We start from the raw sequence: 114116 nt of genomic DNA, 5'->3' as shown, positions 1-114116 counted from the left end.
CCGAGAGAAACTTCAGACCGACAGGCAAGTGCCTTAACCGACTGAGCCACGCCGGTGGCTCCCATGTATTTTTAACCTGATATTCGATGTCATGTGAATAATTCTGCAGGCCTAAAACACTTTCACAGTGATTAAAATTTCCTTATTGCAATTTTCTCTTCTGCTGTTAATCAAACGTGGTACAGATACCGTATGTCCCACCACTGAAAAAGAAATAATTATTGATAAATGCTCAAGAACGCGCAAAAGGCCCAACGATTCACACGAGCGGAATGTCTGCGGAACGGCAACCGCGCGGCGGCCGCACCATTTTCTATGGCACACTAATTTAAATGTAGCAAAAGAAACAGTACACAACAAATTTCACACCATGCTGAACATTTTTTGTTTCTGTCCTTGTACTCTTCATTTTGAATGTCATAAATATATGGCCTTTTCTCATTCTCGCTCACAAACACCTCAACGTCAACTTTCTCTACATCCATATCACCCATTGAATATAATCACAATGCGAAATGCACCACTACAAGTTAAAAAAAATTCAACAGCCAGTACTACAATACACTGTGACTCAAACAGACTTTTTTTACTTGGTTATTTAACGACTCTGCATCAACTACGAGGCACAGCGCTCTTTGCGGTGCCGTCGCGAAACACGGTACATATGAAATAAGCGCTTACCGTTGTAAAAATTCGTCTGCTTACAACGTTGTGTATACGGAGATAAGAGCTACATAAAACTGCAATATCAAAAGAAGAAAGACAACTGATATATCATATTTCAGGTAAATTTTATGAAGTTAAGTTCATAGTTTTGTTAATTAGCAGCATTTTCTTTCATGCGTAAATGTGTAACAAAGCCCGGCATGCCATGCGGTGTGTACAGTACTTTTCTTTTCTTGCAGATCCCTTTGAAAAAACGAACTAGTGAAAGAGTGGGTAATAAATATGAAACGAGACAAATGTTGTACTCCATTGAAACACTTGTTTATAATTTATGATGCAATTTCTCACAACCTATTGTTCAAGTCCCTAAATTATTTACTGTAATTTTGGTGAACTGCATTTTCTGAAAAAAAAAAAAAATGAAATTAACACTGTCTTTATTATATCATAAGCTTTACGTTTTGTGGATGATGATCTGGAATTCATGTTCTTCTGTAAATGTGCAGGAAAATCAGCAATTTTTTGCACTACCTTGCTAACTACCGCCTCCTATTGTTTGTCATGTACATATATTTGTCTTCTGAATGTGAAGAGTATAGGAAGATGTGTTTCGTACGATGCCATTTAATCCTTGTCGTGTTTTTTACCCACTGATTTAACAAATCATTATTTTCTAAAGGAAAAGTGTAGGTTTCTCTGATCTATATACTTAATGCGTAAGTAATTGTAGTGTATTATTATTATTATTATTATTATTATTATTATTATTATTATTATTATTATTATTATTATTATATTTATAATTATTGAAAAGTGATTTTTCCTTTCATTTTATATGTAATTAATATATTTTCTGAAGGAAAAATTCTTGTATGTTTTGAGTGCTTTCTTAATGAACAAAATTGTGTAATATCCTTTATTTCTGCTCCTTGTGTCCTTTCTGCTTATATAAGCTTATATCTGAGCATGTGAACAGGAAAGAGGAGTACTGGCATAGCAAACATATTACAATTAATGAGAGTTAGCCCCGGCAGAATATTTGTACTGGTACACATCAACCTAAAAATGTATATTGCACCAATTAACAGGACCAAGATTTCGCCAAAGAAAAGGCAATGCAGGAAATCACTCAAGATATCATGATGCGTTGTGCAGCATTATTCTTATATAGTTTTGAAATTGTACCAGAGAAAATATTTTCTCTATAATTAACTTATATTACAAGTGTCAAAATATTGTCAAATAAAAAATGTTTCCAAATACAAATTATTAAAAACAGGTAAAATGACAAAATGTAAAAATCGCTAACTTTGACGTCAAATGATTAATAAAAACTCCGGAAGAGTCGTTGGTCCCTATTTCGTAATTTTTGTCGTTAGACACCTCAAAACTGCTAGATCTAACGACTTGTTCCTAAAGCTGACAATACTGCGTACTGAGCGGTGTCATACAAAAGACAATCGAAATGGTGGTAGTAAAATTCGCGAATATATTCTCCATTACTTAAGTGCAAAGTTTATGCAGTACAACGGCGGTGTTTTGGATGCAGAAAATGAAAATGCAGATGTAGTAAGATCTTAAAGTAGGTTATCACAACAAAGTAAAGGGGAAAAAGGTGTTTCAGGAAACGAGTTAGAAGAGAGATCAGTGGCCAAGTTGCCTTGTACAGCGCTCTTAACGGTGTCCCCGTGAAACATGGCAGACATGAAATTAGCGCCTTCCGTTGTATAAATTTAATGTGTATACAGAGACAGGAGCTAAATAAATAAATAAAACATGCCTCTTGTGTGTGCTACATATAACTGGAATAGCAGAAGACAAATGATATACCATATATCAGGTAAATTTTATGAAGTTAAGTCCATAGTTTTGTTAATTAGCAGCATCTTTTTTCATGCGTAAATGTGTAACAAAGCCGGGCATACCATACTGGTGTACAGATCCCTTAAAAAAAAAAGGACCTAGTGCAACAGTGGGTAATAAATCTGAAACGAGACAAATTTTGTCCCTCCAAGCATAGCTTTTTGTGTTCACGACACTTCGAAGATAAATATATCCATGAAGACGGTGAGCTGTAGCTAAGGAACGGATTTCTATGTAATTAAATATTATTTTTGCGTGTGATAAAACACAATTAACAAAGTTAAAAATTCCGCACATGATGTTTCAAGTTTAAAACCCGAATTTTATTTCACATAATAACACATATTTTCACAAAACAATTATGTAAATACGTATTTTCAGGAAATCTATTATAAACACATATATCTTGGAGTTTTTTTAATTAAATAATTTTTTACAAGAACTTTTAAATGTTTTAAAACTAAATCAATTATGTCACTCAGATGTACGTTATCTTTTTTAAGAATTCTCGGTTGCTTTGTGTTTCTAAGCGCTGTGTGGTGTATCCGTCATCCATTTTTGTAATAGTATCGCCTCAAGTTCTGAGAACTGCTAGGCAGCATATCAATGTTATTATTAGAGAATAAATTAACATGGACAAGAAGGAAAGATCTTGCAACACATAATTAGGTATGTTTATTGTTGCTGAAGATGATTTCATTCCACGCTTTGTTTGTGAAACACAACAGATAAGAGCTCGAGTATGAACATTATTTAATTTAAACAAATCTCTCGCCTCTAGCTCATGTCCATCAAGTAAGGCAATAGGTCTTGTTGTGATTCCCTGTTATAGGACTTCGTCAATCGATATCCTTCAAGATATACTGAAAGATGGTTGTTTAGAAAACGATTTGGCCTTCCTATTAGCAAATCTAACCTTTTTGTGTGACACCATAAAAAAAACTCGAAACATCCAAAAACCTGTTGTCTGAAACAGGGAGGTGCGTGCCGTGGAAATTAAACTAGACTCGCTACCAGGTTCAGAAGTACAAGTACTAAGGGACAAATTCCAGAAAGTGTTTGGGAAGAACAGTGGGTACTGTATAAAAAAATGTGTAAAGTTGCTCAAGTATTGGAGGGTGTGCCTGTACGTGAAAGTGACGGTGTTTGTGTTTGTGACATTCCTCTTTTTAAATATGCACGTCTGACGTCCTGTGTTGTGGAAAGATCATTTTCACAGTATAAGTCGTTGTTCAGAAATAATCGGCAAGCATTTGTGATGGAGAATTTGGAGATGACCTTTGTTGCTCACTGCAATTCTCGGCCAACTACTAGCACTCAAGTGTGTTTGGTGAGTACCTAGTAACAATTTTTTTTTCAAGCTAAGTAAGGTATTTTTGTCATATTTAAAAGAATATATATTTTTTATTTTTAGCAAATATTTTTGTACTTTTTAGCACATAAAGAATAAATATATTTAAATTTTTAGCACATAAAAATCCGCTCCCTAGCTATAGCTTATAAAAAGTAGTCCTATTGCGAAGACAAACTATAAACCAAATAACTGGTTCACTAGTAATGGACTTAAACTAAATACGGATAAAATCACTACAATTCCGTTTCAAACCCAGTGAAAACCTAACAGGAATAAAATATTTAAATTGTTTTTCGACACTGGCATCCTTTATTTCTGCTCCTTGTCTCCTTATTGCTTATAAAAGAATATGATGAGCTATAGCTTATGGAAAGTATGCTTATTTCGAAGACAAACGATAAACCAAATAAATGGTTCACTAGTAGGCCAAATGGACTTAAACTAAATACGGATAAACCACTACAATTCCGATTCAAACCCAGTTAATACATAATACCAATAAAATATTGAAATTGTATTTCGACACTGGCATCCAAAATTCTCCAGATCTCTCAGGTAGGCAGTATTTTATTTATTTATTTATTTAATATTTATTTATTTATTTATTTAATAATAACATATACATAAAAACGTTACATTAAAATACCCCGAAAGAGCAAAGCTCGTGTTCGGGGACAGTTCCGTTACATAGATACACATACTTTGTAGACAAAATACTTAAGAAAAAAGCTCACATAAAGATTGTAATAAAATTAGTAAATAATAATACTAATAATAACTGAGTGAAAAAAGAGACGATGTTTAGATTGATGGATTAATATTAAATTATTATTAGTAGTATAATTAGTGCAGGTCATGTTGACATAGTAACCAAGATAAAATAGAAAAATACACTTAGGATAGAAATAAACTTGTTTTACAATACATGGTACATAATATATATACAGGGAAGTCTGTCATATAAATTTTTTAATTCTGGATCTGAAAATTTCATTGCTTAAAGTAGTCAATTCTGGATGAAATTTTATTATCGAATTATATAGCCGTGGACCATAATTTGTACTGTGTAGTAAAGCAGCAGATGTGAAATATTTAGGTTCAACTAATTTAAGAATTTCATTTCGTCTCGTATTATGAGCATGTGGCTGAGCTACAAATTTCGTTCTATTTTTATGATAGAATTTCATTAAAGAGTATTCATAAATTTGGTCAATTCTAAAAACATTCAATTCAGAATGGATCAAATTTGTTGGATAATCCAGTCGCCTTTTCAAACAAATTTTGATTATACGTTTTTGCAACATAATTAGAGGAAAAAGAGCAGTTTTTGTAATGCCTCCCCATCCAATTATACCATATTGGATAACAGATTCAACTAGAGCCAAATAAACCAAACGTAATACGTAAGTAGGCAAGTAATGGCGAAGGTGTACAAATTTGTAAATTGTTTTACGTATTCTGTTACATAAAAAGGTGATTTGTCTATCCCATTTCAAGTGCTGATCAACAATAATTCCCAGGTATTTCACATCTACAGATTCTTTCAGGCAAGGGCATTTACAGGTTGTAGAGAGTTTACAAAATGAGTTGTGGATTATTAATTTTAAATGAGAAAGTGATTTCAATTTGTTCAATCCAGAGACTGTTAAAGAAAATGGCACCAAAGTAGTTTTAGTTATATTTAGAGATAGCAAATTTGCATCAAGCCAGTTTTTGATAAAATTTATACCTACATTGGCATGTTTATAAGTGTCCTCCCAAGTTAAACCACTGAAAATCACCACCGTATCATCAGCGTAAGAATAACAGGAGCCATTATGTACTTTCAAATCAATGTTTAATAAATCATTAATATATATTAAAAATAGAATAGGACCTAAAATTTGTTGTTAGTATTTTGACTGGAGGGACATGAAAGAATATACACTAATAATAATAATCCGTAGAGACACAGCTCTTGAAGATCCCAAACAGACTATCCGCTGCTGGCCTCACGTTCACATTCCGATAATTATACACTATACTGTAACAAAAAAGAAAAATATGTTTTACTCAAGTTACAAGTTTAGAGATAAAGATTGTATTGTATTGTATTGTATTGTATTGCATTGTATTTACTTATTAACATTCCATGATGTTAAAACCTTGCTTCACAGCTAGAATATGGAACAAGTCAAAGAACTTTATACTACAGTATTATAAATTCCTAATTTATAGTCACAGTGTAAATGAAATATATACAGGCGAGGTTTACAATTTAACCTAATAGTACAACACAAAGTTTTAGTATCAATTTCATGAAGTGTTATTGAATGTCATGAATTCACCTGCAGAATAGAAGGCGTGAGAAATTAGGCACTTCTTTAATTTGGCCCTAAATAAGCTTATGTTTTGAGTTTCATTTTTATACCGCTATCGGTAGGCTATTAAAAATATGTACTGCCATATAACGCACTCCTTTTTATAGCACGATATACTTGCCGATGGAGTATGAAAGTCACTTTTTGACGTGTATTTATGCTATGAACTGTTGAATTAGTTAAAAGGTTTCACGATTACGCACGAGAAAGATTATTAATGAAAAAATTTGCTGACAAGCCATGGACATTATTTGTAGTTTTTTTTAATATTCCTACATAATTCCATAGATTTGGCACTTACTATGTATTATTCTAATAATTACTCTTTTATGTAGTAGGAATATACTGTAACTATCTGTGGAATTTCCCCACAATATTATTCCAAAAATCATTACCGAGTGGAAGTATGCAAAGTATATTGTTTTTAAGATATTGATATTTACTATCCTTTGCATAGATCTAATAGCAAAACAAGCTGAATTTAATTTGAGAGTAATTTCTTTAATATGATTTTTTCAATTTAACACATTATTGATTTTTAAGCCAAGAAATTCGGTTGTTGTTATTTCCAATAGGGATCTATTATTAATTATTGTGCTTGAAATTTGCGAGGTTGAATTTGGACAGGGATTACATTGAATTATGTTAGTTTTGTTACAATTTCATACTAATTTATTGACTGAGAACCAGTCACATATTTTGAAGAGAATTTCTTCTGTTGAAGATTGGAATGTGTTGGAGTTATTAGCTGTAATTACTATACTTGTGTCATCTGCAAATATTATAGGATGACCTACATATTTTATTAGGGGGCGACAAGATCATTTATGAACATTAGAAAAAGTAGGGGACCTAATATTGAACCTTGAGGAATTCCATTATTAATAGTTCCCCATGCCGAGGTAGATTTCATAGTTGTATTGAATTCGACTTCCTGTTTCCTATCTATGTGATATGAATGAAACCATTGGTGTGCAACGCCTTTAATTCCATAATAATCTAATTTGTCTAGCAGCATTTTATGATTTATACAATCAAATGCTTTGGATGTTTACTACAGTTAGGGCCTACTTTCTTATGAGGTGCTAAATAGTTTTGCAACGTGTAGAGACTGAAAAAAAAAATTAATGAAATCATCCGAATCATACTCGTTCATATTATAGGCAGTCTTGCAGGTCGCATTTAAAGGAAACTTAAGTATATTAAGATTTCCTTCAGTATATTTGCTGGAGTCGGCCTGGGTAGCGTAGTTGTTATAGCGCTGGCCTTCTGTGCTCGAGGTTGCAGGTTCGATCCCGGCTCAGGTTGATGGCATTTAAGTGTGTTTAAGAGTGTTTAAATGCGACAGGCTCATGCCAATAGATTTACTGGCATGTAAAACAACACCTGCGGGACAAAATTCCGGTACACCGCCGACGTTGATATAACCTCTGCAGTTGCGAGCGTCGTTAAATAAACCATGATTTAAATTTTTATTTGCTGGAACTTCTTTCCTACGTACATGACAATTTTGCTCCGTAAGTTATCCTTTTAAGTATACCTCCTAGGAATGACTCAAGTGTTTTAAATTTAGTGCACCTAAGTGCTTTATTTTATATTAAGTTACTAGCACTTAAATCAAATTTTTGACGAAAGACTAGGTTTTTCCACTCCAGTTTAAATGATTTATGTAACCGAAATTTTGACTGCTTCTTGATTCCAACCTTACTTATCCTTACGCCCTCTGTACTTTGGACGCTTATGAGAATAGCAGTCGCTCTTTCAATTTTTTTTTTCAAATATGGAGGCGCAAGGGCCACTCTGTAATCTCTAAGGGTACGTACACGTTGGAGCAACGATAAACGATGAAAGAAATGAGCTAGCGACGCTTTGGTATTATCAAAGAATCAAGTGTTCATATCGGAGCAACGAGGACGCGAGAAGAGAACATTTTGATTTATCAGTAGAAGATATTCTATGCATCCACTTAATGAAATAAGATATATATAGGAAATATCAGCTGCTAAGTTCAGGTTAATATAACTTCTTCTTCTTCTTCTTTCTCTTTTATGGCCTCGGTCACCAAAAAATGTCCATGTAGCCAGCTCAAATTATTTATACTATAGTCTCTGACTTATCATGATATCCTCTGTGAAGTACAATATCTTCTTTGGTTTCATAAAAAATCAATATTCCTCATTTTTAATTTTGCTACGTCTAATAAACTTGATTAATATACTTATAATGTCCATATTTCCCGACGCTAGTAATGTTTTAAGATTAGTCGGTAAAGGTATCTTCTTTTGCTGTAATTCCTCATACATTTTTTCCCTGTGTCCATTATTTAATTCACACTCAAAGAAAAGATGTTGATTATTTGGCCTCCTATTTCCACAATGACAATAAGGATTTGAAGTTAATTTAAAAAGAAATAATTTTTCCGGGTTTAGTGTATGATTTACCCTCAATCTATTAATTAAAACTATTTCGTTTCTTTTTAGCTTGTATTTACTGAACCATGGAACGTGTAGCCATCTGTTTTCGAGAGTATATAAATCTGTAGGTGATTGTAAATTTTGAATTAACCACCAGGTTTGATTTGCAGTTTGGAGATTTAGCTTCAGTTTTGGTGTGTAGGTATTATACGGAAGCAGTATATTTAGCAGTTTTCCTGAGAGCACTGCTCTTTTAGCCAGGTGATCTACATACTCATTATCTCTTATGTTTGAGTGTCCGGGAATCCATGCAAGTGTGATGTCCAAAAATTGCTGGCGGGCTCTCCATAAAAGGAATCTAATATTATTAAGGTACCAGTTATCTTTGTTCGATTTTAATGTATATAGATCCAGTGTTAAGGACAATGAGTCTGTAACGATAATTAGTTTGTTGTTCGGTCTACGATTATTTCCACTAATGTAATATAAAATAGCCTGTCTAATAGCCATTACTTCTGCTAAGAAAATAGAAGTCTCACTCGGGAGCTTATATATCTCATAATAATTTTGGCTGGGAATCCAGAACGCAGAACCAGCTCCTGAATGTTGTTTGGATCCGTCTGTATAAATGTGATCGTAATCAATGAATGCAGACAATTTCTCCTGGAATAGAGAGTTATATAATGCTGAGTTATTCTGTGTTATTGGATGTTCTATATTAAGAAAATTTAAATGAATAGGAATCTTATAGAATGATGCCAAATACGGAATAGTATAACTGGGATGTGTTTTGTTTTTTAAAATATTAGGCACAAATATTTCAACCTGCTGATAACTCTTAACCAATGGAGTATTAAGGAAAAGTTTGCGACTATTTCGAGCCAGTCGGCCCAGTAATTTTAATTTTGGATTTAGGATATGAGAAATTATTGCCGTTCTCTTAATTATAAACTTATCTGTTAGGAATTGAAAACGGTGTAAAATTGAGGATATTGCAGCCGTATGCAAGACCGATTTAATCGGCGTTGTTTTCATTAAGCCTAAAGCTATTCTAAGAGCTGTATTTTGAAGTGTATCCAATTCGAATATATTACGTTTACTAGTACTAGCGAAAGCGAAGCATGCATATACCATAATTGGTCTAATATATGTCTTGTATATTAATAGCAATAACCCGGGATCTGCTCCCCACCATGTATTGGTTAAGCATTTAATTATATTTAATCTAGGAAGGATTTGGGATTTTATATGTTGAATATGCGTAGTGAATGAAAGCTTCGAATCTACTATTAAGCCCAAGATTTTAACCGACGTTTTGTAAGGAATGACCTCGTTATCTACTTGATATCTTTCTTCGGTGATGTTTCTCGTCCAATTAAATCTGATGTGGGAGCTTTTTGTAGGATTTATGGAAAGTCCAGAAGTGTAAGACCATTTTTCCATATCTCTTATTGCTGTTCCAATTGCGAAAGCTAACCTCTGCGAAGACTTATCTGATTTATAAATTAAGATATCATCGGCGTACGTGACAGTTCTTACGTGTGTTGTGAGAATTTTTTCAAGAGGTTGTAAGGCTAAAGTAAAAAGTAAAGGACTCAAGACAGATCCCTGTGGTATTGCAGTATTCATCTCCCTCGGTTCTATATCCTCTAAATGGGATTTAATTGTTACAAGTCTATTCGAAAGGAGTTTCCCTATTATGCAGATTATCGGAGACGGTATTCCAATCTTTTCCATTTGCTGAAATAAATACCAAGTACATATATTATCATAAGCCGCTTTTAAATCTAGGCAAATTAAGTCCGTAATCTCCCCTCTATTTCTGGCTAGTGTAATATCAGTTAAAAGAATTGCAAGGCAATCATATGTAGAAGAATTTTTTTGAAAACCAAACTGTAACCTAGGCATTTGATGATTTCTATGAAGCCAATATAAAAGTCTATTCTTTAAAATATGTTCAAATAATTTCCGAGTGCATGGTAAGAGGGAAATGGGACGATAATGTTCTGGCACCTCAGGCGTTTTATTAGCCTTTAATATTGGTTTTATTAATATATACTTCCATGCATCCGATACCTCTTGTGTGCGAAGAATATAATTGAAATGTTGAATTAAGAGGCGAAATGCTTCGTCTGGAAAATGTTTAATCATATCATATGTTATCTCATCCTTTCCTGGACTTGTACTCCTAACTGTTTCAAGCACAATCTCTATTTCTCCTTTTTCAATAGGGTGTAATAATATGTGGTCACTGAAACTCAGATCACTCTGAAAGGTATATGGAGAAACACTCACTGTAAGGGGACATATGTGCTGCTTGATTTCTTCTATTGTTTTCCAGTTGAGTGGTGTTAAAATCTTGTTTTGACCGAGTCTATTGCTTCAAGCTCAGATATTTTGAGGTGATCCCAAATTAGCTCTATGCCGTATGTTACTATTGGCATTATTTTTGTCCGGAATAGTTCCATGGCTGTTAGGGAAAGTCTTCTCAGATCCATTATAGTGTGTATTCCCTTTATGGCTTCCGTAGTCCTCTCGCGGATATGGCCGGTTGTCTGCAGGGTGATCCCTAGGTACCGGAAATAGTTGACTCTCTGGAGTTCCTCTCCTTCCAGGGTTATTTTGTCTTCCGCTGCCATTCTTCCTCCTTTCCTGAAAATCATCATAACAGTTTTGTTTTTGTTGATTTTGAAGTCGTTGTCTGTTGCCCAGTCCTCTAGCCTGTCTACTGCTATTTGAAGGTCCTCTCTCTTGCTTGAGCCTAAGACCATGTCATCGGCGTACAAGATTATTGTGACGTCCAATCCTTGTGTTATGATGTTTACATCAGCTGTGGCAATGTTGAACAGCGTCGGACTCATTGGGTCACCCTGCAGTACTCCATTTGTTTGGGTAATGGGGCTTGATAGGCATACTCCATCGTTTATTACTATCACGTTTTTTGTCAGAATTTTCTTAATGATTTGCTCCATTTCGTTTTCTTGCCCTGTTATATTCCTTAGCTTTTGCAATAACTTCTCTCTGTTTACTGAGTCAAAAGCTTTTTCGTAGTCTATGAAAACGGACATGTATTTTCCTTTGCTGAGTCTCAAGGTATTTTCGATGTTTTCCATTAGATATTTCGCAACGTGTAATGTCCCTTTCCCCCTCCTGAACCCAAATTGTTCCTCGGGTATGTATTGATCTGTTTCTTCTATTAATCTCTGATTTAGTATGGTGGAGAAGATCTTGTATATGTTGCTCTCCAGTGCTATTCCCCGGCATGAGTTTGGATCCTCTAGACTTCTTTTGCCTTTGTACAGTATTTTCATCGTCGATATCTTCCAGCTTTCTGGTATGTAACCCTTTTCCAGACATTTATTAAATATTTTCGTCCAAATTCCCACTAGTTTATCTCCTGTTTCTTTTAGGTTTTCATTGAAGATGCTATCTGGTCCTGGGGCTTTCTTATTCTTTGCGCGTTTTATGGCTTCTTTTACTTCTGTGTCTGTTATTGGATGGATGGGGGTCACTTCTTCCGTTTGGTTGTTTGAATAAGCTTCCTCTGCTTCGTTTTTGTTGAGTAGGCTCGTGAAATGTTATTTCCAGGTAGCGATTTGTATTCCTGCCGCTGAAACTTCAGATATCTGCTTCTGTGCTGCGAATGGGTTTTTCTGCGCTTCTTCCGCTTGTTTCTTTGCTTGTTCTTCTATGTAGTTGTTTTTCTTTTCCTTAACTATTCTTTTGTAGTCCTTCCTTTTTTTCTGAGTACAGTCGCAGCGCTTCTTTCGTACGACTTTGTTTCGCTGTATGTAATTGGTTCAGTGCCTCCTTTCTCCGTTCATAGCACTCTCTGTCGAACCAGGGCTTGGCTATCCTTTTCCTTTGCTTTATTTGGGTTCCTCTTATGTATTCCACTACTGTTTCGAGTGCGTATTCTATCTCTTCTCTGTTTATTTGATCTGTAGCTATTTCCAGTGTTGCTGTTCTTTGTTGAAGAAATGTTTGGTTTAACCTTCTGGTTCGTGTGGACTCGGTTTGCTCGTTCCTTGCGTTGTCTGTTTCTGTTCTTGATATTTTAAATACCGTGACCACTGGTTTTCTTAGCGGCGATTCATTGCTGTGGTATAGAATTTCTTGTCCACAGACTTTTATGTTCTTCCCTCTATAGAAAACCAAGTCTATTGTGCTTGCTCCATTTGGCGCCATGTATGTTATGTTGTCTTTTTTATTCACTAAGGTGAAGCCTACTTCTTGTAGGAGTTCCATCATTAGCGATGTTCTGTTGTTGGGTTTGTCCAGCCTGCAGTTTAGGTCTCCCGCTATAATTACATTTTCTTCCTTTTTTTACCATAGATATGGCTTTTTCCACGTGTTCTATTGCATCTTCTGTTTCTTTCGTTGGGTTTATGTACATTCCTATTATCGCGAATCTATCCGTCTTGATTATGGTCATGTTTTCTTCGGTGTATTTCTCTAGAATTTTGCCTATGTTATCTTTGTACATACAGGTTACCCCTCCTTCTGGTCTTCATTTTTCTTTTTGTTTTGCTAATGCGTGTAAACTGTAGAAGTTTGGTATGCCTACTTGTTCGGTTATGAATGATTGTGTTGTGATTCCTAGATCGAATTTTTTCCAGAATTCTTCTTGTGTTGCACTTAAAATAGTCTTAAGTCTTTCCACGTTCCACAATAGTATATTGCCGGTCTATGGTTGGATTTGTGTCGTGCAAGATTATTCAAGGGACCCTCCTTCTTGTTGTCTTTCTCGAAAAAAAAACGATATATTTTTACTAGGACTCCATTCGGCCAGAATTCTGGGTTTTTTGTGTTGCTTAGGTAATTGAAGGGTATTCCGACTTTGAATGCCTTTGTTGTTCCTCTTGTGTGTATTTCTTCGCATTCGACGTCTCTATTTATTCCGTTTCTGTTTAAGAATCGGATAATTGCTTCCGTTCTGGTACTTGGTTTTAATCTGCCTACGAATAGCCATGCTGTCCTTTCTTTGGGTTGTAGTTCAACTTCAGTCTACCTTGTTCCGATGACGACTGAATTTCCTTTTTTCCTTCTCACTGTTGTCCAATTTCCTTCCTCTTCTTCTTCTCTTTCGTGGTTCTCGTTCTGTTCGTTTTCTGCGGTTTCCCATGACGTCTCCTGGGTCCTGTCGTTGAACTCTGGCCCTCCTTCTGGATCTTGATCAGACACGATTGTGCTATCGTAGAGAGTAGTTCGTTAGTACGTCGCGTATACTTATATTAAGTATTTATTACAACGGTATATTAAATTAGAGCTATATTCTCAAAAGTTTATTTGCTTTATATTGTAACCATTATCGTAAATACATAATTAATAAGTGTTTCACAATTAATTCGTATTAGTGTGGTTTTTCCGGACACGGACCCCAGCGCCAACATGGATAACGTAATGGCTGACACTTCCCAACAAGAATTGAAAGAAACAAACAAAATCTACACAGATTTCCAAGAAAATTCAGCAATGGAGATACTCACTCTTCCTGTCGAGGCCAATCTAAATTCAGGTAATATGACTTGTACTCTTGCTGTGGTACAATACATCGGAACATATGGTTCAAGCAACTCCAGAACCTGGAACATTTATATCATCGACTGGACAACTCTACACTATTCAACCCTATAAAAGAAATCATCCCAACGATGAAAATGACTACCAAACACCGAAAAAGACGGCAACACAACGAACCCAACCTACTTTCACAATTACCACATCAAACCAATATGAATCACTAACAGAAACAACACTAAATGCACCAGAATCACATAGCAAAATTTCTGACCAACCGACTACTGCTGCAACAAAGATAACAAATATAAATCAACCAGGTCCATCTGGAGTTAAGGCCAAACCAAGCCATTCAACAACCACCACAGGCAAACCGTCTCCTATTGTACTCGTAACAAGAGTGCCTACAAAAGAACTTCACACTACCTTGGGAAATTTTATACAAAACAATGAGTTTCAATACACAAGACAAGGTTTGAAAATATTCACAAATACTCAACAGCACTACACAGCGATCATTCAATTACTAAACGACAAAAATTACCAATACTTTACATACGGTCAACAAGACAAACAGATCCACAAAGTCATGTTAAGGGGTTTACCCCCTACAATAGAGTCAGACGAAATCAATGATGAGCTACTTGCACTGAACTATCCCATTACAAGCATCCGACAGCTTACTAAATCGATCAGAACAGACTCCCAACACGAATTGATCAAACTACCATTATGGGCTATCACTTACAAACATATTGACAACGTTCCTGATATCAAAGGACTTCGTGGATTATTACATTATCGGGTTACCATAGAGGATTATATTGGAAAAACAGGACCAATTCAATGCTACCGGTGCCAATCGTTTGGTCATAAAGCACAGTGGTGTACAGTAACTCCTCGATGTATGAAATGTGCAGGAAATCACTTTTCATACACTTGCACGAATCCAGCCAACATACCAGCGACATGCTGTAATTGCAATCAAGATCACCCCGCAAATTACTCCAAATGTCCGATTAAGGTGAAACTCACTGAAAACCATCTTATCAAAACGAATTCCCAGACTACCAACTCAATTCCACAAAAAAGTGACTTCCCACAACTACCTAAAACACATAAAACATTTGCATGGACACGTCCTTTGACAAACCAAAAACAGGAAGCAACTAATGATACATCTACCAGTGAATTACTAAAAGATTTACTCAACATTCTTCAGGTAGTCAACATTAGAGAGCTCTTAAAAAAAATAGCAAATCTGTTTATCCAACTCAAAATGACACCCAACGTCATAGATAAAAGCATAATTATCTGGAACTTTGTTTCTACGATACTCGACAAAATACTACCAACTGAATCTACAAAACAAAAACAACAGCCATAAATAGAATATACTATCACCGCACACAACCACTAAAAATTATGACATGGAACGCTAACGGTGTACAACGTGACAAATATCTTTTACCTACGTTTCTTCAACAACATGACATTGATATACTATTGATCACAGAAACCCATTTAAAGCCCAATCAACGATTTTATATTTCGAAATATGTAACATATCGCACGGACGGCCCAAATGCACCACATGGATGAGTAGCTATACTCATAAAATCTGCAATTGTACGTAGCTATGTCCATTCTCCCAATCTACAATATTTACAGGCTGTGCTTATATCAATCAACTCTGTAAATGAAAGAATAATAATTGGTTCCGTATATGCACCACCCAGTGTACCACTGACCGAAAAAGATTTAAACTGCCTTGTTAGAACAATATCCGTCGTTCATTATTGGAGGTGATTTCAATGCTAAACATATAAATTGGAACTGCATATTAAACACTCAGCGCGGGAAAACGCTACATAAACATGCCAATGACCATGATTATAATATATACGGGCCATTAACTCCCCCACGCGTCAACTGCCAACCTGATGTCTTAGATGTATTCCTACATAAATCTGATGCACCTATAAATTATGTAACCACTATAAATTAATTAAACTCTGATCACAATCCGGTGCTAGCAATAGTTGATTTGAAACCACCTGAAGTGCCATACAATGTGAGATCACCAACCACTGTCAACTGGAGAAAATACAGAAATATCCTTGAAAATTCTGTTCCAGGTAACGTAGAAATCAACACTGAGTTAGAACTAGAAACGGCATGTAAAACCTTAACTAATACCATCAGACAGGCACATATAACTTCGCAGGCAACAATAGCTAGTCGTAATATACCTTCAGAATTCCCGGAATTAATTGAACTATTAAGAAGAAAACGAAAGGCCAAACGTTTAAAAAATAAATACCATCGAAGATGTGACATAGCACAATTTAATTTCCTAAAGAACTACATTCACAATAAATTATTAGACCTACGTATCGCAACTTTTGAACGAGATATCTCCATTGCTGAAAAGGACAACAAAATTTGGAACATAACTGAACGCCTAATTCATAACAGGAATTCCTATAATCATCCCATACTTGGACCAAATGGGCCGGTTTATTTACCAACAGAAAAAGCTGAAACAATTGCATCCACATATTTTCAACAGTTCCAAACATATCAAGATCATCCAAACTACATACAACAACACGCTCATATCCGACAAACAACAAGGCAGTTCTTCCAAACCTATCCAAATGGGTTAATTGTGCACACCACACCTTCTGAAATTAGGAGTTCTATCAAAAAAGCACCACAAAGAAGAACACCCGGATACGATAAAATAACTTACCAATGCCTGAGAAACCTACCGAGAAACGCTCTGACTCACCTTACCAAAATATACAATAGTGCACTAAAACTCCAAACGTTCCCACAACTATGGAAGACTGCAAATATAATTTCAATTCCCAAACCCAGAAAAAATCCACAACTGCCACAAAACAGAAGACCGATCAGTTTGCTTAGCACACTTGGAAAAATCTACGAAGGAGTGATATATAACAGACTATATCCACATCTACAGCGACATATACCCGATGAACAATTTGCATTTATGTCAGGACGAAGCACAACAACGCAACCTCTCCGCTTAACTGAAACAATCACCACTGCTTTCAACAACAAACAGTATGCTGCGATGATGTTACTTGATGTTAACAAAGCTTATGACACTGTATGGCATACAGGTCTATACTATAAACTGATTCAAGTTGGAACAAACCCAAAATTAATACACCTTATTAAGTCATACCTTTCCAACAGAAAATTTCAAGTTTTACATCAAGGTGCCTCATCAACAAAGTATAACATATACGCAGGTTTGCCACAAGGATCCAAGCTATCACCTATACTTTATAACTTCTACTCAGCAGATATCCCTACACAACCATATATTCACACGTTTCAATATGCCGACGACACCGCATTTTTATCAACCGCAGAAAACCTACCATTTGCAATCAATAGACTACAAAACTTCTTAAATAATTATGAAACATGGACCTACAGATGGAAAATTAAAATCAATCCCCTTAAAAGCTCTGCAATCATTTTTCAAAAACGACAAGCCCAACCCAGGACCCGACTCAAATTATTCAATATATACATCAACTGGACCCCAAAAATAAGATATCTGGGAATAACTATGGATAAAACACTAATTTGGAACCAACATGTCACTCAGTTAACAGGAAAAGCCATGGGTAGATTTCTTCAATTATATCCACTATTTAAAACTCCAGCATTAAAACATAAAACTAAATTACATGTCTCTAAAGCCTTAATTCGAAGTATGATAACATACGCAGCACCAGCTTGGGCATATGCTAGCAAATCCGTCATGAACAAGATACAAGTTATCCAAAACAAAATATTGAGAACCATTCACGGCAGTGGATGGGGAACAAGTACACGACAACTTCATGATGACCTCCGAATATATACAAAAAATCACAACTAAACTCTATCACAAGGCAGCACTCAACAACAACAAACTAATAAATTCTCTTGGCAGATATGATATAAACAGGAAATACAAACATCGCCGACCCAAACAACTACTCGCATAAACTCAATCCATCGAAATGACATACACAAGATGTATACTATACTCATTCAGAGCCACCTACCATAGTTGAAACAAATTTATATTCCGTTGGACGCATTCGTGTCGACGGAATTTAGTTACCATGCGGATACCAAAGATTATAATATGCTACATAATTGAAGAGGAAGGGTTGATATCAACGAGTTAGATACTATAGAGAGGACAAAGACCTCAGAAAGTTGAAGGCAATTGAACATTGGTCCGCCATGTTTCGGTTAGTCAAAACAAAGGGGCGTGGCTCGGATGTTGTAGGAAATGACTGTGACGAAGTTAGTATTGTGAATTGAGTTACATATTAAGACTATGTTAATAAGTAAAAAGTGAAATATACACAAAACTTTACGTTTTATAACAGCTGTAGGCCTATGTTTTATTAGTTTCACTAAATATAGCCCAGATATTAAATTACAAGCTATACTCGATGCAACCAAAGCAAAGCACCTAAAGACGGATGAATTTAATCGGAAGAAGAAAAATAAATAATTTTTTGACTTCGTCACAAATTAAATTACCTTACAGCTAATCTAACCTAATATGAAATTATGTAATTCAGTGCTCACCAGGTGATATCAAGAGAGACGACGTATGTAACTAATAGTAGTAAAATATAGGAAAGGTAGTGGCGAAAATTAAAAAAAATATATATATATATCCAGTAATTAAGTTATTGAGAAAAATGCATTTGAAATTGGAACTAACATAGAGAACTTTTGAAAACTGAAATTATTAAAACTACAAATAACCTCTTAGCATGCAACATAATAATTAAAGAATGACACTAATAGAAAGTTACTCACGATCATAACTCATGACAATCGTGTAGTCTAATATAATTTGAAACAAGCATTGATCTGACACGTGTCTCGCAACTAGGCAGAGGCTTTTGCAGAATAAAATTGTTCTTACAATTTTTTGAACAATAATGACAAATTGTGTGTGATGCAAGTGCTAACTTTCCTCTTTGTTAACAAAAAGGGCCCTACGCATTAATAAAAAGAAAATTGGAGTAGGCCCTATAAACACAATAAATACTAAACTCTTGATGGTACAAACTTATTAACACAGATACTTCGCTTATGCTCAGTCCGACTTATCTTAATATTCTCTGCGGCAATGGTACCTGTATCGAGAGGGTTTCATTATCGAGCAACGAATATTATGATTTACGGTACATTTCATTTAAATCCGAGGAAATGAGACATTTTTGGAAATTTAAAGTCTTAATTATTACTTTTTCATTTATAAATCAACTTTTTACAAAACCTATAGCGAAATGTTTAAATTAAATATTGATGTATCTGAAAAATATAATACATGTACCAACTCGTTGCAGTGTACCTTTGATAAGCACCCCTTGCGGAGGCTGGCGGTACTATAGACCGCCATGTTTTTTAGGGAATAATCCATAGTACTGTTGACCTCCGCAGGGAGCGCTTATCAGATGTCTTTAGCCTCTCTATAGTATCTAACTCGTTGGTTGATATCAACTGAAACTCTAACCAATCAACAAGATAGACGACTTGTGGATCTTGATTGTTCTTCTGCTGTGGTGTCGCTCCTGTTGCGGCACCTCGGTCGATGTTCCTCTGTGGTTTGTCGCTCTTGGTTTTTTTCCTTGTGTTCTGGTATAGGTCTATTTGTTTTTCCATTGGGGGGTGGGGGTTTTGTTTTTATCGTTGCTGGTCTCTCCAGGTGTTGTTTCATTTCATGACTTATTGTCTCTCTTATTTTATTTGTGATCATCTTGTCCATACTGCTTCTCATTTGGGCCATGCTGGCTTCCATGTGTGTCTTTAGTAGTTCTACAATCTTCGTCTCCATTTCTGCAGTCTTTAATATTCTGGGCTTGCATTCCGCGCATAACCATGTCAGTTTGCAGTTTTTCCTTTTGATATCGAATTCTCCTCTCGTTAGTCCACTGCATTCGAAGTGCCTCCACATATCGCAGTTTTCACATTCTATAGCGTTTTCGTTGTTTTGGACCTGCTTCCGGCAGATGTCGCATATTGTCTCTTCCATCTCTCTGGCTTCTGCTCTCTGGTTCCAACGTCACTTCCGGTTCTTGGTCGTCCTCTCTGGTTTTTTTCTCCCTGATCAAAGCGTTACTTCCGGTTTTTGGTCGTCCATAACCTCTCGTGTTGGGTGGTTAGGATCATAGACTTACTAAATAACCAAATTTTATTTTTTTAAATTTTGATTTATTAATATTTAATTATTTTACTGAAATTTTTTATTAAATTATTATTTATTTGTGTATAGCAGCTCCTACTCCGGTATCTGCTTTAGTTCATTCTTCAACATTGGTTACTGCAGGTGTTTTTTTTTATTAATTCGTTTTAGAGCGTTAGCATGGATAAATATATATAAATTCATTCTGTGGTTCTAGAACTTTCGATGTTTCCTATAGATGTCGCTACAGTCGTCAGTTTCAAGATGGTGTTTGAAATGTTTACGAAATAATTAGGAAACGCAGTTTCATGTCTGCAAGGTGCTCAAACTCTCAAAACTGACGGTAAATTTAATTTTGTTTCTTAAAATAAAAACCTTTTGTTTATATATATATATATATATATATATATATATATATATATGTAATTGCCACAAACAATCTTGACACAAGAAAATCAGGGAGGACCAACGAGCACAGAATACATAGAGTAGACAAGAACAGCTTGGAGGTGAAGCTGGTCTTCGTGTACAGTCTCCATCATGATCCTACCAAAACATTGGCTCCCGCTTAGCACATGGACAATTGATTGTGTTGTTGCATCGTTGTTTTAATTCAGTAATGAACTAATTTCAAGATGCTTACATGTGCTGGCTGGATATGGCTGCAGAAACAGGTTTTCAAAGAAAATTGCTGGAATAAGGTTTTACAGGTAAATTTTGCGTGTGTGGAATGTACTTATTACCGGTATAGTAATGAATGATTTAGCCTAGGTTAGTCGGTTAGATTCGTATTGTACGCGTATTAGTTTGATTAAGAGAAAGGATTACTGTATTGATATTATTGTAATTAAATCAGACTTACGCTTTGTAGACTTAGCAGTTACGAACTAAACTAACCTAACAACCCAGGTTGGAAGTTTGTGCCGCGTGCTATTTTCAATTTTGGAAATGCATAAAATTTAAAAAATCCCTGTGTTAAAGCAGTCAGAAAGGTATATCATGCAACTCATATTTTTTTCAAGATTGTATGTAATTCTAACAGTCAGGAAAAGAAAATTATATGTACGCACTTTTAAGATTGGTAAGCTAGTACCTATCCGAACCCCCCCTAATACGGCTAATTTAATTGCTAGTTTTATTTTCTAACTTTCGACAAATAATGAACAATGTGTTGCATACAACTCGTACAAAAGTAGCTTCATTAAATCGTGGGTCTTAGATCACTCTCTCCAGTCGTGATCTAACTTTATCCACTTAGTAATAAAGCTTCACTTTTGTTCGCCGTTATAATCTAATTAACGAAGAGCCTGTCAAGCTTTATATGGTTAAGGGTATTCCATTTTTGTCTGAACAAAACCGGGACATCTACTATACGAAATAGTGACAAGAGGAAGATAATTATAATATGCGTTAAGAATCAAGTTGCATTATGCAATCGAAGCAAATGGATCAACCTATAAAAGTAATTATTATAGGTTAGCATTTTTATTGGACTTGTAGCAAAATAAGGTCAAACTGTTATCCTCCTTTTTATCATTAGGCCTATTATTTTTTAACCTTCCAGAGTACCTGTTAAATACCATATTGCAATTTGAAGAGCTGTCAGTTTAAATAACCTGTATATATGTGATTTATCGAAGACAGTTTTCCAATTTTTTCTAAAAATACGTGCCTAGCGATTCTGTATTACGAAACATACAAGAAAATGTGATTCCTCCAGGAAATTAGGGACATGGAATTCCTATTATCATAAGATCTTCTATAACGTAATAGCTATTTTGCAATGTTTTGGTAGCAACAAAATGGCGTCAGGTCCATTAAAGGGGCTTCACTCCGTCCAATGGTATTAAGATGCTAGTTAGTATATTCCGAATCTCACCTGACGGGTGGTCAACAATGACGTCACTCTGCAGGGAATAGGAACAAAACTGCTCGAAGGTTCAATGGCTTTCTTGGCGGCTGTACAAGTTGTTTGTGCTACACTAGCAAGATTTTGTGAAATTTCTGTACTGTCATCTCGTTCAAAGAAAAGAGAACATAAACAATTTATTTCTTGAACCGGTAGTAATAACTGGTCTGTTGACATGTTCCCTCATAAGCCATTAACATATTTTTGACGTGGTGCTCATTACAAACAATACAGCAGAACACACCGCCATGACACAACAGTGCACAATGTCATTCGTCTGCTAATTCCAGCCCTATACAAGAACCAATCAGATTCACTGATGGCGGCTGATGGAGACTGCCACCACCTCTGCAAGCTGATGGAACCGGTGTGACACTGGTGGAGCATCATTGACGTCATCATTGAAATTCGGAACACCGTGATGCCATCAGATTGCTCTTGCTGAGATTTGGAATACGCTCAGTGTCTACTCTATGTATTCTGTGCTCGTTGGGGAGGACAGTGTTATATGGGACCATTAAAGATTTGTATACCGCGAGTTACAAAGAGAACTTGTTGGTATACCGTAGACAGATGTTTATATTTAATATCGGGGGGAGATTGCAGCTAATATTATGGGGTAGATGTAAGATATATGTATACATGACTATATACAGTGAACATAGACCTACTTGAGAACAGTTGCTTCTGGAAATGTTTTATGCTGGGAAAATCATTAACTCCAAGGCCTTTTTCACACTGGGACACCAGTGATTGCAGTGAACACTCGTGGGTCACTGGTGTCGAACACAGCTAGTATTGCCAACTGATTAGTTAGTAGCTTCTGATAAAACAATTTGTGATTATCTAGTAAAATGGATTCGAGTTAGGACCTTTTGTTGTTACTGCTATTGAACAGGAGGAGGATGAAGAAAAGACGTTCATTACCCAGAAATTCACTGCTACGTGATCGGCCGGAGAAAAGCTTGTTTACACTCTGTATGATGACCAGAGACAAGATGACAGGAAATTTTTTCAGTACTTCAGAATGTCAAAAACTTCATTTAATGAACTACTAGAAAAATGTGAAAGAAGAAATGACAAGAATGGACATGATACTAAGGAAAGCTATCTCATCAGATGAAAAACTTTCTCTTGTGTTAAGGTACTGTTGTATTATTTTCTTTTATTTTGAGCATATTTGACAGATTTTAACTGATAGTAGTATATTCTATATTTTTAAATATTATAAAAATGTCACTGATAAGTTCATTGTTGCTCTTGATGTGCTGTTGGAAAGTATAACAAAGATTACTAGAAATGTTATGTGAACATTTGTGGTTCCTACATCTCAATATTTACTTACTTAGGTACTTACAAATGGCTTTTAAGGAATCTGAAGGTTCATTGCCACCTTCACATAAGCTCGCCATCGTCATATCCTACCTCCCTCAAATGCATTTTAATATTATCCTCCCATCTATGTCTCGATCTCCCCACAGGTCTTTTTCCCTCTGGCCTCCCAACTAACACTCTATATGCATTTCTGGATTCGCGCATATGTGCCACATGCCCTGTCCATCTCAAATGCCTGGATTTAATGTTCCTAATTATGTCAGGTGAAGAATACAATGCGTGCAGTTCTGTGTTGTGTAACTTTCTCCATTCTCCTGTAACTTCATCCCTCTTAGCCCCAGATATTTTCCTAAGAACCTTATTCTCCAACACCCTTAATCTCTGTTCCTCTGTCAAAGTGAGAGTCCGAGGTTCACAACCATGCAGAACAACTGGTAATATAACTGTTTTATAAATTCTAACTTTCAGATTTTTTGACAGCAGACTAGATGACATAAACTTCTCAATCGAATAATAACACGCATTTCCCATATTTATTCTGCATTTAATTTCCTCCCGAGTGTCATTTTTGTTACTGTTGCTCCAATATATCTGAATTTGTCCACCTCTTCGAAGGATAAATCTCCAGTTTTTATATTTCGATTTTTTACAATATTCTGGTCACGAGACATAATCATATACTTCGATTTTTCGGGATTTACTTCCAAACTTATTGCTTTACTTCCTTCAAAGTAAAATTTCTGTGTTTTCCCTAATCGTGTGTGGATTTTCTCCTAACATATTTACGTCATCCGCATAGACAAAAAGCAGATGTATCCCGTTCAATTCCAAACCCTCTGTGTTATCCTGAACTTTCCTAATGGCATATTCTAGAGCAAAGTTAAAAATTAAAGGTGATAGTGCATCTCCTTGCTTTAGCCCGCAGTGAATTGGAAAAGTAACAGAAACTGACTCTGCTGTAAGTTTCAGCGATACGCATTTTAATTAATCGAACTAGTTTCTTGGGAATATCAAATTCAATAAAAATATTATATAAAATTTCTCTCTCAACCGAATCATATGCCTTTTTGAAATCTATGAATAACTGATGTACTGTACCCTTATACTCCCATTTTTTCTTCAATATCTGCCGAATACAAAAAATCTGATCAATAGTCGATCTATTATGCCTAAAACCACACTGATGATCCCCAGTAATTTCATCTACATATGGAGTTAATCTCCTCAAAAGAATATTGGACAAAATTTTGTATGACGTCAACAAAAGTGATATTCCTCGAAAGTTACAACAGTCAGCCTTGTCCGCCTTCTTAAAAATAGGTGCAATTTTGGACATCTTCCATTGTACAGGTACAATTTCCTTTTCCCAAATAGCAAGTACAAGTTTATAAATTTCGCTAGATAATGCGCTTTCACCGTCTTGTATTAATTGTGCCGGAATTTGATTGATACCTGGAGACTTGTACTTTTTCAGATTTTCTATCGCAATTCTGACTTCAAAAAAGTGTGGGTTCCGGTATAAATGGTTCAGCAGTTTGTATTTGAATTTCGTCCCGATCATTTCTATTTGGCCTGTGTGCATTTAATAGTTGCCCAAAACAGTTTTTCCATCTGTTCAGGATTAAAAGAGAGTCTGCAAGCAAGTCACCATTCTTATCCTGGATCACATATCCTTTGCTTGATATCAATTCTTAAATTTCTTTATACTGTTATATAAATCTCGAACATTTCTTTTAAGTTTATTTTTTTTATCAGTGCTAAATGTTATGTATTGTTGAATATAACTTTCCATTGTAAATTAATATGGTAACAATTCCAAACCATGTCGCCATATATCACTTGAAATGCTATATATGTATGTATTTATTCACACTTCAAATGGGTATATACCCGGTGGCAGTGGTAACTAATTAGACTCAATAGTGACAATAATAAACACAATTAATAAAAAATGCAATTGATAATAAATTAATAATAATAATAATAATAATTATTATTATAAATAATAATGTAATTTAGAATTTTTTACAGTGGAAAAGAAAATATGCAACTTAGGTACCAATTTTATTTCTTATTCATATCTTTCTCATTGATATCAGCACAAACTTAGCTATAATTCTTGCCAAGCAGTCGTTTTCATCACTTTATTGCTTTAGTCATCGCTTTTGGACATGTGTAGAGGGCAGGTCACTGCTGCGTCACCGTAACTGGGTCAGACACTTCAGTGTCCCAGTATGAATGTTCCAATTCAAACAAATGTATCTCTATCAGTGACATCACCAGTGTCCTAGTGTGAAGAGGCTATATAATTAATAGTTTTATATTAATATTTCCATAACTTGTTTAACCTGTAATTGTACAGTGACATCTATCGCGTTGAAGTGTTATAGCCTAGAATTTTATGTAATAATTTATAACTTACAGTACCAGTATTATTGTTTGGTAATTTCCTAGAAGATGATACTCATGAGAAGATAGAGCCAGTAGTAGCGGAAATTGATGGGGAACGATTTATATCATAAATCATGACAAATGTGAGAAAAGTAGTAGCTATATTCCTTTTTTCTCTTTCTTTCCTTTCTCCTTCCCTCTTTTCTCCCTTTTTTTTCTTTATTTCGGGAAGTAATTCACATTTATTTTGGTAATTTCATAGAAGACGGGCACTTGGTTGAATATAGTAAGTATTACCAACTTCTTTATTTCAGAGTTAAATGTTAGTGATCTTTTAGTGACTTTTACATGTTAGTTCTAGGTATTTTGTGCTAGGTGTCGCCGTGATTTTCTTTTAATTTTATTGGTTATAGTTGTCATTTGTTCTAGAATTTTCGTTATTTTTGAATGGATAATGACGTTATCAGTTGTTCTTGGTTGTTTGACGTGAGTGGTGTTATGTTGTGACTGATGGCTAAAGCTATTGAAAGTTTCTCATTTTATGATTTTTGTGATTTTCTTTCGATTTGATTGGTTATAGTTATCATTTATTCTAGTAGAATTTTCATTTATTTTTAATGGATAATGACGTTGTCCTGTTGTTCCTGGTTGTTTGACGTGAGTGGTGTTACATTGTAGATTTGTCTGCATTTGTTGAATGCGCATCATCATGCTTACGAAAAGGCACTTTTCAGTGGCAATAATTTATTTTGTGTGCACAAGGTTGGAATTTTGAAGTAAGAGGGAAAGGAAGGAAACCGTGTTCTGAAATTTATCTATTAAATTTTGTGTCGATTTTGGTTTAGTTCTTTCGCTGGTGAAGAAGGATTGTGTTGAATGTTGAGAAGAAAACTGTTTTTCTGTGGTTTAAAGGAATTATTTACTGAATTTTCTGTAGAAGTTAAGGTGTAATAAGTGTTCAAAGAGAATTTCATTTAGTGTAAACACGTGGTTTATTTATGCAAAGTTGACTGTACGACAAAGTGTTGGTTTAGTTCTTTGTTGCCTGCATGGTTTAAGTTTAGATTGCCTTAAAGCCTGCGTCATATACTTGAAGTGAAGAGGTTGTTGTTGAAGATGTCGATGAGAATTGAATTTTATTTGATAAGATGATAAATTATTATGTTTTGTTTTGTGTTTTAGTGATTTTTGAGGGTAAAGTGCGGACGAAAACTGCCAGAAAAGTACTACCAACTATGAAGTTCGAATGCCACGAAACGCCAAAAAAATCGAAGGTGAAAAATTAAATATATTTTCATTTTTTGGAGGGCTTGTTCTTCTTTAAAAATATGAATATATATTTGATTTTTCATCTTTGATTTTGCGATGTTTGGTGACATTTGGACTTCATAGTTGGCAGAACGTTTTTGGTAGTTTTCATCAGCCATGTTGGATTTTGCCCGTCTTCTAGGAAATTACCTTTATTTTATATTTCTTTGTTTTTACATGTATTTCTTAATATTACATATAATAATTATATTTTAAGTTTTTTCTTTACCTCGATGAGAATAAATCACAGCTTTACCTATATTCTCCACATCAATGCTTTACCAACTGAGCTATTACAGCGAGTTTGAAGGTGTTACTAAAATGTTTGTATTGGTATTACATAGTCATAAAATATACAATAACAGATGCCGGTATTAATACCTTAGTTTTAATTCTGAAAAATAGATAACTTAATGCTACTTAACTCTAAAACTATGAAAACATTTCTAACTCATTGAAAAATACTAAACGAAACCTCCTTTCAGTTGCTTACAAGCAAACATTCTGATGGGAGCAGATAAAAAAGTTAATTTTTTGTTCTTTCACCTTGTTAATAATGTCAAAAGAAGTGCTTATACAAATTTGTCCACTCTACCCCAATTACGAGGGCCGTAAAAATAAGTTCGCCAGGGGCCATTAACAGAAAGAAAACACAGTTTCATTGGAAAAATTTATTGGAACAAACACAGCAATTGTTGAGCTATTTTTCGACATATTCCCCAGTGGAATTGAGACATTTGTCATATCATGGGATCGACAGAGAGGTGCAGACGGCTATCAAACGCTGGTTCCGATCCCAGGTGGCTGACTTCTAGACACAAGAATACAAAAATTGATCTCATGGTATGATAAATGTCTCAGTTCCAGTGAGGATGTGTTGACAAATAGCGCAACAATTTCTGTAACGGTTTCAATAAATCTTTCCATGCAATTGTGCTTTCTTTCTGTAAACTGCCCCAGGGAAAATCACTTTCTGGAGGGCCTCGTAATTATTGCGGTCAAGTGGCCAAAATTTGTATAAGCACTTGTTTTGACATTATTAACATGGTGGAAGAAAAAAATTTAACTTTATCTGCCCCCATCAGAATGTTTGCTTGTTAGCGAGTGTCTGATTCTGATAGCTCTGCCAAGTATGTCTACTGCAGAAAGAGCCGTCAGTAAATTTATTTGTTTATTTTACGACGTTTTATGAACTGCTATGTTTATCAAGCGTCTGAATGAGATGAAGGTGATAATGTCAGCAAAGTGGAAGTTAGCCAGCATTTGCTCTTACTGGGTTGAGGGAAACCCCCGGAAAAAACCTCAACCTTATAACGTGTCCAACCAGGATTGTTGTCGAAGAAGAAAGTGAACATACATGTAGTGGCATCGTGGTTAAAATAGGATTAATGAGGAACAATGCAAGTTCTGAAGAATTTGCTCAGCTTTACTGATTAATTCCAATTGCAGTAGAAGATTATGAAAATTGTGGTGATAATAAAAAATTTTCTAAACAAAGGAAATCAAATGAAGATATTCCCTATCTTTTCAAGTGCTTATGTTGCAGGAAAACTATCTCAACTGCTACTAATATATTATGGTTTCAGAACGCCAAAATTATAGTACAATAGAGCCTTGCATTAATATATTGTCAGATACATAATTTTACATTAGAAATAACAGCAACGTACACAGCATTTGCTCTTAATGGGTTGAGGGAAAACCCCGGAAGAAACCTCAACCAGGTTTTGAACCTGTGCCCACTCGTTTCACGATAAGACATGATAACTGTTAGTCCACAGTGGTGCAGGGCTGTAACCAGTTCAAAATATTGGAAAGTGGAGTGCTTAATGATTAAGAGGGGCCAAGCAATTGCACACCTGCTTGAAATACCTGCGTAATAACAACTACAGTACATATCAAGGGTTAAGAAGTGATACCTTGCAGGTGAGTAGAAAAGTTTTAAAAATTAATTTTTCTCAAAATAGAGACACATTTTATATAGGTAAATCTCTGATTTGCAAGATCTTCTACTTGAGGACAAATATTAGTTTATTATTCAATTTTGTGAATATAATAATAATAATAATAATAATAATAATAATAATAATAATAATAAAATCCCTACTGTATTGCATCTACTACCTGCAGCACGATGGGCCCCTATGAGTGAGCTATGTGCATCAAGATCCACTGCATCTCCTACCTCACAAAATTTGTTGCTCAAAATTTTCAGCACTCTGCGTATAATTCCAAATCAGATGGTATTTTTGTTTTGGTTCACATTACCAATAATAAATGTTTCCATATTATTTTAACAGGATGTAGTGAAACAAGAACCAGAAATACATGGAGATGTTAGCCATGTGAACAACTGACAATGGAAATTAATCCAGTCCAACCAAGTACTAGTAACTGTAATAGACGAACAAGGAGAATTCTTTTGCCAACTGTGTACCAAAAACTCGGACGCTTCTACTGCAAGGTATGGTTGGTGAGTAATATTTACTGTGATAAGCATTATTTAATCATAACTCATAATTTTACATTTTTTATATGCATTGATACTGATGCACTATGAATACAGACTTATTAGCATCACGATGGCATTATCAAAAGTACTGGAACATATTGTACACAACAAACTGGCAACATCCTTAAACCATAACGACTTATTTGACGATTACCAATCAGGATTTAGGACTGGCCACAGTGCCACAACTGCGTTACTAAGAGTCAATTAAGACATACATGAAGCTACGGATGACAGTAAACTGACTTTATTGACTTTACTTTATTTCAGAAAGGTGTTTGATAATGTTGATATTGATCTCCTTTTCTGTAAATTGAAAAACTTGGGTTAAACAAGTGCTGAGGTAGTTCCCTTTCCATTTTGCTTCCATACCTTCAGCTGTCTCCTCGGTAATACAACATAACTTTGATCACAATACGACAGTTTGACGCTAGTGTATACTCAAGCTATGTCTTGCATATGCGAATCTGCGACAGGTTAGGTTAGGTTAGGCTTATGTTATGTCTTGTATATACTAATCTGTGACAGCTTAGGTTAGTTTGAGCATTTGATATGTCTTGCAGGATTTTCAAATTCAAAGCCTGGTGTTTTTTGTGTAATGATGTTATCAGTACAGACTACCGTAATGGCCGATGTGGAAACGAAGTTACACTATAGAAATTTTGTGTCTATTTCATTATTATTTGTTGTGCTTCACTGTATTACAATAGTTAATGAATTAATACAAGTTTTGCGTTCTTCACATTATAGCATATCGTGTGTTTTATATTCCTACGTTCCTTTCTGCTAGGAATCACAATTTTTGCACTTCCATTACCATGCACACATGATTTACATTTCCGAACAATCTCCTTTCCTTGAAATATTTCTCTATAAAATCCTTAACTTTTGAAATCCATCTCTGCAAGAAATTCCTTACAAATTCGACCATTTTCATTTCCAAAATCACGGGAACTATCTCAACACTAGTTTTTCCAAAACTTGAATCTGTCTGATAATGTTGTTGTTTGGTTTCAATCCTACCTTCATGACCACCAGCGTGTACATTAGTTGATCATTTCTCTTCTGAATGGGGCATCACGAAATCTGGAGGTTCCTCAAGTGTTGGTGCTAGGTCCTCTACTATTTATGATATATATTAACGACATGACAAACACCATACAGCACTGCAGATACCACTTGTTTGCTGACGATTTACAGATCTGTACACACTTTCGTCCTGATGAACTAATTGACATAGTGGACACAATGACTGAAGACTTAAACTCTATCTATGGGCTCAGAAGTTTGAATTGAGGTTAAACCCAGAAAAATCGCAGGCAATTGTAATGGGACATCAGTGCTTGCTCAATACAGTTAAGAACAAAACCATACCAAGATGGTTAATAAATGAGGCCTTTATTAAGTTTAGCAACACTGTAAAAAATCTTGGATTATTAATGGACAGAGATCTAAGTTGGAAAAGTCAAATGACTCACATCTGTAAGAAAGTATTTTCACTGCTCCACTCTCTAAATCATTTGCGAAGTTGTCTGCCTCTTTCCATAAAAAAAAAAAAAAAACATTGTTCAATTGCTAGTGATGCCCCATTTTGATTACTGCTATTATCTCTTGACAGATATAACTGTCAATTTAACTAAAAGACTAAGTGTTCATAATGTGTGTCTCTGCGTCATCTGCAATACTTTCTGTTCTGTTTAAAATATTACTCACTTCTACTCCAAAATATCTGATAACCTGCTTTGGATATCTTACAATGTTATAGAACCAACATCAGGCCTTACTATCCATTTCTCATCGCCGTACCTCTTTCTATTCATTCTCTTTCACCATGTCAGTTTGTCGCCTGTGGAACTCCTTACTTCGTCATATTGCCGAGCAATTATTTAATTTAAATTAAGAATTACATACTTTTACATGGAATTGATATGTGAGTGTTAGGTTAGTCTCTGTGTTTGTATAAGTTGTCATTTAGGCCTATTATAAAGTACAATTAGGATATAAATGGTGAATTACTTAATTATGTATCATATTTAGTGAATATTTCATTATATGTAAGTGTGTTAATGTGCAAGATAATGATTTTATATTTAAGTATTACTATTAATATTACTACTATTGTTATTGTTTTAATGTATATTTCACTTCTGGTACTGTGGAAGAGAAGGCCCCATGGCCTTAACTCTACCAGAATAAATTAAAAAATAAATAAAAATATGTATAATAAGCAGGGAAAGGAAGTTCATGCCCTAAAAACGTGAAGAATATGTATGCAATTATGCCGTAAAATAGATAAATTTGCTACAAAATATGCATTATCAGTCTGAGATTTTTTTAACAGAATAATAAGGTATAGGTAACTTACGTTTAGTCTATGGATTTTGAAGTGCTTGCCTCATTGCTGAATGCTCCATTTATGCTGTTACAGTTCACAACTAAGCAGTGACATATGTTTTCTGTTGTCATTCTTCGCCTGTTGTCTCTCAGCATAGCTTTGTAGCGCGAAAAACTTCGTTCTACGTCACAAGAAGTAAGAGGGGCTTGCACAAAAGCTGTGAGCTGTTCTATAGAAAATTTTGTTTCTTTTTGGGGTGTTTTTCCTTCGAAAATATCTTGAATTTCTTTAAGTTGATAATAGCCAGGGTTTTTGGAAAGAATATTTGCTGTTTTCTCGTTCACTTTATCTCCTACATTTCCTGGAACTGATGTTAAATTGGCTATTGTTCTATCGAAATCTACTGAAGACTGCAGTAAAGAAATACCAAATGCTAACTTGAAAGGCTCCCTATGAGGGCGTCATCGTTATGTTCAAAATTCATAAACATAAATTAGTCGTGTTTACGACTTTACACACGTTTAAAAATGAGGGAAAGACAAATAAACATACATAATGTGCAGGTTCCTTGCATAAATGTTAAAATATGATGCTTTTATATATAAAGGCAAAATATGTACTTTTATGCACAATAAAAGTAATATCATTGTATTCAGAAATTTGTGATCCATGTAGATAATCTTTCAGCAAATTCACACAATGATAGAGAACAAATATGCAAATGCATGAACTTCCTTTCCCTAATAATGAGGCAGTAGAAGGGTTTCCTCTTCTCTCTTCCTCGCTATACACTGACCCCAGTACACATCATGCATGAGTGGCCCGCCGTAGTGGTGTGCAACTTGAAAATGGATCACAGTTCTGCCATCTATCCGCAGTATGCGGAACCCAAATCACGCAAGTGAAGTGGGTAGGCATTAGATACACACACAAGATCAGGCCAAAACTTTAACATTTTGGTTCCTAACTTGTAATATTGTTTTCTTTTTTTAAATAACTCATGAAACTTTGATTGTTATACCTCCGAACATGGATGCAGCTCCAGGTTTTATGAAAATGGAAGAGTATCCAATTTACATATGATGCTGGAAAGGAAAGATGTTTTACAGATAAAATAGTAAATTTTGATTTGCCCTTGCTCTTTACATCACTGATGTAGTACCAAAAACTTTTATTTCTAATAATAAGCTACTCCTGCTTCTTTTTAAAAGTTGTTCCACCACTTGAAATGCAAGTTCTTATCTTTTGGCACCTACATAATGGGCAGTCGGCGGACGTTGCAGGTGTAAGCTTAGGAACATTTCAAAACTTTGTTCAATAATTCTTGGTCCCATACCTCTGTATATACATTTACATAACATATTTGAATCGGTGAATTTAATATAATCAACCCACGAACTTCATTTGTTCCTTTCCTTTCTGTAATAATATTACCAGTTGCCTCCGACTTGTAGTTTTGTGGCTGTTACCAAACAATACAAAACAGGGAAACAGAAGTATCCCAAAGTGCTTATTTATATCTGAATTGTTTGAATCGTGATGTCTGGCAGGGAGAGATGCTAATTCTTCTCTTAAGAGGCTGATGGTTGCAGTATAGATATGAAGCAGCTGTGAGTTCAAAGAAGGCTGCTAGGTTCAGAGCTCAGCAAATACAACATATAAAAATGGCATTTGTTGTACACATAATGCACAGGTTTTCTTGAGATATTCTTCCTCTATAGTTCCATAACCATTCATTGCTTCATGTCAGTGGATACATTGTAGGGAATGTTTGCCTGAAAAGAGATATCTTTCATATATCTATTTCTTCCTACCTGTGTGATTAAAGCTGGAATAGTGTGATTCTCTCCAGTTCCGATGATTGTGACGATCATAACATCATCAATGCTGAAGATGATAATGAGTGTCTGCAATAGATATTCATTTCCTGTTGCTCTTGTTGTCAGAGAAGACAATTCGAAGTTGCTTAAAGACACAGAACCGGAATTAAGATTTTGGCCCGAATTCTGTGTGAAAATTTGATTTACAACAATATCTTGCTTATTGCTTCTGTTATATTAAACCCCTTGGTGACCATTTGAAAAACAAATTGTGGTGGGAGTGTGGTACAGTTGAAAAGCTGTAACATTAACCAAGTGTTGTTGAGGGGTTTGAAATATTTTTGAAGAGCTTGAAACTGAGTGACTTGCCCTGAAACATATTTTATGAATTACTGTTTGGTGTTTGAGGGCTTTCACTATGAGCATATATATTTATGTTTGTTAAATAAAACTTAAATTATTAGAAGGAGGAACAAGAACGTGGTTTATAGTATACAGAGCATTGATAATGGGACATGATACATTTGGAATTTCATTTATACGTTCTCTGCTATACAGATATTCTACAGCCAAAATAAAATCACTTTCAACCCTCAGTTGCACACTCCTCTCTGTCATATTGCTGTTCACAATGTATGCATTGATCTGATCAGGAGTTATGTAAGTTTTGTTATCCGTGTGGTGGAGTTATATAAATTGATTCTGTGATTGATTATTATATTAAATAATCTCAAAAATTTGACAATAGTGAATGTTTATTAAACAGATTTCAGAACGAGAACGTTCATAACAAGCACAATATCTCATACTGATGTACATGAATACTTTAACTATCAGTGCCTATACATAAAACACCTCTCTCTTCTTTTTAGCACCAAACTAAATAACAGTAGGACTACATTAATTGTAAGACCTCCCTCGAATGAGAGTGTAACCAACAAATCTATAAAGAAAATAATTTCGTTAGGCCTATATTTACTGGCAGAACCATTTGATTAATCAAGGATAGAAGTTTATTCAGCTATTGAATGAATGCTTCAAAATTTCTTTTTCCACCGAAGTCACATATTTCATTAATTTGATGTTACACCCTTTTTCGAGGGAGGTCTTCAATTAGAACACTCAATACTAAATCTAATTTTAAGAGTAGTCTGTTAGGAGATTTCACAACTATCCCTGAGGATGAGGTTTTGAATAATTGTTTTTAAAATTGTCCTTATGATTGAGTTTTACCCCCTTAATTAATTTAATTTACAAAACTTACCACTAGAGTAGCCTGTCTAAAATGACAAAGTATACTAACAACATGTAATAATATTAAACAATAAAAGAAGTACAAAAGCATGAATTTAGGGTTCATACAACAATAAATCATTGAAATTGTGTCCTGTTATTATATAAATGATATGTTAAAATCTATGATTTTATATTTTCAGCCGTGGACTTGAAATTAACTTCATCTCTTGTATGTATCCCTCCTCCTCCTCCCTGAATCTGATAAGAATTAGGGCCAATATTTTTGATAATTTTTCCCGGGATTCAATGGAAATTTGGAATTTTTTGAAACATTATTTTATGACCAATATGATAAGATGGACGATTTTTTGCTGAGCTGTCAAAATAAGTTTATGTCTTTTGTTTTGTACTCTAATATTTTCTTATCTTTGGTGGCACTAATTTCTTAAAAGCACAAGGAATATTAGTTCGCAAATTTCTACCTATTAAAATAGAAGCTGAAGAAATAACATGTTCTCTAATCTCCTTCCATCATAAGAAAAAAGCAACGTAAATAGAAGCAGGTGGTTACAAGTACAATGATTGGTGCCTGACCGCATCACCTACAATGCTCTCAAAGAAAATAGTTCCCTTTTGTTTAGCATCTTTTGTCTCTGTTCTCATACAGATATATACATTCAAAACATGTGATACAAAATAAATATCTTACACAATGGTTGATTCACTGCCTGATATAATTGCAACCAGTAATATAAATTCTGAGTATTTGCATCTTCCCACATTTATAATGAATAGTCAGTTTGCACGACAGTTTGTGTTGCATTGCTTGCCTGAAATACTGTGATTTTGGCTGATCCAATCACAGTGGCAGGACTGAGTGATATTATCAGACATTCTAAAGGTAAACTGTTATGAAATGGGGAAAAGGGAGTAGTGCTGAATGTCTATAATAAGTGTGTAGAAAAATATGCCACATTAACAGTAAAGGAAATAATGAAACTGACTTCGGAGTTTACTGTTTTTCTGAGAGCAGCATTTATAAAAATTGGGATGAAGTTAGAAAAACTGGGATGTTAGCAACACCTGGAAGAAGAGGAAAAGAGAGAAAATGTGCTAGGAATATGTGACGAGATTTTAAAGTGTGCAGTTCACCATAAAGTGCATAATTTTTTCAGCAGAATTAACCCCCTACTTTAGACAAAGTCCTTCGAGCCGTTAACAATGATTCTAATTTTCCGGATTTTAAATGTACGATGTTTCATAAATTATTGTTGGACTATGCGGATGACGTGAATATGTTAGGAGGAAATCAACAAACGATTAGGGAGAACACAGGAATTTTACTTGAAGCAAGTAAAGCGATAGGTTTGGAAGTAAATCCCGAAAAGACAAAGTATATGATTATGTCTCGTGACGAGAATATTGTACGAAATGGAAATATAAAAATTGTAAATTTATCCTTTGAAGAGGTGTAAAATTTCAAATATCTGGGAGCAACAGTAACAAATATAAATGATACTCAGGAGGAAATTAAACACAGGATAAATATGGGAAATGCCTGTTATTATTCGGTTGAGAAGCTTTTATCATCCAGTCTGCTGTAAAAGAATCTGAAAGTTACAATTTATAAAACAGTTATATTACCGGTTGTTCTTTATGGTTGTGAAACTTGGACTCTCACTTTGAGAGAGGAACATAGGTTAAGAGTGTTTGAGAATAAGGTGCTTAGCAAAATATTTGGGGCTAAGAGGGATGAAGTTATAGGAGAATGGAGAAAGCTACACAATACAGAACTGCACGCATTGTATTCTTCACCTGACATAATTAGGAACATTAAATCCAGACGTTTGAGATGGGCAGAGCATGTAGCATGTATTGGCGAATCCAGAAATGCATATACAAGGTGTTTCAAAAATACAGGGCATAATTTCAGGTATGTATTTCCCACATGTAGACAATCAAAATAGTTCATTACAACATGTGTCCGGAAATGCTTTATTTCCGAGTTATGGCCTTCACAACATTGAAATTCACCGGAACCATACCTCATGTTTTAGAAGACACTCCACTGATCAATCGTCAACACATTCACTTCTTGCATGATGGCGCTCCTGCACACTTCAGTCGTACGGCTCGCCGGTACTTGGATTGAAGGTTTCCTGATCGATGGATAGGTAGAGGTGACCCAATTGCTTGGCCTCCACGCTCACCTGATATAAACCCTCTCTATTTCTACTTGTGGGGCTATTTAAAATCATTGGTTTATTCGTCTCCGGTGCCTGATTTGGAATCCCTTCGGAATCGAATTGTGGCATGTTCTGAGGACATACACAATACTCCTGGAGTTTGGGATCGTGTTCGCAGGTCAATGAGACATCGATGTGAGGTCTGTATTCAAGCAGGAGGTGGACATTTTGAACATCTTCTGTAATGACAACGACCTGTGGAAAGAAAAACGTTCCGGTGAATTTCAATGTTGTGAAGGCCATAACTCGGAAATGAAGCATTTCCGGACACATGTTGTAATGAACTATTTTGATTGTCTACATGTGGGAAATACATACCTGAAATTATGCCCCGTATTTTTTAAACACCCTGTAGAATGTTAGTTGGGAGGCCGGAGGGAAAAAGACCTTTGGGGAGACTGAGACATAGATGGGAAGATAATATTAAAATGGATTTGAGGGAGGTGGGATGTGATGATAGAGACTGGATTAATCTTGCTCAGGTAAGGGACCAATGGTGGGCTTATGTGAGGACGCAAATTAACCTCTGGGTTCCTTAAAAGCCAGTAAGTAAGCAAGCATTGGTTTTTCTTTTGTAAAAAGAAACCGTGTAAATATAATTACCGACAGGGACAATAGTGTTTCATGGAGACGAGATTATTTGAGGGAAATAAGGAAATACAGAGCAGAAAATCATAAAATATATTACTGCGACGAAACTTGGGTAAATTGAAGGCCACACCACTGCGAGAGTATAGAGGGATACACACATCAAGTCAAAGAAACAGACATTTCTTCTTGGTCTGTCGACTGGTCTCAAAAATCCAACTGGTAGGGAAAAGGTTTTAATTATTCTGCTTATGGGCAGTGATACAGGATTTGTGGATGGAGGCCTTCTAATGTTTGAATCTAAGAAGACCGTTGACTACCACTAAGAATGTATTCAAACAGTGGGTTTTAGATATTTTGACTAAGCTGGAGCCGGGTAGTATAATGCGCTGTATCATAGTATATGACTCCTCATGCTGTAAGCCAGGCATGCCAGAAATCAGACGCTAAATGTGCAGTTATGTGCGCAGATCGCTGATCTGTGCGGACTGCATCATTCAAGCGTTGCTCTTACCAGTTCTTAGCTGGAGGGGTGTACAATAATCTATTCTGTGCTTCTAGGGTTGGATTAAATAGACATTTGGATATTATAAACACACTTAGCAGAAGGAAAGAAAAAAACACAGTTATTATCAGTGTCTATATTTGACAAATTGTAACACAAGAAACTTCAGGCTTACTCAGTTATACTTCACAAAGTAGTGGTTTGTAAAGCATAATTTATTAATATGATTTTTATATAATAGATAGCAGTAGATCAAATGAAAATTGGAAAGGCAGCAGGAGAAGATGGGATTAGACCAGAGATGATAAAAGCAGGAGGTACATTCTTAACTGAACAATTGAAGGAATTGTTCAACACAGTATGGAGGGAAGAAAGGGTACCGGTGGATTGGAATCGAAATATTTTTTATTTCAGTAGGTTATTTTACGACGCTTTATCAACATCTGAGGTTATTTAGTGTCTGAATGAGATGAAGGTGATAATGCCGGTGAAATGAGTCCGGGGTCCAACACCGAAAGTTACCCAGCATTTGCTCATATTGGGTTGAGGGAAAACCCCGGAAAAAACCTCAACCAGGTAACTTGCCCCGACCGGGAATCGAACCCGGGCCACCTGGTTTCGCGGCCAGAAGCGCTGACCGTTACTCCACAGGTGTGGACGAATCGAAATATAATAGTACCAATATACAAGAAGGAAGACTCAACAAAATGTGAAAACTATGGGGCTATATGCCTGGTAAACACGATAATGAAGATAGAGACAAGACTCCTGGAAAGTAGACTGAGAAAATATATGGAAAAGGATTTTTGCCTTAAGAAATATTACGGATGAATGGGTAAGTAAAGGAAAATCAGCATTCTTAGCATTCCTGGATCTACAGGCAGCTTTTGATTCGGTACCAAGGGAAGAGATATGGAAAGTTTTATACAAAAAGAAAATACCAGATAAACTAATAAGAGTAATAAAGACCACTTTTAAGAAAACTGAAGGCATTGTGAGATTAAAGGATATAACTTCTAGACCTTTTCCGATGGAAAAAAGGAGTAAAGCAAGGAGACTGCTTAAGCCTTCTGCTATTTATGACAGTTATGGATGAGGTGATGAAGATCTGCAAAGAAAGAACAGCAAAATCAGTAGTAGGAATGTGGAATTTAAGACCATTATACTGTCAGGCCTTAGCATACGCAGATGATTTAGTATTAATAGCTGATACTGAACACAAACTTCAACAAGCTGTTATAGAATGGGTAGAAACATTGAAGGAAAGAGGAATGAGACAAAATTATAATAAGACTAAAGTTATGATAATAGCAAGGACAGAAGATCAGATAAAGAGATTAAGATTGAAAGCGAGGGAAAACAGCTACACCAGGTGGAAAGTTATGGATATTTGGGAACAGTGATACATCAATCTGGAAAAATACAAGAAGAAATACGCAAGAGAATTCAGAAAACTACAAAAGCTTATTATTCATTAAGTAGATGTGTATTAGGAAAAGAAGAAGTAGAAGAGGAAACTAAAACAAGAATGTATAAAACAGTAATAGAACCAATCCTTACGTATGGCAGTGAAAGTTGGACGATGGCTAACAGTGATACAAGTATGATAAATGCAATGCAAATGAAAAGTTTGAGAAGAATTGTAAAGAAAACATGAAGAGATAGAGTAAGAAATGAAAGGATAAGAGAAGATTTAAAAATACAATCAATCCAAAAGACAATAGAAGATAAACAACTGTCATGGACACGTTAAAGGGATGGATGTAGATAGGAAAGTACGCCAGTTCATGGAAGCTAGACCCATAGGAAGAAATACAGTAGGAAGACAAAGGACAACATGGGAAGAAGAAATAAAACGAATAGCATCTAAGAGAGGAAAGACATGGAGTCAGTTAAATAGACTGACAGAGGATAGAGTACAATATAGTAGATGGATCCTAGGAAATACCCTAACACCACAATAGTGGTATACTAGGAAAGTTGAAGATTTTTATATAATATTTGAAGAAAAAAATATTGCAGTAATTTCGAAACAACAAAAAACGAACAAGTATTTCATTTTACTTAGTAGGTACTAATTATTTTAAAGTAATAGACCCTACTCTCTCATTGTTTGTCGAGCATTATTATTTATTGGGACCACTGGTACACAAATATTGAAGAAAATATTATACTCCCAATTAATTACATGCAGTAGGACATTGTGAAATTTTTACACTGAAATCATTTCCTTGCTGTATGTTAATATAAATTAACATTAATATTAATCAAAAATATAATTTAAGCTTAGAATTTCAATTCACATATAGTTTATTTGGAAAACTTCTAGAGCAAGTATCGACAAGTTGGGAGCATTACTGAAAGAAATTAAAAGTGTATTTCACAAGCTGTGAAGCAACGATATTCTCTTTATGTCAGGTTTAAAGATTTATTAATGTAAGTATATTAACATAATATAGTGACGTGAGATGGAAAATTTGCCATTACATATTTTTCCAGAAAATTTTTCCGCCTTGCAAATAGTTGCTTTCTTCGATCCTTACAACCTCAAGATCCTCACGTGTATTCCTCACTAAATTCTCATCACTTACCAGCTTATGAAATGAAAATCGTAAGTCGTCTAACCTTTGATGGCTGTGTTAGTGCAGACTCCAAAACAATGCCATTGTCAAGTTCGTTTTGCCGTGAGAGTACTGATTAAGAAATAAACGCTGGCAGTATCACATTTTGAGAACTTTACTAATATGGTCTAAGCTGTCACAACACTATTACCTAGACATGGGCTAATGAAAGCCTTTCATTTTAAAATAATTATTGTTGGCTGAGGAAAATATTATAACAATTATGTTATAATATTTCGTAATTTCTCTTCTTCGTTATCTGTGAACTCCCCACTTTATTTATCATAACTCATTTACAGTCACAGTCAAATCAGCACCCGTACTGAAACAAAAGCTGATTTGCCGCTACAGGTTCTGTATAGCCCTGTTGCGCTCCCCTCTAAGGCGATTCACTTCCTCCAGGTAGGGGAATAGAAAGTGCACATCGCACAGAGACAACTGTACAATGTGCAGGGTGTTGGCATGCCTGGTGTAAACAGAAGATTGTTGACTGGCTCACATCAAAAAACATGCAGTTTGACACAACTGATTACTGATGTGAAAGTTGAAGTCTTGAAAACAGCTCAAAATCTTGCAGAGCAAAGTGTGAACAAATATACGTCATAGATGATCTTTATGTAAGTCGGGAATGTATGTGTTAAGACTTCCTCTTTATCATAGCCACCTGAATCCCATTGAGTTGGCGTGGAGTCACGTAAGGATTATGTAGTCCAGCGTAACATGATGTTCAAATTACGTGAGATGCGGGAACTTGTCCACGCTGCCTTACAAGAGGTCACAGCCGCGATGTGGCAACATGTCAGACATGTGATTTCTGAAGAGGAACGGATGTGGAAACTCAATGGAAAAGTGGACCATGTGATGGATAGTTTAATTATTAACATCGAAAACAACTCTTTTTCCAGGGATTCCAATAGTGATTCTTATTTGGGAGTAAGCCTTCTTCATGAAAGTAGCAATGACTAGAACATCGGTAAGTTTTTCATTTTTTGTTTTGCATTTAATAATAATAATAATAATAATAATAATAATAATAATGATTTATTTAACCTGGCAGAGTTAAGGCCATACGGTCTTCTCTAACACTCAACCAGGAGTAAAGACTGCATTACAAAAACACTACAAATTTACAAATTACACTACAATTTTACACACAAAAGTGAATAAGATAATAATAATAATAAAAAATAAACAACAAATAAGAAGAAATCGGACATAATATATAACATACAGAAAGAAAGAAAAAAGCATAATAATATGTGAACAGCAGGTCAAAATAAATGAGGCATACAAAAAAAAAGACAATTATTCATAATAATAATCATAATAAATAAGAATAGTAATAATGATGATGATAATAATAATAGTAATAAAATAGTGCAGTACAAAGTATACAGTGAATACAATATTTCTAAGTACACACAATAAGGAAAATTAAGATTATATATAGCTCAACTTATCACATTAGAGATATAACATTATCGGAAAATATGAAAACAAAAATATAAAATAAGTTGAATATCATTAGAACATAAAAAAAATGTGAATACGTGGAAACATGCAATACAACACTTGTCATAATAGTAAGTTAGTTTGGCAACTCGTCATAAGATAATTTTCTAACTTTGGATTTGAAAGAATTCAATGTTCGGCAGCCCTTGACTTCAGGCGGCAGAGAGTTCCAGTGACGAGAGGTAGCAACAGTGAAGGATGAGGAATACAGAGACGATGCATGAAGTGGAATTTCTAGCGTGTTATCGCGTTGTGATCGAGTATTAATATTATGATAGCGAGAGAGAGTATGAAATCGAGCGAATAAATAATAGGGGGATGAAGAGTGCATAATTCGATATAAGAGAGAAAGTGAGTGCAGATTTCTCCTCTCATGTAACCTAAGCCATGATAACTTCTTGAAAGAAGGTGAGATATGATCATAGTATCGAACATTACAAATGAAGCGGACGCACGCGTTATGAACACGCTGTAGTTTCTGAGCGGAATCAATCCTGAGATCACTGAACAAAACGTCGCAATAATCGAAGTGAGGTAGAATGAGTGTCTGTACCAGCGTCTGTTTTAATTTAGATGGATAATGATACAATCTTTTTAGTGAATGGAGAATAGAGAATGCCTTCTTACATGTATATTTAATATGCGTATCCCAATTGAGATTAGATTCGAAATGTACTCCGAGATTTTTTACGGTAGAGCTAAATGGGATGATTGTTTTATTCAGTTTCACAGGTGGAATATTCAGGTCGTTGACTTCAGGAATTAATCTACGGTTCGCGAACAGAATAGCCTGTGATTTACATGCGTTTAGGTTAAGCCCAAATTGTAGAGACCAGGAAGAGATGGAATCAAGATCTTCATTCAGACTATTAATGCTATCGTTTAGTGCGTCGGGACGGGCTGAAATATACAATTGAACGTCGTCTGCATATATTTGATATCTGCAGTGCTTAAATGAGTTGGAAATTCCATTTATATAAATAGAGAAGAGCAAGGGGCCTAATACTGATCCCTGAGGAACTCCTGTATCTACAGTATGCCAGGATGAGAAACGATTATTAGATATGACACGCTGCTGGCGGCCAGTAAGGTAGGAGTACTTCCAGGTGATAGCACTATCAGAAAGGTGTAGCGTTTGTAGTTTAGTCAATAGTAGATCGAAGTCAACAGAATCAAAGGCTTTGCTATAGTCCAATAAAACTAGTACAGTAGCCTGTTGTTTATCCATGGCTGCGCGTATGTCCTCAGTAACATTCAACAAAGCAGTAGAAGTGCTATGGCCATTTCTGAATCCTGATTGTAAAGGGCCTAAAAGATTAAATTCTATTAGGTAGTCTGACAACTGCTTATGAATGATGCGTTCCAGAGCTTTAGATAAAACGGGAAGAATGGAGATTGGCCTATAGTCTTTTGCAGAAGTAGGTGAATTTACTTTAGGAAGTGGGCGTACCAAGGCTGTTTTCCAGAGTTGCGGATAAACAGATGTGATAATTGAAGAATTGAAAATATGAGTTATTACGGGAAGCACGACATCGACTAACTTATTGATAAAGACTATGCTTATGTTATCAGTGCCTTGTGCTTTAGATTTAATGCTTTTAAGAGCCCTTCTTACTTCAGAATCAGTAATGTGCGAGAAGAAAAATTTTTCGCGAGAAGGTGGAGGATTAGCTAGGAGAGTATTAATTGTATTTCGTTTTGACTGTTTTTCAGGTCGTATAGTGGGAGGTGAGGTAAAGTATTCATTGAGTTTATCAAGCGGTATGTTTATAACTTCAGCTTCTGATGCTTTCTTCCCTACTCCCATATCACGTACGTTATTCCAAAGACACCGAGGGGGAATGGACGGGTCGACGAGACTCAGGGCGTGACGGCGTTTAGCATTCCTAATGCTTTGTGTGGTTTTGTTTCTAAGTTTTTTGTAGTTGTTAAAGTTTTCGGCAGATTTGTTGTGTCTGTACTTCTGGAAAGCAGCGTCACGTGACGTCATAAGATTACGAATACTGTCATTCAGCCATGGGGCAGGTCGGTGAGTGACACGTCTCTTCTTTAAAGGTGCATGTTTGTCGAATAATTGTATTACCATGTCATTAAAGGTGGCAACTTTTTCGTCAACTGTGATTAAATTAAAAATAGTATGCCATGGCATTTGTAGGGCGTCAGAAATTAGTTGGTCGTTGTCAATGCCTTTTAGATCTCTGTAAGTAATTACCTTAGCTGCATTTTTTGGGCACTGAAGAGAGTACTCGGCAAAAATAAGATCATGACCAGATATTCCCGGAACTGGTAACTGTCCTGAGGTTAGAATTCTATCAGAATTATTCGTAATGATTAGGTCAATTAAAGTATCAGAAGTAGGTGTGTGGTGGGTAGGATTGAGTGGAAGAATTGTTAGATTGAAAGTTTCGAACAAATTACGCAGTTCATTAGTCCCATTTGATCTGACAGCCAGAAGATTAATATTGAAATCCCCCATTTAGTACATTTAGTGACGAGCTTTCATTATATGTTTTTATTAGTAGAAGAATTAAACAGGTAATGACGTGTGGTTGCAGGAGTGTGTGAAGCGAAGATATTGTTATAGGAATAAACATTTCTTGTTACGGTATTAAATATCAAATTGAATTTCCAATAATTTAGTGTACTGTAATATTTTTCAAATGGAAACGGAATGCATAATGTCCAATACAAAGTAATAATTAGATTGGTGTTGTAACTGAATGACTGTTCCGCAAATAGTACCTCTGCAGCAATCTACCAATCAGAACAGACTACCACGGAAATACTTACTAGCTTTGTTTATGTTGCTTTTTACTTATGATGGATGGAGATAAGGAGTATTTTTAAAATTAAGTAACCGAAGATATGGATTTTCATTTGCTTCTATGGCTGTCTTGAAAATACTTTTTTTTTTTTTTTTTTTAAACAGTTTCCACTGTACTCTCAGCAAGGCCATGTACTGAGGACTGGAATCCCCAATCTTAGCAAATCTGCGGAATAAATAAAAAATAATAGCACACCACCCTATCAGTGTAGAAAACCATAGGGATCCTTGCCTTGAAAATATTGCTTTAATTCTGTCATTTGGATTAATACTTGTCAAATTATTCGAACTCTCAACCTTCGCATATTTTCTCAAAGCATCATCTACATCAATGTATATATATATATATATATATATATATATATATATATATATATATATATTGTTTACCAATTTCGAACACCTCATAAACCACTTCCATCCATGGTAATTGTGGACCTTTTTGTAAGTTAGTGGAAGTTTAACCTGATTAGACTGATATTTCTAACAGATCATAAATCATTTTCAAATTCCTTAATATCCCAATCAATTTCTGGCCAGTAAAGTGTCATTTCAGCTCTACTTGTCTTCATTCTTGAATACACTCTTTTAACACATATATTTACTGATGACCTTCATTTTTTAATACACTCTTATAACACTTATATAATTACTAATGAACTGTTAAGTTATTTGAATAAATAAATAATGACTTCACTGTGTCAACATTATCTACATCTACTTATCAATGTTCTGATACCAGGATGGCCTGTATGTAACTTATGGCAATTATAAATGATTCATCGGGTTTTAAGTGGCTGTGTTGAGAAATATATAACACATACAATAATGAATGTTGCATCAAAATAAACATAAAATGTCCAAGTTTCAGACATACTTTCACAGTGTTCAATGTGGCTTCCTCTCATTTCTACATGCACTCTGGCATATCCCTAGTAATTGTCGTAAATGCATCTGTAATGTGATCCTTGGGCTTAACCAAAGTTGCTGATAGTGGTGGCACATACATTGTGTTTTTTTTTTTTTCCCCCAAAAGAAAAAATCACAAACCTTGAGGTTGGGAGATCTAGGAGGCCATGGGAACAGCACTAAGTCATCTTCAGCACATCACTCAATCCAACAGTGTGGGAGTTCTACATTCAGGTAGCGACGCACTTCAGTGGAATATGAACATATTGGAATCCCCTGTCACTTGTGGAAACAACCAGAATTGCAGCATATCGAGGAATGACATACCTGTCACATTTTTCTCCACTGTACAACTTTCATTTACACATTGTAGCAAACACATTCACTTTTGGAAATCTCGTTCATGTTGCACTGTAGCATGTGGTTGTTCAGTATCCCAGATGCGAACATTATGGCGATTAACTTTGCCACACAAAGAGAATGTTGCCTTATTGCTAAACAGCAGAAAGTTCACAAAACTATTATCCTCCATAGCGGCCTCCGTGGAATTACAAAATTCATATCATTTGACGAGGTCGTCTGGTTTTAACGTTTGCAATAACTGTATGCGGTATGGTTTCATTTGCAGTTGGGTTCGCAAAATCTTCCAGAAAGTTGGCTGCAGAATATCAAGTTCCCAACTGGCTCGATATGTTGTCTTCTGTGGGCTGTACATGAAACTCACCCTAAATCACTCCGCTGTTTCGTTAGAGATGCTCGGACGTCCTCTGCTTTTGCCTTTACATAGGATACCTTTAAATTGTCGATGCCATCGCAGAATGATTTGGTGACCTAATGGTGCAGTTGCAGGGTACTGTCTCCAGAATGCACACTGTATGGTAACAATGGATAAACACTTCCCGTTTTCCAAAAGACAGAATGTCTTCTGCTGCATAGAAAGTCCCAATCTTCGAGCATTAAAGTAAATAGAGAGGGCATTCAATACTATTCTACCAGATGAACATGGCACCAAAATAACAGCTCTCTCAGATCAGCTGATCTAGGGCAAAACATTACACAGTATGCTATATGTACATGCAATTTATTACAATGATTGTGCATATGACAGCCATGCTAGAATGTATTAAGATAAAAAGAAGTTTTGGTAGATCCTAATTTAACAAGTGTTTTGTTTTAATGGCTTGTTTTGTAATACAGCATGAAATAACTTAAAGATAAGCCTGCTATAAATGTCTCATGAAAATATGGGACGTTTTTGTAAGGAAATTGAAGTTAAAAGTTACTGAAAATGTATTAAGTAAGAATGAAACAAAGGAGTTGACACAAAAAAGATACACTTGTTTTTTTTTTCTATATTTAATCATGGCAATTTCTTTACGTCGCTTGACAGTACTTTGCACTTTTTGTCTGACAGTACCCTTCATTTGGGGGGGAGTGAAAACATAGGTTATGTAACTTTTATTGAATTGAAAATTGTAATAGTGTGAGAAAGTTGTGTCTTACAGAAACATTAAATATACCGGTAATAGCTTTGATTTTGTGATTAACATCTTGAGGGCTCTACTGAGCCTTATATTTTAGAAATTATTTGTAGGTTCGGCAAGTTTATTTATTAGTAAAACTAGAATATAGGCCTACCGTGACTTTATATAATACTTTAATTTACAGATTAATAAAAAATATAATTACGTAATTCCATAAAATAGGTCACAAACTGGCAGCTACATATACAAACAATAAGGGGAAAGAACATGGTTTTTGCTCTTTCGCGTAAAATGAATGTTTGAAAAAATGCAACAAAAATGTTAACCCATTATGTTTCAGAGTTTTAAAATTTTCTCGGTAATTATGTGTAGGTACCAATGAAACTAGATGTTTTGTAAATTATTATTAAATACTCACAATAGGCCTTAGAACTAAATATAAAACTATAATAATAGGAACCGTATTGTTAAAATGAAAACTTACAAATGAAGTCATGACACAATAATTATTTATATAAAATCTAGAGGAAAATAATATTTCTACGTTATTTCACATAAATTGGATATTTATACTGTAATGAAAACAATATAAATAACAGTGTAGACCTAACATTTTTTATTTTTGTACATTATATTCTAATTTTGTTTCAAACCTGGGTAAAACTGCTCTTGAATCAATTCATGCCCTTATAAATCATCTATGTTTTTTACCAATAGTGGAACTGGAAGCTTCGTGCACCTCAACTGGCTGAGTGTGGCAAGGAAATAAAGGAAACTCCAATGCTGAAATTTCTGGATCATTCATCAGTACTTTGATGCCATTTTCTTGACATAGTTTTGAAAATTGGTGGTGCTGTAATTCAATTTTCGGCTAAACTAGCACTGAGGTAGTTCCCTTTGTACTCAGTTTATACATGTTGCATATTCGATTCTGTAACAGGTTAGGTTTGGTTAGTTTATGCGTTTGTTATGCCTTGCATATACGATTAACTGCATATCCACAAAAAAATCCCTTCTAAATTAAACCATTTTCACTTCCAAAATCATGAGAACTACCTCAATGCTAGTTTCACCTATATAACTGTTTCAGTTCACCTACAGACGCATAGCCAAGGGGGGGGGGGCGAGTGGGCGTAATTATATGCCATTACCATTTCTACAATTTAAAAGGACATTGTACTTTGTTGAAATAACTTGACACTTATCGAAGATTTGATTGCAAAACTGAAACAGGAACACAAAACAAATAGAGTAATTTGGTAACTTGAAGTAGACCTAGGACTATTTGTTTTTCTGTATTTGAATTCGTAAGCATGATGCGCATTCGACAAACACAGACAAATCTCCTTTTTTTGTTTTTAAGATAAATTGCTGGCAGGAAATAAATCGTATACCTACTGAAGTTTTCCAAAATAAACATCATTAAATAACGTTATCACGCTTTAATACATTGGAGGGAAGTTAATAAGCATCAAGTGTAACCACCTACGAAATATCGTTATTTCTCATTTTTTTGTGCCAAAATCAATCCAAAATACTCATATACCACTAGACCTTTCCATGTCCCATATCACTTCTGCCCTAGATCAGCTGCTCGAACTCTGGTGCCACTACCCAGCAAGCTTTGCTCCCTCTATTTTATGTTCAAAGGTCCCAATATTATTTCACAAGAATATCATCTTTAAGGTACGGTCACACATCGCTACTTTTGCAGCACTGCAGTACAAAAAACTGTGCAACTCTTGTACTGCGACGTGTGAACAATGGTGCAACCCGAAAAGTAGCAGCTGCCGAACCTGCTGCCCACTACTTTTCCATGCTGCACACAGTTTAAAAGTAGCAGCGTGTGAACAGGGTTCTCAGGGTTGCAGCCGGAGCATTTTTTATATCGGTTTTGTTGAAACTTTTGCTGCTGTTGCAATCAGTGTTACCACCCAAATGTGCCAATGATACTTTTATTGTTTGGATATATTTTAATGTTAAATGTGATAAAAATAAATTATTTGTAACAGTTATTAAATACACAACACAGTCTGAGCATAATTGCTGACGATATAATTCATTTTTTAAATTTTCCGTAGCGTAGTTCCAAACAGGAGGGTTGCCAACATTGATTAGGTGAATATGCTGTTGGTTATCATTTAAGTATATAGGCGTTTTGAAAAGCTTTATAGTAAAAATAATGTCAATTTCTGAATACTAGATACGACAGAAAAGCAAATAATAGATAAGGAAGCTTTCGCATGAGTTTCTTAATAATGCAAACATAACCACAAAATGTATATTGAGAAGTCAACACGAAGATGGAAACCTGCAGCATGACTGCGGCTGCAAAAGTAGCGCCTTATGTTTGAACAGACTCGCAACCTCCAGTTGCAACTTTTGCTGCACTCGGGTTGCGCAGCACGAAAAGTAGCGTGCAGCGCGCTACTTTTGGCTTACGTGTGAACATGACACGCAACTTTTGCAGCTGCAGTACAAAACCAATCATGCAAATTACCGTATATTCTTTTAATTTACAAAGTACAGACTCCTTAGTTATGTAACTTGATATTAACTGCCAATTTTCATGCGTAATAGGCAAGGTTTGTATCAATACTGTCATCAAAGTCTATGTTTTTGTCACAGCCTGAGTTTGTAAAGTCTCGATACAGAGAATCATCTAAATACAAATGTTTGCCTGGTGTATAAAAGAAGTTTAACCTATAAGGCTGCAACCTTAACGTCATTTTTTGGAGTCTTGTTGGTGTTTTATACAGAGACCTATGAGAGGCTTATGATCTGTTTCAACCTTAACATTTCTTCCAAGTACAAGGGGGATCCAGGAAATAACGACCGTTCGCGCATACCCGCCACGCAGCTGACTCCCCTTCCTTGTTTGAAGGTCAACTGGCTTCCTTAACATGTGTTCTCATAATGTTGTGAGTACTGGTTGCAACAAGTCGCCATTGTGCATTTTGTGTTACTTCAAAATGAACGACGTGATTGATAATCCCGCCGACTGTGAGGTGAGGAGAGTGATTCGATTTTTGAATGCCCGACATTTGAAACCTGCAGAAATTTACCGGCAATTGAAAGAAGTGTATGGTGATACTGTAATGAATGAAAGAAATGTGAGAAAATGGTGCGAAATGTTCAACAATGTGCGAACAAATGTCCATGATGAAACTCGACCCGGATGCCCATCACTCATCACAGAAGACCTGAAGACTAAAGTGAACGACAGAATCTTGCAAGACAGGTGCACATCACTCGACGAATTGCATATTGCCTTTCCTGACATTTCTCGTTCTTTGCTTGGTGAAATTGTGTCGCAACATCTTGGCTACCACAAAATCTGTGCACAATGGGTTCCACGGCAACTGAGTGACCAACACAAAACTCAGAGAATGGCCTCAGCATTGACATTCTTGATGCGATATCACACAGATGGAGACGCCTTTCTTGATCAAATTGTGACTGGTGATGAGACCTGGGTGTCTCACAACACCCCAGAGACCAAGCGCCAATCACGTCAGTGGCATCATCCCTCATCACCCAAGAAGCCGAGAAAATTCAAGCAGACTCTCTCAACACAAAAAGTCATGGCTACTGTCTTTTGGGATTGCAAAGGTGTTCTTTTGCTGAATTTCATGCCAAAAGGCATTACGATCAATGCAAATTCTTATTGTAAGACTTTACGAAAACTACGGCGAGCCATCCAAAACGAGAGGCGAGGAATGCTTTCAAGAGGAGTTGTGCTTCTTCACGACAACGTCCGCCTGCACACTGCTGTTTCAACTCGAGAATTGCTGGATCAATTCGGTTGGGAAATTTTTTATCATCCACCCTATAGTCCAGACCTTGCTCCTAGCGATTTTCACATTTTCACTAAGCTGAAAGACTTTCTGGGTGGTACACGTTTTGGAAGTGATGAAGATTTGAAGAAGACAGTGAACACCTGGCTTAATGAACTGGCGGCAGAGGAGTATAACACGGGAATTCTAAAGCTAGTGAACAGATACGACAAATGTTTAAATGTAGGTGGTGATTATGTAGAGAAGTAAAGGAAGCTTCAGTTATGTAACAGACTTTGTTTTTTCAAATAAATATATATATTTTTTTAATTATTACAACAAAGCGGTTATTTCCTGGATCCCCCTCATACATAGTGTTTAAAGTTCTCTTTTCCGAAACAAATACCCAGGAGTTCCTTTTCAGTATGAGAATACCTTGTCTGCACTCAGTAAGTGTTTCTGAAGCACTCTTGGAGCAAAGCTGCTCTTAATCCAAGTGAACATGCATTAGAACTCAAGGTCAACTCTTTTTCGATCATAAAACTGTACAACTGGGGCTTGATTTAGTTATTTTAATAATTCTTGAAATGATTTCTCATGAGCCTCATTCCAGAAGAACTCAACAATTTCTCTGAGAGGAGGGGACAAAGCTGCATGAATACATTTAGATAAATAATTAAACATTCCTATGGAACCAAATCTATACATCAGGAATCATAATAACCAGTACCTTAACATTAAATACCCTGCTATTTGCAGACGATCAAGTTATAATTTCCAATTCAGAGGATAACTTACAATGAGGACTATACATTAAATAAAATATTATCAGATTTTGGGATGGAGATTTCAGCACAAAAATCAAAAGTAATGGCATTTTTGGAGCAAGATCCAATCCAATCAGAAGTAAGATAATACACAATAACCAATGCCTAGAACAAGTACAAAATTTCACTTATCTAGGTTGTGAAATATCTTATCAAATTGAAAACGATGTCAACAAAAAAATCGCCAAATTTACACAAATTTTGGGAATAATAAATAATACATTAAAAGCTAAATTAGTACAAAAATCCACAAGAATAAGAATATATAATACTCCAGCATTACCCTCCCTTTTATAAGAAAGTGAGATTTGGACATTAAGGAAAAGAGATATGAGCACAATCAAAGCAATGGAAATGAAATTTCTCAGACTGACAGCAGGATATACTCTTTTAGATCGAAAAAGGAATGAAGAAATATTGGAACAATTAGAAGTAGAGTCAGTAGAAGAAAAAATAAACAGATACAAACTAAATTGGCTACACCATGTAAAACGAATAGACAATTCAAGAGTCCCCAAAATGATGATGCAATATCAACCCAGAGGACATCAACAGTTACGAAGATGCTTAGAAGACTGCTAGATGGGGCCGAAACAGGTCTCCACAGGCTTAATTCGTGACAGATGATGATGATGATGATGATGATGATGATGATGATGATGAATATTGTATGTAAAGACTTCTTATCAGTAAATTTATTTTCCATTATGCAGTACAGTGTGTGGACATTAAAATTGAAATATAAATATTTAAATAATATAATAAAATTATTAATAGGAACCTTACATTGTGTAAGTCCCTCGATTATTTTAATCATATCTTCTTGCACTGACAAACACCTTGAGCTAAAAAGATGCCTCCATTTTTTTTTTTTTCCAAAAATTTCAGAAATATACCTGTTTACACATATATAATATTCTCGCAAGACACAATTCTCTCTTTTGAAAGTGAGGCATGGACCTTAAGAGCTCATGATATTAGCAGAATCAGAGCAATATGTAATAAGATTCATGATGAGGACTGCAGGATACACTAAATTCGACCACGAGCAAAATGAGGAGCTCAAGGCTCAACCATTGTTGGAATGCATTTGGTGATATCAAGAAAACTGGAAAAATCACGTGTCAATGGAATGAGCAACAACAGATTTCCAGAGGCAGTTTTAAGTTATCGACTGGGAGGAAAAAGATCCATTGGCAGACTTCAAAAGAGATGGACAGAAAACAAGACAGTAACATGTCACTTGGTCTAACGCTTGTCATGATGATGATGATGATGATGAAATTTCATACCTGTTGCTTTGCAGTTTCTAAAACTTGCAGCAAAGTTGTATTTAGTTTTTCCTTGCTATGAGCCCATAACAAAATACCTTGATATGTTATGAAATTTTTAAATGTTTTTCAAATATTTGAGATAAAACACTACCAAAAATTTCAGGGGCACAGTTCAGTCCAAACGGTAACCTCATGAATAAATATCTACCCTACAATATTTGAAATGTACATAATCAGGAACTAGCATCATGCAAAGGAAGCATCAAGAACCCGGGTTATGCATGAAGTTTACAAAAGTATTTAGCACAGAGATGTCATCAATACAGGGAAATGGAAGATGTTACCATTTAATTGCCTTATTGAGTGGTCTGAGGTCTAGACGTATTAGTAATCATTCATTTTTCTTTTGACAAACCACCATCTGATTAACCCAATCTGTAGGTTCTGTTACTGACTTTGATTCCCGCCTTTTCCATTTTGTCTCATTCTTGTTTAACTTTAGATTCAAGAGCAAATGGAATTCTATGTACTAGTGATAGCACTGGTTTTACATTAGAATCAGTTTAAATTTTAACATATTAGGATACACATCCTCCTTGACCTTCAAACAACTTATGGTATTTTTTTCTGGAATCACAAATAGAATTGACGAATGAATATTATCAACCCTCTTAATAAGACTAAAGCATTGTGAAGTTCTTAAGTCTACAAAATTGTAACAATCTATATTAACAATAAGTCCCGCGCCGTGGCGTTGTAGTCTAAGGCATCATGCCTAGGACTCGCGTTACGGAATGCGCGCTGGTTCGAGTCCTCATGAGGGAAGACATTTTCTCATGAAATTTCGGCCAGTATATGGGACTGGTGTCCACCCAGCATCGTGATGCACTTGGGGAGCTACGATAGGTAGCGAAATCCGGTTGTGAATGCCAGTTATAATGGCTGGGGGGATCATCGTGCTAACCACACCATACCTCCATTCTGGTTGGATGATGATCCACCTCTGCTTCGGCATGTGGGTGTGAGGCCAGCAGCCGGCTGGTCGGTCAAGGCCCTGCACAGGCTGTAGCACCACGGATTATTATTATATTAACCAGGGGTGGCTTTAGAGGCAGTGCTATCATGCCATGGCACTACCAGAACACAAGAGAAAAAAGGAGAATTCATATTTTCTGCACAAAACTGAAGAGAAACAAGTTACGCTTGTGCTTGCAAACTCTACCGCCAATATTATCGTTGCCGCCAACCACGTTGTAACCAGTGTTTGCAGCATGGATCTGAGCCAGGACTACATTCCATAAGAAATATATTGGGATACGCACGCAATTTTCGTCTCCTCCCGTCCATTTCAACATCTAAAAATGTGCCAGGCACAGTTTACCGCTTTCGTTTTTAAATGCTTGGGTAGCTGTATACAACCCCATTTACTATCTCACTCCCTTACCTCGCACTCTTGTCTGTTCTCCTGCTTTGTTGGAATAAGTTTCTTAGAGGAAAGGATGCAAAAATAAGGTAATAAAATCCTTGCGGGTTTCTTAAAATACTTCGTTTAAGAATGCTTTTATTTCAGTATATTTCAAACTTTAGTGCGAAACTGTAAACCTGTGAAGTGTTCTGTATAGTTGTGAAGAAATTAATTCAGTTATCACTTTATTAAAATCTCCGCTTTCAATATTAATATATTATCACAGTCTACTATATACAGTCACGAAGCTTGAGTTATGAGGGTGCTAGAAACAATAGACTGTGACGGTACTATTTTGCATTGCCTGTAATGAGGCGATATTAGCGATCCTAGTGGTGAGCAACTACCTAATGTTTGCATATTTACTACGTATTGAGCTTCGCGACTGTATATACGAGACTGTGATATTATGAAAACTAAATTCCTGTTAAATAATTTATTTACACGGTGTTTAAATACTCACCAAAACAGCAAAGTGCTAAAGTTAACAGATCTGGCAAATTCAACTTGGATGTTTATTATAAAAAAACAACTGGTTGTGTGGATGAGATATGGAGAAGTGTTCTTCTGTTTCCCGTATGTTCTGTTCCGAGGTGACGTAACTAGTCAAAAGGTTAGATATTTAGTAAACTTATAGCTAAGGGATAAACTAAAAAACAAAAAATCAAAGGTTTGTATAAATAACGTCTTCAGTTTGTCTGTGCTGGTTAAAGAGAATATTGAAATTCCGTTAAACTTACATTACAGACTCGCGATTGCAAAACACGACGAGCAAGTTGAAGAAAACTGATATGTTCTAAATTTAATAATAAATTGTATAACATTTTAAGCAGAAGTAGGTTTAGTATTAACAAGGTACGACAAATCCGATGACTTAGAATACAGGGGCATGTTTCGTGAATTAGTTCTCTTCAGTTCTGATTTAGATAAAAACTTAAAAAGTTAAAAGAGCACTTAACCAAGTCAACAGCATTTAAGGGTACTTCTAAAATCATTCAAAACGAGTTGCTTGACTTAATGTTGAAAGTGTAACATATAAAAATAAAAAAGAACTAATGATTATAGACTATGTTTCTATCATTGTTTACTATACAACTTATGTTTCAACTCCTCCTACTATTACGTTACGAGCCACTGGCGTAGCTCAGGCATTTGCCTGCCGATCCAGAGTTGCTCTCGGGTGCAGGTTCGATTCATGCTTGGGCTGTTTACCTGGTTGTTTTTTTCCGAGGATTTCCCTAATCGTAAGGCAAATGTCAGGTAATCTATGGCGAGTCCTCGGCTTCATCTCGCCAAATATCATTATCGCCAATTCCATCGACGCTAAATAACCTCGTAGTTGATAGAGCGTCGTTAAATAACCAATAAAATAAATTACGTTACATTATTGATGGAATGCCTGTCTATAACTGACGAGTGTGCATTTTTCCTCTAATTTGTCTGGACTTTGTGTGCACTTGTATACATTTTGGTGAGTTTAATAATAGTAATAATGTTATTATTGTTACTGTTTGTTAAGTTATCCTTATCTCTGGCACTAGGCATTAAATGTTTACGAGCCGCCACTGATATTAACAATAAAAAATCAATATAATGAACATTTTTGCGACAACAGCTTAAAACACATTTACCCAATACAGGAACTTTATCTTTGGTGAATGAAGTAATAACTATAATAGATTTTGCAATCATAGCTAAATGAAAGCCCAGATTAAGAAAACTTCTAAGACTTAAAATATTACACTGAGCTTCAGTATCAGTTCCAAACCCAACATTTGTTACAGTATAGAAATGACCTTACCCTTTAGAAGCACAGTCTACGGACATAAGTTCTAACAAAAATCATTCAGCAGATATCCTTATTATTGTCCTCTTCAGAATCCTGGTTCTCCATAAGATTGACATTGGGACTACACGAATAGATCAACACACTTCTGCAAAATGGTGAAGCTTCCCACATTTTCTGCAATGCTTCTCGTAATCATAACAATGACCTGAAGCGTGACGATATCCACAGGAACTGCAGAGAAATTCTCCAGCACTTTGTTGAACTTTTTTCGCCGTTGGTTCTTGTTTGTTATCACACACTTGCTGTGTCACAGCAGCATGATTTTTTAATATTTTCAGAGTTTTGTAATATGTAAATCTGATAGGCCTATTCTTAATAATATTTCTTGTGAAGACTTACTCTATATGCCACATATCATTTTATCTTTAACCAAACTATCATTGAGAAGATCACACTCACATGAAGCAGCAAGATTCTTGAGAACAACCGTACGTTTCTTCTGACTGCTGACTTCTGTTGAAGAAAACATATATTTCATATGATGTAATAATAAGACAGAATAAGAAACGTAGCTGTGTTGGAAAGAGTGGATGAAGAAACAATGATGCTGAAACTGATCAGAAAGAGGAAAAGGAATTGGCTGGGTCACTGGTTGAGAAGAAATTGCCTTCTGAAGGATGCACTGGAAGGAATGGTGAACAGGAGAAAAGTTCGGGGCAGAAAAAGATATCAGATGATAGACGACATTAAGATATATGGATCATATAAGGAGACAAAGAGGAAGGCAGAAAATAGAAAAGACTGAAGAATGCTGGGTTTGCAGTGAAAGACCTGCCCTTGGGCAGAACACTATGAACGAAAATTAATGTAACATTTGTCGCTGGCAATAAATAGTCATCAAATCATTTAAGAACTAAAAATAGTGTCTCTTCTCCTCGTCAGTAACAGTGGATGAGTCAAAAATATCTTGAGCTTCTTGCACAGAATGCAATAGCAATCTTTTTTCCTTCAGATTCATTTTCGTAATAAGCATCTTTAAATGCATTAAATTGTCTCTTAAACATTTTCCGTTTTAGGACCATATTGTCACAGTCTAATACTTACAGTCGCGCAACTCATACGTATAAAATATGCCAACATTTGACAGCTGGCGCGACAGTAGCCCTCTAGTGGCAGGCAAGTTAAAAGTGTGCACATGACATATGATAACACATCAGAAAACGGGTTTTGCGTAATTTATTTTGTATTTTTATGCTATACAGTAAGTGTATATGGTCCTTATTAATTTTACTTTAGAATCCTAAAAGAATTTCACACGCAGTTAATCTACACGTTTCATAAGCTAGGAATAAATGTAATTCTTTCTGCTCCTTACAACTGAATCATGGCCCTGATTACGTATCATGGTTTGAAATAATGTAATTGTTCGTACGTGGACAGTTAATTCAGTTCATTCCTAAATATATTTATGAATCATTGGAACTCTATATTATTTTCCTGTGAGAAGAGTCAAAATTAGTAGCTTCAAAATTGTAGGGTACATCGTGTTATGAACTCCTCTCCCTATTTCCTGAGAAATTAACTATTTTCCATACCGAAAATTGGGGTAAACTCGGACGCTGAGGTAAACTTGAAAATAAAGAAAAGGGGAGGATTTAAACCTTAATATGATAGACCTTGATTTATGAATTTCATTATTTTTCCATTTTTTAAGAACCGGTATTTCCTTTATTATTTGAGTCACAAATAGTGCTGATGTTATGGTTTAAATTTTTATGGCAAGTTTACTGCATTTTACATTACATTTCCCGTTTTCACACATAAGCTTAATTTTAACTTATCCTACCTATATAATACGTAATTTACATGCACTTACTGTTAATATGACGTAGGTGAGAACAAATAAATGAACACACAACTTTGTTGAAAAAATTGTAACTTCAATTAACTCAGAAAATGTAGGCCTAATTTTATTTTCAGAGCAGAAGTTGTGTAAGTTAAAAATGGGTAATGAGGGTTAAAGTAAACATTCTGTAAAATACAGCGCAAAGTAGCAGTTAATATTGAATTTATTTAAACTATTAGTAGGCAGTGAATAGCACGAAGGATATATTAATTGCTACTTTGTGCTGTATTTTACAGAATTTTTACTTTAAACCTCATTACCTAATTTTGACTTACACCACTTCTGCTCTGAACGGCTCAAATAATCACTGGGAATGTAAAATCAACACCAATAACAGTCATGCAAATTATTACAGAAAATATTGTTTTTTATATTAAATTTAAAAAGGCTTTTTTATTTCTTGAGAACCTAATACGTATGCCACATGAATCTACACCAACACATCAGAAATTTATCGACACAGTCTGGATTTATTCAAGAAGTGAATATTTTGCAAAAGGATTACAATACTCCATGAATTCTTGAAAAATTAACACCATTATCCCTATTTGAATGCAATATAACATTCAACTTTTGAAAAATATAAAGAAAAAACACGAATACAAAAATTATGGAATTACTTGCATTAAAAACTGTAGATACGTTATCCAAAATCGGAATGGTTACACATTTATACATATGATCTCTGCAAAAAAAATAATATACTGTAACAGGTGTTTACTTTGTTTTTATTTAAACTCTCCTTCCTGACATACAGATAGGTACCTGATAACTATACATGGATTATTGGTTATGACTGAGTTATGCTTTTCTCTTGGTCTTTAAGGGAATCTGAAGAACGACAAATTCGGAGATTTAAACTTGTTGTTACTGCAATTTTCGTCATTGCACACATTGCCTTTATTCCGACGCATGATTAAAACTTATTATAACATCTCGCATCACTTTAAAGCACGTGCTGGCTGAACGAGACTGTATCAACCTTATGACCAGTGCCTTGCCTGCTGCTTGGGCGCTAGTGTCGCGAATGTTGGCAAAAAAAGTGTTGAAGTTGCGCGACTGTAAGTATTAGACTGTGATATTGTCTTGCAAATTCAAAGGCTCGTATATTTGCATATTCTTTTAAATAAATCCACCATTTTATTTTTTTTATTCATGGTATTTCAATTTCTTGTCTTCATAAAAGAAATAATATTTGTTTCGTTCACTGCTGCCACCAAGTTTTATACAATATAGTTCATTAAACAGATTTCAGAACAAGCTCATACTCATAGTGTACATAGTTACCAGTGCCAATACACATGACAAGTAACATTTGTGCAATATATTTAATAGCAGTTCATTGAATTAAAGTAGAATTTCTGACAATATTTTACATAAGCTTGGGAGTTAGTCAGGAAATAATGATGCAAAGTCTTTATATTTTACAAGTATTTCTTGTTAAAGTTAAATGATTTCCAAATCAGTTGAATATCTTCGACTATCGATATAAAGAAGACAATTCTTGCAGCATGAGTGTTTGTCACTCTCAGTAAACTAAATATCAACATAATCACCACACTTCCATCACATTGTTGCTCTCGTGATTATGTTCAAGAATCCTGTTTTTAAACAATAGTGATTAACTTCTGTAATTGAAATGAGAAAACAGAAATAGGCTAAAAATGAAAAGGTTGTGGAAATTGTGAAATACAAGAATTAGCCCTAGTACAATGTAATGTCTATGTATGTATCAGGTACGTCATAACCCAAAGATGCAAAGACCCTCAGTTGACTGCTGCGGCTGTGCATTCTCTCAGCATTCTGCTTGCTTCTCTTGGGATGAAGGATCAGGTGTGCCATCTGTGTGAGAGGAGTGGATTGGTTCGACATTACACGACATGTACAGGTGCGTTGCTATGTTCGTATGTTTATGTTTACCAATGGTATTTGTGTTAAGATAAAGTAATTTAGCTTTTTCGGAAAAATCAGAAACCTTGCTGTACTAGATGGTGAGGAAAAATATATAGAAGCAGATGCGAGATGATGATCAACAAGGTGTTGCTACTTGTCTGACCAACAAACCTACTCTAGTTTTCATTCTGTCTAGTAACCCATTTAGCCAATTCACGTAAGTGATACAGTACGAAATGAGGGAACAAATTTTTGTACAGTGCAGCTCCTCAATCTCGCCTCTCTTGACCTGTCTCAAGAGTGTCTTTCAGGGTAACTGGGGAATTCTGTCTTCTAATAGGGAATTAAAGCCATTATCGTTGGTGAGCTTGCATTAAAGCAAAAAAACTTGATCAATACTTCTTTACTACAAAAACCATTCAGCATAGCAATAGATGGCAGTAGTGACAGTAAATTATATCCTATAGTTGTTACTTTGTTTGATAATGAAATAAATCAAATCAAATTCTGTCTTCTTGCCTTGCCAGAATCAGCCAGACACAAGGTTGTTGACTGCCTCAAATATCATGAGTTACCATTCTCAAATTGTTTGGTTTTGGGTGCCGATAACGCACCCATTATAATTGGATAAAAAAATGGCATAGCTGCAGTTTTAAAGGAAGAAGAAGGAAAATCTAGTTGTCATGGGGTGCCCTTGCCACCTTGTTAATTTAGCAGCTGAGAAGGCAGCTGCTTATTTACCAATTAAAGTTTATGAATTCATTATAGACATATTTTTCTATTTAGAGAAAAGCTCAAAAAGAAAAGACAAGTTGAGGGAATTACAACAACTGCATGACACTGCTGTCAGAAAAATCCTGAAACATGTATCTATTCATTGGTCATCCTTAAGCAAATGTTTGCAACGAGTGGTGGAACAGTGGCAGCCACTAATCGCCTTCTTGCATGAAGAAATAAAGAATTAAAAAAGTACATCAAGTTTGGACACTTGCAAAATCCCCAAGTGTAAGTCTACACCATTTGCAGGGGTCCATGCAGTAACATCACAAAGTCTTAGGCCTGACTCAGCAATAAATTCACAGGGTGACAGGCCTGCATCTTCATTAAAAACACAGGTTGACAGGCCTGCCAGCAGTGGTACAAACAAGGTTAGGTCTATTTCTCTGCATACTGCTATAGGCCTAGTCTCAAAGAAAAATGAACATTTGGAGAAACAACAAGCAATGAGGCGCAGTAAGACAGGTATGTATTTTCGCAGTTTTATTCTTGTAAATCACAATCTCTCTATTTTTAATTTCTGTAGGTTGGCAAGTATACTTTTGAGTATTCCACTGCGACAGCCTAAAAACGCATATAAGACAGTTCATTGAAGAAGAACTTCATGCTGTTACAGCAGAGGATGCACATTGCTGTAGATTGCTAATCACTGCAGCTGACAGATCCTAGTCCTACATGTCCCTGAATTGAGTGGAAGCCTGAGAACTATGATGACAAAATTTTGTACATCATTATAAAATAAAATGGTAAGATGATCTAAGATATTTTCAACTGTGCACATACAGTGCACACCACTTATTGTAATACATGTATTTATTTATTTATTTATTTATTTACACTGAAAGTGGACAAACACCCTGCGATGGTGGTAACTTAATTACACACAATAATTGCAATTAATACAGATTAAAACAATACACAATATATAATTACGATATACAATCCAAATGCAATACACAATAAATTATGAAATAACCTAATTAATAAGTGAACCTAATTTGGTACTGATACTCTTTCACTTCACTCTCATCTCATTCACTGCACTGACACTTTAGAACACATTTCACTGACACTTTAGAACACATTTCACTGACACTTTAGAACACATTTCACTGACACTATAGAACACATTTCACTGACACTTTAGAACACATTTCACTGACACTATAGAACACATTTCACTGACACTTTAGAACACATTTCACTGACACTTTAGAACACATTTCACTGACACTATAGAACACATTTGACTGACACTATGGAACACATTTAACTGACACTATAGAACACATTTCACTAACACTTTAGAACACATTTCACTGACACTATAGAACACATTTCACTGACACTTTAGAACACATTTCACTGACACTATAGAACACATTTCACTGACACTATAAAACACATTTCACTGACACTTTAGAACACATTTCACTGACACTATAGAACACATTTCACTGACACTATAAAACACATTTCACTGACACTTTAGAACACATTTCACTGACACTATAGAACACATTTCACTGACACTTTAGAACACATTTCACTGACACTATAGAACAGATTTCACTGACACTATAGAACACATTTCACTGACACTTTAGAACATATTTCACTGACACTATAAAACACATTTCATTGACATTGTAAATTTTCACTGTAGGAAACTATTCACTGCCACTGTAAACTGTAACTTGACCGACTCACCTCGCTTCACTGATACAGCAATTCAAATAAAACAAACAATTATACCCTTATTTTTCCATACACTCATATTTATAAACAGAACTACATAAAACAAGAATTTCTAGTCAAAGACCCTCTTATAAGCTATTTTAAACTAATTTACAATTCAAACCCAGGGAATAACTCGTCTGGCTAAGTAAATACGTGTCACATTAAGTAATGTAACATATTTTTTTTTTAATTTACACTTTATACACAACTGTTTGTTATTTTTTAATGTCCTTAAGGAAGGACAGTCCTCAAATACTGCTGCATGTAGGTAATTCCAATCATTAATAGTTCAATCTAAAAATGATAATTTATCTACAGTACATCCGTTTTCTGTTTCCTATATTTGATTTTAAAATCATGATCATTCCTACCACAGTATGTTGGCTTGTCTAACTGAGCCATGTCTAGCCATGCTTTTTGACCTAGATGTGCTCTATACAATGATGTTATTCTAATTCTTCTGCGTCTGTTTTGCAGTGTTTCCCATTTAAGTTCTTTTATTGTATCATTCCCGTGTCCTCTTTCACCTTAACAAATTTAGCTGCCTTATACTGGATTCTTTCTAAGGAATTTGGCTGATATATTCTATAGGGATCCCAACATGTAATTCTGTATTCCATTAACCGTCACATTAATGTTAGATATGCTATTTTCTTCGATTTGAGCGAGCCTTTTCCAAGATTCTCATAATAAATTGAAGTGCCATCCATGCTGTACCCAAAATATTATCAACCTGCCCTCCCCAAGAAAGTTTGAAGTTTAAATATACTCCTAGGTATTTACATATTTACAATATTGTTCTTGCGGAGTTACAACACAATTGAATTCGTAGTTTAGAACCATTTATCTTCATTCTGTGCATTAAGGCCCAGTTATGAATTTTATTAAAGTTCGTTTGAATAGGATCCACATCTGAACTATTTCTAATTTCTCTGTAGACAATGCAAAGAGCCTCACATTGGATGTAATATTTTGGCGTAAGTCATTTACGTATATTATAAAGAGTAATGGCTCCAGAACACTACCCTGTGGAACCCCTGGACTTACATTTCCAATTTCCGATATTTCGTGACCTACTCTAACTCTTTGGGTTCTACCTTTCAACCCTTCATTAGGGGCATGCAGTACAGGTATTTTCGTTCTGTAAAATCTTTTTATACACATTTCTGCTCATGTGTCACTTCAGGTACCTTCCCACATATCTGCCTAGAGCAGATCTGTGCTACTTTCAGATTTTAAATTCTTATTGTTATGAGTAAAAATAAGATTTGTTTGTTGTTTAATGAGCGCCAACAGAACACACAGCCTTCTAAGTTGCAACGATAGGCGCATGGGGTACAGGTGTGTCCCAGTGATTTTAGTTCTTCTGTAAGTTTAATTCTGAACATTTCTGCACTTGTGCTAAGCTGTCTAAAAGGGATTTTTCCTTCGAGATTTGAAATTGTCATTGTTGTGTGTGAAATTGAGGACCACATAATCTTCTAAGTTATAACTTTAGCTATGTTTTTCACTGATTAGTGAATATTTCTACAACTTATTACTGCTGCTGCTAAATTGTGAGAGCTCGTTTTTTCACAAATGTCAGAAGCAAAAAGAAGAGAAAATTTAATTCTAAGAAAACTTTGGATTTTGATGTTTTATTGAATTGGTGCAATAGTATTACTGAGAATGAAGAATCTTCTGCATATGATGAATTGAAGGGGAAGAAGGCCACATTACAGTAAGCGATCATTGCACAGATTCGGAGCAGGAATTGTCCAATGTAGAGGAAGAAGGTGCTGATGTTGCACATTCAAGTAGATAATTTGTAGAGAAAGATTGAAAAACGAAGCGGAACAAAGAGAAGACTAAAACAAATGTCTGCACATAACTCATTTGCCAGATCCAAAGGAAAGAGCTCGTGAAATGTGCTCTGAAATAGTATTAGTAGATCTGATTTTGGACAAAGTCACCAAAATAATTGTAAATTCAACCAACAGAAGAAGAAGAAGAAGAAGAAGAAGAAGAAGAAGAAGAAGAAGAAGAAGGTGGTGGTGGTGATGGTGGTGATGATGATGATGATGATGATGATGATGATGATGATGGTGATGTGTATAGATTTTGAAATAATATTTGTGTTAGTTTCAGTCTGGAGAATAAGGTGCTTAGGAAAATATTTGGGGCTAAGCGGGATGAAGTTACAGGAGAATGGAGAAAGTTACACAACACAGAACTGCACGCATTGTATTCTTCACCTGACATAATTAGGAACATTAAATCTAGACGTTTGAGATGGGCAGGGCATGTAGCACGTATGGGCGAATCCAGAAATGCATATAGAGTGTTAGTTGGGAGACCGGAGGGAAAAAGACCTTTAGGGAGGCCGAGACGTAGATGGGAGGATAATATTAAAATGGATTTGAGGGAGGTGGGGTATGATGATAGAGACTGGCTTAATCTTGCACAGGATAGGGACCGATGGCGGGCTTATGTGAGGGCGGCAATGAACCTTCGGGTTCCTTAAAAGCCATTTGTAAGTAAGTAAGTTAGTTTCAGTCTGAATATTCACATACTAAGATGAAACATTAATATTATCGAACATTATAATGAATATTGTAACAATTAAACTAATGTTATTTACTAGTTGCAGTGTAGAACTCGTAGAATAACTAAAAACAAAGTTTAGATGTTAGTTGAGTGTCAAGAGAACTTACTAATTTGAATTTCAGCAATGGGATACAGCTGTACCCTGAGCATGCCACGGAAAAGAATGTGGCTAACGAAGGGTTAAGAATTCTTGGATTCATAGCATCACTCTTTTATCTATTCCTAGACTACTTAACATTTCTATTAATATGTCATTTGACACCAGATCAAATGCTTTCGAAAAATCAATAACAACCGCATTGATTCTTCCGCCTCTGTCTATCTCTTCAGCTTGATCCTGAACCAGTGATGTAATTTGACTATCACATGAGAAGCCTTCCCTAAAACTATGCTGGCAGTTGTGAAACCAGTATTTCGCATTTAGAATGTGACGAATATAATCCGATATAAAATGAGGAGCATCGTTTCAAATGATATTATGTCCAAAAAAAAAATTACAGAAAGAACAAAAAACTGATTACTCCTAATCTGGGTAACTTTTAACAATGTGAAAAATGTGAGCTTATTATGCTCGAAGCTTACTTTTAGGAACATGAAAAAATGAAATCACTTTTTAATTGTGTTCTTCAAATTCAAGGAAAAAGTGTTGGACATAATACGTTTTGAGACAATAATTGCACAGATGTATGTAATCAAATACACTTAATAAGACAAATACATAAAATAACCAATCATTATTGTTCTTATTAAAGAAAAACTTTATCCCTTGCTATAAAACTACAATATCAACATTAAACATTTTGATATACAGAATGTTCATAACTTCTTCCTGCTGCCATAATGTTTTTAATGAGATAAGTTAATGCATAAAAACCATTATAATTGTTATTATTAAATAAAACATTATTTTGTTAATACAAAAAAGAAATCTATATATTAAACAAATTTAGGTGTAGGCCTACAGAGTATTCATAATGTCCATCTGGCTGGATTCATGATGTTTGAAACTTTTTCACATTTTTTGGAATCCTACTTCTTCTAGTCAACCAAAAGTTGTCGAACTATCATAAACTTATGAGGGAGAAGCCCATTAATTCAACTACTCTTTGAATAAGAAATCCTGGATGAAGTGAAGACTCCATTGCTACATTCTTCACCGCCGCTCGTTTTAAATGCAATAAGACGTACCCCAACAAAAAGAAAGGCTTCTGGTCAAGATTTAATCGTTCAGCCATTGCTTATGTCATTTCCGAAAAAGACCATTGTATTTTTAACTCAAATATACAATGCCATTCTGCGTTTGACCTACTTTCCAAAGAACTGAAACATGCTATCATTGTGATGATTCCAAAACCTGAGAAACCTAAATATAATCACAATAGTTATCACCCTATTAGTCTTCCCATTTTTTCCACGATTTTTGAATGCTTTCTACTCCCTCGACTTCTAGATTCAATAAATCCCACTATTCCCAACACTTAATTTGGATTTAGATCTTCACATTCTTGCCCGCAGCAGCTACATCGAGTAGTGGACACTATCTTGGACACTTTTGAAGAAAAATCTGTTTGTCTTGGTCTGTTTTTAGATATCGAAAAAGCCTTCGATAAAGTATGGCATGAGGGACTCTTGTTTAAATTAAAACCAATAGTTTCAGACACATTATTTAGAATACTACAGTCCTATTTCTGCAACAGAACATTTTCAGTGAAGTATGAAAATGTAGTATCCCAGGTCAGAAGTATTCAAGCAGGTGCACCTCAGGGTAGTGTACTTGAACCTTACCTTTATCTGATTTATGTGTCTGATTTCCCCAGAGACGCCAATTTAACAACAGCTCAGTTTGCAGATGATGTTGCTGTTCTCTGCAAAGGTTCATGTGAAATGGCAGCTAATAAATTGCAGCAGTTTTTACATTTAGTGGGTGTATGGTGTAACAAATGGAAAGTTAAAATGAACCCTAGCAAATCCAATGTTATTCTGTTCATCTATGAAAGAAAAACTGAAAACCAATCGAACACTCTACAAGGTGAAGAAGTATCACATGCTGAGTCAGTGCGGCACCCAGGTCTGTACTTGAGCAGAAAATTGACTTGGAATACACATATAAGCAACCTAGTGAAAAGACATCAACATAAACTACATCAAGTTAAACATCTGTTGAAGGATTCATCACCTCTGTCGTACACTTGAAAAGACACATATTTCTCATTGATCAGACCTTTATGGATGTATGGCTGTGGTATATGGGGATCTGCATCCAATTACCCAATCAGACGAATTCAGACAATACAGAACCGGGCCCTTCGACTAATCATGGATGCACCCTGGTACATCCGCAATGACAACCTACACAAAGACTTGAACGTGCCTACAGTTGAATCCATCCTACACACCTCTTACATATGACTCCATCACTCACTGGTTAACCATCAAAATGACCTGCTTAATACCATCCCAGAACAACTTCCATCACCTCGTCAAATAAGAAGATTAAAAAGAAAAAGACATTCAGAGCTGTTGTTTGAAGTTTAACATTTTTGTTTTCTTTTACATATTGCCAGAGCCAATCATAGGACTGCAACCTCCATGTTCCTTGTGTGCTTTTATAGCACAGTATTTATAATTTTTAAGCACAATTGTATTGTACATGATTGTATAATAAAGTTTTTCTTAAATTAAAAGAAAATAAGTATTCTAATTTCTATACAGTTTATGCAGTTTATTAAATTTACTTCACTGGTAAACCAAAGAGAAAAGATTAGTGGAAATTGACAGATGTGTATTGTTGTGAAACATTGATTTTAGGAAGCATTCTAATTTTTACATAGTTTATACAAGTTATCAAATTTACTATGCTGATAACCCAAATGGAAATGAATTGCTACTCAGAAATGAGTATTGGAAATTTACTGTTATCCATTGTTGTGAAACATTTGATTGTAGGAAGCTTTCTAATTTTTACATATATTATGCAAGTTATCAAATTTACTTTCCTGGTAATCCAAATGGAAATGAGTAGTGGAGAAACATGCCAGTGAGTCATTCTGGAAATGAGTTTCAGGCAGTACGTCAGCAAAAATGTCATAATTGCAGAAATAAAACAAAGAGTCGGCCTAGGTAGCGTAGTTGGTATAGTGCTGGCCTTCTGTGCTCGAGGTTGAGGGTTCGACCCCGGCCCAGGTCAATGGTATTTAAGTGTGTTTAAATACAACAGGACTCATGTCAGTAGATTTACTGGCATGTAAAAGAACTCCTGTGGGATAAAATTCCGGCACACCAGTGATGCTGATATAATCTCTGCAGTTGCAAGCATTGTTAAATAAACCATTATTTCAATTAAAACAAAGAATCACACTTCAAATATATTGAAAAGACTGGAAGAGTGTAGTGGAGATACCATTGTGTTACTCAAAATCAAAGGTTGTTATAGGAATATACCATCATTGTCATCATCATATAGGTGAAGTTCCAAATATACGTTACACCGTGCTGCATTTTAATACTTTTTTTGCGATGATTTTGATCTGATAACTGATTCTGCAGAATTCGAAACTGACCTCCAAATAGACCCATCACATCAGAATTTTTCACAAATCAACAAAAATATCAAAAACAATATTTTTACGGGCAAATATATTGCGTTCATGTTTGTAAATATGTGTAAATCAGAGTTTGTGACAAAATTAGGACTATTAACTGAATAACATAATGTTTACACTGATGTAACCTTACCTTGACCATGTATGCATCTCACTCCACTTGAAATTTCCGTTTTCTTGACTTTCTGGAAAGCGTTTCTGAAGAATTGTCTCTCTTAAGCATGCAAGTAATCAGCCATCATATTCACACTCCACTTTCCTTGGTATCTAGTTTTCATGTCTTTGATGTCACCATGTTCCTCACTAAAAGCACCTAAGTTCTCGGGAAAATAATTGAGGTGCAAATGTAGAAAATGAACCTCAACATTCATATTGCAGCCCAAGGTTTTGAAGTTATCCAACATAGTTTAAATCATTTCCTTGTAATTGGGGTCTTAAAGTTGCCTAAGAAATTATTTACAACCACGTTGAAGCTATCCCAAGCATTCTTCCCTGAATCGCATATAACAGCATCAAATAATTGTCTAACATTAATTCACGTATCTGGGAGCCTACAAAAATTCCAGACTTGACTTTATCAGAACTGAGTGAGGGGAATTTTCAGTTTTCAATTCCATTTGTCATATTCTAAAGGAGGTGGAGTCTAAATATTCTCATGCCACGGTTTTTTTCTTAAATTTGTTTCTAAAAAATCTGCCACAAGATGCAATTACACCTGTTTCATTCCATCTGTGCTTGACATTTTGAGATTTTAGTAGCTCAGACGTACTGTCTGCAAAACACTCCAAACAGTCATAAATATACCAGAGATAGGAACAAGCACTTGCAAGTCCCTGTGCATTTACTTCAGGTACAAAAATCAGGGAGTGGCCACTTATTAAGGGATGGAAAATTCTACTAACCCAGTATAATGAGTCAGGCTTATAAATAAATAAGTAAATATAAAAATAAGGGAAAACACGTATATACTGTGGGGGTGTGCGTGTGGGTACAGTAAATGAATAAATAAATAATAGGTATTATGAAGAGGAGAATTAAACGACTGATCTGTGCCCAGGAGCCAGTTCTCAACTGTTCTGTCTGCTGGTACTCATGACTGAGTGACGTCATTCTTTTCCTCCTCCTCTTTACTCTGTCAACTTTTCGTACTCTTTTGTTGTTTTATTTTATTTCACTTCACCCTCTTCTCCTTCACTTTTTCCATTCCTCCTCCTTTCGTCTTCACCCCCTTCACTTTTCTCATCTCTTTTCTTTATTTCCTGCTCTTTCACTTTCTAGTTATTAATGTTTCCCTTTTCTTTTCCTTCCACTTTCCTCACCTCCTCCTTTGTCTTCTTTTCTATTTCATCTTCTCTTTCTTCTGATGATGTTCGCTAGAAACATGAAGATATTGCATTTCTCCAGCTGTAACATTGTTATTGTTTGCAGGTCATATCCTCGGCTAGATGCTTGGGCTGCCTGAATACGATGTTTCCTGCAACTCGCAGCTACTTGCAGCGACTGTCCTGCTGGCATCACTCAGTGCGAGGCTTTAGCCACACACCAAGAGTAACAGTGTGAGGAGAAAACAAGCAGTTTATGTTTTATTAATTATGTAAGTTGTAAGTCATAAACATTGTAATTGGCCTTTGCCTGTTATGTTGAAGGCTGGAAGACAAAATAAAAACGTGATAAAATAAAAACCGATGCTATTTATTGTTAAATAATTTGTATATGCATTCTAGAAGAATAAGAGTTTTGTCCAAAGTAGACCTCAATGTGCCCCCATTGTGAACATGACGCAGTTCCTATCTAGAGGCTAATTCCTCCCATGTGTGGTCTTAACATAGCAGGGATAACTTTCTCAATAGCTGAGAAAATCTTTGCTCTGAGATTATGAAATCCCTTTTTGCTGTACATACACATCGTTCTTTACGAAATTCCAGACAAAGAAATGGGGTGGTGTCAGGTCTGAGGAATCTGTAGACCACATAATTGGCTCTCCTCTACCACACAAGTTAACCAATATTTTCTAACAATATGTTGATATGTTGTGTATAGCATAGCCATCTCTGTGCAGACAGCCATGTGAGCCTTTTCTTGGGACTTGCTTTCAAGCAGTTCTGACAGCAGAAACATGCTTACGGCCACCAGTATGTCGGATACTAACAGACCCAGTTCCTTCAAACGTGCGAAACCTTAACATTATCGACTTGTAACTCACAGCTCTCCAAACACTGTAGTCTCGTTGAACAGACGTTACACTTTCAAATTTAGCAAACCACAAGACACTAAAATTTAAATAAAATAAATTGAATAAAATGAAATAAATTAGAATAAAATAAATTAAAATAAAATTAAATAAATTAAATTTAAATAAATGCAATGAAAATTAAATTACATTAAAATAATGTAAATTGAAAGAAAATGAACTGAATTAAAATAAAATAAATAAAAGTGAACGAAATTAAATTAAAATAAATTTAATAAAAGTAAATTAAAATAAAGTAAAGTAAATTCAATCAATAGAATAAAATAAATTAAAATAACATAAAAAATTAATAATGAAATTTTGACTTTCCAAAACAGGCTTTACTCTACAGAAAGAGAACGAAGGGGCTTAGACACCCGCACTTTTCACTGTATCATCCCCGCATGTTTACTACTAATCACCAGTAAAATCGAGCAAATCCATTGCACTTTATCATAGCCTTAATTTTTTGGCCTGCCTAAAACGTTTCAGTCTCTAATCTCCGGAAATAATAGCGATATTGAGGAACAGGATGCGGTGTTATATTCCACCTTGATTCCCTCTGAATACAGTAGCATCAAAATGGGAATCCCGAGCACAAGCTGATTTTCGAGAAAAAAATACGAGGCTTTCTGCCAACATTCTCGCCGCTATAACTCCACCGTATGTGCTGCGAGAACAAATCTGATAAGTGCGACGAATAGAGCTCCTCGAACTCCATCTGTAAAGTGCAACACTCTGCTCCAGGCATACGGACGGTAGAGACCAGGAAATTTTCAAAAAACGGTAATTTTGAATTTCCGAAACAGACCCAAGGAGAACGAAGGGCCTCAGACACCCGTCATTTTCACTGTAGCCTCCCAGCATGTTTACTACTAATCACCAGTAAAATCGAGCAAATCCATTGCACCTTTTCCTAGTTTGTTTTTTTGGCCTGTCTAAAAAGTTTGTCACTAATCTCTGGAAATAATGGCGACATCAAGGAATGGGATGCGGTGTTGTATTCCCTCCGAGTACAGTAGCATGAAAATGGGAGTCCCAAACACTAGCCGATTTTCGAGAAAAAAAATACCAACCCCTATTTTGCCAACATTCCTGCCGCCATAATTCTGATTTTGGAGAAAAACATACCAACCCCTATTCTGCCAACATTCTCGTTGCCATAAGTCCACTGTATGTGTAGCAAAACAAAATCTGATATCTGCAGCGAATAATAAGTTGAAATAAGGTAAAATAATTTAAATGAATTGAACAAAAATAAATTAATATAAATTAATTTAAATATGAACAAATAAAATTTAAAAAAAATAAAATATATTAAGTTAATATAAAATAAATCAAATTCAATTCAATTTATATTAAATAAATTAAGTTAAAATAAAGTAAATTAAATTAAAGTAAAATAAATTAAATAAAAATATATTAGATTAAATTAAACTGAAATAAATGAAATAAAATTAAAATGAACTAAATTAAAATAAAATGACTTAAAAGAAAATTAATTAAATCAAAACAAAATAAATTAAATCAAAAGAAAATAAGTTAAAATTAATGAAATTAAATTAAACTAAATTCTATATAAGGTAAATAAATTGAAATAAATTAAAGTAAAGTAAATTGAATGAAGGAAATAAATTAAAAAAAAAAGAAATAAATTAAATTAAATTAAAACAATTTTAAATAAAGAAAAACAAATTAAAATGAATAAACAATAATTAAATTAAAATAAAATAAATTAAATTACGAATAAATTAATTATAATAAATTAAAAATATTAACTATACTAACTTAAAATAAATTAAGTTAAAATAAAATAAATTATATCAAATTAAATTAAAATAAATTTCTGTACCTTAAATCAAATTCAATTCTACTTAATTAAAATAAATTAAATTAAAATAAAGTAAATAATTATAAACTAGATTAAAATAAATTATAATGAAATAAGTTGAAATAAATTAAAGTTAATTAAATAAAAATGAAGTGAATTACATTGAATTAAATGAAATAAAAATAAAAATTACATTAATTTAAATTAGAATGAAATTATTTAAGTTCAATTAAAATACGTTTGTTTAATTAAAGTGAATTTAATTTAATTAAGTTCAGTTAAAATGAATTAAATTATGTCATTTGCCATCCAGCGAAAGAAAGTCATTTTCCATCGAGGGAAAATAGATCACTCGCCATCCAACTAAAGTAGGTCACTTGCCACCCAGCGAAAGTAGTTCACTCGCCATCCAGCGAAAGTAGGTCACTTCCCATCGAGGGAAAATAGGTCACTTGCCAGGCATCGAACGTAGGTCACTTTATATTCAGCATAATTAGTTCACTTGCCATCCAGCGAAAATAGGGCACGTGAAATCCAGCGAAAGGAGGTCACTTGACATCGAGGGAAAATAGGTCTCTTGCCATCCAGCGAAAGTAGGTCACTTGCCATGCAGCGAAATTAGGGCACGTGAAAACCAGCGAAAGAGGTCACTTGCCATCCAGCGTACGTACGTCACTTGCCATCGAGGGAAAATATTTCTCTTGCCATCCAGAGAAAATAGGTCACTTGCCACCTAGAGGAAATAAGTCATTTGCCATCTAGCGAAAGTAGGTCACTTGCCATTGATGGAAAATAGGTCACTTGCCAGGCATCGAACGTAGGTCGCTTTATATTCAGCATAATTAGTTCACTTGCCATCCAGCGAAAATAGGTCACGTGAAATCCAGCGAAAGGAGGTCACTTGCCATGCAGCGAAATTAGGGCACGTGAAAACCAGCGAAAGAGGTCACTTGCCATCTAGCGTATGTACGTCACTTGCCACCTAGAGGAAATAAGTCATTTGCCATCTAGCGAAAGTAGGTCACTTGCCATTGAGGGACAATAGGTCACTTGCCATCCATCGAACGTAGGTCGCTTGACATTCAGCGTAATTAGTTCACTTGCCATCCAGCGAAAGTAGGGCACGTGAAATCTAGTGAAAGGTGGTCACTTGCCATAGAGTAAAAATAAGTCTCTTGCCATCCAGCGAAATTAGGTCATTTGCCATCCAGCAAATGTAGGTCACTTGCCATCTCACGAAATTAGGTCACTTGCCAAGCAGTGAAAGAATGTCACTTGCCACCGACTGAAAATAGGTCACTTGCGTTCCAGCGAAAGTTGGTCACTTGGAATCCAGCGAAAGAAGGTCACTGGCTAGCCAGCAAAAGTAGGACACTTGCCCTCCAACGAAATTATGTTACTTGCCATCCAGCCAATGTAGGTCACTTTCCATCCAACGAAAGTAGGTCACTTGCCAATTCAGTAAACGTAGGTCACTTGCCCTCCAGCGAAATTGTGTTATTTGCCAGCCAGCGAACGTAAGTCACTTGCCATCGAGGGAAAATAGATCACTTTCCATCTAGCAGAGGTATGTCACTTGCCATCCAGCTAAAGTAGGTCATTTGCGATCTCAAGAAAAAAGCCAATAAAAGTGTTCTTACGTGGAAGGTTAATTTAATTCATTCCTAAATATATTTATGAATCATTGGATTTAATTTCCCACTCAACACGAAATTGCAGAGATTAGTTAAAGACGTAAGTAATCTCTTTCTGGAATGCCCAGCTGACACAAACACAAGATCTATAAGGTGCTACGGAGTTACGCCATCTCTTCCAGAAGCAGAACCGTGTTTGAAGCTTTTCAGTCCTGCCTTGACAGTGTCTTCAAATAAATAAATAAATGAATGCATGAATAGCAGTCACTACAATTCACTCCTGAGTAAATGCAAATTCACTCTCACATTCCATATTCACCTGTCACACATTCACTCTCCACTCATCCAAATATTCACCTGTCACTAAGCATTCACTCCTGAATCAACTCAGCTCCAAGTTACCATTCACTCCCGAGTCATTCCCCAGTCACTCCTGAGTCACTACCAATTCGCTCCCCACTCATTCCTTATTCACCCGTCAATCCACATTCACTCCTTTGTCACTCCACTCCCAAGTTACTCTTCATTTCCGAGTCACTCCCCAGTCACTCCAGTTCACTCTTGCGTCACTCCTAATTCACTACATTAATTCCACATTCACTCTTTAGTCACTCCACTCCCAGGTTACACTCCCGAGTCACTCCACGGTCTCCAATTCAATCCTCAGCCATTCCAGTCACTCCAATTCACTCAGTCACTCCCAATTCACTCTCCACTCATTTTATTGACCTGAGACTCCACATTCACTCTTTAGTCACTCCACTCCCAAGTTACTCTCCATTCACTCCCGAGTCACTCCTGAGACATTCCACAGTAACGCCAATTCACTCCTGAGTCACTCCAATTCACTCATGAGTCACTCTCCAATTACTCCATATTCACCTGTCACTCCACATTCACTCCTTCGGCACTCCATCACAAGTTACTCTCCAATTCACTCCTGAGTCACTCCAGTCAATCCAATTGAATCCTAAGTCACTCCCAATTACCTCTCAAATCATTTTCATTCACCTGACATTCCACATTCACTCTTAGTCACTCAATCCACTCCCAAATTACTATCAATTCACTCCTGAGTCACTCCAAAGTAACTAATTCACTCCCGAGCCACTCCACAGTAACTCCAATTCTCTCCTGAGTCTCACTCAATTCTCTCTTCAATCATATATTCACCTGTTACTCCACATTCACTCCTTCGTCACTCCACCTCAAGTTACTCTCCAATTCACTCTGGTCACTCCCAATTCAGTCAACACATTTTTATACAACTGACACTCCGCATTCACTCTTTAGTCACTCACTCCACACTCAAGTTACTCTCCATTCACTCCCGAGTCAATGAGTCGCTCCGTAGTCGCTCCAATTCACTCCTGAGTCACTCCCAACTCTCTCCAATTGCTCCATATTCACCTGTCACTCCAGCACAAGTTACTCTCAATTCACTGCTCAGTCACTCCTGAGTCACTAAAAATTCACTTCTGAGTTACTCCAAATTAACTCTCCACTCATTCCATATTCACCCCAATCACTCCATATTCACACTTGTCACGCCAGAAATCCCGAATAAATCCCCACTCAATATTCACTCCCCATCCACTCCTGAGTCAAAATATCGTATAAGTTTATTTAGTTTGTTTTTTTGAAATTTGTTATTTCAATTTTTTTTTCGGATTTATTTTTTCCACATTCTTTTTTCATTTTCTTTGCATTTTTTTTCCCAAATGTGTTCTTAAATTTTTCTAGACCTTATTTGAAATTTTTCAAAATATATTTTTCCAAATTTTTTCTTTTAAGAATAATTTAACTTATTTTACAAAACACTTCAGTATTTTTTCCAGAATTTTTCTCAAAAAATTTTTTTTTCAAAATTTTTTTTCCTCCAATTTATTTTTCAAAATTTCTTTTGAAAAATTTTTTTATTACCATTTTGTTTTCAAAAATTTTTTCGAATTTCTTTCCAAAATTTTTTCTGCATTTTATCAAATTTTTTAAATTTTTTTTTCAAATTCTTTTTTTAATTTTTTAAAAATTATTTTTCCGTAATTATTTAAAAAAATTTTTTCTGAAATTTTTCAAATTACTTTCATTTTTTTCCAAAAATTAAAATTTTTGCCACTCCACTCCGAAGTTACTCTCCACTCATTCCCGAGTAACTCCTGAGTCACTCTACAGTCACACCAATTCACTCTTGACTCACTCCCAATTCACTCCACTCATTCCACGTTCACATCAGTCACTCCAAACTCTTTAGTCACTCCACTCCCAAGTTACTCTCCATTAACTCCCGAGTCACTCCGAAGTTTCCAATTCAATCATGAATCACTCCATTTCACTCCTCAGTCACACCCTATTCACTCTCAACTCATTTTTGTTCACCTGACACTCCACATTCACTCTTTAGTCAATCCACTCCCAAGTTATTCTTCATTCACTCCCTAGTTATTCCACAATAACTCAAATTCACTCCAGAGTCATTCCAATTCACTCATTAGTCACTCCCAATTCACTCTCCAATCACCCAATATTCACCTGTCACTCCACATTCACTTCTGCGTCACTCCACCACACGTTACTCTCCAATTCACTCCTGAGTCACTTCAATTGACTCCTCAGTAACCCCCAATTCACTCTGAACTCATTTTATACACCTGACACTCCACATTCACTCTTTAGTCACTCCACTCCCAAATTACTGTCCATTCTCTCCCGAGTCAAACCACAGTAACTCCAATTCACTTCTGAGTACCTCCAGTCACTACAATTCACTTCTGTGTCACTCCTACTTCACTCTTCAATCACTCCATATCCACCTGTCACTCCACATTCACTCCTTCGTCACTCCACCACACGTTACTCCCTCATTCACTCCAGTCACTCCAATTGACTCATCCGTCACTCCCAATTCACTCTCATCTCATTTTTATACACTTGACACTCCAATTTTTTTCCAACATCTGTTTTTCATATTTCTAAAATTTCTCTAAATCTTGAAATTTTTCATTTTTCAAAATATTTTTTCCAAATTTCTTTCTTTCAAGAATTTTTAATTTATTTTTCAAAACACTTCAGTATTTTCTCCAGAATTTTTTTTCAAAAATTATTTTTTTCAGTTTTATTTTTCGATTTTTTTCTTCAAAATTTCTTTTCAAATTTTTTTGTTTTATACCAAATTTTTTTCCAAAATTTTTTTCAAATTATTTTTTCGAAATTTTAAATTGTTTTACATTTTTTTAAATGTATAAACAATTATCTTTCCGTAATTATCTTTTCAAAAAAAATTTTATTCTAAAATTTGTTTTCAAATTACTTTCATTTTTTTTTTCAAAAATTAAATTTTTTCCCATATTCTAAATTTTCAAATTTTAAAAAAATTACCTTTCTCCAATTATTTAAAGAAAAAATCCTTTTTAAAATTATTTTCAGATCATTTCATTTTTGTTTTTCAAAAATTTTTTTCATAAAATTTTTTTTTCCAAATTTTTTTTCCAGATTTCTTTCTTCAATAAAATTGTTCGTACGTGGAATGTTAATTTAATTCATACATAAATATATTTATGAATTATTGGATTTAATTTCCCATTGAACACGAAATTGCGGAGATTCGTTAAAGATGTAAGTAATCTCTTTCTGGAATCCCCAGCTGACACAAACACAAGATCTATAAGGTGCTGCGGAGGTATGCCATCTCTCCCAGAAGCAGAACCGTGTTTGAAGCTTTTCAGTAACGCCTCGACAGTGTCTTCAAATAAATAAATGAATGCATGATTAGCAGTCACTCCAATTCACTCCTGAGTCAATCCAAATTCACTCTCCACTCATTCCATATTCACCTGTCACTCCACATTCACTCCTGAATAAATTCAGTCCCAAGTTACTCCCCATTCACTACCGAGTCATTCCCCAGTCACTCCTTAATCACTTCAGCCACCCCAGTTCACTCCTGAGTCACTCCCAATTCACTCTCCATTCATACCATATTCACCTGTCAAACCACATTCATTCTTTTGTCACTCCACTCTCAAGTTACTCTCCACTCAATCCCGACTCACTCCCCAGACACCACAAAGTCACTCGCAGGCACCACTGAGTCACTCCTAGTCACACAAAAGTCGCTCCAATTAACTCTTGAGCCACTCCCAATTCACTCTCCACTCATTCCACATTCACTTCAGTCATTCCACATTCACTCTTTAGTCACTCCACTCCCAAGTTACACTCCATTGAGTCCCGAGTCACTCAACGGTCTCCAATTCAATCCTGAGTCATTCCAGTGACTCCAATTCACTCTCCACTCATTTTCATTCACCTGACACTCCACATTCACTCTTTAGTAACTCCACACACAAGTTACTCTCCATTCACTCCCGAATCCCTCCTGAGTCATTCCACAGTAACTTCTATTCGCTCTTGATTCACTTTAATTCACTATTGAGTCATTCCCAATTCACACTCCAAATACTCCATATTCACCTGTCACTCCACATTCACTCCTTCGACACTCCACCACAAGTAACTCTCCAATTCACTCCTGAGTCACTCCCAATTACCTCTCAAATCATTTTCATTCACCTGACATTCCACATTCTACCTTTAGTCACTCCACTCCCAAGTTACTCTCCATTCACCCCCGAGTTACTCCTGAGTCATTCCACAGTAACACCAATTCACTCTTGAGTCACTCCAATTACCTCATGAGTCACTCCCATTTCACTCTACAATCACTCCATATCCACCTGTCACTTCACTTTCACTCCTTCGTCACTCCACACGTTACCCTCCAATTCACTCCTGAATCAATCCAGTCACTCAATTTGACTCATCCGTCACTCCCAATTCATTCACATCTCATTTTTATACACCTGACACTCCACATTCACTCTTTAGTCACTCAATACACATTCAATTTACTATCCATTCATTCCCGAGTCACTCCACAGTAACTCAAATTCACACCCAAGTAACTCTAGTCACTGCAATTCACTCCTGAGTCACTCCCAATTCACTCTCAAATCACTACATATTCACCTGACACTCCACATTCAGTCACTGTTTCAAGTCACTCACTCCACTCCCAAGTTACTCTCCATTCACTCCATTTTCAAATTTTTTTCCAAATTCTCTTTTTAATTTCTTTTCCAATTTTTTTCCAAAATGTGTTTTTCATATTTTTAAAATTTCTCTAAATCTTGAACTTTTTCATTTTTCAAAATATTTTTTTCCAAATTTCTTTCTTTTAAGAATTTTTAATTTATTTTTCAAAACACTTCAGTATTTTTTCTAGAATTTTTTTCAATAATTATTTTTTTCAAAGTTTTTTCCTCTATTTTTTTTTTTCAAAATTTCTTTTTCCAAAATTATTTCCAAATTTTTTTGTTTTTATTCCAATTTTTATTCCAAAATTTTTTTCAGTTTATTTTTCAAATTTTTTAAAATTTCTTTTGCATTCTTTTAATTTTTGAAAAGTTATTTTTCCGTAATTATTTTTTCAAAAAAAATTTTTTTCTAAAATTTGATTTCAAATTATTTTCATTTTTTTCAAAAATTAAATTTTTTCTCATATCCTAAATTTTCAATTTTTTTAAAAATTACCTTTCCCCAATTATTTAAAGAAAAAATTCTTTTTAAAATTATTTTCAGATCACTTCATTTTTGTTTTTCAAAAATTTTTTTCATAAATTTGTTTGTTCCAAATTTTTTTTCCAGATTTCTTTCTTCTTCAATAAAATTGTTCGTACGTGGAAGGTTAATTTAATTCATACATAAATATATTTATGAATTATTGGATTTAATTTCCCATTCAACAGGAAATTGCGGAGATTCGTTACAGATGTAAGTAACCTATTTCTGGAATCCCCAGCAGAGACAAACACAAGAACTATAAGGTGCTGCGGAGGTATGCCATCTCTCCCAGAAGCAGAACCGTGTTTGAAGCTTTTCAGTAACACCTTGACAGTGTCTTCAAATAAATAAATGAATGCATGAATAGCAGTCACTCCAATTCACTCCTGATTCAATCCAAATTCACTCTCCACTCATTCCATATTCACCTGTCACTCCACATTCACTCCTGAATAAATTCAGTCCCAAGTTACTCCCCATTCACTACCGAGTCATTCCCCAGTCACTCCTTAATCACTTCAGCCATCCCAGTTCACTCCTGAGTCACTCCCAATTCACTCTCCATTCATACCATATTCACCTGTCAAACCACATTCATTCTTTTGTCACTCCACTCTCAAGTTACTCTCCACTCAATCCCGACTCACTCCCCAGACACCACAAAGTCACTCGCAGGCACCACTGAGTCACTCCCAGTCACACAAAAGTCACTCCAATTAACTCTTGAGCCACTCCCAATTCACTCTCCACTCATTCCACATTCACTCTTTAGTCTCTCCACTCCCAAGTTACACTCCATTGAGTCCCGAGTCACTCCACGGTCTCCAATTCAATCCTGAGTCATTCCAGTCACTCCAATTCACTCCTAAGTCACTCCCAATTCACTCTCCACTCATTTTCATTCACCTGACACTCCACATTCACTCTTTAGTAACCCCACTCACAAGTTACTCTCCATTCACTCCCGAATCCCTCCTGAGTCATTCCACAGTAACTTCAATTCGCTCCTGATTCACTTTAATTCACTATTGAGTCACTCCCAATTCACACTCCAAATACTCCATATTCACCTGTCACTCCACATTCACTCCTTCAACACTCCACCACATGTAACTGTCCAATTCACTCCTGAGTCACTCCCAATTACCTCTCAAATCATTTTCATTCACCTGACATTCCACATTCTACCTTTAGTCACTCCACTCCCAAGTTACTCTCCATTCACCCCCGAGTTACTCCTGAGTCATTCCACAGTAACACCAATTCACTCTTGAGTCACTCCAATTCTCTCATGAGTCACTCCCATTTCACTCTACAATCACTCCATATCCACCTGTCACTTCACTTTCACTCCTTCGTCACTCCACACGTTACTCTCCAATTCACTCCTGAATCAATCCAGTCACTCAATTTGACTCATCCGTCACTCCCAATTCATTCACATCTCATTTTTATACACCTGACACTCCACATTCACTCTTTAGTCACTCAATACACACTCAATTTACTATCCATTCATTCCCGAGTCACTCCACAGTAACTCAAATTCACACCCAAGTAACTCTAGTCACTGCAATTCACTCCTGAGTCACTCCCAATTCACTCTCAAATCACTACATATTCACCTGACACTCCACATTCAGTCACTGTTTCAAGTCACTCACTCCACTCCCAAGTTACTCTCCATTCACTCCATTTTCAAATTTTTTTCCAAATTCTCTTTTTCATTTCTTTTCCAATTTTTTTTTCCAAAATGTGTTTTTCATATTTTTAAAATTTCTCTACATCTTGAACTTTTTCATTTTTCAAAATATTTTTTTCCAAATTTCTTTCTTTTAAGAATTTTTAATTTATTTTTCAAAACACTTCAGTATTTTTTCCAGAATTTTTTTCAATAATTATTTTTTTCAAAGTTTTTTCCTCAATTTTTTTTTCAAACTTTCATTTTCCAAAATTTATTTCCAAATTTTTTTGTTTTTATTCCAATTTTTATTGCAAAATTTTTTTCAGTTCATTTTTCAAATTTTTTAAAATTTCTTTTGCATTCTTTTAATTTTTGAAAAGTTATTTTTCCGTAATTATTTTTTCAAAAAAAATTTTTCTAAAATTTGTTTTCAAATTACTTTCATTTTTTCAAAAATTAAATTTTTTCTCATATTTTAATTTTTCAAATTTTTAAAAAATTACCTTTCCCCAATTATTTAAAGAAAAAAATCTATTTAAAATTATTTTCTGATGACTTCATTCTTGTTTTTCAAAAATTTTTTTCATAAATTTTTTTTGTTCCAAATTTTTTTTCCAGATTTCTTTCTTCTTCAATAAAATTGTTCGTACGTGGAAGGTTAATTTAATTCATACATAAATATATTTATGAATTATTGGATTTAATTTCTCATTCAACACGAAATTGCGGAGATTCGTTAAAGATGTAAGTAACCTCTTTCTGGAATCCCCAGCTGACACAAACACAAGATCTATAAGGTGCTGCGGAGGTATGCCATCTCTCCCAGAAGCAGAACCATGTTTGAAACTCTTCAGTAACGCCTCGACAGTGTCTTCAAATAAATAAATGAATGCATGAATAGCAGTCACTCCAATTCACTCCTGAGTCAATCCAAATTCACTCTCCACTCATTCCATATTCACCTGTCACTCCACATTCACTCCTGAATAAATTCAGTCCCAAGTTACTTCCCATTCACTACCGAGTCATTCCCCAGTCATTCCTTAATCACTTCAGCCACCCCAGTTCACTCCTGAGTCACTCCCAATTCACTCTCCATTCATACCATATTCACCTGTCAAACCACATTCATTTTTTGTCACTCCACTCTCAAGTTACTCTCCACTCTATCCCGACTTACACCCCAGACACCACAAAGTCACTCGCAGGCACCACTGAGTCACTCCTAGTTACACAAAAGTCACTCCAATTAACTCTTGAGCCACTCCCAATTCACTCTCCACTCATTCCATATTCACCTCAGTCATTCCACATTCACTCTTTAGTCACTCCACTCCCAAGTTACACTCCATTGAGTACCGAGTCACTCCACGGTCTCCAATTCAATCCTGAGTCATTCCAGTCACTCCAATTCACTCCCAATTCACTCTCCACTAATTTTCATTGACCTGACTCCACATTCACTCTTTAGTAACCCCACTCACAAGTTACTCTCCATTCACTCCCGAATCCCTCCTGAGTCATTCCACAGTAACTTCAATTCGCTCCTGATTCACTTTAATTCACTATTGAGTCACTCCCAATTCACACTCCAAATACTCCATATTCACCTGTCACTCCACATTCACTCCTTCGACACTCCACTACAAGTAACTCTCCAATTCACTCCTGAGTCACTCCCAATTACCTCTCAAATCATTTTCATTCACCTGACATTCCACATTCTACCTTTAGTCACTCCACTCCCAAGTTACTCTCCATTCACCCCCGAGTTACTCCTGAGTCATTCCACAGTAACACCAATTCACTCTTGAGTCTCTCCAATTCCCTCATGAGTCACTCCCATTTCACTCTCCAATCACTCCATATCCACCTGTCACTTCACTTTCACTCCGTCACTCCACACGTTACTCTCCAATTCACTCCTGAATCAATCCAGTCACTCAATTTGACTCATCCGTCACTCCCAATTCATTCACATTTCATGTTTATACACCTGACACTCCACATTCACTCTTTAGTCACTCAATACACACTCAAGTTACTATCCATTCATTCCCGAGTCACTCCACAGTAACTCAAATTCACACCCAAGTAACTCTAGTCACTGCAATTCACTCCTGAGTCACTCCCAATTCACTCCCAAATCACTACATATTCACCTGACACTCCACATTCAGTCACTCTTTCTAGTCACTCACTCCACTCCCAAGTTACTCTCCATTCACTCCATTTTCAAATTTTTTTCCAAATTCTCTTTTTCATTTCTTTTCCAATTTTTTTCCAAAATGTGTTTTTCATATTTTTAAAATTTCTCTAAATCTTGAACTTTTTCATTTTTCAAAATATTTTTTTCCAAATTTCTTTCTTTTAAGAATTTTTAATTTATTTTTCAAAACACTTCAGTATTTTTTCTAGAATTTTTTTCAATAATTATTTTTTTCAAAGTTTTTTCCTCTATTTTTTTTTTCAAAATTTCTTTTTCCAAAATTATTTCCAAATTTTTTTGTTTTTATTCCAATTTTTATTCCAAAATTTTTTTCAGTTTATTTTTCAAATTTTTTAAAATTTCTTTTGCATTCTTTTAATTTTTGAAAAGTTATTTTTCCGTAATTATTTTTTCAAAAAAAATTTTTTTCTAAAATTTGATTTCAAATTATTTTCATTTTTTTCAAAAATTAAATTTTTTCTCATATCCTAAATTTTCAATTTTTTTAAAAATTACCTTTCCCCAATTATTTAAAGAAAAAATTCTTTTTAAAATTATTTTCAGATCACTTCATTTTTGTTTTTCAAAAATTTTTTTCATAAATTTGTTTGTTCCAAATTTTTTTTCCAGATTTCTTTCTTCTTCAATAAAATTGTTCGTACGTGGAAGGTTAATTTAATTCATACATAAATATATTTATGAATTATTGGATTTAATTTCCCATTCAACAGGAAATTGCGGAGATTCGTTACAGATGTAAGTAACCTATTTCTGGAATCCCCAGCAGAGACAAACACAAGAACTATAAGGTGCTGCGGAGGTATGCCATCTCTCCCAGAAGCAGAACCGTGTTTGAAGCTTTTCAGTAACACCTTGACAGTGTCTTCAAATAAATAAATGAATGCATGAATAGCAGTCACTCCAATTCACTCCTGATTCAATCCAAATTCACTCTCCACTCATTCCATATTCACCTGTCACTCCACATTCACTCCTGAATAAATTCAGTCCCAAGTTACTCCCCATTCACTACCGAGTCATTCCCCAGTCACTCCTTAATCACTTCAGCCATCCCAGTTCACTCCTGAGTCACTCCCAATTCACTCTCCATTCATACCATATTCACCTGTCAAACCACATTCATTCTTTTGTCACTCCACTCTCAAGTTACTCTCCACTCAATCCCGACTCACTCCCCAGACACCACAAAGTCACTCGCAGGCACCACTGAGTCACTCCCAGTCACACAAAAGTCACTCCAATTAACTCTTGAGCCACTCCCAATTCACTCTCCACTCATTCCACATTCACTCTTTAGTCTCTCCACTCCCAAGTTACACTCCATTGAGTCCCGAGTCACTCCACGGTCTCCAATTCAATCCTGAGTCATTCCAGTCACTCCAATTCACTCCTAAGTCACTCCCAATTCACTCTCCACTCATTTTCATTCACCTGACACTCCACATTCACTCTTTAGTAACCCCACTCACAAGTTACTCTCCATTCACTCCCGAATCCCTCCTGAGTCATTCCACAGTAACTTCAATTCGCTCCTGATTCACTTTAATTCACTATTGAGTCACTCCCAATTCACACTCCAAATACTCCATATTCACCTGTCACTCCACATTCACTCCTTCAACACTCCACCACATGTAACTGTCCAATTCACTCCTGAGTCACTCCCAATTACCTCTCAAATCATTTTCATTCACCTGACATTCCACATTCTACCTTTAGTCACTCCACTCCCAAGTTACTCTCCATTCACCCCCGAGTTACTCCTGAGTCATTCCACAGTAACACCAATTCACTCTTGAGTCACTCCAATTCTCTCATGAGTCACTCCCATTTCACTCTACAATCACTCCATATCCACCTGTCACTTCACTTTCACTCCTTCGTCACTCCACACGTTACTCTCCAATTCACTCCTGAATCAATCCAGTCACTCAATTTGACTCATCCGTCACTCCCAATTCATTCACATCTCATTTTTATACACCTGACACTCCACATTCACTCTTTAGTCACTCAATACACACTCAATTTACTATCCATTCATTCCCGAGTCACTCCACAGTAACTCAAATTCACACCCAAGTAACTCTAGTCACTGCAATTCACTCCTGAGTCACTCCCAATTCACTCTCAAATCACTACATATTCACCTGACACTCCACATTCAGTCACTCTTTCAAGTCACTCACTCCACTCCCAAGTTACTCTCCATTCACTCCATTTTCAAATTTTTTTCCAAATTCTCTTTTTCATTTCTTTTCCAATTTTTTTTTCCAAAATGTGTTTTTCATATTTTTAAAATTTCTCTACATCTTGAACTTTTTCATTTTTCAAAATATTTTTTTCCAAATTTCTTTCTTTTAAGAATTTTTAATTTATTTTTCAAAACACTTCAGTATTTTTTCCAGAATTTTTTTCAATAATTATTTTTTTCAAAGTTTTTTCCTCAATTTTTTTTTTCAAACTTTCATTTTCCAAAATTTATTTCCAAATTTTTTTGTTTTTATTCCAATTTTTATTGCAAAATTTTTTTCAGTTCATTTTTCAAATTTTTTAAAATATTTTTTGCATTCTTTTAATTTTTCAAAAGTTATTTTTCCGTAATCATTTTTTCAAAAACAATTTTTTTCTAAAATTTGTTTTCAAATTACTTTAATTTTTTTCAAAAATTAAATTTTTTCCCATATTTTAAATTTTCAAATTTTTTAAAAATTACCTTTCCCCAATTATTTAAAGAAAAAATTCTTTTTAAAATTATTTTCAGATCACTTCATTTTTGTTTTTCAAAAATTTTTTTCATAAATTTTTTTGTTCCAAATTTTTTTTCCAGGTATCTTTCTTCTTCAATAAAATTGTTCGTACGTGGAAGGTTAATTTAATTCCTACATAAATATATTTATGGAATTATTGGATTTAATTTCCCATTCAACACGAAATTGCGGAGATTCGTTACAGATGTAAGTAACCTCTTTCTGGAATCCCCAGCAGACACAAACACAAGAACTATAAGGTGCTGCGGAGGTATGCCATCTCTCCCAGAAGCAGAACCGTGTTTGAAGCTTTTCAGTAACGCCTCGACAGTGTCTTCAAATAAATAAATGAATGCATGAATAGCAGTCACTCCTATTCACTCCTGATTCAATCCAAATTCACTCTCCACTCATTCCATATTCACCTGTCACTCCACATTCACTCCTGAATAAATTCAGTCCCAAGTTACTCCCCATTCACTACCGAGTCATTCCCCAGTCAATCCTTAATCACTTCAGCCACCCCAGTTCACTCCTGAGTCACTCCCAATTCACTCTCCATTCATACCATATTCACCTGTCAAACCACATTCATTCTTTTGTCACTCCACTCTCAAGTTACTCTCCACTCAATCCCGACTCACTCCCCAGACACCACAAAGTCACTCGCAGGCACCACTGAGTCACTCCCAGTCACACAAAAGTCACTCCAATTAACTCTTGAGCCACTCCCAATTCACCCTCCACTCATTCCACATTCACTCTTTAGTCGCTCCACTCCCAAGTTACACTCCATTGAGTCCCGAGTCACTCCACGGTCTCCAATTCAATCCTGAGTCATTCCAGTCACTCCAATTCACTCCTAAGTCACTCCCAATTCACTCTCCACTCATTTTCATTCACCTGACACTACACATTCACTCTTTAGTAACCCCACTCACAAGTTACTCTCCATTTACTCCCGAATCCCTCCTGAGTCATTCCACAGTATCTTCAATTCGCTCCTGATTCACTTTAATTCACTATTGAGTCACTCCCAATTCACACTCCAAATACTCCATATTCACCTGTCACTCCACATTCCTTCGACACTCCACCACAAGTAACTCTCCAATTCACTCCTGAGTCACTCCCAATTACCTCTCAAATCATTTTCATTCACCTGACATTCCACATTCTACCTTTAGTCACTCCACACCCAAGTTACTCTCCATTCACCCCCGAGTTACTCCTGAGTCATTCCACAGTAACACCAATTCACTCTTGAGTCACTCCAATTCCCTCATGAGTCACTCCCATTTCACTCTACAATCACTCCATATCCACCTGTCACTTCACTTTCACTATTTCGTCACTCCACACGTTACTCTCCAATTCACTCCTGAATCAATCCAGTCACTCAATTTGACTCATCCGTCACTCCCAATTCATTCACATCTCATTTTTATACACCTGACACTCCACATTCACTCTTTAGTCACTCAATACACATTCAATTTACTATCCATTCATTCCCGAGTCACTCCACAGTAACTCAAATTCACACCCAAGTAACTCTAGTCACTGCAATTCACTCCTGAGTCACTCCCAATTCACTCTCAAATCACTACATATTCACCTGACACTCCACATTCAGTCACTGTTTCAAGTCACTCACTCCACTCCCAAGTTACTCTCCATTCACTCCATTTTCAAATTTTTTTCCAAATTCTCTTTTTCATTTCTTTTCCAATTTATTTTCCAAAATGTGTTTTTCATATTTTTAAAATTTCTCTACATCTTGAACTTTTTCATTTTTCAAAATATTTTTTTCCAAATTTCTTTCTTTTAAGAATTTTTAATTTATTTTTCAAAACACTTCAGTATTTTTTCCAGAATTTTTTTCAAAGTTTTTTCCTCAATTTTTTTTCAAAATTTCATTTTCCAAAATTTATTTCCAAATTTTTTTGTTTTTATTCCAATTTTTATTGCAAAATTTTTTTCAGTTCATTTTTCAAATTTTTTAAAATATTTTTTGCATTCTTTTATTTTTGCAAAAGTTATTTTTCCGTAATCATTTTTTCAAAAACAATTTTTTTCTAAAATTTGTTTTCAAATTACTTTAATTTTTTTCAAAAATTAAATTTTTTCCCATATTTTAAATTTTCAAATTTTTTAAAAATTACCTTTCCCCAATTATTTAAAGAAAAAATTCTTTTTAAAATTATTTTCAGATCACTTCATTTTTGTTTTTCAAAAATTTTTTTCATAAATTTTTTTGTTCCAAATTTTTTTTCCAGGTTTCTTTCTTCTTCAATAAAATTGTTCGTACGTGGAAGGTTAATTTAATTCATATTCATAATTATGGAATTATTGGATTTAATTTCCCATTCAACACGAAATTGCGGAGATTCGTTACAGATGTAAGTAACCTCTTTCTGGAATCCCCAGCAGACACAAACACAAGATCTATAAGGTGCTGCGGAGGTATGCCATCTCTCCCAGAAGCAGAACCGTGTTTGAAGCTTTTCAGTAACGCCTCGACAGTGTCTTCAAATAAATAAATGAATGCATGAATAGCAGTCACTCCAATTCACTCCTGATTCTATCCAAATTCACTCTCCACTCATTCCATATTCACCTGTCACTCCACATTCACTCCTGAATAAATACAGTCCCAAGTTACTCCCCATTCACTACCGAGTCATTCCCCAGTCAATCCTTAATCACTTCAGCCACCCCAGTTCACTCCTGAGTCACTCCCAATTCACTCTCCATTCATACCATATTCACCTGTCAAACCACATTCATTCTTTTGTCACTCCACTCTCATGTTACTCTCCACTCAATCCCGACTCACTCCCCAGACACCACAAAGTCACTCGCAGGCACCACTGAGTCACTCCCAGTCACACAAAAGTCACTCCAATTAACTCTTGAGCCACTCCCAATTCACCCTCCACTCATTCCACATTCACTCTTTAGTCGCTCCACTCCCAAGTTACACTCCATTGAGTCCCGAGTCACTCCACGGTCTCCAATTCAATCCTGAGTCATTCCAGTCACTCCAATTCACTCCTAAGTCACTCCCAATTCACTCTCCACTCATTTTCATTCACCTGACACTACACATTCACTCTTTAGTAACCCCACACACAAGTTACTCTCCATTTACTCCCGAATCCCTCCTGAGTAATTCCACAGTATCTTCAATTCGCTCCTGATTCACTTTAATTCACTATTGAGTCACTCCCAATTCACACTCCAAATACTCCATATTCACCTGTCACTCCACATTCACTCCTTCGACACTCCACCACAAGTAACTCTCCAATTCACTCCTGAGTCACTCCCAATTACCTCTCAAATCATTTTCATTCACCTGACATTCCACATTCTACCTTTAGTCACTCCACTCCCAAGTTACTCTCCATTCACCCCCGAGTTACTCCTGAGTCATTCCACAGTAACACCAATTCACTCTTGAGTCACTCCAATTCCCTCATGAGTCACTCCCATTTCACTCTACAATCACTCCATATCCACCTGTCACTTCACTTTCACTCCTTCGTCACTCCACACGTTACTCTCCAATTCACTCCTGAATCAATCCAGTCACTCAATTTGACGCATCCGTCACTCCCAATTCATTCACATCTCATTTTTATACACCTGACACTCCACATTCACTCTTTAGTCACTCAATACACACTCAATTTACTATCCATTCATTCCCGAGTCACTCCACAGTAACTCAAATTCACAACCAAGTAACTCTAGTCACTCCAATTCACTCCTGAGTCACTCCCAATTCACTCTCAAATCACTACATATTCACCTGACACTCCACATTCAGTCACTCTTTCTAGTCACTCACTCCACTCCCAAGTTACTCTCCATTCACTCCATTTTCAAATTTTTTTCCAAATTCTCTTTTTCATTTCTTTTTCAATTTTTTTCCAAAATGTGTTTTTCATATTTTTAAAATTTCTCTAAATCTTGAAATTTTTCATTTTCTCAAAATATTTTTTTCCAAATTTTTTTCTTTTAAGAATTTTTAATTTATTTTTCAAGTCACTTCAGTATTTTTGCCAGAATATTTTTCAATAATTATTTTTTTCAAAGTTTTTTCCTCAATTTTTTTTTTTTCAAAATTTCTTTTTCCAAAAATTATTTCCAAATTTTTTTGTTTTTATTCCAATTTTTATTCCAAATTTTTTTTCAGTTTATTTTTCAAATTTTTTAACATTTGTTTTGCATTCTTTTAATTTTTCAAAAATTATTTTTCCGTAATTATTTTTTCAAAAAAATTTTTTCTGAAATTTGTTTTCAAACTATTTTCATTTTTTTCAAAAATTAAATTTTTTTCCCAATTTCTAATTTTTTTTTAATTTTTGAAATTTTTCAGTAATTACCTTTCCCTTCTTATTTTTAAAAAAGTCTATTTAAATTTATTTTCAGATCACTTCATTTTTTTTTTCCAAAATTTTTTTCATAATTTTTTTTTTCCAAATCATTTTTCCAGATTTCTTCTTCAATAAAATTGTTCGTACGTGGAAGGTTAATTTAATCCATACCTAAATATATTTACGAATCATTGGATTTAATTTCCCATTCAACACGAAATTGCAGAGATTAGTTAAAGATGTAAATAATCTCTTTTTCGAATGCCCAGCTGACACAAACACAAGATCTATAAGGTGCAACGGAGATATGCCATCTCTCCCAGAAGCAGAACCGAGTTTCAAGCTTTTCAGTAACGCCTCGACAGTGTCTTCAAATAAATAAATGAATGCTTGAATAGCAGTCACTCCAATTCTCTCCTGAGTCAATTCAAATTGACTCTCCACTCATTCCATATTCACCAGTCACTCCACACTCACTCTCCACGCATCCCATGATCACCTGTCACTCCACATTCTCTCTTGAATAAATTCAGTCCCAAGTTACTCCCCATTCACTCCCGAGTCATTCCCCAGTCACTCCTTAATCACTTCAGCCACCCCAATTCACTCCTGAGTCACTCCCAATTCACTCTCCACTCAAACCATATTCACCTGTCACTCCACATTCACTCTTGAATAACTCCACTCAAGTTACACCCCATTCAATCCCGAATCATTCCCCAGACACTCCTGAGTCACTTCAGCCACCCCAATTCACTCCTGAGTCACTCCGAATTCACTCCCCGCTCATTCCTTATTCACCTGTCTATCCACATTCACTCCTTTGTCACTCCACTCCCAAGTTACTCTTCACTCCCGAGTCACTCCACTCTCAAGTTACCGTTCACTCCCAATTAAATCCCCAGTCACTCCTTTGTCTATCCAATTCACTCCTGAGTCACTCATTTCACATTCACTTATGTCATTCCACATTCACTCTTTAGTCACTCACTGCACTCCCAAGTTACTCTCCATTCACTTCCGAAACACCCCTCAGTCACTCTGATTCACTCCATATTCACTCCAATTCAATTCTCAGTCACTCCAAATTCTCTCCAATCGCACTATATACACATGTCACTCCACATTCACTCCTTATTCACTCCAGCCCAAGTTACTCTTAATTCACTCTTGAGTCATTAAAATCACTTCTGAATTACTCCAAATTAACTCTCCACTCATTCCATATTCACCCGAATCACTCCGTATTCACACTTGCCACTCCAGAAATCCCGATAAGTCCCCACTCAATATTCACTCCCCAGCCACTCCTGAGTCAAAATATTTTTTGAAATTCTTTTACAATTTTTTTTTTAATTTTTAAAAATTATTTGTCCGTAATTTTTTTTTCTCAAAAAAAATTCTGAAATTTATTCTCAAATTACTTTCATTTTTTCCAAAAATTATTTTTTTTCCCATTTTTTATTTATTTTTAAAATTTTTTATAATTTTTAAAAAATTATCTTTCCCTAATTACTTTTCAAAAATTTTTCTTTTTTAATTTATTTTCAAATCACTTTAGTTTTTTCCAAAATTTTATTTAAAAATTTTTTTTCCTCCAAATTTTTTTTTTTTAAGATGTCTTCTTCAATAAAATTGTTCGTACGTGGAAGATTAATTTATTTCATTCCTAAATGTATTTATCAACCATTGGCTTTAATTTCCCACTCAACACGAAATTGCAGAGATTAGTTAAAGACGTAAGTAATCTGTTTCTGGAATGCCCAGCTGACACAAACACAAGATCTATAAGGTGCTACGGAGGTATGCCATCTCTTCCAGAAGCAGAACCGTGTTTGAAGCTTTTCAGTCCTGCCTTGACAGTGTCTTCAAATAAATAAAAGAATGCATGAATAACAGTAACTCCAATTTATTCCTGAGTCAATCCAAATTCACTCTCCACACATTCAAATATTCACCTGTCACTCCACATTCACTCTCCACTCATCCCATATACATGTCACTCCACATTCATACCTGAATCAGTTCAGTTCCAAGTTAATCCCCATTCACTCACGAGTCATTCCCCAGTCACTCCAGGTAAAATTAAATAAATACATAGTCACTCCAATTCACTCCGGAGTCACTCCAAATTCACTCTCCACTCATTCCATATTCACCTGTCACTCCACATTCACTCCAATTCATTCCTGAGTCACTCCAATTCACTCACCATTCAATCCCAATTCACTCTCTAATTACTCCATATTCACCTGTCACTTCACATTCACTCCTTCGTCACTTCACCACAAGTTACTCTGTAATTCATACCTGAGTCACGCAAGTTAATCCAATTGACTCCTCAGTCACTCCCAATTCACTCTCAACTTATTTCTATTCGCCTGGCACTCCACTCCACTCCCAAGTTACTCTCCATTCACTCTCGAGTCATTCCACAGTACCTACAATTCACTCCTGAGTCACTCCAATTCACTCATGAGTCACTCCCAATTCACTCTCAAATCAATCCATATCATTCTGTCACTCCACATTCAATCCTTCGTCACTCAAATACAAGTTACTCTCCAATTCACTCCTGAGTCACTATAGTCACTCCAATTCACTCCTGAGTCACTCCAAATTAACACCAAATTCAATCTGCACTTATTCCATATTCACCTGTCACTCATCATTCACTCTTGAATCACTCTACTCAAAAGTTACTCCCCATTCACTCCCAAGTCATTCACCAGTCCCTCCTGAGTCACTTCAGCCACACCAATTCACTCCTGAATCACTCTCAATTCACACCACACTTATTTCCTATTCACCTGTCAATCCACATTCACTCGTTTGTCACTCCACTCCCAAGTTACTCTTCATTCATTCCCGAGTCACTCCCTAGTCACATCAAAGTCACTCCCTAGTCACTCAGATTCACTCCTGAGTCACTCCCAATTCACTCTATGCTCATTGCATAACAACCTTCAAATTCACATTCACTCCTTCGTCACTCCACAAGTTACTCAACAATTCACTCCTGAGTCAATGCAGTCACTGCAATTGTCTGAGTCACTCCCATCTCACTTTTATACATCTGACAATACACATTCACTCTTTAGTCACTCAATCCACTCCCAAGTTACTATCCATTCACATCAGTCACTCCCCAGTCACTCCTGAGTCACTCCAAATTCGCTCTCAAATCACTATGTATTCAAATGTCATTCCACTTCAAGCTATTTTCCAATTCACACCTGAGTCACTCCAGTAAATCCTATTTCACTCTCAACTCATTTGATAACCTGATACTCCACATTCACTCTTTAGTCACTCATTCTACCCCAAGTTAATCTCCATTCACTTACGAGTCACTCCTTAGTCACACTGACTCACTTTGAGTCCCTCCATAATCACTCCAATTCAATACTGAGTCACTCCCATTTCACTCCACAATCGCTCCAAATTCATTGTCACTCCACAATCACTCCAGCCCAAGTTACTCTCCATTCGCTCACGAGTCACTCCTCAGTCACTCTGACTCACATTGAGTCACTGAATTGTCACTCCAATTCAATACTGAATCAATCTCAATTCACACTCTAATCGCTCCATATTCACCTGTCACTTCACATTCACTCCTTAATCACTGCAGCCCAAGTTAATCTACATTAACTCCTAAGTCACTCCTATTCACTCCTGACTTGCTCCAAATTCACTCTACAATCATTCAATATTAACCCCAATCTATCCATATTCACACGTCACTCCAGAAATCCCGATTAAATCCCCACACAAATTTACTACTCAGCCACTCCTGAGTCAAATTATATATTTTTTATTTTCTTAGTTTTTTTTTGATAGTTATTATTTTATATTTTCTTCAAATTTGTTTTTTCCACATTTTTATTCATTTTCTTTGAAATTTTGTTTTCCAAAATGTGTTTTTGAATTTTTTAAATTTTTCTAAACCTTTTTTTTCTTTTTTTAATTTTGAAAATATATTTCCCAAATTTTTTCTTTTAAGAATTATTTATTTTATTTTTCAAAACACTTCAGTATTTTTTCGAGAATTTTTTTCAAAAATTTTTTCAAATTTTTTTTCCTCCAATTTTTTTTTAAATATCTTCCTTCAAAATTACATTTGAAAAATTTTTTTTCCAATTTTTTTTCGAAAATTTTTTCGAATTTTTTTTCAAAATTTTTTTTTCAAAATTCCTTTTTCCGAAATTTCTTTTCAAATTTTTTTTGTTTTTATTCCAATTTTTTTTCCAGATTTTTTTTAATTTTCATTTCCAAAATTTTTTTCTGAATTTTTTTATGAATTTTATTTTTAATTTTTTTTACAATTTTTTTTTTAAGTTTTCAAAAATTACTTTTCCCTAATTATTTTCTGAAAAAATGTTTTTATGAAATTTGTTTTCAAATTACTTTCATTTTTTTAAAAATTAAAAAATTTTCCTATTTTTAATTTATTTTTAATTTTTCAAATTTTTCAAAAATTCTTTCCCTAATTATTTTTCAAAAAAATTTTCTTTTTAAATTTATTTTCAAATCACCGCACTTATTTTCCAGAATTTTTTAAAAATGTTTTTTCAAAAATTTTTTCCTCCAAATTTCTTTTTCCAAAATTTCATTTTCAAATTCTTTTTGCTACAAAATTTTTTTTCAAATATTTTTTCCAATTTTTATGACAATTTATTTTTAATTTTTTTAAATGTTTTTCTTACTTTTTTTTTCAAACATTTTTTTTTAATTCTTTTTTCTTGTTTTTGTACAAAATTAAAAGATTTTTTCTCAATTTTTTTTTAATTTTTTTTCAGTAATTTATTGTCACTTTTTTAGAAAAAAAAATTTAAAAAGTTAAGAAAAATGTTAAAATTGTTTTTAAAAATTTAAAAATAAATTATGAGTTAATAATTGGAAAAACGTTTTGGAAAAAAGAAATGGAACAAAAAAAAATTTGGAAAAAGAAATTTGGAGGAAATAAAAAAAAATTTAAAAAATTTGAGGAAAATTTCTGGTAAAAAACTGGAAAATGATTTGAAAATAAATTTAATAGATTTTTGAATGAAAAAATTCGGAAGAAAAATTTTTGAAAAATGAAACATTTGAAAAAAGGTTGAAAAATTTAAGAAATTTGAAAAACACATTTTGAGAAATGTTTGAAAAAGATTTTGGAGAAGGATTTTTTGACTCAGGAGTGAATAGAGTTACTTGGGGTTGGATTGACTAAAGAGTGAATGTGGAGTGACAGGTGAATGTGGAAGGAGAATAGAGTTACTTTGAGGGACTGTGGAGTGAATCAGGAGTGACTGGAGTGAATGAGGAGTGACTTACAATTGGGTGACTGGGGAGTGAATCGGTAATGAATTGAAAGAAACTTCGGATTGGAGTGATAAAAGAGTGATTGTGGAATGACAGGTGGTTAGAGTTAGTTGGAGTGACTGTGGAGTGAATCAGGAGTAGTGACTCTAGTGACACAGGAGTGACTGAGGAGCGACTCGGTAAAGTAAATTGGGAGTGGAGTGACGAGAATGAATGTGGGATGAGTGAATTGGGAGTGACGGGGGAATGATTTAAGAGTGAATAGGGAGTATTTTGGGATTGGAGTGACTCAGAAGCGAATGAGGAGTGACAGGTGAATATAGAAAGAGTGGAGAGTGAATTCGGAGTGACGCTAGAGTGAATTGGAGTGACTGGAGTGACTTAGGTGTGAATCGGTAATGAATGGAGAGTGACTTGGGAGTGGAGTGGCAAAACAGTGAATATGGAATGACAGGTGAAAATGGAATGAGTGGAGAATGAATTGGGAGTGACTCAGGAGTGAATAGGGAGTAATTTGGGAGTGGAGTAACACGTGAATATGGAATAAATTTAGAGTGAATTGCAGTGACTTAGGAGTGACTGTGGAGCGACTCAGTGGTGACTTGTGTGACTGAGTAGTGACTCGGGAATGAATGGAGAGTAACTTGTGATTTGAGTGACAAAAAAGCGAATGTGGAGTGACAGGTGAATATGGAATTAGTGCAGAGTGAATTGGGAGTGACTGAGAAGGGACTTAGGGGTGACTGGGGATTGAATCGGTAATGAATGGAGAGTAACTTGGGATTGGAGTGACATGTAAATATGGAATGAGTGGAGAGTGAATTGGGAATGACTCAGGTGTGGTTGGGGAATGACTAGAGAGTGAATAGGGTGTATCTTGGTTGTGGAGTGACACGTGAATATGTAATGACTGGAGACTGAATTACAGTGACACAGGAGTGACTGTGAAATGACTTAGGGGTGACTGGGGAGTGAATCGGTAATGAATGGAGAGTATCTTGGGAGGGGAGTGAAAAAGGGGTGAATATGGAGTGACAGGTGAATATGGAAGGAGTGCAGAGTGATTTGGGAGTGACTCAGGAGAGAATTGGGGTGAGTCAGGAGTGATAGGGTAGTAATTTCAGTGTGGAGTGATTCAAGAGTGAATGTGGTGTGAGTGGAGAGTGAATTTGGATGGTCTGCCTGCCCGTCTGCCTATTCATTTTTTATTAATTTGATTTAATTTAGTTATTTACTTTATTTTTTATGTTTTATTTAATTAAGTCACTTATTTATTTAATATTATTTATTAATTTAATTTAATTATTTAATTACTTAATGTTTATTTATTTATTTTAATTTAAAAATTAATGAATTAATTACACACAATTAAATCCTATTTCATAATACAATTTCAAATAATAATCTAATAACAAATATAAATGTAATCCATCTCCACCAAAACATAAACTGCACCTTGACCTGAAATAATTTATAAAATTAAATTAAGAAAATTTCATTAACCCTAAAAAAGATCAACCTTCGAATGTGGATTCGACCCTAAATCAAAAGCTCGATATATATATATATATATATATATATATATATATATATATGAAATTAAATATATATATATATATATATATATATATATTTAATTTCATTTAATTTCATTTAATTTATTTAATTCATTTATTTCATTTATTTATTTTATGTTATTTATTTATTTAGTTATTTTATTTTATTTATTTCATATAATTTATCTATTTATTTATTTATTTATTTTATTTATTTATTTCATTAACTTATATGATTTAATAAATTTATGTATTTATTTTATTATTTTTTATCTTATTTATTTAATTTAATTCATTTAATTCTTTTAATTAATTTATTTATTTCATTTATTATTATATTATTTTATTTATTTATTTAGATATATTATTTATTTGACTAATGTATTCATTTAATTTTAATTATTTATTTTATTTATTTATTTTATATATATATATTATTTATTTAATTATTTACTTAATTTTATTCATTTAATTTATTTATGTATTTTATTATTTATTTCATCTTATTTGTTTATTTATTTTATAATATTTATTTATTTCATTGTATTAATTTAAGTAATTTAATTTAAGTTAATTTATTTAATTATATTTATTAATGTATTTATTTAATTTAATTCTTTATTTATTTATTTAATTTAATTTGATTTATTTATTTTCTAATTTTTTATTTATTTATTTAATTAAAATTATTTATATAATTTCATTTAATATAATTAATTAATTAAATTATTTATTTCATTTATTTATTTAATTATTTATTTATTTACTTCTTTATTTATTTATTTTATTTAATTTAATATATTTTATTTATTTATTTAATGTATATATTTTTTGTTATTATATATATTTATTTGATATACTTAATTAATTAATTTATTTAATTTTATTTATATATTTATTTATTAATTCGATTTAATTTAATTTATTTAATTAATGTATTTATTTTTTAGTTATTTTATATATTTATTTGAATTAATTAATTTATTTCATTTATTTATTTATTCATTTAATTTATTTATTTAAGTATTTATTATATTTAATTCATTTATTTATTTAAGTATTTATTATATTTAATTCATTTATTTATTTTAATTGATTATTTAAATGATTTCAATTAATTAATTAATTAACTCATTTTATTTATTTATTTACTTCCCTATTTTTTTAATTTCACTTATTTTGAATTTTAATTAATTTACATATTTATTTTATTTATTTACTTGAATTTATTTAAATTATTTAATCAATTTATTTACTTTAATTTAATTCAATTAAATAATTTATTTAATTTAATATAGTTATTTAATTTCATTTATTTTGTTTAAGTAATTAATTTATTTCATTTATTTCATTTTATTTATTTATCTAGTTATTTTATTTTATTTATTTATTTGATTTTATTTATTTATTTGAATTTAAATAAATTATATATTTTATTTATTCATTTAATTAATTAATTTATTTATTTATTTTATTTATTTATTTATTTTACTTTATTTGATTTAATTTCTTATTTTTTATTTATTTATTTAACTTAAATTATTTATTTAATTTCATTTAATATAATTAATTATTTAATTTATTTAATTATTTATTTTATGTATTTTATTTTATTATTTAATTAATTTTATTTATTTTTTATTTATTAATGTATCATATTCAATTTACTTATTTATAGTATTGAATTTTATTCCATTTATTTAATTTATTTAATTAATAATTAGTTATTTATTTTATTTTGTTTTATTTTTCAAATTTATTTATTTATTTAATGTATTTATTTTTAGTTATTATATTTATTCGATTTAATTAATTAATTTAATTTATTAAATTATTTAATTTTATTTATATATTTGTTTATTAATTCGATTCTATTCCTTTAATTAATTAATTTATTTAATGTATTTATCTTTAGTTATTTTATATATTTATTTGATTTAATTAATTCAATTATTTACTTATTTTATTTTTTTACTTCCTTATTTATTTAACTTGTGTAATTTATTTAATTTAGATATATATATATATATATATATATATATATTTAATTTATTTATTTAATTTTGTTTATTTTGAATTTTAATTAATTAATTTATTTATTTACTTGAATTTATTAATATTTATTAATCAAATTAAATTAATTAATCAATTTATATACTTTAAATTAATTAATTAATTTATTTATTTATTTATTTAATTTCATTTATTTTTTTTAACTAATTTATTTACTTCATTTATTTCATTCTATTTATTTATTTAGTTATTTTATTTTATTATTTATTTATTTGATTATATTTATTTATTGATTTACTATTATGTCTTATTCTTATTTAATTAATTTATTAATTTATTTGAATTCAATTTAATTATTTATTTGTTTTTTAATAAAATTAATTAATTTATTTCATTTATTTAATTAATCTATTTATATAATTGCATTTAATAAATTTAATTTATTTATTTATTTAGATATTTTATTTAATTTATTTATTTGATTTAATTAATTAATCAAATGATTTATTTCATTTTATTTATTTATTCACTTACTTAACTATTTATTTATTTTATTTATATTAGTTTACTTAATTAATTTATGATTAATTTTATCTTATTTATTTATTACATTTTATTTATTTTATTTAATTTAAGTTTATTTATTAATTTATTTAATTTTATTAATTTTATTTATTTTTTAAATTTAATTTTGTTTATTTATTTACTTAATTATTTTATTTTATTTACTTATTTTATTTTAGTATTTAATTAATTTATATATTTATTCACTTCATTTTATTTATATAATTTATTTATTTGATTTTATTTATTTATTCATTTAATTTCACTTATTTATTTTATTATTTATTTAATTTTATTCATTTAATTTATTTATGAATTTATTTTATTATTTATTTTATCTTATTTATTTATTTTATTATTTGTATTCATTTTATTGTATTAATTTAGGTAATTTAATTTAAGTTGATTTATTTATTTACTTTAATTTATTTAATTTAATTTATATTTATTTATTTACTTGTTTATTTAATTTGATTATTTAATATATTCATTTTTTTTAATTTATTTACTTATTTAATTTAATATGATTTATTTATTTTCTTATTTTTTATTTATTTATTTTATTTGGTTATTTAATTAATTTATTTTATTTATTTATTTACTTAATTTCGTTTACTTACTTATTATCTATTTATTTATTTCATTTTAATTAAATTATTTATTTTTTATTTATTTCATTGAAAATACTTATTTATTTAAGTTATTTTAATTTAGTCATTTATTTTATTTACTTAATTAATTTTTTTTTATTTATTTTTTATTTATTAATTTATTATATTTAATTTACTTATTTATTTTATTTAATTTTATTCTATTTATTTATTTATTTATTTACTTCTTTATTTATTTAATTTAATTTACTTAATTAATTAATTAATTTAATGTACTTATTTTTAGTTATGATATATATTAATATGATTTCATTAGTTAATTTATTGTATTTATTTATTTAATTTTATTTATATATTCGTTTTAATTTATTTAATTAATTTATTTATCTTATTTATTTATTTACTTCATTATTTATTTAATTTAGTGTCATTGATTTACTTTAATGATTTAATTTTATTTATTTTGAATTTTAATTAATTTACTTCTTTATTTTATTTATTTATTTACTTGAATTAATAATTAATTAATTTATTTAATATTATTTATTATTTTAATTAAATTAATTAATCAATTTATTTACTTTAATTTAATTAATTAATTTATTTGATTCATTTTTTAAATTTATTAATTGATTTATTTCATTTATTTATTTTATTTTATTTACTTATCTAGTTATTTTATTTATTTATTTATCTGAATTTATTTTTTATTAATTTAATATTATGTATTAATTTTATTTAATTAATTTATTTATTTGAATGTATTTAATTATTTATTTATTTTAATTAAATTAATTGATTTATTTATTGCATTTGTACATTTATTTTATTTCATTTATTTATTTAGTTATTTTATTTCATATAATTATTTGATTTAATAAATTAATTGATTAATTTCATTTTATTTACTTATTTTATTTATTTATATAATTATTTGCTTTATTTAATTTATATTACTTTATTTATTTAATCGATTATTAATTTTATCTTATTTATTTATTTTATTTTATTTATTTTGTTTAATTAAAGATTATTTATTTATTTAATTTTATTAATTTAATTTAATTTTATTTATTTTTAAATTAATTTTATTTATTTATTAATTAATTATGTTATTTTCTTTATTAATTTCATTTCATTATTTAATTAATTTATTTTATTTATTTATTTATTTATTTATTTATTTAATTTTTGTATCTATTTATTTACTTATTTATTTAGTTTTATTTACATAATTTATTTATTTATTTAGTTTTATTTACTTATTTATTTAATTTAAAATATTAATTTATTTTATTTAATCTATTTATTTCTTTATTTAATTTTATTCATTTATTTATTTTCATCAGTTAATTAATTTTATTTATTTATTTTATTTGATTTATTTAACTTGTTTATTGATTGTATTTAATTAATTATTTTATTTTATTTAATTATTTATTTATTTTATTTAATTTAAATTATTTATTTATTTATTTATTTATTTATTTTATTTTATGTGTTTATTTACTCATTTAATTTGAATTAATTAATCTATTTATTTATTTATTAATGTTAACGTAATTTATCTATATATTTAATTTATTTGATTAATTTATTTATTTCATTTAGTTATTTGATTTCATTAATTTATTCATTTAATTTTATTTATTTATTTATTTTTTATTTATTTTATTCTATTTATTTATTTATTTTTTTATTTGATTTAATGTAATTTAAGTTATTCATTTATTTTATTTATTTAATTAGTTTATTTAATTGATTTATGTATTATATTTACTTTACATATTTATTTTATTTTATTTATTTATTATACATATTTATTTAATTAATTTATTTTATTTATGTAGTTATTTAATTCTTCATTTATTTTATTTAATTTATTTAATTTATTTTTTTATTTAAAGAATAAATTTATTTTATTTTATTTATTTTTTTTATTTTACTTATTTATTTAATCATTTTATTTATTTATTTAATTTATTTCACTTATTTATTAATTTATTTCATGTTATTTATTTTATTTTAATTATGTATTTATTGTATTTATTTATTTATTTACTTCTTTATTAATTTAATTTAATTAATTACTTTATTTATTAATTTTATTAATTTGATAATTAATTTATTTAATTAAGTCATTTTTTCATTTATTTAATTAATTAATTTATTCATTTAATTTATTTAATTAATTAATTTATTTATTTCATTTATTTTTTATTTATTTATTTATTTATTTAATTTCAATTTTTTATTTATTTTATTTATTTATTTATTCATTTTATTTATTTTATTTATTTTTTTTATTTAATTATTTATCTTATTTATTTATTTTACTGTTTTAATTTAGGTAATTTAATTTAAGTTAATTTATATATTTACTTTAATTATTTTAATTCATTTTAATTTAATTTATTTATTCTATTTAATTATTTACTTTATTTAATCAATTAATTAATTAATTTATTTATTTATTTTACTTATTTATTTACTTATTTAATTTAATTTGATTTATTTTCTTATTTTTTATTTATTTAATTTAATTATTTATTTAATTTCATTTAATATAATTAATTAATTAATTAAATTATTTATTTTATTCATGTATTTTATATCATTATTTAATTAATTAATTTTATTTATTTATTTAATTTCGTTTATTTACTTATTTATTATCTATTTATTTATTTTATTTTATCTATATTATTTATTTGTTTATTTATTTTATTTAAAATATTTATTTATTTAAGTTATTTTAATTAATTCATTTATTTTATTTATTTATTTCACTTGTTAATTTTTTTATTTAAAAAATTATTATATTTAATTTACTTATTAATTTGATTTACTTTACTTATTTATTTTATTTTATTTTATTCCATTTATTTAATAAATTTCTTTAATTATTTATTTATTTACTTATTTATATATTTATTTAATTTAATGTAATTTATTTAATTAATTAATTTATTTAATGTATCTATCTTTATTTATTTTATATATTTATTTGATTTAATTAATTTATTTATTTCATTTACTTATTTTTTAACTTTTATTTATATACTTATCTATTAATTAATTGTAATTAATTCAATTAATTTATTTATTTACGTATTTATTATATTATATTCATTTATTTATTTTATTCATTTATTTACTTACATTCTTATTTATTTAATTTAGTGTAATTTATTCAATTTAGTTATATATAGGCCTATATATGCCTATATATATATATATATATATATTTATTTATTTCATTTATTTTGAATTTTAATTAATTTACTTAATTATTTATTTGAATCTATTAATTTATTTATTTAATTTCGTTTATTTTATTTTATTTAATTTATTTGATTTATTTATTTCATTTTATTTATTTATCTAGATATTTTTTTATTTATATATTTGATTTTATTTATTCATTAATTTAATATTATGTATTATTTTTATTTAATTAATTTAATTATTTATTTATTTTAATTTAATTTATTAATTTATTTTAATTGAATTAATTGATTTATTTACTGAATTAATCTTATTATTTATTTAATTTAATTTCATTAATTTAATTTATTTATTTATTGCATTTATATATTTATTTTATTTATTTAGTTATTTAATTTAATTTATTTATTTGATTTATTTATTTATTTAATTTAATTTATTCATTTATTTTATTTATTTAATTAATTTATTTTATTTAATTTACTTATCTATTTTATTTATTTATTTATTTATTTAATTATTCATTTTATTTAATTTATATTATTTTATTTATTTAATGTATTATTAATTTTATCTTATTTATTTATTTTATTTTATTAACTTTATTTTTTTGTTTAATTTTATTAATTTAATTTAATTTATTTAATTGATTAATTAATTTATTTATTTACTTATTTTGTTTTATTTTATTTATTTTTCAATTTCATTTATTTATTTAATTAATTATTTTATTTCATTTATTTATTTAATTTTTGTATTTATTTATTTACTTATTTATTTACTTTATTTTATTTATATAATTTATTTATTTATTTTGTTTAATAAATTTTTTATTTATTAAATTAAATTTATTTAATGTATTTATTTATTTATTTAATGTATTTATTTATTTATTTAATTTTATTTATTTATTTAATAAATTTCTTTATTTATTTATTTACTTATTTATATATTTATTTAATTTAATGTAATTTATTTAATTAATTAATTTATTTAATGTATCTATTTTTAGTTATTTTATATATTTATTAGATTTAATTAATTTATTTATTTCATTTACTTATTTTTTAACTTTTATTTATATACTTATCTATTAATTAATTTTAATTAATTCAATTAATTTATTTATTTACGTATTTATTATATTATATTCATTTATTTATTTTATTCATTTATTTACTTATTTTCTTATTTATTTAATTTGGTGTAATTTATTCAATTTAGTTATATATAGGCCTATATATATGCCTATATATATTGATTTTAATTAATTTACTTATTTATTTATTTGAATCTATTAATTTATTTATTTAATTTCATTTATTTTATTTTATTTTATTTATTTGATTTATTTATTTCATTTTATTTATTTATCTAGATATTTTTTTATTTATTTATTTGATTTTATTTATTCATTAATTTAATATTATGTATTATTTTTATTTAATTAATTTAATTATTTATTTATTTTAATTTAATTTATTAATTTATTTTAATTGAATTAATTGATTTATTTATTGAATTAATCTTATTATTTATTTAATTTCATTTCATTAATTTAATTTATTTATTTATTGCATTTATATATTTATTTTATTTATTTATTTAGTTATTTAATTTAATTTATTTATTTGATTTATTTATTTATTTAATTTAATTTATTCATTTATTTTATTTATTTAATTAATTTATTTTATTTAATTTACTTATCTATTTTATTTATTTATTTATTTATTTAATTATTCATTTTATATAATTTATATTATTTTATTTATTTAATGTATTATTAATTTTATCTTATTTATTTATTTTATTTTATTAACTTTATTTATTTGTTTAATTTTATTAATTTAATTTAATTTATTTAATTGATTAATTAATTAATTTATTTACTTATTTTATTTTATTTTATTTATTTTTCAATTTCATTTATTTATTTAATTAATTATTTTATTTCATTTATTTATTTTAGTTTATTATTTAATTAATTTATTTTATTTATTTATTTATTTATTTATTTATTTATTTATTTAATTTTTGTATTTATTTATTTACTTATTTATTTACTTTATTTTATTTATATAATTTATTTATTTATTTTGTTTAATTAATTTTTTATTTATTAAATTAAATTTATTTAATGTATTTATTTATTTAATTTTATTTATTTATTTATTTATCTATCATTTTATTTTATTTCTTTATTTAATTTATTTATTTATTTAATTTTATTTATTTTAATTAATTAATTAATTTATTTATTTATTTTATTTCATTTATTTAACCTATTTATTGATTTTATTTAATTAATTATTTTATTTATTTACTTATTTATTTTATTTTATTTAAATAATTTATTTAATTTATTTATTTATTTAATTTTATTTATTTAATTCATTGTATTTATTTACTCATTTAATTTAAATTAATTAATTAATCTATTTATTTATTTATTTTATTTAATTATTTATTTATTCATTCATTCAATTTAATTTATTTATTTCAATTTATATTTTTTGTTATTATATATATTTATTTGATATACTTAATTAATTAATTTATTTAATTTTATTTATATATTTATTTATTAATTCGATTTAATTTAATTTATTTAATTAATGTATTTATTTTTTAGTTATTTTATATATTTATTTGAATTAATTAATTTATTTCATTTATTTATTTATTCATTTAATTTATTTATTTAAGTATTTATTATATTTAATTCATTTATTTATTTAAGTATTTATTATATTTAATTCATTTATTTATTTTAATTGATTATTTAAATGATTTCAATTAATTAATTAATTAACTTATTTTATTTATTTATTTACTTCCCTATTTTTTTAATTTCACTTATTTTGAATTTTAATTAATTTACATATTTATTTTATTTATTTACTTGAATTTATTTAAATTATTTAATCAATTTATTTACTTTAATTTAATTCAATTAAATAATTTATTTAATTTAATATAGTTATTTAATTTCATTTATTTTGTTTAAGTAATTAATTTATTTCATTTTATTTATTTATCTAGTTATTTTATTTTATTTATTTATTTGATTTTATTTATTTATTTGAATTTAAATAAATTATATATTTTATTTATTCATTTAATTAATTAATTTATTTATTTATTTTATTTATTTATTTATTTTACTTTATTTGATTTAATTTCTTATTTTTTATTTATTTATTTAACTTAAATTATTTATTTAATTTCATTTAATATAATTAATTATTTAATTTATTTAATTATTTATTTTATGTATTTTATTTTATTATTTAATTAATTTTATTTATTTTTTATTTATTAATGTATCATATTCAATTTACTTATTTATAGTATTGAATTTTATTCCATTTATTTAATTTATTTAATTAATAATTAGTTATTTATTTCTTTATTTATTTATTTTATTTTGTTTTATTTTTCAAATTTATTTATTTATTTAATGTATTTATTTTTAGTTATTATATTTATTCGATTTAATTAATTAATTTAATTTATTAAATTATTTAATTTTATTTATATATTTGTTTATTAATTCGATTCTATTCCTTTAATTAATTAATTTATTTAATGTATTTATCTTTAGTTATTTTATATATTTATTTGATTTAATTAATTCAATTATTTACTTATTTTATTTTTTTACTTCCTTATTTATTTAACTTGTGTAATTTATTTAATTTAGATATATATATATATATATATATATATATATATATATATATATATATTTAATTTATTTATTTAATTTTGTTTATTTTGAATTTTAATTAATTAATTTATTTATTTACTTGAATTTATTAATATTTATTAATCAAATTAAATTAATTAATCAATTTATATACTTTAAATTAATTAATTAATTTATTTATTTATTTATTTAATTTCATTTATTTTTTTTAACTAATTTATTTACTTCATTTATTTCATTCTATTTATTTATTTAGTTATTTTATTTTATTATTTATTTATTTGATTATATTTATTTATTGATTTACTATTATGTCTTATTCTTATTTAATTAATTTATTAATTTATTTGAATTCAATTTAATTATTTATTTGTTTTTTAATAAAATTAATTAATTTATTTCATTTATTTAATTAATCTATTTATATAATTGCATTTAATAAATTTAATTTATTTATTTATTTAGATATTTTATTTAATTTATTTATTTGATTTAATTAATTAATCAAATGATTTATTTCATTTTATTTATTTATTCACTTAATTAACTATTTATTTATTTTATTTATATTAGTTTACTTAATTAATTTATGATTAATTTTATCTTATTTATTTATTACATTTTATTTATTTTATTTAATTTAAGTTTATTTATTAATTTATTTAATTTTATTAATTTTATTTATTTTTTAAATTTAATTTTGTTTATTTATTTACTTAATTATTTTATTTTATTTACTTATTTTATTTTAGTATTTAATTAATTTATATATTTATTCACTTCATTTTATTTATATAATTTATTTATTTGATTTTATTTATTTATTCATTTAATTTCACTTATTTATTTTATTATTTATTTAATTTTATTCATTTAATTTATTTATGAATTTATTTTATTATTTATTTTATCTTATTTATTTATTTTATTATTTGTATTCATTTTATTGTATTAATTTAGGTAATTTAATTTAAGTTGATTTATTTATTTACTTTAATTTATTTAATTTAATTTATATTTATTTATTTATTTACTTGTTTATTTAATTTGATTATTTAATATATTCATTTTTTTAATTTATTTACTTATTTAATTTAATATGATTTATTTATTTTCTTATTTTTTATTTATTTATTTTATTTGGTTATTTAATTAATTTATTTTATTTATTTATTTACTTAATTTCGTTTACTTACTTATTATCTATTTATTTATTTCATTTTAATTAAATTATTTATTTTTTATTTATTTCATTGAAAATACTTATTTATTTAAGTTATTTTAATTTAGTCATTTATTTTATTTACTTAATTAATTTTTTTTTATTTATTTTTTATTTATTAATTTATTATATTTAATTTACTTATTTATTTTATTTAATTTTATTCTATTTATTTATTTATTTATTTACTTCTTTATTTATTTAATTTAATTTACTTAATTAATTAATTAATTTAATGTACTTATTTTTAGTTATGATATATGTTAATATGATTTCATTAGTTAATTTATTATATTTATTTATTTAATTTTATTTATATATTCGTTTTAATTTATTTAATTAATTTATTTATCTTATTTATTTATTTACTTCATTATTTATTTAATTTAGTGTCATTGATTTACTTTAATGATTTAATTTTATTTATTTTGAATTTTAATTAATTTACTTCTTTATTTTATTTATTTATTTACTTGAATTAATAATTAATTAATTTATTTAATATTATTTATTATTTTAATTAAATTAATTAATCAATTTATTTACTTTAATTTAATTAATTAATTTATTTGATTCATTTTTTAAATTTATTAATTGATTTATTTCATTTATTTATTTTATTTTATTTACTTATCTAGTTATTTTATTTATTTATTTATCTGAATTTATTTTTTATTAATTTAATATTATGTATTAATTTTATTTAATTAATTTATTTATTTGAATGTATTTAATTATTTATTTATTTTAATTAAATTAATTGATTTATTTATTGCATTTGTACATTTATTTTATTTCATTTATTTATTTAGTTATTTTATTTCATATAATTATTTGATTTAATAAATTAATTGATTAATTTAGTTTTATTTATTGATTTATTTCATTTTATTTACTTATTTTATTTATTTATATAATTATTTGCTTTATTTAATTTATATTACTTTATTTATTTAATCTATTATTAATTTTATCTTATTTATTTATTTTATTTTATTTATTTTGTTTAATTAAAGATTATTTATTTATTTAATTATATTAATTTAATTTAATTTTATTTATTTTTAAATTAATTTTATTTATTTATTAATTAATTATGTTATTTTCTTTATTAATTTCATTTCATTATTTAATTAATTTATTTTATTTATTTATTTATTTATTTAATTTTTGTATCTATTTATTTACTTATTTATTTAGTTTTATTTACATAATTTATTTATTTATTTAGTTTTATTTACTTATTTATTTAATTTAAAATATTAATTTATTTTATTTAATCTATTTATTTCTTTATTTAATTTTATTCATTTATTTATTTTCATCAGTTAATTAATTTTATTTATTTATTTTATTTGATTTATTTAACTTGTTTATTGATTTTATTTAATTAATTATTTTATTTTATTTAATTATTTATTTATTTTATTTAATTTAAATTATTTATTTATTTATTTATTTTATTTTATGTGTTTATTTACTCATTTAATTTGAATTAATTAATCTATTTATTTATTTATTAATGTTAACGTAATTTATCTATATATTTAATTTATTTGATTAATTTATTTATTTCATTTAGTTATTTGATTTCATTAATTTATTCATTTAATTTTATTTATTTATTTATTTTTTATTTATTTTATTCTATTTATTTATTTATTTTTTTATTTGATTTAATGTAATTTAATTTATTCATTTATTTTATTTATTTAATTAGTTTATTTAATTGATTTATGTATTATATTTACTTTACATATTTATTTTATTTTATTTATTTATTATACATATTTATTTAATTAATTTATTTTATTTATGTAGTTATTTAATTCTTCATTTATTTTATTTAATTTATTTAATTTATTTTTTTATTTAAAGAATAAATTTATTTTATTTTATTTATTTTTTTTATTTTACTTATTTATTTAATCATTTTATTTATTTATTTAATTTATTTCACTTATTTATTAATTTATTTCATGTTATTTATTTTATTTTAATTATGTATTTATTGTATTTATTTATTTATTTACTTCTTTATTAATTTAATTTAATTAATTACTTTATTTATTAATTTTATTAATTTGATAATTAATTTATTTAATTAAGTCATTTTTTCATTTATTTAATTAATTAATTTATTCATTTAATTTATTTAATTAATTAATTTATTTATTTCATTTATTTTTTATTTATTTATTTATTCATTTAATTTCAATTTTTTATTTATTTTATTTATTTATTTATTCATTTTATTTATTTTATTTATTTTTTTATTTAATTATTTATCTTATTTATTTATTTTACTGTTTTAATTTAGGTAATTTAATTTAAGTTAATTTATATATTTACTTTAATTATTTTAATTCATTTTAATTTAATTTATTTATTCTATTTAATTATTTACTTTATTTAATCAATTAATTAATTAATTTATTTATTTATTTTACTTATTTATTTACTTATTTAATTTAATTTGATTTATTTTCTTATTTTTTATTTATTTAATTTAATTATTTATTTAATTTCATTTAATATAATTAATTAATTAATTAAATTATTTATTTTATTCATGTATTTTATATCATTATTTAATTAATTAATTTTATTTATTTATTTAATTTCGTTTATTTACTTATTTATTATCTATTTATTTATTTTATTTTATCTATATTATTTATTTGTTTATTTATTTTATTTAAAATATTTATTTATTTAAGTTATTTTAATTAATTCATTTATTTTATTTATTTATTTCACTTGTTAATTTTTTTATTTAAAAAATTATTATATTTAATTTACTTATTAATTTGATTTACTTTACTTATTTATTTTATTTTATTTTATTCCATTTATTTATTTAATAAATTTCTTTAATTATTTATTTATTTACTTATTTATATATTTATTTAATTTAATGTAATTTATTTAATTAATTAATTTATTTAATGTATCTATCTTTATTTATTTTATATATTTATTTGATTTAATTAATTTATTTATTTCATTTACTTATTTTTTAACTTTTATTTATATACTTATCTATTAATTAATTGTAATTAATTCAATTAATTTATTTATTTACGTATTTATTATATTATATTCATTTATTTATTTTATTCATTTATTTACTTACATTCTTATTTATTTAATTTAGTGTAATTTATTCAATTTAGTTATATATAGGCCTATATATGCCTATATATATATATATATATATATATATATATATATATATATATATATATATTTATTTATTTCATTTATTTTGAATTTTAATTAATTTACTTAATTATTTATTTGAATCTATTAATTTATTTATTTAATTTCGTTTATTTTATTTTATTTAATTTATTTGATTTATTTATTTCATTTTATTTATTTATCTAGATATTTTTTATTTATATATTTGATTTTATTTATTCATTAATTTAATATTATGTATTATTTTTATTTAATTAATTTAATTATTTATTTATTTTAATTTAATTTATTAATTTATTTTAATTGAATTAATTGATTTATTTACTGAATTAATCTTATTATTTATTTAATTTAATTTCATTAATTTAATTTATTTATTTATTGCATTTATATATTTATTTTATTTATTTAGTTATTTAATTTAATTTATTTATTTGATTTATTTATTTATTTAATTTAATTTATTCATTTATTTTATTTATTTAATTAATTTATTTTATTTAATTTACTTATCTATTTTATTTATTTATTTATTTATTTATTTAATTATTCATTTTATTTAATTTATATTATTTTATTTATTTAATGTATTATTAATTTTATCTTATTTATTTATTTTATTTTATTAACTTTATTTTTTGTTTAATTTTATTAATTTAATTTAATTTATTTAATTGATTAATTAATTTATTTATTTACTTATTTTGTTTTATTTTATTTATTTTTCAATTTCATTTATTTATTTAAT

At 31.4% G+C, this 114116-nt stretch overlaps 1 long non-coding RNA gene across 10 annotated transcripts; it reads left to right on the top strand.

The window, feature by feature from the left end:
* The first annotated feature begins 20630 nt into the window (after nucleotides 1–20630).
* On the top strand, nucleotides 20631–71322 carry LOC138708217 (uncharacterized). 10 transcript variants are annotated; one of them, XR_011334632.1, is made up of 6 exons: nucleotides 20641–20737; nucleotides 23226–23471; nucleotides 29662–29834; nucleotides 60727–60878; nucleotides 62187–62406; nucleotides 71017–71288. It is a non-coding gene; the product is annotated as an uncharacterized lncRNA (long non-coding RNA). The 10 variants fall into 10 exon arrangements; XR_011334633.1 differs by having other exon boundaries at nucleotides 20650–20761; XR_011334637.1 differs by lacking the exon at nucleotides 23226–23471 and adding an exon at nucleotides 26117–29287 and having other exon boundaries at nucleotides 20679–20737; nucleotides 71017–71322.
* The last annotated feature ends 42794 nt before the right edge of the window (nucleotides 71323–114116 follow it).

The sequence above is a fragment of the Periplaneta americana genome, chromosome 10 (genome assembly GCF_040183065.1).
Source record: "Periplaneta americana isolate PAMFEO1 chromosome 10, P.americana_PAMFEO1_priV1, whole genome shotgun sequence".
Lineage (NCBI taxonomy): Eukaryota > Metazoa > Arthropoda > Insecta > Blattodea > Blattidae > Periplaneta > Periplaneta americana.
The sequence above is the reverse complement of the archived record's forward strand: the minus strand, read 5'-3'. Positions and strand labels throughout refer to the sequence as shown.